Below are 121,896 nucleotides of genomic sequence, written 5' to 3'. Positions count from 1 at the left end.
CCGGATGCAGTGGCTCACACCTGTAATCCCAGCACTTTGGGAGGCCAAGGTGGGTGGATCACCTGAGGTCAAGAGTTTGAGATCAGGCTGGCCAACACGGTCTCTACTAAAAATACAAAAGTTAGCCAGGTGTGGTGGTGCATGCCTATAATCCCAGCTACTTGGGAGGCTGAGGCATGAGAATTGCTTGAGCCCAGGAGATGGAGGTTGCAGTGAGCCGAGATCACACTGCTGCACTCCAGCCTGGGCGACAGAGAGATTCCATCTCAAAAAAAAAAAAAAAAGAAAAAAAAATATATATAGCACTTACGGTGTGAGCCCTTACAAAGGTTGCTTGCCCTAGGCTTGTCCTTCTCTCTACCCCTGAGTCCCTATGTTTGGACTCCTCTCTGCACAGCAACAGGTTGGGGGATTCTCTTAAACCCACCAGCAACTGTTCAACCTGGCGCGTGGGCAGGAAACCTCGAGATTAAAATCTGATAACCTGGAAGGGATTGTCAGATCCAACCCCATCATTTCAGATGAGAAAGCCGAAGACCAGCGAGAGGAAGAAACTTCTCCTGTTAAAGCACACTGGATGAAGACGTGCTCCACTCCCAACCTCCAGAAAAAAATCACTGATAGAGTGGCCTCCACTGTTCACCAGTTTTGCCTTTGTATATGATATTTTCTTTTCTGAGAGGGTTGAGAATCCCCATGCAGTGCTCTTTCTGGCAAGGGCATCATACTTTGCAGATTTTACCTTTATTATCGTGGAAAACTTGACAGTCACGGGGAGCTGTTCCTCTTCTTTTGGACTTGGAAACAAAAGAACCTCACTGGGGAGGAGTTCTTGAGGAGAGGAGTGTAAGTGGGGGTGAAGGGAGCGAAACCCTGGGCTCCCAGGGGAAGAAGAGTGGGCCTTCAGTTGCCTTTAAGAGGCCTCTTGCCCCTCCCCTGCCTCATAAGGAATCTGAAACATTTAAACCCCAGAGGCTGACTCAATAAGAGTCATTTGCATAATATTTTAGGGTGATTTAGCCATGCGCAGCTACATGTGGCTGATTTAGCTATGCTGGGCTTGGTGGTAATAAGAATAGCCCTGGTTCTGACAGACACATCCTATATGTCTCTGTCCAATGACCCCAACCCTTGCTTGGGCACTTAAACTGCTTGTCAAACTTGGACCAATCACCTTACTGTGTGCCAGTGTCATGCTAAGCATCAGGAATTTGAAGATGAATCCAACCTGTGGCCCCTTGGAAAGTCAGGTCTGAGACTTGGAAGTAGGTGTCTGTTTGGTGGGGATCACCCAGAGATCAGCCCATAGGTGTCCCTAATTTGGACAAAGAACCCCCCCCAACTGGACCCATCTTGGTGTGCCTGCCTGCATGACCTATTTTTAAAGCTGCAAACAGCTAGCATTACCTGTTCTCAACATCTGGCATTACCTGCCTGCTTAGTCACCTTCCCTCAGGCTTCAAACAGCTGTAGGGCCCCACCTCCTATCCATCTAGGGTCCCTCCCTTCCATTTTTCTTCCTGAAAGGATCTGGAGACACCAGCTCTACAAGTCCTGGTGTCTTTAAAAGGATCAGCTTGAGGAATAAGGCTCATTTGAGAGCTGTGACATTCATCTGACTCTAGTGAAAGTACAACAGCCACTCCCTTTTTGGCCTCCAGCTGGGCACCATGAGGGCCTGCATCCCCCTGGTATTGGCCGTGCTGTGCAGCCTGGCCTGGGCTGGTAAGTCACTATCTGCCGGGCATGGGATTGCTGGCAGGGCGGGATCTTGCCTAAAGAAGCAGAGAATTGGGGAACTGGTAGAGGGCAGGGCTATGGGACAAGGGAGGGTAAGCTCTGTTCTAAACCCACAGAACTCTTTTGGGTTGTCCTTGTCTGAGGGTGCAGGTGTTGTTCCTGGAATGGATTGGACTATGTGGAGAGAGTTGTAGGGCTGATGGTCTGATTTCATGGAAGTCCCTTCTTGACACCTTGGAGGATCAGCCCCAAACGTCCCTTAGTCCAGCCTGACTTTTGATCTCCCCAAGATTTTGTTGTCTGGGGCCACTGTATGGTATAAAGCTAGGGCTGGGTTCCATGGGGTCTAGTGGCCTGGCTGCTCTTGGTCACTCCTTCCACTGCCCGGTGACAGGTGAGGTTGTCTAGGGTGTGATCTTACTTTGTGTAGTGCCTTAGGAGGTGGGCAGGCTTAGGAGGAAACTGGAAGGATCCTTAACCAGGAGGTGGGCCACGTCCTATCTGGGGCTGTACAGGGGTCAGAGGAATGGATCTCTGTTGCAGTGTTAGGGGAATTAAAGAATAGAGAAGGGACCTGGCCCACAGTTATAAGAGGTTCAGGGGATGGGACTGGCAGAGGAACAGGACCATGTTCTTGTTTAGTAACTGTGCAAAATGCTGGTGCTGATGTGTTAATTGGTAGCTAGTGGGCGGGTGGGAAGGACTGCCAAGGGAGGGGCTGAGCTGAGGAGTGTGGGGAGAATCCTCCTCTGCCCACAGGAGAAACAGTCTTTCCACTGGGTTACTCCTGTATGGGACTGTGGAAAGGATTAAATGAGATAATGTATGAGAAGCACCTGGTGCAAAGTGAGATCTCAGTGAATTGGAAATTTGCTATGATTATGACTATAAATATTCTTGGGACAAACTTCCACTTGGGGTCATTTCCAATGGGGTTGTGGAAAGGAAACCCCTAATGGGATTTTTAAATGGAAAACCCTTGGAAGAAAAAGTTGTGCCTCTCAACCGTGGATGAGATAGTGCACCTTACCAGGAACCAGCTCTGCCTGGGCCCTACTGGTGGAGAGGGAGTGGGAGAGCATGAGGGTGGGCCTGGGAGCCACTGGCCTCAGCCCTGTTGGTGGGGAGGAAGGTGGAACCTGGGGGGGCTTAATGTGGAGGGGTGGCCAGCAGGCTTGGCATATCCCAGCCTTAGGAAAGGAGAGCAACTCTGGACATTTGGTCCCTGGGAGGACATCCCTGAGGGCAGAGGTAGCAGTAACTTTAGAAGTGCAGGTGGAGCTCTTGCTGCTGGGTCAGAGGGCAGTATCTGCTTCGTCTGTGGGATGGATGGGAAGTGAGGTCAAGTGTGTGAGGCCTCCTATGGTGGCAGAGAAGAGGCTCTGCACTTGTTGATACTATCTCAACATCTCAGAACTGAGAGGCAAGAATATGAATCACACAGGGAATCATTGACAGCCTCAGGTCCTCCTTTATGAGCTGGATGTCTGTGGAGAACCTTGGTTGATTTTTTTGGTTGTGAATGGAGGCAGGAAGCTAGTCCAAGGGGTGAGGCTTCTTGGTTGACTAGGTCTCCATGGAAACAGCATCTGGGGCCTTCTGAGAGGTAGAATGTCCCAGTCATCAGAGGGGCTGAGCGCCAGTGTACAGGGACACTGTGTCCACCCAGGCTTGGGACCAAGCTTTCTTGATGGCCAGTATGGATAGGGAGTGGCTGTTCTGGCATATTGAAGTCTTAGAAAGTACAGAGAAATTGAGCATTTCATAGGGACTAGAGGAAGAATCTGAACCCAAGAGAGGAAAGACTCAAATGAAGAAAGGCAGAGAGTCAGAGAGGTGAGGCAGAGGAACAAGAGGCACAGGTTACTAGAGCAGTGATTCAGGTACCTGGCTTGGGGAGCAAGGCTTACTCAAGAGTATTGGTGTCAATGGCACAGTGTGGGGGTGCTGGAGTGAGTTAGGGTGACTAGTTACTCATCAGAGTGTCCCCAGAACGTCACGGCAAAGTGCCTGTGAGGAAAAGTTCCTCCCACCCCTGCCCTCCACCGTCAAATCCCAAGGTCACCTTGAAGCAGACCAAGTGCACAGAGAAATGTGAGAAAGTGCTGGCATGAGGCTCTTGCTGGAGACAAAGTTTTTGAGCAGAGATGAAAAAGCCCACTCAGCTTGGGCCGGCGGGGGTGCTCTCCTGCACGTCCAGCTGACTGCTCGCTTGCAACCCTTCTCAACTGGTGCCAGCTGCTGGAATGAAGTGAATTCTTTCCCTGGACTCTGCTGATTTGGCCCATTAAAAACATTGCCCTGATTTGCCTGAATTCTCTCCCTTTGGATTCTGGGTGTACTGCCAGGCTGACTGAGTAGGGAGCTGATGGGCTGAAAATTTCTCCTTAAGATCTTTGCATTCAGGCTCCAAGGGAGCATCATTTAACATTCAAGAGGAGTTCCTGTGGGCCTGAAGGAACAAGTGGCCTTGGGCCTGGTCTCTTTTAGGAACTGGAAACCTGCCTTCCTGGCCACCTTGGAGGCCTGACAATGCGAAGTTGTCTGAAGACCTGGGTTAACCTTGACCCGATGCCTCTCTGATATAAAAGAATACAGACCCGTAGTGATGAAGTCAGCCAGGAAACCCGCAACACAGATGTGCTGACAACCCAGCCCAAGGGATGGCCCTGTTGAAACCCTGGGAGAGTGTCAGCTAGATTAAGTGTGTCAATAGGGCCACCACACAGGAAAGACTTCTCCACCCAGTCTGAACACTTGTTACTTGGAAGATGGGCATGAAATATTGCCACCGTTTATTCACCTAACAAATACTTCTATAGTACTACTATGTGTCACTTGCTGTCCTAAGTGCTTTACACATATTAACTCATTTAATTCTTATAAATATTCTATGAGATAGGCTCCATTATCATCCCACTTTTACAGATAAGAAAACCAAGGCACAGAAGTTTAAATAACTTGCCCAAGATCACATAGCTAGAAAGCAGTGGAAGCAGAATTCCAACCTCAAGCAGTTTGGCGCCAGAGTCTAGGTTCTTAACCTCTCTGCTATGCCGTCCCTCATTAGACACAGTATCAACCCTAATCCCAGAATCCAACACTAGGGACTGGTAACTAAACCCAACCTCTAATATTTGAGCTCTAACCACTTCAGGCTTAAATTAAGATACTATACCTGTGTTGAATCATAACCAGAACCAAGCCCCCAAACAAAACAGGGATTATTCATCTTTTCTCATCCTGACACATTCCTCAACCCCGAATGTCATCTTAAGTCTATTCCTGTTCCTTACCCAAATATCAATACAAAATTGTTAATTTATCAACTAATTTAACTCAAGCCCAAATCCTAACTGTAGTTCTTAACCTAACTAACCCCAACCCTGGTCCAAATTAGGTTTCAGTTTCCTCACTGATACAAATTCTGATGCCGATGGTAACTCTGACTCTGATCTTGGCATTCTCTGTAACCCACAGTATGACCTCTGAAGCCAGCGTTCGTGAAATCCAAACCTCAGGAACCTCAAATCGAACAAAGACTCTTATCACCCTTAAAGCCCAGAGTGGATAGTGGGTTTCCACTGTTCCTTCAAAATGTCTTGTCTTACGTCCCTTGCGACCAAAACCTTGCTTCTGCAAACCATTTGGCTGCAGTGGGGGATGTGGTCTGTGGTTACACAATAGAATGCTAGGCCAGAGCCCAATTCTCACCCGTACCCACCTCATTCCCCACCCTGAGCATAAATTAATCTGAATGTACTCCAAAGATGGGAAATAACAGAAAGATGTGACACAGGGGGAAAGAGGGTACAGAGAAGACACATGAAGGGGAGAGAAGAGCAAAGAAGCAAAGAACATAACAGGGATGGGATAAGAGCCCGGGGAAGGTCAGAGGGCAGGGGACATCCCTGGGACAGCATCTACATGATAGGTGAAGGGGGCCTGTGGGCCACACCCAGTTCACAGACCTATTGCTTTGGTGTGCTTAAAGTTTTACATGGTTGGAAAATTTCACATCAAAATGAAGATTTATCTTGAAAAAAAAAATGGGAGCTCTGGCAACACTGAGCCCACATCCCAACATGGCAACAATCAGCTGGAGCTGAGCATCAGCTGTGAATTTCAGATGGAGCATTGCTCTCAAGCTTGTCACAGTCTCCATTTCTTCCTACTGCCTCAGACCCTGCTTCTTTACTTGTTTATGTTCTGGGCCTAACCCAAATGCCGATTTGGGTTTGTAATCCTGGTCTCTTTGATAAGCCTTGAAATATTTGGTGGGTGTTGGGCAGTGGGGAGGCTTATGTTGTGCACGGGAGGCTGTGGATGTACTTCTCCCTTGCAGAGAGTAATGCCCTTCCCTGCCAGGTACACTCCTGTCCTGATCTGTGAACCCTCCTGTAGGAGGCACCTTGGGGAGGAGAACAGGGTCTCCATAGAGCTGAGTTTGTGACCTTTACTGACTATAGGAAAAATGGAATCCTGTGCATCTCGATGTAATGAGAAATTTAACCGGGACGCTGCCTGCCAGTGTGACCGCCGGTGTCTCCGGCATGGGAACTGCTGCGAAGACTACGAACATCTGTGTACTGGTGAGCCTCCTTGTGAGACGAAGGCACGTCCAGCCTGTCTAAGGGGCCATTGGCCTGGGTGTCCAGCAGGCCAGAGCAGCGTTCAGAGCTGACAGGGGCTCTAAGGATCTGGACAGAAAGCACCGAGAGACAGAGGCAGGGTCAGGACTTTGGCCACCACTTTTCTCAGGTTTTCTAGGATGCCCCCAACTTAAAATACAGTAGATGTCATTTACCTAGAATTCTGTCTGAACTATCAGTATTAACAATATCTTGAAAGTTTAAGTACCAAATTCTAAAAAAGGGTAAAATGATAAAAATAATATTTTAGTATGTATGACATTACTAATTGTTATTCAACAATTTAAATCACAAAAATGTGAAAATGGTAGCAAACTCTCACAACTCGTGTACCGCCAGGAAGACTGCATGGTGTCATCACAGTGACGGACACGATTCATACCACTCTTCCTCTAGTGAAGGGACCACATGGCACAACATCTCCATACCGTCATTTCCAGCCCACCAATTAGAACAGGACATGCGCCACCTTTAACTGCATAGTTTTAAATGAATACTTGAAAAAAATAATGTATGAATCATCAAATTGTTTAGGTGCTTCCAATGTTGTCAACTCCCAGATTAATGATCTTCTGCTTTGTCACATCATTACCTAACGTGGCTTCAGTGAGCATGTTTTCACAGCTGGGAGTCAGAGTGCATGGATTGCCAGCACTTAGAACATAGCCTGACACATAGTAAGTGATCAGAAGATGTTTGCTGACTGAAGAATAACTTGACTGGTAGTTCTGATGGTAATAACTTTTCAGTAAACTCACTAGTAGATTCTGAATCACTTTGTCACAGTATTGTTTGTTGGGTGTATGGAGGGGTTGGGGGGGTATTATTCCACTGTGTGATGAGAGAGGAACTCAGAGTCCCCAGGAACATTTCTCCCTGCCACACCACCGCCAACCTCAAATCCACCCTTCTCTGCCCAGAGCTGAGCTACAGTCACTCAGCTTGCAGGTGAAGGGAGTGGGGCAGCAATAGGAATGTGCTTTTCTGAACATGCCCTTTCCCTAGACACAGTCTTTGTGGCCATTTCCAAGTGGGGCAAAGAAAGAAGGGAAGTTGGAATCTCAGGAAACAGCTCTTATTCCTTGAGGCCCTGAGAATTTACCCTGAACTCTGATGAGAAGTTTTCCTAGGTACAGGATGTTCCTAAGTGAGGGCCTTGTCATTAGGACAGCATCAAGGCTCTATCCATCTGTCAACTTTTGTTAAATCGGAGGTTTCATCACCAAAATCAGAGTTTTCAATCCAGATGTGTCACCTGGGGAAATTATTTTCCTTTTTTATAAGTTTCCTATAATGTGTCTTCCATTGGAAACATCTTCCATTTTCTGTTTTCATCCTCATTATTTGGTGCCCGTCCTTTGGACCCCAGCCCCTGGTCGGGATTTGCACCCAGTGCCCTTGCTTGTCCCCTGAGGCTGGGGGAGCAGAGAACTAGAAACCAAGCAGCAGGGGAATTCTCAGGTTATTGGTGATTTTATTTTTCTATTTACCTGCAGAGGACCACAAAGAGTCAGAGCCATTGCCACAGCCGGAGGAAGAGACAGAAGAGGCCCTCGCCAGCAGTGAGCCTACCTCCCCAAAGGGGGGCCCTCAAGATAAAGCAGGAGGGACATGAGGGTGACAAGGAGGGGTGGCCATGGCAATGGCACCAGGCAGAGGCCTCAGCCAGATGAGAGAGGCTTGTTGGACTCTGGGAACCTGGGCAGGAAGAAGCCTGGTGGGGCTCAGCCAGCCTGGGGGGGCTATGGGGGGAGGGTAGCTAGGAAAGAGAGCCTGAGGCCTGGAGAGGGAAGTGGAAGAGATTTTATTTTTAGAATGGGAAGATTAGAAAAACAGCATGCCAGAAAGTAAAGATCGGCATCAGAAAGGACTTCCTGACTGTGAAGGGTGTGCACGAATTAGGCTTGTTTGTTTTCCTTCCCTGGAGATCTTTGCTGGGCAGAGTCAAGAGAGCCAGGCTAGGGAGGGACGGCCTGCGGGGTGTTCAGAGCGACCTCTAGAGGTCAGCCCGGGACACACCTCCCCTCTCTTCTCAGACTTGTACTCGGCACCCACCTCCTGCCAGGGCCGCTGCTACGAAGCCTTCGACAAGCACCACCAATGTCACTGCAATGCCCGCTGCCAAGAGTTTGGGAACTGCTGCAAAGATTTTGAGAGCCTGTGTAGTGACCACGGTTAGTCTTCTGCTCCCTTAGCTAAGCTGCAGAGACAGAAGGACTCTAGAGCAGGTTCTCAATGTGTGGTCCCTGGACCAGCAGCAACAGCAATGTCTGAGAACTTGTTAGAAATGCAAACTCTGGGGCTTCACTCTTGGCCTACTTAATCAGAAACTCTGGAGGTGGGACTCACTTTCCTGGTCTACCAGGGCCTCCAGGTGATTCTGATGCATGCCCAAATGTGAGACTCCTCCTAGGGGGAAGGGGCCGGGGGACATTCTGTGGGCAATGCCTGTGCTGATTTTACAGGTCCTTTAGGCTCTGGGCTACCACTAGGGTGTCCAACTGTGGCTCCCCTCTGTCCATGCTGGCTTCTTGAAGGTGCCCAGGAGGGGATGCACACAGACAATTTCCTGCCCGACCCCGCTTCCCTCTGGCTCTGAGGCCACCCCTCTCCTAATTCCTCCCAGAGGGCTTCTCCCACAGCAGTGATGCCATAACCAAAGAGGAGATTCAGAGCATTTCTGAGAAGATCTACAGGGCAGACACCAACAAAGCCCAGAAGGAAGATATCATTCTCAATAGCCAAAACTGCATCTCCCCGTCAGAGACCAGAGACCAAAGGGATCGCTGCCCAAAGCCGTGAGTTCCCGTAGTTCCTCTTCCTACCCCCCAAATCTCGCCCCCATCCTTGCTTCTTTTGATGCCTTAGCTCTTTTATCCTCAAGTCAGGCAGGATCAAAGGGAGAGCAGAAAAAAAAATAGGTCTCTAGAGACAAAGCCATCTTGAGCGACTGTGGATATCCAGTTGGGAGGGTTTCTGTGATTAGCCAGGTTGAGGATAGAACAGCTCTTCCAAAACATGAGGTGGAAGAAAAGTGACCTGACTGTGGCTTTCAAGAGTACCCAAAGTGCCCCCTCGGCTCCTGAAGCCAGCCCTCGCCTGCCTGCCCCTGGCCTGTCTAGAAGTCTCTGGAGGGGTTGCTGCCCCGTGTTTGGGGCTCTCAGTGGGTTTCCCTCTGCCTCCCCCAGACTCTTCACTTATGTCAATGAGAAGCTGTTCTCCAAGCCCACCTATGCAGCCTTCATCAACCTCCTCAACAACTACCAGCGGGCGACAGGTCATGGGGAGCACTTCAGTGCCCAGGAGCTGGCTGAACAGGATGCCTTCCTCAGAGAGATCATGAAGACGGCAGTCATGAAGGAGCTCTACAGCTTCCTCCATCACCAGAGTGAGTGAGCACCCCCAGGCCCCAGGGTGCATGAGTCTGTCTGAAGGGAGCCAGGCGGGTGGGGGAGGGGAAGGTTAGGAGGGCAGGTGAGGAGGCGGTGGGGACTCTGTGGAGGTCAGTGTACATCTGGGAGGGATGAGGGATGAGGCCAGGGGGAAGCCAAGGAGAGGTTAGGAACCCAACCAGGAGCTGACACATCCTCTGGCTGGCTGGCTTGGAAATCACCCCACCTTTGACTTCATGTTAACTGCCTCATGCATGCCCACCCTTTGCTACAGTCTCAGGGTTCTCTGCTGGGCATGAGCCTCCCCTCACATCCCAACCCCACCCAGGGCATGTCTCAGTCACCTCTGCGATCCAGGAGTTAGCGCCATGTTTCAGACAGGTAGAGTCACTGACTCTACTCCCTCCTCCCGCACTAAAGTCCAGGAATCGGGTTGGCTGAGTCCACCTTTTGGCTGGGGAAACAGCATCAGAAAATCAACAAAGGTTCAGAGAGGGAAGTCCTATCGGGAAGAGTTGTGGTTGGAAAGCCTCCAGATAGAGACACATTAGAGTCAGACCAAAAAAGATTTTGGCCGCAGGACTTCTTGGCATGGGGTTGTGTTTGTTAGTGTTCTGCAGATTCCTTTCCCAAACTCCAGGCAGCTGGGCTTTGTCTGAGGGGTGGCTCTGTCTGGGTCTTCCCTCGTTGTCCCTGAGAGTGCCTTGGCTCAGAGCTGCTGCCTCCCTTAAGAGTTGGTGACACTGTTTTTAGGTAAAGTGACAGTGACACAGGAGTGACTCTATGAAGAAGTTGCAATCCTGTGCTGCCCCCTGGCGTTCTCTTTGTAGTAAATACACAAGATAATCTTGGAGGTCTAGACTGAGCAAGGGCTTTTCAAATGAGAGAAATGGAGGCCAGACAGGCTAGACTTATCTGAGGACACAAATGAGTTGGAAGCAGAGCTGGGGCTGGAACTCAGGGTTCCGATGCCAAGGCCAGGCTGTCCCGTTACTCACTCTCTCCTCGCCTCTCTCCTTGTCCAAATCCCACTTATCCTTAAAGTTCTATAATAGTTCATATCCCACCACATTTGTGAAGGCTGCACCTGCCCCAGCTCACTCCGGCTTTCGGCACCTCTGCAGAGTTTGGAGTGTGGTCCACAATAGCCTTGGGTCAGAGAGACTTGGTTTAAATCTTGGCTCTGCCACTTGCTAGTGACTTGACCCTGGGCAATTTATTTGATCTCTCTGGGGCTTCCCTTTGAAATGGGGTTTTTGAGGATGACTGCTTATAAAGCACCCAGTAGAAAGCCTGGCACTCAGTCCGCGCTCAGTAAGGGTAGCTATTCAGTGTGTGAAGCCATTCTCTGTTATTTTTTGTATATTTAGTCTTGTTTTCCAAATGTGTTTCAAGTCCTTGAAAGGAAGGAATATGTCTGGTATTTCTTTTGTATTCACTGTACAAAATTGTGGGCAGTGAACAGTCAATCTTTGATGGTTCCCTCATTGAAATCTCCAGCCCTGAACTTTCCCAAGGGCCTTTTCAACAACTCCACTTAGCTATCTAACTGATATTCACACAGAACTTAGTGTAGAAAGAATTTTTGGTTCCCATCTCTTCCTCCTTACCTGCTCCTCTCTGGGTCTTCCCCATTTCATAAATGGCAACATAACCCATCCGGTTGCTCAGGCCAAAAGCCTAGTAGTTAGATTTAATTGTTCTCTTTACCTCAAAGTTCCCTACTCCCATCTCCTCCATCAGTAAAGTAATGTCCATCACTCCACTTCAAAATATGTCCTGGGCCTACTGCTTCTCTCTCCTCCTCCGGAGTTAATACCACTATCTAAGCCCCATCAACTTCTTACGTGGACAAAGCATGAGCCTCAAAACTAGTCTCTCTGCTTCCACTCATACCACCCCATTGCCTTTTTAACATACACAGTCAGAGTGATCTTTGAAATGCTCCTATCATACAATTCTCCTGCTTAAAATCCTTCAGTGGCTCTGCACTACCAAGAAGCTATAGAGTTGTTAAAGAGATTGGTCTCTGGAGCTAGACTGCGTGGACTCAAGCACTGTCTCCACCTGTCATTAACTGTGATCTTGCATGAGTTTCATACTTTGTCTATCTCAGTTTCTTCATTTCTAAGTTGGGGATAATTAGTATCAACCTTATGTGAAGATTCAATGTGAGGATTCAGTGTTACATTGAAAGCACTTAAAATGGCACTAAATGGACAGAAAACAATTAGTAAATCTAAAATATTTTTTGTTTTATTTCTATTTGCCTGAGATCTGGCCTTCTTGCCATGGCTTGAAGGATCTGACCCCTGGCTGCTTCTCAAACCTCCTCTCCTACCACTCTCCTCTCCTGCTCCACCCTCACTGACTTCTTTTGGTTCTTTGAACAGCAAACTCAAGTCTGTCTAGAGCCTTTGCTCTTGCAGTTCCCTCTACATAGAATAATCTTCCCCCCAGTTCTTCTTCTTTGTGTAGCCAGTTCCTTATCCTTCAGCTCTCTGACAAGTACTACCTTCTCACAGAGGCCTTTCTGTTCTTCCTTTCTAGAAGACTCCCCCCTGCCTCCTGCTCCCAATGTGCCAGCCCTTTCCCGTCAGTACGGGCTACTCTGCTTCATAGCACCGATTTGAAATCATATTTCTTATTGTTTATTTGTTTATTATTTGACTCCTCCACTGGAATGTAATATAGATAGAGACTATGTCCTCGTTATTCTCAGCTGAATCCTCAGCCTTTAGATCTGGACCTGGCACAAAATAGGCATCCCATAGATAATCATTGAATAAACAGCTGAACACATTTGTTGATTGAACCCCCATGTTTCTTGACGTGTGGAACAAGTAGCTCTTTAGGTCTCTGTTTAGCGCTCCCAGGACCTGGCCCTGCCTCCCCTCTCCAAAACCCTCTGTGTTCCTCTCTGTAGATCGCTATGGCTCAGAACAAGAGTTCATCAATGACTTGAAGAACATGTGGTTTGGGCTCTATTCAAGAGGCAATGAAGAGGGGGACTCGAGTGGCTTTGAACATGTCTTCTCAGGTGGGAGCACTTTTCTTGGAAAGAAAGAGTTGGAGGGATGAAGAGGAATGGTTTTGCTCAGGAGCAGGGCAGCCCTGGTTATGGATTAATCAGCAGTCCAGCCAGCTAGCATGGAGGGACCCGTGCACTCTCCCCCAACCCAGATGGCCGGGGGAGGGGGGGTGTCTGAGGAGCCATTCTGAGAAACAGTCTTTTCTGGAGTACCTAAGGGGGAAAAAAGACCAGATGCTGGGGCTCCCCAGGGGGCACATCTAGGACAAGACACGTGTCTGGGAGCAAGTTTGCCTACCTCTGAACAGTCCTTTGCTTCCAGAGCCTGGCCAGCTGCTTCCCAAGAGGGCCATGGTCTGTTCCCTCCTGTTCTACCCCATAAAACTCCCACCAAGCCTGGCTTGCTGCTGGAGTAATGGCTGAGAGAGGTCATCGGGATCACCAGAAGGAAGGATTCTCCCAAGGGCTTAAGCCAGAAGGGGTGCCTTCCTGAGGTGAGAGATAGGACTGTGAGAGACTCTGGGGGCTCAGAGCAAGGGGCCAAGCAGCTAGAAGTCAGAGACTGGAGAAGGGGGAAGCCTTGGCATGGGGTGGAGAAAGGGGATTGGAGGAGAGGGTGGGGAAGGAGCCCAGATTATCCATCTTGGACTCTTTATTATAGGTGAGGTCAAAAAAGGCAAGGTCACTGGCTTCCATAACTGGATCCGCTTCTACCTGGAGGAGAAGGAGGGTCTGGTTGACTATTACAGTCACGTCTACGATGGGCCTGTGAGTACACGACCTGGAAAAGCCTTGTCAGCGCCCAGATGTCCTGCTCTCACTCTGCATTCCAGTCAGACTTGTCTCTCAGCCTGACTCTCATGGGGCAACCCCAGGCAATTGTGACTATGACGTCCTCACCTGCTGGACAGCCAGTTTAGCCAGCCAGGACACTGGAATTCCCTTCCAAACAGTGAAGGCTTAACTGCAAGGGACAGGAGGCAGGAGGCACCATATTTGGGTGGGAGCCTGGAGCCTGGGGAGGATTCTCAGAGGGAAGAACAAAGATATGCAATTACTCCCTGCCTCAGCTTCCTTAGAATGTGGCTGAAAATTTCAGCCTGGCTAGTCTGAGCTAAACTTCATACACTTTATAAGACAGAAACCTTTGCTGCCCGGTACCAGGAAATAATTTGGGGGTAGTAAACTATCCTTCTCTTCCATGTGTGAGGGCCATTGGGAATAGTGATGTCCTTGATACCCAGAGATGGATCCTATGGAGAGTGATTTTGGCCTTCCTGGTAGATGTGCACTAGCAGCTCCAGGCAGAGGGTCTGGGTGGGCTCAGACACCTTAGCAAGGCAGACTGGCTCCTCTATTTAAAGAATCCAGTCTCCCTGGAAGGTTCACACAGGCCCCTAATGGACCCTCAACAAATACTGTCTGACTGTTGCCATTGGGCACCTGTTCTACTCCACTCTGTGGCACTCACCAGACCCCCTTTCCTGCCCTTCCCTCCACAGTGGGATTCTTACCCGGACGTACTGGCAATGCAGTTCAACTGGGACGGCTACTATAAGGAAGTGGGCTCCGCTTTCATCGGCAGCAGCCCTGAGTTTGAGTTTGCACTCTACTCCCTGTGCTTCATCGCCAGGCCAGGCAAAGTGTAAGGACGGGGCCAGCGAGGCCTGGGGAGCAGGCTGGGGCTGCAGGCTGTCCTCAGCCAGCACAGAGTCAAGAGACCTGGACTCTGCCACAAAGAGGCTGAGAGGGTTTGGACAAATCTGTGCTTTGGGCCTCAGTTCTCTTGCTTGAACAATTAAGTTTCTGGATTGGTTTGGTGGCTGCCAAACTTCATCTTAGCAGCAAAACTATCTCCCCTCATCCCCTCAAAGTGAAATCTTACATAGGACCTTAATATATGAAATAGAAATGGAGTTGTCCTGGGGCTCTCAGCCTCTTTATTTGTGCCCTGAGGCTACTGAGGGGAACCTAGAGCCCCAGAAAGTACCACTAGGAACCACGGGGCCTCATGTTCTCTAACATTCGGACACATTAAGTTCTCCCACTTCTGAAACCCTAAGCAAACATTTAATTTCTGAGGATTTCACCTCTAGAATCTGGGATTTTGGAATACTGCTCTGGGAAAGATGAGGAACAGCATTCTTTAAGAAGACAAGAAATAAGGCAAAGATTTTGAAATGGCTCCTTGCACATGGGGAGCTGGAGGCAGCTGCTGAAGAAAGCAGTGCCAGCTCTGTCTTTCAGGCTGTTTAAGCAGAACGGAGCCCTTCTGCTTAGGTTGGGCTTGATCCTTCCAGTCCAGGGAGAGGCAGGGTGAAGTGGGGAGCCCCTCTGATTTCAGGATCTTTCCCCACAGGTGCCAGTTAAGCCTGGGAGGATATCCCTTAGCCGTCCGGACATATACCTGGGACAAGTCCACCTACGGGAATGGCAAGAAGTACATCGCCACAGCCTACATAGTGTCTTCCGCGTAATAGAACTTTGAGCCAGAAAGGGGTATGAGGGCTCTTGCAAGACTGAAGTGCTATCTTCTCTGGACTAGAGAGAAGAGGGAGGGGACTGGGAGTGATCACCAAATCTCAAAGCAATGAGAAGCATTCCTAAATCCCAAAGTGCCCACATGGGAAAGAGATAAAATGTACAAATTAGAAAAATTGGATAAACAGTCAAACCTTTATCCTCTAGAATTTTGGCAATGTAGACTAAGAAACAGAGTCCAGGCAGAGAAGGTAGGAGCCCTCCATAGCTCTCTGCCCTGATGTGTGGGGGAACTAGGAAGAAGTCCTTTGACCTCTTCAGGCCTCATGCTTCCCTTTAATGTAAAGGGAAGGGGTTTCCCCACTTCCCTCTTTTTGGGGTTGGTGAAAGGGCAAGCCCTGATATTTTTACTGTGATGGTATTTTCAATTGTTCTTAGGAAGAACAGCTGATAGAAATTCAAGATTACTATAATGGCTGTTATTATACACAGCTCTGTAAACTACAACTCAGCCCTGTGTTGCGATCCTCAAAGAAGTAAGGCCACAGTAATCAAGCAAGGGCCTTTGGTTTTTTCCAGCGTTAGATCCTCTCAGAACAGAGTCTGGGAGAACTCCAATGCTGAATGCAGAAGGGTAATAGGTTGGTGCAGTGAATGGGCTGAGGGTGGGGTGGCCTTCTCCAGGCCTGAGTGTTTTTGTGTCCAGCTCAGTATCTGCATCAAGAAGTTTCCCACTTGTGGATGTTTAGTGCAGCCACAGGCTTGTATTTTGATCCCCAATGTTTTTTTTGAAAGAGTTCTCCTCATAGGAGGAAGATTCAGCATCAGAAAAAGAAGGAACCCACAGCTTGGTGTCATTAACATAATTATTTTAAGTCTTATCCAGCAGGCATAATTTGAGTAACTCTAGGAGACCAGAGAGACTGTGGTTCCCTATTTTAACCTCAATTATGTATTTGTCCCCCAACCCCACTGAGAACTAAATGCTGTACCACAGAGCCGGGTGTGAACTACAGTTTAGAAGGTTCAAGTTTCCAATTAAAGTCATGGAAGAAAACTTGAAATGAGTGTCTTCTTTGTATATGGCCTCCCTCCACTGTCTGTCTCCCTGCCTTTTCCCTGGAGCAGGGCTGGGAATGATACTTTTGCTCTAGCGTTTTTTCAGAATGGCTTGAAGAATGCGGTATCTGGGTGAAGTCCCTGTTGACTCACTAAGTCTCTCTAGCCAAGAGGGGAAGAGAATTCTGTAATATGAAGAGTGGAAGGAGCATTGCATACAGATAATGAGGCGGGGGGGGGGGGGGGTAAATGGAGATTGGTGGTTCCCATCCCCAATAACCAGTTCCCTTGATCACATACACAGGAGTATAAGGACATTTCTGGATGTAGCTTCTGTGGTTGCAGAGGTTGACTACAGTGGGGGAAGAGGAGATACTAAAGAGATACAGAAAAAGACTTCTTATCTGTAAGCAGATTGCTCAAGCCACAATGCTAGAAAATAGTCAGATATGAAGGGATACCTCTGGCAAGTTTATAGACTGCAGATGGATGAAACAGGGCTGTGTCCTGCCCTTTCCCAGGGATGTTCACAGTCAACGGGCAAGACAGTGAGTCAGCAGAGCACAGGGGTAACAGGTACAGGCTCTGAAGTCATGTTGCCCAGGTACCTAGCCAGGCTCTGTTGCTTACTGGCCATATGAGCAAATTTCTTAATTATTCAGATTGTTTCCTCATCAGTCAAATGGGGATAATATTACCATTGTTGTGAGATAAGGAATGTGAAATAACATGCTAGTCTTTCTTATAGTAATAATTGTCTCACTTATGATACAGATTTAATTTTATACTGGGAGAGGCAATTTACTATCCCTGCTATCAGCCTTAACCTTCACCTACTGGTGCCCAGTACTTGTGCTCTTCATAGGCCTCTTCAGGTCTTCCAGGTAGTCCAGTAGGAGACAGAAAGACAGAAATGTAGGAGAGAGTACTGTATTCCAGGGTCTGGGCCTTAGCTTTGCAGGAGAGAAGGGTAAGAACTAACATTTGTTAAGCTGTTACCATGTCCCAAGCTGTGCTAACTAGTCGTTTTATATTCATTTTCTCAATCTGGTGGGTATTTTTATCTTCACCACTTTAATTTTACCTAGACAACTGAGGCTCAGATTAAGTCACATTCTTAGTCAGTAGCAGAATCAGGATTGCAAATTCAACCCTTTTCCTTATGTTGTAGTGAGCCTGGATTTCTAGTAGTATCTACTCACTTATTCATTCATTATTTTTTAAATAATATTTATTAAGACCCCTTACAGAGGCTGCTGGTTACCCCTCAGTGTCTGCTCTCCTCTTCTTCCTTATTCATTGAACTCTTAGTTTTTAGGTACACAAATGACTGTCAAGAGTACAGACTCTTGACCTCCCTTGCAACTGGAAGTAGGCGTGTGTCTATGTCCTCACCAATGGCATGCAAAAGGAAGTATTCTTAATGGGCAGGGGGTACCGTTATTCCCACTCTTGCCCTTTGCTGCTGATGGGATTTCAGACAAGATCGTGGGAGCTTGAGCAGCCAGCTTGAACCATGAATGAAAGCCATGTGCTGAAGATCACAGAGCAGCCAGGAAGGAGCCTGGGTCTCACACTGGAACTGTCGCACTAGTCCTAGATTGCTTATATTCAGTCTTATATGAAAGAGAAATAATCTTTCATGTTTAAGCCACTCTTATTTTGGGCTTTCTGACACATGCAACCAAACTTAACATAGTATCTCCATAACAGGAAGTTCCAAGGTTCATTTTCTTCCTAAAGTTACTTAGCTAATACTTCCTTTCTTAAGATTTACATTAACTGTCAGACTCTTTAACTATTTGAAAGATCCCAATAATTGTTTTGGATATTAAAATTAACAGCATTTACAATAATTAATTGCCGCATTTTAATGTTGCAATAATAAACACTCCTGTTTATTTCCACTGACCATTACAATTTCAACATATAAAATACATAAAGAGGTTTGTCTCTTTGAAAATAACTATTCAGGTATTAATGGTAAGTTCAATTGAGATGACTGGAGTAGATGAATAAAAGAGACATAAAAGAAAGGCATGATTTACACATTTTGTTGAAATCCATTTGAAGATAACTGCCAATAGAAGTGGGGAGGTCTGCATGGAATCTAGGAAAGAACTTAAGGTGGCCTAGGTCTGAGTTCACAGCAGAGAAGGCTGCCATTGCAGGCACAGGTTTTGTGGGACAGCAAGAGCCTCAGAATTAGGTGATGATGACCATCAAAACCATTTGATTAACTTTTCTCACTTTGACTCTATATTCATTAAGCTACCTCTGATTATTATGTGGTTTGACAGAGAAAAAGAGAGAGAGAAAAGAGGGGTCACCTAAGGGTCTATGAGGTTTTACCAGAGTAGCCAGCTAGCTCCCTTATCTCTCAACTCAATCAACTCTGCCAGAATTAACAAACCAAATGTGGTTGCTTTTGTTAAAAACACCAATCAATCAATATTTGTTTTTAAATACTTAACAAAAAAATTCTTAAAAAGTTCTCTATCTCCCTAATACAACCAAAGAATAATTTCATTAGTAAATATTTTGACGTACACTTAATGATTTGACTACCATGATTTTAAAATACAAAGATACCAATAATTAAACAATGGGAAGGATGTGCTAATGAGATGACCTTGTAAGAGAGGACCCCAGCCTAGTTCTTCATTGATTAGCGCCTGCGTTAGTGGCTTACAGCTTCAAATGCACAGCTGTATCCTATGCTTTAAAAAATTCTGATTGGCTTCACTCAAGACTAGTTACATCAGAATCTCTGGGATACGACCAGAAATCAGTATATATACTTATACACACACACACTCACATGTATATATATATACACTCCCTAAGTGATTCCAAAGTTCAGTCAAGACTGAGAACCACCGATCTGGATTTTGAGAATAATATTTGAGGTTACAGTCCTGTTTTAAATGAAAAGTTTCATTTGTTTGTGTTTGCTTTTGTGGACTTCTGCAGTTATTTTTGTTTTGCTTTCGTTTAAGAGTTGTCATTGCAAGGATGACTCCCTCACACGGGAAGCAGAAGCAAAAAGTGTTAAAAGTTTCGTTCTTTTTTCTTTGATAAGCCAGGGCATATCTAAAGACAGAGTGTAACATTGGCACATGTCAAAGACAGACTCAGAGATAGATTCACTCAGAAAAGGAGTTTACTTGCAAAAGATGCAAGGGAGTTAGACGGAAGGACTAGTTTGCCAAATACCAGTACTTCAAGAAAAACAAAAATACCCTAAAATTACCAGGATTACCAGTTGACAGTAGTCTGTTCATGGTGGAAAAACAGTAACTTTCTCACATGGTTATACTCACAAAGGTCAGACAAATCGTTAGACATTAGCAAGGTAAATATTAGAGTTTAAACTGTTTGAAGGGAGTCCAACGAAATAGTCAAGGTTTTATTGTTTTGGAGATCAGAAAATCAGGATGACCCTGCAGTTTTTGGGTTATCCCCTATTAAGTTTAGTCATATTGGAAGGAGGCAGAAGGCTCAGATATTGCTTTTACATACCCTCAAGCCACCAAGCTGGTTCCATCCTGAGAAGGAAATCACGAAGCTTACTTCCTGCGCGCGCTCAAGCCCAGGCTAAAAGGGGCGGGGCGAGGCCGCGGGGACTTGTGGGAAAGCGCAGGAGGCGGGGCTCTGCGTGAGTCACTGCGGGGCTGACTGGGCTGCAGTGCGGCGGGTTACGGCCTGGTCAGGTGAGCGGGCGTTGCGGTCCTCGCTGCCCGGAGCAGCGTAGGAAATCCTTGGGGTGGCAGGTGGGAGGAGAGGTAGCGGTTATGGGTAGCGGTGAGGCGGGGCGGGCTAGGGCTAGCGGTGGAGGCTCACGTTGAGGCGGCGCGTTGGTGTCCAGGGTAGCGGCGTCCCGGGGTGCGCGTTCCCGGAGCGGCTCGCCGTGGCAACACGGGCCTACGCGCTCTGCTTTGCGGACGGACCCTCTACCCTGCTGCCCGGGGTATTGGGAGATTTGCAGTGCTCGGGAAGGCAGAGCCGCCCTCCCGCAAAGACGGCGGTGGGACCCGCCCCCTTGCGGCGTGGGTGTGCGGCGTTCGCCCGGACAGCGCGTGTGAAAGTGATACCCCAAGCGCTGGAAGTTTCTGATTGCTGGCTCGCACCCCTGCCCCATCGCAGGGTCCCTGGGAGAGTTTTTGGGCCTGTTCGAGCAGCAGCGGTGATGGGTGAAATGGAAAAGCATCTAGCACCCGTCAGTATCTGACTGACTTGTTGCGCTTTTATTCATTTATTTGAGTCCCCAACAAAGCGTTGTACCAGTTTTGGTTTTGAATGAGATGTACATGTATGATCCAACATGGACACTGCCTGAAAGAAGCTTAAACCTAATTTAGTTGTTGAGGCTACGGGTCAGAAGACCTATCTGCATCTGCAGCTGTCCCTTCTTAGTGAGATATTTTTCACTGTCTTAAACAAATATTTTTCTAATTCCGTCTATCTCCCTCCCACCTTCTCTCCCCTCTCCCTCAAGCTTTGAATCTTCTTCCACCTTTTTGGAGACTTTGCCCCATCACTCATCCTTTTTCCTGTATCTTTTACTTTGTTCCTCTTCCCCCAGACTATGCTCAAGAACAAGTCTTACATTATCAAAGGCAAATGTACTCTAATTTCATTTGCTTAACTCATTTCATTCCCCCATCCTTTTTTTTTTTTTGTCCAAGGCTGGAGTGCTCTGAGGCCATCACCGCCCACTGTAGCCTCCATCTTCCGATCCTCCCACCTCAGCCTCCTGAGTATCTGGAACTATAGGCACCCGCCACCACACCTGACTGATTTTTGTATTTTTGGTAGAGACGGGGATCTCGAAGTGTTGCCCAGGCTGATCTCGAACTCTTGAGCACAAGCTATTCCCCCTGCCCCCCAACCTTTGCCTCCCAAAGTGCCGAGATTACAGGCATGAGCCACAGCTGTTGGCCTTCTGCCCTTTAAAAAAAAATCTCAATGAAACTCTGAATAGAGGTCAGGCGTGGTGTCTCACGCCTGTAATCCCAGCACTTTGGAAGGCCGAGGTGGGCGGATCACTTGAGGTCATGAGTTCCAGACCAGCCTGGCCAACATGGTAAAACCCCGTCTTTACTGAAAAAAAAAATACAAAAATTGGCCGGGCATGGTGGCCTACACCTGTAATCCCAGCTACTCGGGAGGCTGAGGCAGGAGAATCACTTGAACCTAGGAGGTGGAGGTTGCAGTGAGCTGAGTTCGTGCCACTGCACTCCAGCCTCAGCGACAGAGCGAGACTCTGTCTTAAAAAAACAAAAACAAAACAAACAAAAAAACCCCAGCAACTCTGAATAGTCTTTATATGACTAAACGTAATGCACTTTCTTTCCCTCTATGTATTCTCCATGCCATTTGGCACTGCTAACCTCTCTCACTTTCTTGAACTCATTTTTTGTCTTCTGTGACAGTACACTCTAGGTTTTCGTCCCAGCTGCCTAGGTGCTGCTGCCTACTTTTTTCTTCCTTGGCATCTCTTCCTCCGTTTAGTGTTCTCCAGGTTCACTCCATTCCCAGTTGTCACAATGGTTAAACATGGCCACATCCTTGATTCTAGCTTCTACCTTTATGCTAGTGACACTGGCATTTATCTCTAGTCCTATATAGCTACCTATGGAATATCTCCTCGCCCCATTAGCATATCCCAAACAAATTCAGCATATCCCAAACAAATAATCTGACTTTGTTTGCCCTCCAACTGACCCCTCTTTTCCTTTTAGCATTGTATTTCTTGACTCAAAATGGCATCAGTAATCTTACCAGGCTCCCAAGCCAGAAATCTAGGCCTCTGTTTGAGTCTTTCTGTGTTCTCCAACACCTCAGTCTAATCAGTCATCAAGTTCTTTTTATTTTACTACCTTGATATTTTCATATAACTTTCAGAATATAGGTTTTACCTCATGGCCTGCCATTTCAAGTCTGTCCCGTGTCCACCTCTTTAATCTTCTCTTTCTTCATTCTCCCTTGTAATTCCTCACTCTGCCTGCCCTCTCCTCCCTGTTAGTCACTTGGTGGGCCCCTTTTAAATCCAGCTAAGTTCCAACACCTCTGGGGACTCCTTCCTTGACTCTACCACCCTACCATCTGATCCATGCCTATTTTTTTGCAGTCAGTTCCGTAGCCTCTGTATGTACCTCTCACACAGGGTTCTCAACCAGGGGTTATTTTTACCTCTCAGGGAACATTTGGCAGTGTCTGGGATTCTTCGTTGTCACAGTCCATGAGGGGAAGGGATGATCCTGGCACCTAGTTGGTAGAGGACAGAAACGTTGCCAACCATCCTACAGTGCACAGGACAGCACTCTTACAACAACTTTTTTGGCCCAAAATGTCAGTGGTCCCAAGGTTGAGAAACCCTGCCTAACGTATTTTGTTACTGGTACTTTATATATTTTTTTCTTCTCTGCTACCCAAGGGACCTCTTGTTTTTGCATCCCTAAATCTTGATTCAGGGCCTTTCACATAGAAGAAGTTAAATGTTGGAAGAAAAAGAAATAAAGGAGGTAAGTGCTCAACTCCAGAGATGAGCAGCCTGTCTGCTACCACAGGCTGCTTGATAATTTCAGTGATTTTTCTCCCAATTACCTTTCTTTAATGTTGCCTTTCAAGGATGCTCAAACTTGTCTATTTTTCATTTGTTTATTCAGCAACTGATTTATTTTTAAAATATTATATTGAATTTTTTTTGTTCAGCATCAGTTGGCTCTCTTCTGTCCAGGTATCTTGGCCACTTATGAAGTGGTAAAAAATAATTAGCTTTCAGAAAAATAAACCAAATAGGCCTATTCTTATCAGAGGTTGGTTGTTCAAAACTCTGCAGGCCATAATGACTTCAGCAAATAAAGCAATCGAATTACAACTACAAGTGAAACAAAATGCGGAAGAATTACAAGACTTTATGAGGGATTTAGAAAACTGGGAAAAAGACATTAAACAAAAGGATATGGAACTAAGAAGACAGAATGGTGTTCCTGAAGAGGTAAATTAAGAATTCTTAATTAAGATCCACCAAAACTGTTTTTATAAAAATAAAGCATAACTTTTAAAAATGTTTTGTGAAAATACTGAAATTGAAGTGATTTGCTTCACTGTCAATTTGTTTTTTCTTTTTATTTGTTTTTTTCTTTGCAATGGAGTCTCGCTGTGTCACCAGACTGGAGTGCAGTGGCGCGATCTCGGCTCACTGCAACCTCCACCTCTCGGGTTCAGGCAATTCTCCTGCCTCAGCCTCCTGAGTAACTGGGACTACAGGTGCGCATCACCATGCCCAGCTACTTTTTGTATTTTTTTTTTTAGTAGAGACAGGGTTTCATCATGTTGGCCAGTATGGTCTTAATCTCTTGACCTCAAGTGATCCGCCCACCTCAGCCTCCGGAAATGCTGGGATTACAGGCGTGAGCCACTGTGCCCGGCTCACCGTCAATGTTTTTAGAAATTCTGCTTTTCAAAAAGTCTTTGAAGTCTTTTACTCACAACTTTGTGTTTTTTTTTTTCCCTCCTCAGAATTTACCTCCTATTCGAAATGGGAATTTTAGGAAAAAGAAGAAAGGCAAAGCTAAAGAGCCTTCCAAAAAAACCAAAGAGGAAAACACAAAAAACAGGATAAAATCTTATGATTATGAGGCATGGGCAAAACTTGATGTGGTAAGTTAATCTAGTTGTTTGCTTCTTACTATTTGAGTGAAAGTTTCTGGGAGTTAGCTGATAGTCATGGGTTAAGTGAAGAAGAATGTAGGGTTATGGCCTGTGTCTTTCTCTTATACATGATTTTATGTGGAATAAACATTTAATTACATAGCTCTTTAATGAGATAATTTTTTTTCCTGCAATCCTCCTTCAGCGAATTGTGGCTAAAACAGCCAGGATTTTATTCTTTTTTTTTTCTTTTTACAAAAATTACTATTTATTTATTTATTACTATTTATTTATCCAGCGTACTCTTCATCCAGTTTCCTCTGGTGGTTACATCTTTCTTAGCTGTAGTATACAGTATCAAAACTAGGAATTGACATTGGTATAGTGTGTGTATGGTTCTATATTATTTTATCCTACGTGTAGGTTTGGATAACCCAACCGCAATTAAGATGCAGATATATGGCATCACCACAAAGATTCCCTTTGTGCCATCCCTTTATAGTCATACTGCTCCCCTCTTCGCCACCTTCTCTAACCCCTAAACAGCCAGAATTCTAAGATACTCCCAGAAAAGAAAGACTGTGCAGATGTCTTTGTTGTAAACTGAAGGACCTGCAGTAATCTGTTAAAAGAGAATGCCTTTGTGTCTAGTCTTAGGACTGGGGCTGTGTAACAATAAACATTGGCCTATCTTGATCCCAGGAAGTTGGGCTTCTTTACCCTTCTAGACTGGGATAGCAGATGTGTGTCCTCCCATCTCCCACATGTGATACACAACATACTTGGAGAATCACCACCAGTGCTCTGCCTTACAACCCTTTACCAGTGTTTCAAGCAGCCACTTTCGTGTCAGCCTGTGAAAGAGAACCTGTTGGCCAGCACTATTCTGCACTCTGATCTACTTTAAGGGTTGATTTGGTTAGGGGTGTGTTAGGGGATGTGATAACCAACTGATGAATTTGGAATATATATTCCTCTTTAGTTTTTAAACAAGTGTTTATTATGTAATATTTGATTCATACCAAAGAATATGTAGAGATATATGTTCTAAAGCATAGTAATAAAATGAATACATGAGCCTACTATCTAACTTAAAGAGAATTTTTCCAATATCTTTGAAGCTACTCGTGTGCTCCTTTCTGATCCTATGTTGTTTTCTCCCTTCTGCTTCCAGAAGTAACCACTGTCTGATTTCTCTGCATTTTTCTGTTTAACATTTTTACTGAGGTATAATGTACATAAAGTCCAAAAATCTTAAGTGTACATCTTCCTGAATTTTTACTCAGGTGTACACCTGTGAAACCACTGTTCGGATCAAGATATAGAACATTCTGGGAGGCTGAGGCATGAGAATGGCTTGAACCCGGGAGGCAGAGGTTGCGGTGAGCCAAGAGCACACCACTGCACTCTAGCCTGGGCAACTCTGTCTCAAAAAAACAAAAACAAAAAGAACATTTCCAGCCTCGCAGAGGCCTTACTTTCAGTAGATGACCTCTCAAAATCAGCCACTGTTCTCACCTCTCATACTGTATACAGTTTTGGAATTTCATATAAATGTATTATACAGTATGCATTAAGTTTGGCTTCTTTCGCTATCATTGTTTGAGATCCATATTGTGAGTAGCAGCAGTTCTTTTTCATTGCTGACCAGAATTCCATTGTGTGGATGTCTTAATTTGTGTCCGTTCTTCTATTGATAATACTTTTGTATTGGTGGTGGTTTGGGGCTATGATGAATGAACCTGCTGTGAACATTCTTGTACTTGTCTTTTGATGGGTATAAGCACCCTAGAGGGGATTTGCTGGGGCATAGTTTATAAATACATTTAGCTTTAGAAAATACTGTCAAACAGTTTTCCAAATTATTTGTGTGGTATTTTTGTTAATAAAACTAAGGCTAATTAAGAGAGAGCTGGGGATTTTAGTTTGCCATCTGCTTCAGGATTGTCCCAATATAGGAAAAGTAAAATTTTGGGTCTTGAATTTATCACTGTTGGAAATACTTTCTGAAAATAGAATTTATTCTTAAGTGTCATGTAGACTGTCTTCATTTTTTTTTGTGTGTGACTTTTTGTTATAGCCTGTTCCTTTTCATCAGTTGGTGTCTTCTTATAATGTCCTTTCCTGAAAGGCATCATCTCAGATGATTTCTTATAGAGGTGTTTTCTACACAGGCATTTACTCATTCAGCAGATACTGATTGAGCTCCTGCTGTATGTGGACAATGCCATCAAGATTGTACTGCATAGCTTGCAATTGTCATTTTAGTGTCTCTATACAAGATATAGTTGTTTAATTCCCATTTCTTTCTAGTTCAGATCTGAGCAGCTGCTTTAGTGTTCTGCTGCTGTTAGTTTTCTATACATGTCAGCATAGCAGGGTTGGATAATCCTGGCTACAATGTTGGTAGGCTGGTAGTATTTCTAGAATCTTCATGCTAAAACACATAGCTAAATTTTAATCCATGTTTCAATGTTCATTTAATGAAACTATGCATAGTTTTTTTATTTTTATAAGCAATTTGTTTTTTTCTTATGTAAATAACTTTAAAATAGTGTTGAATGCAAAAAGGATTTTGTTTATATAATAATTAAAGTTTGTGTTTAAAAGTGCTTTAATGAATTCTAATGGTCGTCCTGGTGGCTCACGCCTGTAATCCCAACACTTTGGGAGGCTGAGGCGGCAGATTGCTTGGGCTTAGGATCCAGACCAGCCTGGCCAATGTGGCAAAAGCCCGTCTCTACAAAAAATAAAAAACTAGCTGCACATGGTGGTGCACGCCTGTAGTCCCAGTTACTTGGGAGAGCAAGGTGGGAGATGGCTTGAGCCTGGGAGTTGGAGGTTGCAGTAAACTGACATCACACTACTGCACTCCAGCCTAGGCAACAGAGCCAGATGCTGTCTCAAAAATAAAAATAAAAATAAAATCTTACTAAAAATCATTGTTTTATCATATAAAAAATAAGAGAAAAATTCTGGTGGCCGTCTATGAAATTATTTATTACCATGAAAGTAGTGTGAGTCAAAAGAGATTGAGAATCATGGGACTAGCACATTTTTTATTTTTCCTTTAGTAGAGGCAGCTATATTTTGGAATACCCTCAGAGACAGTATAACATATCGATTGAGAGCTCTTGGAGGAAGTAGACTTGGTCACTTACTAGCTGAGTGACCTCGAATGAGTTAACTAACTTCTGCATTTCAGTTCCCTCAAGTGGAAAACATGGGTAGTTATACCTTCCTCATAGGTTATTGTGAATATTAGGAGTTAATGTGCTCTTCTTTTGTTTGTTTTAAAATAACAGTTTTAAAATAGCAGTTTTTTGTTTTAAAATAAGGAAGAAAAAAATTTTTTTAAAACCTTTCTCTGCTAATGGGTGCTAATTATATTAGTTTAGGGCTATTTGCAAACTTCCTTTAAACCATAATACCTAACTGCTAATAGTTTGTGATTTAGGGATGATTTGTACAGTTTATTGACTTAGCTTTATGAGTTCGTAGTCAGATTCTTGGTTTGCATCTTGGTTTTCTAAACAAAGGCATCTTTTTCTCTGGATATAGTCTTAACAGTGAGAGATTTGGGTTGCTTTGTAAGCCTGTAGGTCCTTAGATTGTAATAATTTACATTCATTTGAGTGTATTTTTTTAGTATGTCTTTTTTTTTAGCCCCAATCATATAATTATGACCACTGTTTTCCTCCTTTTGGTTTTAGGACAGTATCCTTGATGAGCTTGACAAAGACGATAGTACCCATGAGTCTCTGTCTCAAGAATCAGAGTCGGAAGAAGATGGGATTCATGTAGATTCACAAAAGGCTCTTGTTTTAAAAGAAAAGGTACTAATTAGTTAGGGGTTTTTTTGTTTTTTTTTTTTTTTTTCAGGTAAGCAGGAGATGTTGAAAATCATGTGGACCCTAAAGTTTCTTGAGCACGGTTTTAATAGGTGTTTAAACTCTCTGTTGTTATTGGCTACATCCCTCTCTGGAGGCAGTGTAACATATTGGTTAGGAGTACATGCTCTGGAGCCAGATTACCTGGTTTCAAATCTCGATAAGTTCTTTAAACTTCTGAACTTCAGTTATCTCTTCTGTAAAATGATAATAATAATATTACCAACCTCAATGGGTTCTTAGGAGTAGTAAGTGAACTGTTTTATGTAAAATGCTTAGACTGTACCTGGAGTTGTCCAGTGTTTTTAGTAGTAGATTGAAGTAACTTGAAATTAGTGTGTGATTCTTGGCATAAATATTATATTCCACTCCCAGGTATCAAAGGCTATCTTTGGTTACTTTTTGGAATGTTCAGTATCTCCCTGAGGGATGCCTCATTATTATAAAACCAGCTGTATTACTTTCACAAAGGTGGAACTCTTTTCAGATTAAACTCTTTATGCTTTTTTTGGGTTACATTTCTGTAGGTTGACATTGTCAATAAGGAATATAATGCTAGGTATTTTACTCATTTTTCTGCCTGGGCTCTTGGGTTGTGCCCATACAATGACCATATACAGTTACCCTTGAACAGTGTGGGGTCAGTGCCTCATGCAGTAAAAAATCTGCATATAACTTGTGACTCCCCCAAAAACTTAACTACTAATAGCTTACTGTTGACCGGAAGCAGTATGGATAACACAAATAGTTGATTAGCACAAATTTTATGTGTTATATGTATTATATACTGTATTCTTACAAAAAAGTAAGCTAGAGAAAAGAAAATGTTATTAGAACATTTTAAGGAAGAGAATGTGTATTTATTTATGTAAATATATTTCAGTATGTAGAAGTGGATCATTTAAAAGTCTCCATCCTTGTCATCTTCACATTGAGTAGGCTGAGGATGGGGAAGAGGAGGAGTTGGTCTTGCTCTCTCAGGGGTGGCAGAGGCCGAAGAGGTAGAATAGTTGGAAGGGGAGGCAGGCACACTTGATGCAGACTTTTATTGAAAAAAATCCACATTTAAGTGGACCCATGCCCTTCAAACCTGGGTTGTTCAAGGGTCAACTGTAGTGAATTTCAGAATTTGTAAAAAGAATTTATATAATTTTCTCTTTTTTCAGGGCAATAAATACTTCAAACAAGGAAAATATGATGAAGCAATTGACTGCTACACAAAAGGCATGGATGCTGATCCATATAATCCCGTGTTGCCAACGAACAGAGCATCAGCGTATTTTAGACTGAAAAAGTAAGGACTTTTGTAACGTGTGTGAATGTGAATGTCTTATGTATATATGGAGACTTACTAAAAAAACTTCTGGATTAAGGTGTGGAGGACAGATTGTGAATGTATCGCGTTTTCAACTGTAAATTCTTATAGCTCACTCCTTTTTACTGAATTATTTTGCTTAAGCCATTTTAAACATCTGGTGCTAAAACCTTGTTCCCATGGCTCACTTTACTGAGGTATTCCTCTAAAAATTCAGTAATAGTGTTCTTATCTAATTCACAAAGCTAAAAATGTTAGTTGGATATTTTTAGAAATCAGTATCCCATTATTTTGAAAAGCTATTTATCCACTATTTAATCTAGAGAACATTTATTATGGAAAACTTAAGATATGTTTCAACATTTGTTTGTCATTAAGTCATACTGACTTTTAAAATAAATAATGTGGAAGAATATAAATGTGGTATTGTCTTGTCATATGCAGGTAACCAACCTATCAAAGGGGTTTTTTAAAAAGATAAACACCATCAAGGAAGACATTCTTACTGTTTTAATTATTTGGAAATACAAATTTTATTGGTATCTGAGTTTTTACTATTTAAATAGCATGTTTTTATGTCTTTGAAACTCATGATATTAATCTTCTAAAAAATTAGGGAAATACTTACATTTTATAATATTTGATATCTGCAATATATGTATCATATACATAAATTACAGAGAATAATTTAAAATAAGCCTATATAAACACCCCTCTCAACTTAAGAACCAGAACATTACCATTATTTTTGAAGTTACCTTGATGCTCCTTTCTGTATCCTGTCCCTTGCCTCCCTCCCAGTTAACCACTATCTTGAATTATATATTTGTCATTCTTTTGATTTAAAAACGGTTTGTTATATATGTATATGTTGGTAAATAATATATGGTATAATCTTGCTTATTTTTGAGCTTTAAAAGTATATCATACTGTGTGTAGTTTTCTGTGGCTCACCTATTTCTCTATTATATTTTTATGATTCATTCTTGTTTTGATGCATATAGTTCTAGAGCTCTGATTGTAACTGTTACAAAGGATAATTTCTTTTTAGAAATATACCATTATGTGTCTATTATTGTGTTGCTGGATTGTTGGTTCGTTCCTTTCTTCCTTTGTTTTTCTCTCTCTCCCTCCCACTCTTTCTTCCCTCCTTCTGTCCCTCTTTCTATTGCCCACCTTCTGTCCTTTCCTTCCTTATTTCAGCAATGCTGTGAACATTTTTGTATATATTTCTTGGTGTTGGGTCATAAAATGTGTAGGTGTTCAGCTTCACAGGATGATGACAAAGGTAGTTTGTTGTTACACAGTTGTTACAAAGGTAAATGGATGAGTTTACAGTCTCATTAGCAGTGTATAATAATGCCTATTTCTTACCCTTACCAACACTGATATAGTTGGGCTTCTTAATTGTTGTCAATCTAGTGGGTGTAAAATGGCGTTTCATGTGTCTTTGAAATGCCATTTTGCACTTCTCAACTATTAGTAAAGTTTTCATTTCTCAACTGTTGGTAAGGTTAAGCAGCTTATATATTTTCCACTTTTTTTTTTTTTTTTTTTCCTTGTGAAATGCCTATTTGGTGTTTGTCCATTTTTTTTTAGGGCTTTTTCTATTGATTTATTTTGAGAGTTCTTTATTCTGGATACTAATCTTTTGGTCTTTTTCATAATAACTCTCTTCCCTCAATTTGTAGCTTATCTTCTTTATGGAATTTTAATGAATATAAACATTCAATTTTAATATAGTTCAACTTATTGATTTTTTAAAAAGATTAGGACTTTATAAAATGATTTGTTGAAAAAAATAGTTTGCTGCTTGAGTTCATAATAGTCTCCTCTACTTTCTTCTAAACATTTTTAAGATTTAATTTTCACATTTAGGCGTTTTCACATATGCTGAATGTTTTTCCAGCTCTATTTTTGGAATAGCCCTGCTTTCTCCTGTGGATCTGCTATGCTACTATTGTCATATGTCATGTTTTCCTAGATCACTTTCTCATCTCTCTGTTCTTTACACTGGTCTATTGCCTGTCCTTATATCCATTCCACACTATCTTTAATTATTATAGCATTATAATTGTAAGTCTTAATATTTGGTATACTGAATATTCTGCTACCTTTTATTATTCAGGAATGTTTTGGGTATTCTTGGACTTTTACTCATCAATGTAACTTTTAGAATTATCTTCCCAAATTCCTTAAAATATCCTGTTGAGATTTTGATTAGAATTGCATTAGATTTATAAATCAGTCTGGAGAGAATCATATTGTGTGTTTTTGTACTTTATTATAGGTGAATGTGAAATATCTCCAATTATATTGTCATTAATGTCTTTGAAAACAGTCTTAAAATTTTTTGCATCTGTGTCTGGTAGGTCTTTGTTAGATGTTTTGTTTGTTTCTTGTTGGTCTGTCGTAGTCACCTTACTAAACTTTTAATATTTCTAGCAATGTCTCTAGATTGTTTTGAGTTTTCTTTTAGGACCATCATATCATCTGAGAATAATTTCAGGCTTTTTTCCTTGTTTCTAGTCTTTGTGTTTCTTTCTTGTGGAACTGCTTTGGTGAAGACCTCTATATAATACCAAGAAAAAGCAGTGATAATGGGCATTCTTGTTTCTTGTATTAAAGGGAATGCTACTAATGTTTCACCATTAGGAATTATAGGCATATGTTGTTTTATTGTGTGTCACTTTATTGCATCCACAGATACTGTTTTTTTTTTTTTTTTCTTATTTATTTTTTAAATTTATTTATTATTATTATACTTTAAGTTGTAGGGTACATGTGCACAATGTGCAGGTTTGTTACATATGTATACTTGTGCCATGTTGGTGTGCTGCACCCATCAACTCGTCATTTACATCAGGTATAACTCCCAATGCAATCCCTCCCCCCTCCCCCCTCCCCATGATAAGCCCCGGTGTGTGATGTTCCCCTCCCTAGTCCAAGTGATCTCATTGTTCAGTTCCCACCTATGAGTGAGAACATGCAGTGTTTGGTTTTCTGTTCTTGTGATAGTTTGCTAAGAATGATGGTTTCCAGCTGCATCCATGTCCCTACAAAGGACACAAACTCATCCTTTTTTATGGCTGCATAGTATTCCATGGTGTATATGTGCCACATTTTCTTAATCCAATCTGTCACTGATGGACATTTGGGTTGATTCCAAGTCTTTGCTATTGTGAATAGTGCTGCAATAAACATATGTGTGCATGTGTCTTTATAGCAACATAATTTATAATCCTTTGGGATACTGTTTTTACAAAATGAAAGTTTGTGGCAACCTTGTATCAGGGAAGTCAAGCAACTCTATTGGTGCCATTTGTCCAACAACATGTGTTTACTTTGTGTCTGTGTGTCACGTTTTGATAATTGTTGCAGTATTTCAGATTTCTTTTATTATTATTGTATCTGTTATGGTGATCTCTGATCAGGGATCTTTGACGTTTCTATTGTAATTGTTTTGGGGAGCCATCAAGCACACCCATATGTTGTTGTGCATCCTGTGCTTAATTGACCAGCCGCCCCCACAACCCAATCTCTCTCCTTCTCCTTGGGCCCCCCTATTCCCTGAGACACAACAGTATTGAAATTAGGCCAGTTAATAACCCTACAGTGAGGCCAGGCACGGTGGCTCACACCTGTAATCCCAGCACTTTGGGAGGCTGAGGTGGGCGGCATCACTTGAGGTCAGGAGTTGGAGACCAGCCTGGCCAACATGATGAAACCCTGTCTCTACTAAAAATATAAAAATTTAGCCAGGTGTGGTGGTGCATACCTATAATCCCAGCTACTTGAGAGGGTGAGGCACGAGAATTGCTTGAGCCCAGGAGGCGGAAGTTGCAGTGAGTTGAGATCATGCCACTGCACTCTAGCCTGGGCGAGAGAGTAAGACTCCGTCTCAAAACAAACAAACAAACAAACAAACAAACAAACAAAACCCTACAGTGGCATGTAAGTATTCAAGTGAAAGAAGACTCGCAGATCTCTCACTTTAAATTGGAAGAGCTGGAAATGATTAAACTTAGGAAGGCATGTCGAAAGCAAAGACTGACTGAAAGCTAGGCCTCTTGTGCCAGTTAGCCAAGATGTGAATGCAAAGGAAAAGTTCTTGAAGGAAATTAAAAGGGCTACTCCAATGAACACAAATAATTAAAAGCAAAAGAAGCTTATTGTTGATAGGGAGAAAGTTTTATTGGTCTGTATAGAAGATCAAATCAGCCGCAACATTCCCCTGATCCTAAGTCTAATCTAGTGCAAGGCCCTAGCGCTCTTCAATTTAGTGAAGGCTGAGAGAGGTGAGAAAGCTGCAGAAGAAAAGTTGAAAGCTAGCAGAAGTTGATTTATGAAGTTTAAGGAAAGAAGCTTAAACAAAAGTGGAAAGTGAAGCAGCAGGTGCTGATGGAGAACCTGCAGAAAGTTATCCAGAAGATCTAGCTAAGGTAATTGATGAAGGTGACTATGTTAAACAACACATTTTCAGTGTTGACTAAACAGCCTTCTGTTAGAAGACAGTGCCATTTGGGCTTTCACAGCTAGAGGGAATGCCTGGCTTCAAAGGACAGTCTGATTCTCTTGTTAGAGGCTAATGCAACTGGTGACTTTAAGTTGAAGACAGTGCTCATTTACCATTCCAAAAGTCCTAGGGCCCTTAGGAATTATGTTAAATCTAATCTGCCTGTGCTCTATAAATACAACAACAAAGTCTAGATGACAGCACATCTGTTTATGAACTGGTTTATTGAACATTTTAAGCCTGCTATTGAGACCTGCTTAGAAAAAAAGATTTATTTCAAAGTAGTGTATTGACAATGCACCTACTCACCCAAGATCTCTGATGAAGATGTACAAGGAGATGAATGTTGTTTTCATGCCTCCTAACACGATATCCGTTCTGCAGCCCATAGATCGAAGAGTCATTTCAACTTTCAAGTCTTGTTATTTAAGAAATACATTTCATAGGCTGTAGCTGTCATAGATTGTGATTCCTCTAGTGGATCTGGGCAAAGTAGATTGAAACCTGGAAAGGATCAGCTATTTTAGATGCCATTAAAAGTGTCCGTAATTCATGAGAGGAGGTCAAAATGTCAGTGTTAACAGGAGTTTGGAAGAAGTTGATTTCAACTCTTATGGATGACTTTGAGGGGTTCAAGATTTTAGTGGAGGAAGATGTGACTGAATTGCTACAATCTTGTGTTCAAACTTGAATGGATGATCAGTTGCTTCTTATGGATGAGCACAGAAAGTGGTTTCTTGAGAGAGAATCTATACTAGGTGAAGGTGCTGTGAATGTTTTTGAAAGGACAACAGAAGATTTAGAACATTATATAAACTTAGTTGATAAAGTGGCAGAGTTTGAGAGGATTGACTCCAATATTAAGTTCTATTATGTAAATGCTATCAAACAGCATCACATGCTACCTTCACCATCCTGATCAGTCAGTAGCCATCAACATCAAGGCAAGATCCTCCAACAGCACAAAGATAAATATTCACTGAAGACTCAGATAATTATTAGCATTTTTTAGCAATAAAGTATTTTTTAATCAAGGTATATACATTGTTATTTAGACATAAAGCTTTTGCACACTTACTAGATTGCAGTATAGTGTAAATAAAACTTTTGTATGCACTGGAAAACCAAAAAATTTGTGTGACTAGCTTTATTGTGACATTTGTTGTGGTGGTCTAGAATTAAACCCACAATATCTTTGAGGAATGGCAGTATTGCTTTTATTATGCTTAGTTAACTAAAAGGAGGTGGGAAAAATGCCTTCAGTGGGCAAGTAAATTCCCTTTTCAGGGATTTCAGAAACAAATTTTGAAGTTTTGGTTTAGTAAATTAGTTTTGTTTACTTTATTTGTTTTAATGTTTTTAAATTGCAGATTTGCTGTTGCTGAGTCTGATTGTAATTTAGCAATTGCCTTGAATAGAAGTTATACAAAGGCTTATTCCAGACGAGGTGCTGCTCGATTTGCTTTGCAAAAATTAGAAGAGGCCAAAAAAGGTATTTTCTAGTCATTATCTAAAAAATTCTTTAACAGTGTTATCTAACAGATGCTATGTAGAGAATACTGAGTAATCACAGTTACTACCTTTAGAGAGCTTTCTGTATTTGAACAAAGGTCATTTTTGGAACTGAAAAGATATCTTGATTTTTTAAGAAAGAATGTGTTATTTGCCACCAGTCAGAATTTGGTTCAAATTTTCATGTTACTAAGTATTAGCTATGTAACCAGTATCTTCTCTGACTTTCAGTTTCTCATCTGTAAAATAGGCATTAAAATGTCTTGTTGGCTTTTGTGAGGCAAGAGGTAGTGTGTTTAAAGCTCAACACATTTTTGTTCACTTATAAATTCTAAGCCTTCTATTATTCCGTAAAATAGGTTTGTGTATTGTAAATCACAAAATCTGAATAAAGCTGATATTTAATTGGATTTTGCTGCTGCTTAGGGTTTTTTTTTTTTTTTTTTTTTTTTGAGACAGTCTCGCTTTTTCGCCCAGGCTGGAGTGCAATGGCGTGATCTTGGCTCACTGCAACCTCTGCCTCCTGGGTTCAAGTGATTCTCCCTGCCTCAGCCTTCCAAGTAGCTGGGATTACAGGTGCCTACCACCACGCCCGGCTAATTTTTGTAGTTTTAGTAGAGACAGGGTTCCCCATGTTCACCATGTTGGCCAGGCTGGTCTTGACTCCTGACTTCAGGTGGTCTTCCCACCTCAGCCTCCCAAAGTGCTGGGATTACAGGAGTGAGCCACCGTGCCTGGCCTGCTTCTTGGTTTTATGATGTACAACTTATGATAGCAGGTATCCTTCCTGGGGCTGGTGGAAGATGGTTTGTCATAGGATTTTGTCTGCCCTAGGGGAGAAGAAGAAAGTTCAGTGGCTTGGCTGGACACAGTGGCCTACACCTGTAATCCTAGCAGTCTCGGAGGCCAAGATGGGAAGACTGCTTGAGGCCAGGAGTTTGAGACTAACCTGGCCAACGTGGAGAAAACCTGTCTGTACTAAAAATACAAAAATTAACTGAGCTTGGTGGTGTGTGCCTGTAGTCCCAGCTACTCAGGAGGTTGAGGTACAGAATCACTGGAACCTGGGAGCTGGAGGTTGCAGTGAGCCAAGATTGCGCCACTGCACTCAGCCTGGGCAACAGAGTGAGAATGTCTTAAAAAAAGAAAGTTCAGTGGCCTAATGACAGTATTTCTTTGTTTCTCTTTTATTTTGCTGTAGGACAGTTGCCTAATTGTCACAGGCAACAAAAGATTGTTTTATACAAGTTTTTAAATATTACTGATCTTTAGAAATTTTTTTATCTTCTCTTAGATTATGAAAGAGTATTAGAACTGGAACCAAATAACTTTGAAGCAACAAATGAACTCAGGAAAATCAATCAGGTAAACTATAGTTATTTAAATTTTAAGTGTATTATAACTTTTATTTGAAGAAGTAAAGCTTTTTGCACGTATTTTGTACTATAGATTTCTTAATACTGAGATTTTCTAATTTTAATTCTTTGTACCATAGAGTTTTACTAAATGAATTTGCAAGCCAGAGGGAGTGTAATGGTATTTAAAGACGCTTGATTGTTCTAAAAGTTGCCTGAGATCTTTAGAACTACTGCTGCTTTTCTCTTTCCCAGATGACAGAATTATTATTTTTTTTATCCCACTGATTTTCTTCCTTTTTGGCTTATGCACTGATTGAAACATTGAGAGAAAAATGACAGTGATTGGGGAAAGTGTGCTTTTAAATATTACCATTACTATTGCACGTAAGATCTGCTGGTAAATATGTTAACTTGATTGTAGTTGTGAACTCTATTATATATTTTTAAAATTTTGTGTTAGGTCAAATAATGACTGTGAGTATTGAATTTGAGAAGTTTGGTAATGTAGATGTAATGAACTGTTAGGTCTGAAAACAGCTCCTAAAACAGTGCCTGGCCAGTATAGAAATTCAATAAATATTTGTTGAATAAATGAGCAACTACTTTTAATGGATGCTACTTATTTATTTATTTAAAATAATTTCAACTACTATTTTAGATTCAAAAGGTACATATGAAGGCTTTTTACATGGGCATATTGTATGAAACTGAGGTTTGGGGTATGAATGATTCCGTCTCCTAGATAGTGAGCATAGTACCCAATAGGTAGTTTTTCATCCCGTCCCCTCCCCACCCCCAGTGTTTCTCTCCTTAACAGGTAGTCTGTAGTGTGCATTGTTTCCGTTCCATGTGTACCCAATGTTTACCTCCAACTTATAAGTCAGAACATGCAGTATGTGGTGTTTGATACTAATTTTAATTGAAATGAGAAGCACGTTAAATTTATTATATACTTATTTTACTTTTTACTTTAATAAGTAGAAAGATTTTGAATTGGAGTAGAAAATGTTATTTCGATTATTTAAAATGTGGCAGAAATTCTAATATATTTGAGCTATTTATGTTTTAAGGTCAAATGTATATGCATCTTGTATTACTTGTTTTATTTTAGCTGACTGCTATGTCTCCTAGGCTTTAGCATCCAAAGAAAACTCATATCCAGAGGAAGCTGACATAGTGGTTAAGTCAACAGAAGGAGAGCGAAAGCAAATTGAAGCACAACAGAATAAGCAGCAGGCCATTTCAGAGAAAGATCGGGTAATCCAAAGCTAATCCAACATAGAATGTATATATTTTGCTGAGTGTTGATTTATTTCTTGTATATCAGTTAAATTTTTTCTCTAATATTAAAGTTTTGCTTGAGTAGGAATTGGAAATTAAATACACTAAAGCCTCTGGGGCCTACTAATTCGAAGTTTGGGTAATTGATGACTTTATACATAAATTAAAAAAGTAACTATGGAAACACTTAAGTTTGGAAACTACTTTTGAATGTTTTATATATTTACATATACATAGTTATAAATTTAACATAGAAGTTAATTACAATCCATTCTTATAATGTACTTTTTTCATTAATTCACACTGGACTGTTTCTGATTGAAATTCCTCTATCGTGAGTTGAGGAGGTTTCATTTATTTATAGCCTTTCCTGGACCCACAGAAGATTCATAATAAATACTTATGAAATGATTATTGATTGTGATATTTGACTCTGATTATAAGTAAATGTTATAGTGAAATCAGGTATACAAATTCCAATACAGTTGAATTTATCTTATATTTGGGCATATTAAAGTTATTGAAGAGTGGGCTTTATGATTCTGGTACTGTGTTCTTTCACAAAATTTATTTGAGTTATGAAATTCTTTTTACAGCTTCTAATGTAACTTAAGGAAGTATATTATTTGGACCTTTGTTAAAATAGGTTTTTGAATTTAAGCTTTGCGTAATATGTAATTAATGGAATAATAGTGAATGCTGCAAAGTAATATAGTAGTATACATGTTTTTCCTTTTTAGTACTGAAAGAACAATAATGCCATTAAAAAAGAAACAACCCAAACCAACAGATTCTAAAACGTGTCTCAGGGGCCAGATTTTTAACAATATTCTTTCCTGAAATACTGTTGGTGAATATCCTTGCAGTGTTTCATAAGATTTGAATTCATTTAATTTTTTTGCATTTTTTAAATTCTCCATATTTCTCTACAAAATAACAGGGGAATGGATTTTTCAAAGAGGGGAAATATGAAAGAGCAATTGAATGCTATACTCGAGGGATAGCAGCAGATGGTGCTAATGCCCTTCTTCCAGCTAACAGAGCTATGGCCTATCTGAAGATTCAGAAGTAAGTATTAGTTAATTTTAGTGCTTTTCAGGATAAAAATTTACAATAAATTGGTAAATTTTTACCATAAGTTACCTAACATACCAATTATGGCATGTTAGGTTAGCTCACATGCCAATTTATGGTAAATTTAAGTAAATTAAAATTTAATTGATATATTTTTGAGCATTTAAATTAAAGTGAAATGAGAGGGGAAAAATAGTGTGTATGTGTATGTGTGTATGTGTATCTGTATGTTTATGTGTATGTGTGTATGTGTATGTGTGTGTTTATGTACATACACAGTTCCAGGCACAAGGTGTGTATTCAGTAGATGTTCTTGTCAATATTTTCCCACTTTTGGCTGGGCGCGGTGGCTCACGCCTGTAATCCCAGCACTTTGGGAGGCCGAGACGGGCAGATCACGAGGTCAGGAGATCGAGACCATCCTGGCTAACGTGGTGAAACCCCGTCTCTACTAAAAATACAAAAAAATTAGCTGGGCCTAGTGGCGGGCACCTGTAGTCCCAGCTACTCGGGAGGCTGAGGCAGGAGAATGTCATGAACTCGGGAGGCAGAGGTTGCAGTGAGCCGAGATCGCGCCACCGCACTCCAGCCTGGGTGACTAAGCAAGACTCTCAAAAAAAAAAAAAAAAAAAAAATATATATATATATATATATATATATATATAAAAAAAAAATATATATATATATATATTTTTTTTTTTTCCCACTTTTAAGTCTGGCATTACACAGTTTACCAGTTTTCCTCTAGTTGCTTTATATATAGTATTCTGAATCTTGATTCAAAAATTATTTTTAACTTCAGAGCCCTTTGGGCAAACTCTTTTCTGGAAGTGTTGTATATACATACATGTAAAACAAAAGGGAACTCTGGAAGTGTTGTATATACATACATGTAAAACAAAAGGGAACTCTGGAAGTGTTGTATATACATACATGTAAAACAAAAGGGAACTGGTGTCTTTGAAACTGCTGATCCTTTAGCTGTATGTTGAACGCTTCTCAGAATATTTTTAAATGCTTAGCTATGCAACTAGGATTACAAAGGAAACCAATTATATCAAAATATAGTTTTGAAAATATTAAAAATTGTGATATAGTAGTATATGTGCTTTTTAATTAACACACCTCAAAATGAGAAACTACATTTAAAATACAGGCAAGTGCTGTGTTTTATGCTCACTACTCTTCAGAATTACAGTAGAAATTTAACCTGCTGCTTATTTGCAGTCACATTGTACCGTATTTGAAACTACATTTAAAATACAGACAAGTTAATGTTAAAAAAATTTTAAAGACATGATTGTAAGGTTTCAGTAAGGACACTAAATTTTGGGATGATCCCCGACACATCTTCCACATATTAATCAACAAACAAGTGTGGACAGGGAATACCTGAAGCAATGCAGATGATTAGATTTCCAATGTGGTAACACATGCCTTAGCTCTTTGGCTTCTGAATAACTACTAGGGCAGAGTTGCCCAATGGTTGCCAGCCTTGTCACAAGAGTATCTATGAACCAGACACTGCAATCACATGCAAGTAAGCAACAGGTTACATTTTTACTGTAATTCTGAATAGTGGTGAGCATAAGTAATATTTTGAGATACCAGTAACAGTTGTAATGTGATACGGAAATATCTGATTTTTACTTTTTTTTTTTTTGAGACAGAGTCCCACTCTGTCACCCAGGCTGGAGTGCAGTGGTGTAATTTCGGCTCACTGCAACCTCCACTTCCTGGGTTCAAGTAATTCTCCTGCCTCAACCTCCTGAGTAGCTGAGACTACAGGCGTGCGCCATGATGCCTGGCTAATTTTTGTATTTTTAGTAGAGACGGGGTTTTACCGTGTTGGCCAGGCTGGTCTTGAACTCCTGACCTCAGGTGATCCGCATGCCTCGGCCTCCCAGAGTGCTGGGATTATAGGCATGAGCCACCACGCCTGGCCAAAATGTCTGATTTTTATTGGTGACAAAGTGATAGGTACTGTTGTTTGCATTTGTATTTGAAAGAAAGCTAAATTTTATTTAAAGTTTAGTGAAAATAGTGATACAGTTTTTTTCCTAAACAAGTTTTCACATCCCCCAGAGAATCTCAGGTTAGGAGCTCCTGTCATAGAAATAAATTTTGATTATATATTTAACCTCATTTAAAGCAATAGATATCATTAGAGATAGATTCTTTTGTTGACTAGTCAGAGTAAAGATTATTGCTTCTCTTGCTAGCTTATGAAAATTTTGATTTTTGCTATGGAAGAATTGTGCATTGGTTTAAAAATTGTAAAGCCTGAGTCCGTTGGTTTGATTAATGCTAAGAGTAATACCTTCTTATAGGTGAGAGATTACATATGCATTTATAAGATATCTATTGTATTAGTTTTATTGCTTTAGTTGATAATCATATTAGTGGAATATATTATACCAAGTTAGCAGAGTATACTTTAAATTAAAAGAACTTTATGACTGTTATTTGTATCTTTTTCTAGTTTATCTTTTAGATTCACAGTTAATATCAGAATTTTTTTCTGTGCGTGGAGATTGTTATGTATTATGGACTATGTGAGGAACATAAAAAAGCAACATTTCAATCTTGGACTACTCCTAGTTTAGGTAACCGTCCTATAGCTTGAGGTTCTACAAACGGTGTCAAATTAGAGCTAATGAGAACCAGCAGTATAGTCAGTCTTACCTACTAGTGTGTAGGGTAGCAGTAGGGAGTAAGAAGGAATTCACCTAGTTAGGCCAGCGAGGATTCCTAGAGAATGTGGTTTCTGGAGGTGATAGTCTACATTAGTAGATTGCATCAGGAGATGAGCAAGACATCCTTGAGTTACAGTAATGGAGTATCTGTGAGCTGGCAAATTGTGGAACGTAGGTTAGTAGATGGTTAGGTTCAGAAAGGCTGAAGAAGTAAGATAATCAGAAATAAAGACAGAAGTTTGGGCCTACATTGTAGTCCTTGAAGAGGACTGACCAAGAACAAATCTGGGTCCTATTCTTAGAGTGAGTAAAGCATAGATTTAGAGATAGGATAAGAAGAAAACAACCCAGTAGTATTAGATATTAGATTTGGGAAACAGAGTTGAGAGTTGGTCACAAAAATAAGGTGGAATCTTGGTTGCTGGAACTGGAACCAGATTAAGACTTGATTTAGTAGAGGGTTCACTTAATGGTGATTAGGGATGGCATTGACACTAGAGCTAGAGTAGACTTAGGACAAGTGGACCTAACGGAAAATCAGAAGGAGTCACGGCTAAGGAGCTAGGCAGAGATGATAGTTGTTTGCACTCACCATTTTTATTCTATTTTTGATTAGTTTGTCTTTTTCTCCAACCACCTAAAAGATGTTTGTTGATTGGATTTTTCTAAATTCAGTTTACAAATGGAGTGCACGGGAGACATTTAACAATTTTAAAGGACTTACATGAGTCTATTTTCAAAGAAAAATCATCTACCTCTGTGGCAACTTCAGACTTTAAGAAAAATTGGTGGGTTTTCTTCAGCTGTACAATAGAACATGAAATTAAATATGCAATTAAAATGGTTTCCTAAACATTTATCTTCTAAATTTTCTTTGAATTTGGGTGTTGGAAATTTTTTGATTTACTTATTCAGCAAACATTTATTGTGCTAAAATGTATCAGGTGTTCTGTTAGGCGCTGTGGAAGGTATTAAGTATACTAATGTATAGTTGTTTTTAAGAAACCCGAAGTTTGCAGGGAGCGACAGAAAAGGAGACCAATATTTGTGAAAATATGCTAAGATAATGCTATGAAGGACACATGCTATGGGAATTCAGGGTGGGAAGAATGCTGGCATAGACTGAGTCCAGGCAGGGGAATTCGTGGAAAGCAACTTGAATTGTTCAAACCAAACTGAGATCTAAACGAGTAATATGAGTTAGTGAGGTGAAAAAACAAGAAACAGGTCAAGTGTTCTAGTGCAGGTTCAAAGACATGGGGGTAGGCAGGTTGATGGTACCTCAACCTGGAAAGGGTGAGTAGTTCATATTATGGCTGTTACCGCAGGGGACAGTGGCAGAGAGAAGGCCAGATACTCAGGCAGGCCCCTGACTTTACGCTTCAAAGCAGTTTGACTTTATCCTGAAAAGTGTGGGGGCCATGTGGGAATCTTGAATGTTATAATCAGGCAAGTAGACAATACATTGATAAGGGCATGAACGCAGATACGTTCTTTATCTCTTGCTGGAAAGTAGTTAAATAAATCAGAGATGTTTAAGTTCATTCAAAATTCTGATTTTGTTCATATGAGATCTTGTTTTGAGGGGAAGATGACATCCATTTAGGCCTTGGGGAGAATGCAGTTACAGGAGTTTTTTTTTTTTTTTAAATATGAAACTTTTCAAACTTATACAAAAGTAGTATAATAAACCCCATGTGTCCATCATCTAATTCTATCAGGCCATACTTTTTTGGATCATATTTGTTTCAGCATTTTCCCCCTGAATTATTGTAAAGCAAATCATGACGTTTTATCGCTAAAGAAAGGATATTTTATGCATAACAACAACCATTAGCACTCCTAAGAAATTAACAATAATTCATTAATGCCATGTTAATATATGGGAATATCTCAGGTATTTTTGTTGTTGGGTGTTTTTTGGGGGGGCGTTTTTTGAGCTCTTCTTAAGCACTTTGTTATTGTAGAGCAGTAATGAGTAAATCTGTAAGTCTGAATTGATTGCTGGTTGCATGGCTGAGTAGTATTTATGCAAAGTATTAGATGATATACTATCACATACATAGCAAATTCTCATTTTTTGGTTTTTCTATGAGTATGGGAAGTTTGCTGTGGGTAAATGTTAATAAAGTTTTATTAGAAAAGTAATGCCAGTTAAAATTCTAATGTAGTACCTGTGCATATTGAGACTTGGAGAAGAGGTAGGCTGCCAGCAGTGGTATTCTTTTGTCTGCCCTAGTCATACTTTTGCATTATTATTCCATTGCTCCAGCAGACTCTCCTAACATTCCCTCAATCTTGTACCTTCTCCCTCCTCACCGATGATTCTAAGATTTGGTGAGAATAAAAAATTTATAAAGTAGTTCTCCACTTCAAACACAGATTTAGGAGTTAGTGATTTAAATTATATACAAGCTTTTAAAATTAGAAACTTAGCTTATATGACATTTTTCCATAAGCTGCCTTTTTTCCAGTCAGTAATTTTATCATGTTCAATAGATACGAAGAAGCTGAAAAAGACTGCACACAAGCCATTTTATTAGATGGCTCATATTCTAAAGCTTTTGCCAGAAGAGGAACTGCAAGAACATTTTTGGGAAAGCTAAATGAGGCAAAACAAGGTAAGACTTTATAACAGCTGGCACTCAGTCATCCTGATGAGTGCCCAAGTTTTAGAAGCAGAGATTCATGTAACTTACCCGTGGTTCAAAGATATTGAACTTAGGGAGTTATGTTTTCTTTCCACAGTTTAGATCATGAATAGATTTGGAGGAATGCAGCTTCTGCAGTGTACCAGATTATCTTTTGTTTAGTAGCATACATTCTGGCTAATTGCCAGCCAGCATTAATCAAAAATTTTAATTATAGGTGAAAATGGAAAAAGCGATAAAAAGACAAGAATGAAAAGGAAGGGAATCAGTGTTGTTGAGCAAAAGGGACTCACTGCGTGATGTGCTTGAAGCCAATACTGTGACACCAGGTTTTTGAGAAAAGGCTTTATTTATATTGAAGGTTGACTCCCAAAGAAACAGGAATCAAAACTCAAATCTGTCTCCTTGTCCTGGTGTTAAAGCAGTAATTTTGTTAGAAAAGGTTTAGGAAGGTAGATACTGGAATTATCAGGTAATTAGTGGAAGGAAAGGGAAAAGCTCTTGGGCGTATGTAACTGTCTCTTCATGCTAACTAATGGATTGCAGATGCAAATTTGGGGTAGTTAGTAGAACTTGGTGGAAATTCAGGCTATGACATCAGCAAGCTTGTTTTTGTGCAACCTCCACTTGGCCATCTTGGTTCCAACCAATTTCAGGAGTTGTTGTTTTTTCTTTTTTAAAATCCCAGCGAGCAGAGGAAGTTTCATTGTTTCAGCAAATTGTATTTTTTCCTATCTGCCATCCTGCAAACTCAAGAATTTCTGTTAGTGATTGAATTTTTTTTTTTTTTTTAAAACTCTTTGAGCAGTGGTTTTATCAGCAGGTAGGGAATGGAGGATAATGGAGATCTGATGCCATTTTAATTCTTGATACAAGTTTTTTTTTTTTTTTCTTTTTTCTTTTTTTTATGATCTTGTCTTTTAGGGTATTCATTGAGTTAGTCTTTTCGAAGAACCAACTTGGTTCTCCTATGTGTGTTTTCTATTTAATTTCCTTCTGCTCTTTATTTTATTCCTTCAACTTTCTTTTGGTTTAATTTGCTGTTTTTCTAGCTTCTTGAGATCAGTACTTAGATAAGTGATTTTCAGTCTCTATTGTTTTCTGGTATGTGCATTTAAAATCTAGCAGTTTCTCTGTAAGCCTGTTAGCTACAGCAGTGTTTTTTTATTGTGGTAAAAAAAATGTAACATTAAATTTATTATTTTAACCATTTTTCAATATATAGCTCAGTGGCATTAAGTACATTTACATTGTGCAGCCATCACCACTGTCCATCTCCAGAACTTTGTCATCATCCCATTCTAAAACTCTATACACTTTAAACAATAACTCTCCATTCTCGTCTCCCCCTAGCCCTGGTAACCTCCATTCTACTTTCTGTCTCTGAATTTGACTGTTCTAGATAGCCTATGTAAGTGGAATCATGCAGTATTTGTCCTTTTGCCTCTGGCTTATTTGACTTAGCATAATGTCCATGTTGGAGCATGTATCAGAATTTCATTCCTTTTTAAGGCTGAGTAATACTTTGTTGTATGTAATTCTCTTAATCTATTAATATTTTACATTTAATGAGTTACTCTGTCATTTGTTTACTTGGTGAACTTTGCTAAGTTAGATGACCTCTAGGGGCTTCAGTTTTATCACCTTTAAAGTGGGATTGTAGTGAGGGTTACGTGAAAATTCATATAAAACAACTACGACAGTGTTCAGTAAAGGTTCTTACTATAGCTCACCTGTTTCCTAGTAATCCGAGTAAAACTTCTTGAGCTAAAAATGTGATTACCAACTGAATGTATCATGAATATACATGCAAATATGAAAACTCCACATTTTAACTATGTTGTAATATTTTTAAAAAACTCACTTTAGATTTTGAAACTGTTTTACTTCTGGAACCTGGAAATAAGCAAGCAGTAACTGAACTCTCCAAAATTAAAAAGGTAATGTATTCTTTTCACTCAAACATGGTCATATTTTCTGAAACATAAATATATTTATTTGTTGTATAATGAATATTTTGATAGTTATGATTATAAATTTATTTTCAAGGAATTAATTGAGAAAGGACACTGGGATGATGTCTTTCTTGATTCCACACAAAGACAAAATGTGGTAAAACCCATTGATAATCCACCACATCCTGGATCAACTGTAAGTAAAGCACTTTCATTTTTTCCTTGCCATTTAAATATGTTGTATTAAGAGAATTAGAAACCAACTATTGTATTAAGAAACTTTTTTTTATTGTTGTTATACTTTAAGTTCTAGGGTACATGTACACAATGTGCAGGTTTGATACATAGGTATACATGTGCCATGTTGGTTTGCTGCACCCATCAACTCATCATTTACATTAGGTATTTCTCCTAATGCTATCCCTCCCACAAAACCCACCCCCACAACAGGCCCTGGTGTGTGATATTCCCCGCTCTGTGTCCAAGTGATCTCATTGTTCAGTTCCCACCTATGAGTGAGAACATGTGGTGTTTGGTTTTCTGTCCTTGTGATAGTTTGTCTGGCAAAGGACATGAACTCATCTTTTTTTATGGCTGCATAGTATTCCGTATTCCGTAATGTACATGTGCCACATTTTCTTAATCCAGTCTATCATTGCTGGACATTTGGGTTGGTTCCAAGTCTTTGCCATTGTGAATAGTGCCTCAGTAAACATACGTGTGCATGTGTCTTTATAGTAGCATGATTTATAATCCTTTGGGTATATACCCAGTAATGGAATGGCTGGGTCAAATGGTAATTCTGGTTCTAGATCCTTGAGGAATCACCACACTGTCTTCCACAATGGATGAACCAATTTATACTCCCACCAACAGTATAAAAGCCATTCCTATTTCTCTACATCCTCTCCAACATCGTTGTTTCCTGACTTTTTAATGATTGCCATTCTAACTGGTGTGAGATGGTATCTCATTGTGGTTTTGATTTGCATTTCTCTGATGACCAGTGATGATGAGCATTTTTTCATTTGTCTGTTGACTGCATAGATGTCTTCTTTTGAGAAGTGTCTGTTCATATCCTTTGCTCATTTTTCCATGGGGTTGTTTTTTTCTTGTAAATTTGTTTGAGTTCTTTGTAGATTCTGGATATGAGCCCTTTGTCAGATGAGTAGATTGCAAAAATTTTCTCCCATTCTGTAGGTTGCCTGTTCACTCTGATGGTAGTTTCTTTTGCTGTGCGGAAGCCCTTTAGTTTAATGAGATCCCATTTGTCAATTTTGGCTTTTGCTGCCGTTGCTTTTGGTGTTTTAGACATGAAGTCTTTGCCCATGCCTATGTCATGAATGGTACTACCTAGGTTTTCTTCTAGGATTTTTATGGTATTAGGTCTAACATTTAAGTCTCTAATCCATCTTGAATTAATTTTCGTATAAGGAGTAAGGAAAGGATCCAGTTTCAGCTTTCTACTTACGGCTAGCCAATTTTCCCAGCACCATTTATTAAATAGGGAATCCTTTCCCCATTTCTTGTTTCTCTCAGGTTTGTCAAAGATCAGATGGCTGTAGATGTGTGGTATTATTTCTGAGGACTCTGTTCTGTTCCATTGGTCTATATCTCTGTTTTGGTACCAGTACCATGCTGTTTTGCTTACTGTAGCCTTGTAGTATAGTTCCTTCTTTAGCTCAGAGAAGTTTGTTATTACTGACCTTCTGAAGCCTACTTCTGTCAGCTCATCAAAGTCATTCTCTGTCCAGCTGGCGAGCAGCTGCGATCCTTTGGAGAAGAGGTGCTGTGATTTTTAGAATTTTCAGGTTTTCTGCTCTGATTTCTCCCCATCTTTGTGGTTTAATCTACCTTTGCTCTTTGATGTTAGTGACCTCAGTTGGAAATGCAGAAATCACCTGTCTTCTGCATTGATCACGCTGGGAGCTGCAGACTGGAGCTGTTTCTATTTGGCCATCTTGGAACGTCCCCTAACTCTTAAAGGAAATGTGGAAATGTCTTCCTGGGGACTTTTTTTTTTTTTTTTAAGAATCTTTAAGAAATACTTCCTAGGATTACTGACATATGAGGGAAATTTAGCAGTGTTTAGCGTTTTGGGGTAACTTTTTTAGTGACTATTTTAATTTAACACTGTAAATTTTAATATTTCTACCTATTTCTCTTATATTAAAGGAATTTCAAGCAGTTTTGCATTTTATAGAATTTAAATGTCTTTGTATTTTTATTACTATTCTTTTCTGAAGTTGGGATAAACACCCTTGCATCAAGTAAATTATGAAATGTACAGTAAAGTACACAAGACAAAGTGTGATTTAGAGAATAATTACAAAGTGAATACCCATGAAACCACCAAGTCAGAAAACTAAAAGATATCACCCTCAGAAAACCTGTCTATGTACCCCGACTGATCAAGATCCTCTTCCTGCCCTCTTAAACTGTTATGCATAGACGATACTCTGCATAACAGTTTTCTTCATTAGAAATAAGAATTTCATAAGGAAGTCAGAGGAGGTATTTTTATCCTCTTTTTGTAAAGGCAGAAAAGGAGAGAAAGTTTGTTTTGTTACGTTTGTACTAGTTAGTAGTTAGTAGCAAATAGATTTCTTAGTTTAATACTTTTCCAATGCATTTAATATGACTGTATTTTTTTTTTTTTTTTTTTTTTTTTGAGACGGCGTTTTACTCTTGTCCCCCAGGCTGGAGTGCAGTGGCAAGATAGCTCACTGCAACCTCTGACTCCTGGGTTCAAGCAATTCTCCTGCCTCAGCCTCCCTTGCAGCTGGGATTACAGGCACCTGCCACCATGCCTGGCTAATTTTTGTAATTTTAGTAGAGACAGGGTTTCACCATGTTGTCCAGACTGGTCTTGAACTCCTGACCTCAAGTGATCTGCCCAAGTGATTGGCCTCCCAAAGTGCTAGGATTGTAGGCATGAGCCACCGTGCCTGGCCTATTACAGCTGTATTTTTGGTAATACTGGTTGTGTGTGTTGTGCATGTCAGGGATAAATCTAGTTGTTTTCACACATTATGGTCATTTTCACATGTTTATTTACTGTTCTTTTCAGTAAAAGTGATTAAATATTAAATATAGTTTAAACTTTTACATCTTTGTAAGACTTCCTTATAAAAATTAATTCACAAGTTTACAGAAGGCCTTTGTTAGACGTCACTGTCCATAATTATAAAAACATTGCCACGTGATATGTGTAATGTCCTGCGACTAACATACAATAAGTAGCTTTTACAAATTTGTTGGGTTCACCTTCTTGTTAAAAATGAATTTATGTTAATAGTTGTGAAAATACAATGTGAATTTAAATCTCTTATGGCAATATGACAAAACAAAACACCTCTAGGAAATGAGAAATCTTGGGGTAAACCGTTGTGTAAATGATCCAAAATCAACAAAGTTAGTATCCCAGTGGGGAGGGAAAAAATTGCTGTTTATTTTTATAATGGATCTTCATGATAAAAAAAAATGTGGGCATTATTTTTAAAAAGTAGAGGATAGCAGTTTAGTATAATGCCTTTGAGACTGGATTTGAGCCCCACTTGATAAAACTTCGCAATCTTGAGCAAGTTAGTTAATCCCTGTGTTATCCTTACTTTTTCTCCTTAAATTGAGAATAACTCCCAGATTATATCAAAGGAAATAATGTGCGTAAATGTTGAGGCAATTTCAGGTGAAACGAATTTTAATTTCCTTTTTAGTCACATATTTGTGACACCACCTGGTCACTGGGGAAAGTGGTCAGGAAAGAAAGGAAGACTACAGAAAGTAGAGAGAGAGTAAGTCTCAGTATTATTGAAATGAAGGCTAGGCCAGGGTAGTCTGTTCTTGAAGGGCTGGCAGCTTGGAAGTATTTTTAGCAAACCTCTGGACAGAGTATAGGAGAGCAGAGACGTAGGTGAACTTGGGCCTGGGATTTCCCCTGAGAATGGTATCAAGTGAAAGTTTTCCTGATCCTTTAGTCTCTGCTAAAATATCTTATTTTGCTTTATTTCCTTTTTTTTTTTTTTTCATTTTTCTGTTTCCTGATGTCAAAACTTCACCTATTTGGTCCCTTTTTCTCTTTATTCCTTTGTTCTTTTCTCTCTCTCTTTTTTTTTTTTTAAATGATCACAATATACAACTAAATAAAATGTTAATGCTTCTGAGTCATGATTTAAAAAAGGAATGAATTGAACCTTTCATATTTTCTTAAATTCTTTCTTTCTGTAGTGGTTTCTTTCATGGTTTACTCCTGTTACTAGCATACTGTTCTTCCCCACAGTCCTTCCAGCTGTCATCAGTGACCCTCAGCAGCTCTCAGTACCCTGGGTCTACACTTAGCAGAGACCAGTGATTAGGAAATTCATAAATTCAAATCATTATTTACATATCTGTTGTCAAGGAAAAGGTTTAATAGACATATCCATTCTTGATCAGTATCTTGATGAAAACTGTTGCTGATACAGTTCTTAGCAAAGCATAGGCCGTAATTTAATATTATTCTTTAAAATAGAACTGCTTGAAGGATTCTGTTACAAATTTTCTTACAGCTTTTTCATTTTTGTACCTTCATTTAGTAACACTCATTTATTACCATTGGGTCATATCTCAGCTGCGTTAATGGAATTTCTGGTTTTAACATTGAGTTTGATATCTATTGCAGAAGCAGAAGTTCTTATATTTATAACTTTGCAATTTATAATTCAACTGTGTTGTTGGAATGTATACTTAGAGTATATCGAGGAAAGTTTTTTTCTCTTTTCTAAAGATAAAACAAATTTCAAACTATATAAAAGTATATAGCGCCAACTGTTAATCAATATTTGCAAATTTTAGAAGAAGCTTTTCTTAACTTGTTTCATTTTTCAATACCCTTGGTGGAACAATAGCTCCTCAGTGTATTTCTGTGTGTCTGGTATGATGATATAGTGAAGAATATTGTTATATTTTATTAGATATAAATATATTATGAAATATCAACATAAGTTGAAAATGACACGTGTGGTCATCGAGATAAACAGTGAAAGCCATTTACTTTATTAAATTGGAAAAAAGGGTTTACTTTTACCAACTTTGTGAATATTACTTGACACATTTTTAATCCTGGGCTAGTTTTATCCGGCTACTGTATATATAATCCTATTAATCTAGTAAACATGTTTGTTTAGGTTTTAATGATAGTCTATCCCATACATAATGTTGGTTATTGTCTGCCCTTATTCCACTTGCCTTCAGTTAGTCCACAATCCCTACTACTGTTGGTTTGATAATTTCTTTGCTGTATTGCCCCTAGAATAGAGTCCAAACTCCTTCTATGGCATCCAAGTCCCTTCATAAGCTGTCTTCAAGCAGCCTTTCAGGCTTCGTCTCCACCGTGCCTTGCCTTGCACCAGCCCCACTGGACCTCTCACTTTTCCACTGACCGTGCTGCACCCTTCAACTTTGCCATTCCTGTGTACTTTTTCTGTGAAGGCTTCCCTTATGCCAGTGTTTATCTTCCCTCCTGTGTTCTCTTAGCATTTTGTGCTTTCATCTCTTAAACATACCCATGGCCTTATATATTTACATATACATGTCTCCCTCCCTCATTTAGACCTACCTGGGATAAGTGCTTTGTATAGCTTTTTATTTTTGTATTCTCAGACTCCTACGCCTGCCTAGCCACCAAACTGAATTTACTAATCACTGGGATATTAGCTGTAAGAACATTGTAGCCTTTTAACTTGTGACTCTAAAATAGGAAACCTTTAATATTTTGATTTAAGGAATTGATTTTAATTGTTTTAGAAACCACTCAAGAAGGTTATTATTGAAGAAACTGGTAATTTGATACAGACTATTGATGTGCCAGATAGCACTACTGCTGCTGCTCCAGAGAATAATCCTATTAATCTAGCAAATGTAATAGCAGCCACCGGCACCACAAGTAAGAAGAATTCAAGCCAAGATGACCTTTTTCCCACAAGTGATACTCCAAGAGCAAAAGTATTGAAAATAGAAGAAATCAGTGATACTTCATCCCTGCAGTGAGTAGAAATACTGTTATTTGATGATCATCTAGAATGGGATAATTCCACTGGAGAATTGGTATTATTGAGACTTCTGATTTGTACTCATCATGCTGATTTTTTGAACTGCCTAACTTAAGGTTCTGGCTTTTTCTTTTTTATTTGTACTTATTGTAAGGGTGATTTTGCTTAAGGAATGATTACTATCTTTTTTTTTTTTTTTATTTTTTATTTTAACCACAGTATGAAATTTAGAGATGGTAAGAAGGTATCTTGAAAATTGATTTTGTTTAAAATTTTTCATTTCTAGGATTTCAGTTTAGTTCAGCAAAATTTTAATTTTTTTAAAGGAAGCTTCATAAAAATGTAAAATTTATGTATTGCCATTATTTCATCCATTAGTATTTAAGACTGTTGTGGACTTTAACTTTTATTTGGCATTTAAAAAATAGTTTATGTGTTTTTTCTTAATAATGAGAATATAGAAGATACAGACTAATTAGGTTCATTTTGAGGTATTGGAAACCTTACTCATAGTTCTACATTGCTGCTCAGCAAACCTGCTAAAAGTTGATTTTTTCTTGTAAACTTTGAACTTCAATAGTACTTTTATTTAAAGTGATAGTATAGATCATGGGACAATACTAAATAGGCAGTTTTTTTTTTTTTTTTTGGAAGATGCGTTTCTTCCTTTTTGGAGTATCTTGAAAATGATCATTTAGATCTTTGAAAGGCTAAATCATTAGTGTATGTGACACGGTAACTGAAATATATAGAAATGGTGTACTCAAAAGGTGGATGGACTAGCTGCCCAGCAGAGTAGAATAGTCATTTCATAGCCAGCATGTGAAAATTTGCAAGAGCTTAATCTATTTTGCCAAAAAATGTTTATATATTATTAGCTGAAATAATTTTGAATGCTTGTATAATACAAAGAGATTATATAATATCAAAAATTTAAAAATTTTTATTGATGTCTCCTTGATTGAGCTGATTATTTATGGTTCTTTTCTGTTTGATGCCTCTGAAATATTTCAGACCTCAAGCCAATTTGAAACAGGATGTATGTCAGTCTTACAGCGAGAAATTGACTAGAGAGATAGGACAAAAACCTGCTCAGTTTGCCACAACTGTTCTTCCTCCAATTCCTGCAAACTCGTTCCAGCTCGAATCTGATTTCAGACAATTGAAAAGTTCTCCAGATATGTTGTTTCAGTATTTAAAGGTAAGAGAGAGGAAGCTAGTACTTCTGTTGTAAGTAAAAGGTCAGAGAACTTCTTTTGTCACTTTATAATAATGGTGCCATATTTGCTTTTTGTAAGATATTATTGTAGAAATTATTGTAGAATACATCACCCTGGTCAGACCATTTAAAAATATTTACAACCAGGGAACCTGGGTGTTCTCCTTTGGCAATAGATTCTGTGTCAAATTCTATTGTCTCAAATAACTTAATCTAATTTCATATATATTAGCTTAAGCTTAATTCTTCATAAAAATCCTGAAATGCATTGAGTGTCTTCTGTGTGCCAAGCAGTACTTGCAATATGTAGGCAATCATTCTTATAATATTTGCTCTAAGAAAAAGAATCAAATCCTATGAAATTTAGCAAATAATGGATTAGCATGGTCTTTTTCAAGTGTAATGAGAGTAACATTTCCTTATAATTATGCAATATAAAATTACTTCCAAATACATTTTCTCATGTAATTCTACTTTTTAAAATCTCTAGTGTTTTTTGAGAGCCTCTAAAGTTTTCTGTCTCTCTTAGGATGGTGTGTATCTCTTCCGCTCATAAGACTTTTCTGTGACTGGAACAGAGTGATTATCATGCAGTTCCTGTAACTTTCATTCTTCTATCATGATTGCATTTTAATGTGACTCCATTATTATTCATAAGTGCTAATGCATAGTAGTTATTCTTTTCTTTTCGTTTGGGATGGAATTTTGCTCTTGTTGCCCAGGCTGGAGTGCAATGGCGCAATCTCAGCTTACCACAATCTCCGCCTCCCAGGTTCAAGCGATTCTCCTGCCTCAGCCTCCTGAGTAGCTGGGATTACAGGGATGCGCCACCATGCCCGGCTAATGTTTTGTATTTTTGGTAGAGATGGGGTTTCGTCATGTTGGTCAGGCTGGTCTTGAACTCCCAACCTCAGGTGATCCTCCCGCCTTGGCCTCCCAAAGTAGTTTTCTTTACTATTTTTACCCAAGCAATTGTTGTGTAATTTGTGATCTGTAAGTGTTGCCATCAATTAATTGTCTTTTTATTTTTATTTTTCAAGCAAATTGAACCATCTTTGTATCCTAAGCTGTTTCAGAAAAATCTGGATCCAGATGTATTCAACCAGATCATTAAAATTCTGCATGACTTTTACATTGAGTAAGTCAAGTTTTTTTTAGTTATACAGTAAGTCCTCACTTAATGTCATTGATAGGTTTTTGGAAACTGCAACTTTAATTAAAATGATTAAGACATAGGAACATAAGTCTTGTTTATATCAGTTGGCCTATGGTAAAGTTGGTTTGTTTATACAGTATGCCATTTCACATAAAGTCGCAGTTTTCACGAACCTATTGATGATGTTAAGTGAGGATTTACTGTACTCTCATAATGCTATGCTATTTCCAATGATTTGGGGAGTTCATTCTTTTTGAATGTATATAGCAAATTAGCAGCATATAGCAAAGTTAGCTTTTTGTAGGTTTCGTTGTTACAGAAGTTGCAAGGAAATGACAAGTACAGACAATAAAAAGGGAAAAGTTTAAAAGGGAGGAAAAAGGACTCTTAATTTTTTTGTAGAGAAAAGTAGGGTGTGGAAGTGACCAGTGTTTTAACAGAATGATAGTTTCCGTGCTAAGCTCTTATTTAAGAATATTGTAATTTCTTCAGTTGACTTGATAAATCTCTTCATTTGGACATTTAAAACATAGGTAGTATCCAGGGGAAAAATGATGTCATTTATGTATAATTAGATGCCTTGTGTTAGTAAACAGAATTATTAATAAATGAGCTACTTTTAACTGATCATTTGTTTTTATATTTGGATTATTTCAGGAAAGAAAAACCATCACTCATCTTTGAAATCTTACAAAGACTTTCTGAACTAAAAAGGTTTGATATGGCAGTGATGTTTATGTCAGAAACAGAGAAGAAGAGTAAGTTCTATGAAAGTTTTCCCATGTTTGTTTATTTTTGTACTTTCCTTTATTCATTCAACAAATAATAGCTGACATTTATTGACTATTTACTGTGTATAAGGTTACATTTAATTATATTTAAATTATATTAAATTATATTTCAGTTAATTAAATTGGATAACAACAGTTAAAATTGTGTTGTTAGTCCTGACAATATTATGAAGTGTAGGTACTATTTTCACTCTCCTTTTACGGAGAAGGAAACAGGTCTAGAGAGGCTAAGAAACTTGCTAAGGTCGCATAGCTAGGAAGCCAGACCCAGGATTCGAACCCAGGCAGTCCAACTCCATAGTCTGAGTTCTTCTACTTGAGAACTCAGTAAATGGTATAATGGTTGAGTTCCTACTGTTACTGAGTATGTAAAGGATCAAAGCCACAGGACCATGTAACCAGGTGAGGTATAGTAAAGGCCTGATCTATTCTGAGAGAGGTAATTTCCCTGAGTTTGATTTTAGCTGAATTCTCAAAGAAGTGCAAGAGTCAGAGGAAAGGCTGGGCAAGAGAGTTTTAAACTGAAATAATGATATGTGCGGCGGTTCTGAGGCAGGAAAGAGCAAATTGAGTCCAGAGAATTTAAAGTGGTATGGCTGGATTGTAGAATAGGGAATAATAAGTGGCAGGTGATGAACCTGAATAATTTTATTTCTCTTTTATTTCCACATCACAATCTTTGGCATAAAGAGTCCGTTTTGAGAAATCCTAATTAAAGTAAAATTGCACTATGCAGAAACTTCAGTTACTCAGAGTTTTGGACTATACTCGTTTCAGGAAAAAAGAGAAAAATCATTCACATACAAGTGTGTCTGTTTTTTTATTTTTAAAAATTAGCAAAACTCAGTGTACCATTTTCAAATACCTCCTGTGCTAAACATACATGGGCTTCTTTTATTTCTTCTTTATCTTTTTAGCAGTGATGTTGAATGATTTTTAAATCTATAAGAAAGATACTTTTGAAATTATACTTAGGGAAGTGGACATGTAATTTAGGTATGTATTTTTTTAGGCCAGGCATGGTGGCTCATACCTGTAATCCCAGCACTTTGGGAGGTTAAGGTGGGAGGATCGCTTGAGACCAGCCTGGCCAACATGGCAAAACCCTGTCTTTACAAAAAATACAGAAATTAGTTGGTTGCGGTGGCATGCATCTGTAGTCCCAGCTACTCGGGGGAGAATCGTTTCTGCGCAGAAGGTTGAGGCTGCAGTGAGCCATGAGTGTGCCACTGCATTCCAGCCTAGGCAACAGAGTGAGACTCTGCCTCAAATAAATAGTTAAATAAAAATTTTATATATATATATATATATATATATATATATTTAATAGTGAGGGTTTAAACCAAAAGTTTTGGTTTTAGCTTTAGTTAACCAGAAATGTTCCTTGAAATCCCTGAAAATGTTACTGTTTCTTATTACTGTTTTGACCTCATCTTTTACCAGTCTTTTTTCAACTACTCTGCCCTGTTATAGTGGTTTTATGTAGCTTTTAATATACCAAACTGCCGACTGGGCACGGTGGCTCACGCCTGTAATCCCAGCACTTTGGGAGGCCGAGGCAGGCAGATCACCTGAAGTCAGGAGCTCAAGACCAGCCTGGCCAACATGGTGCAACCCCATTTCTACTAAAAATACAAAAAAAAAAAAAGAGAAAATTAGCTGGGTGTGGTGGTGGACACCTGTAATCCCAGCTACTTGGGAGGCTGAGGCAGGAGAATTGCTTGAACCTGGGAGGCATAGGTTGCAGTGAGCTGAGATCGCACCATTGCACTCTAGCCTGGGCAACAAGAGTGAAACTCCGTCTCAAAAGAAAAAAAAAAAAAAATTACCAAACTGCCAAACTTATTTTGGCCTCGAGGACTTTGTGTTTGGCTCTTCTCTCAACCTAGGATATCTTCCTGCATATCTTCACTTGTGTGCTTCTTCATTTGGTTTTCATCTATCACCGCTTCAAAGACATCTTTCTTTACCAACCCCCAATCAACCTCTCTCTTCTTACTCTGCTTTATTTCTCTTCATAATATATTACTAACTGACAGTGGTTTATGTGTATGTTTATTATATCTCCCTCTCTAATAGAATGAAAGCTCCATGACAGCAGGAACTTTGTCTACCTCATTCTCTGGGCCTCAGTGCTAGTACATAATAACCCCTCAGTGTTAGTGTGTTGAATGAATGAATTTATTGTAACTCTAATGTGATAAGTTCAAGGTGTCCGAGAATGCAAGTGGGCTCTTCAGAGTGGCTGACAAATAGTACTGTCTTGATGGGGTTTCCACTGTCTGCTAAGTTAAACATGGAAAGCACTTAGAATGGTTCTGGCATGCAACTGAGTATTCAGTAAATACTTAGCTGTTGTTATCTTTTATTATTGCCATTATCATTAATAACTGTTAGCCAGTTCTCCAGTTTTAGTGTTGAGAAGCATGAACTATAACAGTGTTTTCCTAATGTTGAGTGTCGACAGATTAGTGGTAGTAAATACAATTTTTTTGCAATTCATAATCTTATTCTTAACATTTAGTAGTTTTAATTTGTAATATAAAAATATTTAAATGTCCTATCAAGTGTGATTTCATCGATGTCATTGCTATTTTTCATTTGCAGTAGTGATGTAAAGTTTTCTTTTAAAATAAAATGATTTAGGTTTGAAAAACAGTTTAATTGAAATAAAAATATTAAGTAAATAAAAGTTCACTTGTTACACAGGGTGAACATTTTAAAGGTAGTACAGAATGAATTAAGTTTAATCTGCAAGATTAATATTGAGAATGCAGGGGAAATTTTATACTACTAAAGCAAAATATTCTGGAAAGAACCATTGTTGGATTGCTATATAATTTTGTATTCTCAGATTGGCTTTTTAAACATCTGAATTAGAATTTATAAACCTATTTATTGCTTTAAAATGTAAAATGTTTTTGATAAATCAGATTGCTCCTTTTAATTTACATTTTGCTTGGTTTTTAAAAAATGAGATTAAAATGGAGATTTTTTTTTTCTTTTTCAGTTGCACATGCATTATTTAATCACATAGACAAGTCAGGATTGAAGGATAATTCTGTCGAAGAACTCAAGAAAAGATATGGTGGTTGATTTCCATTTTTGCTGAAATGATTGTTTTTGACTTTCATATGTAAATTTTTTCTACTGACAGTGTTTTGCTTTTTAAGAAAATGAAATTATATAGCAGGAAAGGACTATCTTTGAACCTAATTAACTATAAAGTGAATTGTGATTTAACTGGTGAGAATTGTATTCAAGTGAACTTTGTGTTTTTTTGAAAATAAAAATATAAACAATGAGGTATGTTTGTAAGGATCAGCATTTTATTGTATGAGTCATTTTAAATGTTAAATTGAGACACATTCTTCAGTGACCCATAAATGTAACATCATTTTTATATTTTCATGAGTTTTTGTAAATACATGCCAAAGCTGCTTCATAAGCATATGAATAATTACCTTTGTATAGAGGAAGTTAAATAGTGAGATCCTTTCTTTATAAAACTTTTTAATGTTATTGTGCCAATTCACTAACATAAAGTTATTTAGTTGCAGGGTATACATTTTTAGTATTTATGTTGAAAGAAAGAAGACTTTTAACTAGACTTTCAAACTAGGTTAATTGAAGTATCACAGTATTCTTACATGTTAATGCCATAGGGTTTTTTCCCTTATGATATCCATGTTACATACCAGCTAAGGACAGATAATCTAATGAAGGTGTAAAAATGTAAAAATTAGTAATGTTTAAAGTACTAATTAGTATATAGCCCATATGTACGTGTTGGATGTGAGTGTAGCGTTTGTAAGCTTTTGAAAGTAGGGCTAGAACTCTATTCATCGCTGTACTCTGCATGGTACCTAGTACAAATCTTTGCACATAGTTAGGTGCTCAACTGATACTTATAAAATTTAATTGAATTTGACACAAGAATCATATTAAGTAAATGTTTAAAGTAGCAGCCTAGCAAATTTTTGGCATGGTGTAAACTGGTAAAACCAGTGTAATTTTAGAGACTATCAAGTTGTTAAAAAATATTAGGACACCATCCTATAATTGTTATCAGCATCAATAAGACAGTTCAGTTTACAATTTTATACAATATTATTAATTTTTATTGCCATTATACATATTACCATTCTTATGAATTGTTTGAGAAGTAATCATAATTTATTTACAAAGATAATTTCTCCAGGTTGTGGTATAAATTATTGAGATATGTTTGTAATTTGGATAATTTGAATGCTTTACAATACACTTAAGATAGCGTTTATTTTTTGTTCGTTGTCAAATGTATTATGATATATAAACAGGCAATGGATTTTAGCTTTTTATCTGCTATGATCTGAATGTTTATATCCCCCACAAATTCGTATGTTGAAATCCTAACCCTGAAGGCGATGGTCTTCAGAGGTGGGGCCTTTGGGAAGTGATTAGGTCAGGAGGGCAGGCCCTTGTAAAAGAGGCCCCCGAGAGCTTGTTCACCAATTCTACCATGTAAGGACACATAAGAAGGCACCATCTACAAATAAGAAGGTGGGCTTTCACCAGACACCAGAGACCAGAATCTGCTGGCATCTTAATCTTGGATTCCCCAGCCTCCAGAACTGTAAGAAATAAATTTCTGTTTATATTAATATAAGCTACCCAGTTTGACATTTTATTATAGCAACCTGAATGGACTAAGGTATGATCCTTTGAAGAAACTTACAAGGTAGTCAGGGCAGGTAATGTTATTGTCATTCTTAACGTAAGAAAAGGAGGCTCAGAGGGTTAGTGTTCTCTGCATGATTATAGAGCTAAAAATTGGCCAAGACAGTTCAGAACGTGCTGTCTTCTCTTAATGTAGAGCTATTTGAGCTACTCCCGGCTGCAGTTTTTTTTGTTTTTGTTTTTTTTTTTGGAGATAGGGTCTCGCTCAGTCACCCAGGCTGGAGGGCAGTGGCCTGATCTCAGCTCAGTGCAAGCTCCGCCTCCCGGGTTCACACCATTCTCCTGCCTCAGCCTCCGCGCCCGCTGCTACGCCCAGCTAATTTTTTTGTATGTTTAGTAGAGACGAGGTTTCACCGTGTTAGCCAGGATGATCTTGATCTCCTGACCTCGTGATCCGCCCGCCTTGGCCTCCCAAAGTTCTGAGATTACAGGCATGAGCCACCACGCCCGGCCTCCCAGCTGCAGTTTTTATGTTGTGTTACCTGTGTAGAGACTGTTAACTGAAGAAATACAGATCACAAGATTTACTGTAGAATTTGAATTTTAAAAAATTTCTAATGTTAGCCTGATTTCTCCCCAGAGACATTTTCATGTAGTGATTTAAGACCAGAGGCTCTGAATTCAGACTTCTTGAGTTTGAATTCTGGCTCTATCTGGCTTTAGGGCCTTCAACAAGTTACTTTTCTATTCTTTGTTTTTGAAATCTGTAGAATGGGTATAAGTGAGGATTGAACAAATGCATACATTTTGTGTTTGGAGCAGGGCTGGGTATATAGTAAGCTACCACTGTTACTATTATTATTACAATTACCATCATTTCCTAAAAGTGATCAGAATAAAGAACAGTTTTTAGGGGCTATCATATTATTGCCTTATTGCAAAATAGCATAGTGGTTAATAGAGTCATTTTTGGGTCAAATAACCTGAGTATACAGCCTATTGCACTCAACTAGCTTGTGAATTTGGACATATTGCTTAGCCTCTCTCAGCTTCCGTTTCCTCTCATATGAAATAGGATATTAATAAATGCCTACCTCAAGATTTTTAGAAAGGCTAATACTTGTAAGTATTAGCACATTAGTGCCTGTCACATAGTGCTCAGTCATTTTTATTAATAATAGTAATATTATTGCCTTAAAGGTACAAAAGCAGTACTTTCCCAAGTGGTTTCTTTCTGGAAATGTAGTTATTTACTGTTAATTGTATTTTTTGACTTGATAGCAACATTTACATCATAATTATTCTTGTATTGTTGGCGGAAGCACCATGCCCATCATTTAGTGGCTGCCTCCCACTCTTGTTTTAGTTACACTCAATTTAATAATTGATGGGGTATACCCAAGTCTTCACCATTTTAACAATTTGTGCTAATGCATTTGAAAAAAATTTTACTTCCAACATATAAATCCATTATCTCTGTTAACAGGAGGTGTTTCTGAACATAGTACCAAGGCTCATTTTACCTTTTTACAATTCTTTCTTAATGTTTGACGTTTATCAGAGTTATGTTTAAAGAAACATTAAAAATTTAATGTTAATGAAACTTCTGTTTGATTCAATCATTTAATTAATTTAACAAATATTTGTTGAATCTACATATAATGCCAGGCACTGCTAGACACTGGAAATACAAAAATGAATACAGTAAACATGGATTCTTTCCTCACAAAGCTTACAATGAAGTGGAAGGTGGGATGGGATGGGGGGGATACAAATAAAGAGGTACAGTGTAATAAATGCTAAACAGGTAATACCAAGGGATGATGGGAAATACCAGGAACAACAGATGCAAAAGGCAAGACAAGTTTGAGAAAACTTGTTTTATTTCCAGCATAGAGTGGGAACTGGATAGTGGTTAGAAATGAGGCTGGTGAAGAAAGAAGGATTGAGATTCTAGAGGACATTTAAACTTCATCCTGAGGGTACTGCGGAACTAGTGATAGTTTATATGGAAAGGTGATTCTCAAATTTGTATTTTACAAAATTTACTTTGGCTACTATGGGAAGAGCAATTGCCTGGGGACATTAGAGACAGGGGAACTTGTCAGAGGACTTTTGGGGTACCTAAGGCAAGAGAGTATGGTGTCCTGAACAAGAGTACTAGCTGTGAGGATGGAGAGAAGTGACCAGAATGGAGAAGTATTTGGGAAGTAGAATGGGCAAGATTTGGCAGCAGATTCAGGGCCCCCACATTCAGGGCTTAACTCCAAGGAGCACCCTTTACATTGTGGTCTGCGTGAACGGCATCCCTGGCACATAATGTGAATGCTTCCTAACTTGTACAATTTGGTGATCCTGTGTGGACTGGGAAGCAAGTTGAGAAGCAGAAGGAAGCATTAATGGTCGTGCCTAGATTTTTTTCCCCTCGGACAGTGCTTTCATTCACTGAAATATAGACCACAGCAGGTGGTGACACCATATGTGGCAGTGGAAAGTTTGGTTGAGTGGCTGAGAGAAAGGTTCAATTTGGGATTTGTTCATTTGTGATCCCTTTGGTCATTGAAATAGATTAGGGATGGTGATTTGGGTTTGGACATTAAAAAGCATGTAGGTGGAGTCTCAGGATTAGATGAGATTACTTGGAAGTATAGAATCAGGAGACAAGGATGACTGGGTAAGTGGAACAGAACTAACGCCCACATTTAACAGATTGGAAAAGGAGCACATAAAGCAGACTGGGGAGAGTGGGCACAGAGAGGGTGACGTTGGCAAAAAGCATGTGATGGAATTAAGTTTTTTGTTATTGATAATTTAAAAGCTTTGTCTTCATAACTAATTATTTGTTCTGCCATGTAAGTTTTTAGGATTGTTGCCAAGTTTGAGAAAATCTCTACCATGTGTCTTTTGTATTTGAGCCATATGATTAAGGGTTTATATGAGTATATATTTCTGGCAAGGCAGATCTCCCATTTTGACCAGGCATCCATGTAGCATCCTGTTACAATACATGTCTGAAGACTGAGAAGTATCTCCACAGATTAGCTTCAGGATCTATACATTACAAATTTTGTCTGCCACTGCACATGTACTTCTGGTGCTGGTTACTGTCTAATGCATTTATATCATGGTTCAACTTCTGGCCTAAACCTGGGAAAGTTGATGGTATGGACAGTAGGAGTATCCCTAAAATCTTCCTATGCTGAGATGGTGAGCAGTAGTTCAACCTGGTACAGAAATGACTGCAGACAATGTAAATATATTCCGTAACACTCAGCTACTTCATAGTCTAGATCTCAAAACACTTGGTGCAGGGAAGTTAGAGTGGAAAGGGACAGCAGTCTAGACTGCTTGTGGTTAAAATATCTTAGTTTTGAAATTTAGTTTGAAAATGTAGTTTGCAAAAACATAGTCATGTAAACACTTCCCTGGAGCCCCTCTCAGGGTGGAACTGGCCTGTGCAAGTGAGAGTTCCTGGGGCTTAAGCTTTGTTAACTTCAGGGTAAATCAGCTGTTTTCTCAGTCCATAACCCTGAGGCCTGTGAGTGTTTAGCAAGCATCTCTTTTGCAACACCAGAGGTTTTGGATGTACAGTCTATACATCTCAACTGTCAAATTTGTGGAAAACTGAAGGCTTACGCCTTTTTAGGGCTTGATCTGTCTGGTATTGATTTTTCATTTTAGGTATGAGTTATAAGAGCTAACCCTGAAGAGGTTATTTGTTTTCTCTTGCATGTATATCTCCTTTTTTTAGAGTGTGGGCGTTGAGCCCATGCCCTTCTCTCTTTTCTATTATCTTGTATCTTGTTGTCCTCTATTTTCTGAGGTTCCTCCCCTGACTACAAGCAAGTCTGGATTTCCCTGCTTAGAGGAATGGTCCTTTGACCATGTCTGTGTCCTGTCTCTCTCCTGGCTATCCCCAGTAGTTCTGTGATGGTAAAATTAGTCATTTTCCCCTTAGTTCTTACTGTCCTTGACCCCCTGTAGCATTTGACCTGGTTGGCTATCTTGGCCTTGGTGACATTTCACCCTTTGGTTGCTTGCCTTCTCCTCATAGCTCTGTTTCTGTCTCCTTTTTCTTTGCAACTTCAGTGTCTAGTCCTTGGCCCTCTCCTCTCCCGTGAGAGCCTGACTACTCAGAACCTCTACTAACAACTCCCAAATTTGTTTCTTAATTGCTCTCCTTTTTCCCAAGTGCTAGTCTTTTTCCCTGGTTCTGTACTGTTATTCCTTGGTGTGCTATTACTGACCAGAACCCAGCATTGTAAATAGCAGCTCATTGCCCTTGCAATCCAGCAGCCCCATTCTAGCCGTCTCTCCTGACTGCCCTTCTTTTAATGTGGCCTTTGTTGGTTCAGACACAAATTTCAACCTTAGCATTATTTTTGACCCCTACTTCTTTTTGCCTACATCCAATCACTAACTCATGAAGTCCAGTGAGCTTTCCCCTTGCAGTGTCTGCCATGTGTCACCTCATGGCCTGAAGATGGCAATAACCTTTAAAGTGTCTCTCTGGCTGTACTCCTGTATAATCCACCGTATGCCTCTGCCAGCTAAATCTTCCTTTAGCATTGCTCTCATCATGTCACCTGTGCACACAGCCTGCAGGACACCTCACTGCTTATGAGACTTCTTGTGATGGCCGTCTTCTGAGTTAAATATTGGGACAATGTGTTTGACCAAGGGCTTTCTGATTTGTGGATTTAACTCTTAATTCAGCAACACATATTATGTGCCAGCTGCTATGCTAAGCCACAGCCTTTACCTGAAGTATCTCAGTCTGTTGGGGGAATTGGACAAGAAATATGAACTATAAAAAGGGTGACAAATACAATGATAGAAGTCTAAGAGGCAGGACTCAAAGCTCACCTGGTAGGATTGAGAAAGGCATCTCTGCAGAGGAGCCATCTAGTCTCAGACATGAAGGATTACAAAGAATCCAGGCGGATGTGGGGAAAGCATGGTTTAGGTAGAACAGCTTGGAACAGAGGAGTATGAAAACAGGAAACATTTAGGGATTTGCAGGCAGTGGAGGTACTTGGGGCTTGGCTGTGGGGAGATGGTGAAGAAGTAGGAGCCAGATTATGAAAGGCCTTTGCTGTAACAAAAAGGTCAATTTTCTGAAAGTGATCCAGAATCACTCAAGGGCTTCATTTTAAAGGTAAGGAAACAAAGGCTTATATAGGTTATATAATTTGCCCATAGACATCTGATTAACAGGTGGTGGAGCAGAGATACTGTACCAAGTAGTCTGATTCCAGAAGCCACATGCCCAACCACCATTCTATATGTTATTCTCTTGGATGTATAGAGAAGACAGGATGGATTTTTATTTTTATTTTTTTGAGACAGAGCTTTCCTGTCACCCAGCCTGGAGTGCAATGATGTGATCTTGGCTCACTGTAGCCTCAGCCTATTAGGTTCAAGCAATTCTCTAGCCTCAGCCTCCCAAGTAGGATTACAGGGATGTGCCACCATGTCCAGCTAAGTTTTATATTTTTAGTAGAGATGGGGTTTCACAATGTTGGCCAGGCTGGTCTCGAACTCCTGACCTCAAGTGATCCACCCCATCTCGGCCTCCCAAAGTGCTGGGATTACAGGCACGCCCAGCCGACAAGATGGATTTTAAAAATATATGTAGGAGGGAGAATCCACAGGACTTGTGGGCGTTCATTCATGCAAACATTTCTTAAGTGTCTATAATGTACTTGGTAGGGGATTAAGCATGAGAAAACAGACATAACTTCTGCCCTTCAGTAACACCCAGGGTAGCTGGGGAGTCAAATAAATCTGCAGTTACAGCACAGTGTCATGAGTGCCCTAATAAAGGTTTGGAAAGAGCACAGAGGGCAGCCCTGAATCAGACTTGGTGGGACAGGGAAGGAAGAGGCAGCATTTGATATGAGACTTGAGAAGGATGGTCCAGGTGCACAGTGGGAAGGAGGATATCCAGGTGGCGGGATCAGCATAGGTGAAGGCCATGTATTAATAGCATAGTCATGAGCACCTTGACTTGACCTTGGGGTTGTAGGCAATTCTGTACACTATGGAAGGTGACATGGGGGATAGAGTTTGAGTTGACTGGTAACATTTCCCTTCGTTTTTTATTTGTTAATTTTTCATGTGTGCACATAACTGGATTTTAAGTTCCTGGAGGGTCGTGACATCATCTTAGATGTCATTAATGCTAACATTGGCCTTGTCTATGGCAGATGCTCAGCTAATATTTATTGAGTGATCAGTCTAGATTATTACGGCATTAGGCTAGAATTAGTGAGTTTCACCTCTTACTGTGGTTATTTAATGCAGGACTGTCAAATCTAATTCATGAGAGAATTACACTCTTCATGACTTTTTCATTGTAATCACTTAAAGAGAAGAAAAATCAAGGCACACATGATACAGGCTGTCCCAATCAGTTTGATTCTACTTTGTCAAATAATAATTTGGGGCAACAAAAAGACTTGATTAAAAATAGTTTTTAACATGATTGTTTTGTTGAGCTTATATAAGTTTAAAATTTATTTCCCATCAAACATGAGGATGGGTAGCCTCACTTCAATTTAGTCTTAATGGCAGCCTGTCTAGCCATAAGGCTTTTAAGATTTGTGACGTCTTTGAATTTTATACAGCAGTAATTTTAACCTAGTAGCAGCAAGGAGACAAAATTCCTTACATTCTGTCTCTGGAAATAACCACTCCTAAAGTAGGAACACCTCAGGGATCTGGGAGCCTCCATTAGCTGATGCTTACAATTAGAGTTTGAATTAAGTAAAAAAAGGCCTCTGGGTAATTTTATGTAATAAATGCTGTTCACCTACTATATAATTTTTTGCTGTGGTCTTAATTTCTGTGTCTCCCCAAATTCATATGTTGAAAACTAATCCCTAGTGTGATGGTATTAGGAAGTGGGACCGTTGGGAGGTGATTAAGTCGTGAGGTCAGAGCTCTCATGAATGGGATTAGTGACCTTATTTAATAAAGAAACCCCAAAGAGCTGCCTTGTCCCTTCTCCCATGGGAGGTTATAGCAAGAAGATTATCCCTAACCAGCCATCAAATCTGCCATGATCTTTGACTTCCCATTATCTAGAATGATGAGAAATAAATTTTTGTTTATAAGCTACCCAGTTTATGGTGATTTGTTACTGTAGCCCAATTAGACTAAAACAAATTTAGAATATCCATTTATATTTTATAATAGACAAAATACCAAACAACAATAACAGACCCAAGGTTTATGTGTGTATGAAGCCTTGCTCTGGTGTCCTGCTGAATGCAGCTCTGGAGGAGGCTGTAGTTAACAGCAGGGGGTCTCCAGAGGGCTTGGTCTTGGGTTCATCTGGAATCTGCAATTCTGGAGGCCTATCCCAGGATCCAGGTATATGGGCAGTTTATCTAAGCAGAAGACCCTCCTTCAGTGTATTTGACTTCTGTGATCACAAGCAGCCAGTCCAATGGGAGGTGGGAGACATTTCCCTTGTGGCTTATGGAATCAGTACTGTGCTTTTGTAGTGACTGGTGCTGTGCTAAGAACTGCAAAGAAGTAAGACTGAGTGATGACTCAATCAGGGGTTTGATGATTCTGGAGGTGGCAATCTGGGGAATAGACAGGGAAGGTGGCATGGAAGAGGTGGGGTCTGAGGAGGCCTAGAAGCATGGGTCACATCTGGTATAGGTGGAGGAGGGTTCATGGCTTCTCTTAACAGGATCCATCTTAACTTCTGAGAGATACAGATGGATAGCAGAATGGTAGGATGGGAATTGCTGTGCCACCTTTCTTGAATGGCACATCAAAACCCAGACCTGTTCACTCAGGAGATATCTTGGGATGGAGAACAGTGGTAGAATTGTTACTTAGTTTGTCTCTTAAAAGATTCTTAAATTTTATGTGACACTTCAGCATTTAAACTTCCTGCTTTCAAAATACCAACCTGAGAGCTCAGAAGAAAAGAAGATACAGAGTGCAGGCACTCAGGCAGTTGACATGGGTAAAACTCAATATTTGGGCCTCACTAGAATCTTTCTTTTGGTTTATTATATCTTCAGGGAATAGTGTAAATGAGGAAGATATGCGTGAGTCCTGGGGTCTATTTTAACCTACCAATTATAGCTTGCTTTATTGACATTTCAGATCACCCAAGCCAGTGAACACATTCGTGATGATCCTGAAGCTGATCGTGGGGGAAAATGTTTTCTAAAACTAGGGGCATCCTTTGGGTGGATGAAACAGATGAAATCAGGATGAAACAAGCAGATTAATAAGGGTTGAGCATAGGCCATAAGAAATAGTAAAAAACATAGAAAACTGTCATCAGTGATAAAATATTCTCAGGTACTAATAAGTTACTGAAATACATCAAACATTCTTCTGATCCTTGGCTGGTTCTCTTTGAGTAATGAGTCACTGCAGTTTCTGCCACCTTGGGAGGGAGACCAGTGTGCACAGGGCAGAGCACTGAGGAGGCACTTGGTAAATGTTCACTGAGTAAAAAGTGAACAAAGCTGGAGATAGTTGTTGCTGTGCATTGTCCATGAACACCAGGCAAAAGTTGTAAATTAATTTGATTGTAATATATTATTATTTTTGAGACAGAGTCTGGCTCTGTCGCCCAGGCTGGAGTGCAGTGGCGCGATCTTGGCTCACTGCAAGCTCTGCCTCCTGGGTTCACGCCATTCTCCTGCCTCAGCCTCCCAAGTAGCTGGGACGACAGGCGCCCACCACCACACCTGGCTAATTTTTTGTATTTTTAGTAGAGACGGGGTTTCACTGTGTTAGGCCGGATGGTCTTGATTTCCTGACCTTGTGATCTGCCCGTCTCGGCCTCCCAGAGTGCTGGGATTACAGGTGTGAGCCATCATGCCTGGCTGATTGTAAATTAATTTGATATTTTAAAAGGTAAACTAAAAAAAAAAAAAACCATTCTGTAGCCAGAGTAGTGGAAATACATGAAAATAGATGACTCAGTCATTCCATCGATCCTGTACTAGAACAGAATTTGTAATACCATTTAGAATACTTCTGGAACTCTGTCCCAATAAGAGCAATAAGCTTTTATCATAACAAGGTGCTCTGAACTGTGTAGTTTTCTTGACTTTTTTTTTTTTTTTTTTCTGAGACGGAGTCTCACTTTATTGCCAGGCCTGGAGTGCAGTGGCACAATCTCAGCTCACTGCAACCTCCGCCTCCTGGGTTCAAGCAGTTCTGCCTCAGCCTCCTGAATAGCTGGGATTACAGGTGCATACCACCACGCCCGACTAATTTTTGTATTTTTAGTAGAGACAGGGTTTTACCATGTTGACCAGGCTGGTCTCAAACTTCTGACCTCAGGTGATCTGCCTGCCTCAACCTCCCAAAGTGCTGGGATTTCAGGCGTGAGCTACCACGCCTGACCCTTCATGACATTTTCAGTTTATCTTATTTGACTCTTGCAACTGCGTTCAGTGGGATAGTTAGAGCAGTTTACTGAGTTAACCCCGTAGCACTGCAAACCATCGAATGTGGATTCAGTGGTGCTACAGACTGAATGTTGTGTCCTACCCAAAATCTGTATGTTGAAATCCTAATCCCCGCTGTGATGGTATGTGGAGATGGGGCCTTTGGGAGGTAATTGGGCCATCAAGGTGGAGTCCTCATGCTGGGATTACTACCCATATTAAAAAGGAGCTGGAAAGAGCTTCTTCCCCTACCCGACCCCCCTTCTCTCTGGCTCTTTTTCTGTCTGTCTCTGTCCTCTGCCATAGGACGATACAATGAGATGACAGCCATCTGCAAACCAGGAAGAGGGCCCTCACCAAACACCGGGTCTGCTGGCTTCTTGATCATGGACTTCTCAGTGTCCAGAACTGTGAGAAATAAATGTTTCTTGTTTAAGCCACCTAGTGTATGGTATTCTTAAAATAGGCTCCTGAACTAAGAGACATGAAAACTAGAATTGGTCTGCCTATCAGTGAGATTATAAATGTGCAATGTATTTTAAAGAGTTGATCTCCAAAGTACAGTACTTAGCACATAATATGAAGTTAATAAATGTTTGCTAGATAAATGAACGAATGCAAGCAGTATAGAATGAGAATGAAGTATTCAGATAAGCCTTAAGTTTGGCTAAAAGCACTTGTCTGGACATTTAAAGACCTTTTCATAATCAATGAGGATTATTTTAATTCCCTTTTATAGGATTGTGTTCAGTGTGTTCTTCCCTCAAAATGTTTTTTGAATATCAAGTGAATAAAAAGGAATAGGGTTATAATGTTCTGTTTCTCATGTGGAACTCCCTTGTTCGTGGCAGTTCAAATAGACTAATATTAGCTAATATTTATATGTGTCCTACTGTGTGGCAGGCAGTGTACCAAGGGTTTTGCATATATTATCGCAATCCTAGAAACATGCAGAATAGATTTTCCTGTGAAGCTGGGGGTCAAGCAGAAGCTAGTCTGACTTAGATGCTCATATTCTTCCTCATACACTGCAGTGGTTACTGAGCCACTGTCAGGATAACACAAGAGCACAGTGGCTGGAGAAGGCAGGCTGGCAGCTGGCATTTCCTCGGTATTACTGCCACCCACTGGATGTTCAGAAAATAGCAGTATGCGCGTGGCAGAAAGCATTCTGATAGGAATAAAAATGAAAGTGAATTTTAATTTCTTAAGAATTCGGCCAGCGCAGTGGCTCACGCCTGTAAACCTAGCACTTTGTGAGTCCAAGGCGGGCAGATTGCCTGAGCTCAGGAGTTCGAGACCAGCCTAGGCAACATGGCAAAACCCCATCTCTACTAAAATTACAAAAAATCAGCTGGGCATAGTGGTGCATGCCTGTAGTCCAGCAACTCCGGAGGCTGAGGCATGACAATCACTTGAACGTGGGAGGCAGATGTTGCAGTGAGCTGAGTTTGTGCCACCGCACTCCACCTTGAGCAATTGAGTGACACCCTGTCTCAAAACAAAGATTTTGGCTGTTTGGTATCTGTAAAAGTCTTCTAGTGCATAATGAAGCAAAATCAGCAAAATGTGCATCAGCAAAAATGAAGATGTAATATTTGATCATGTTGTTCAGCATTGAAACCTGGGAGGAGGATATGGTGAAAGGGGAGGATATGGTGAAAGGAGGGAGTACGGTGGACAGTTTGTTACGGCAAGTTCATTCATTTAGCCAACATACAGGTCCTGGAGGCCTCCTCTGTTCCAGTCACTGTGGTGGTTGGCTTGAGTCGTTGGCAGACAGGAAGGGATGTCAGTGCTTATTTGGGCCCTGTTATGAGACGTTGGATTTACTCTGTCCTGTAGCCTGGCAGTCCTGGGCCACGGTCATGTAGGGAAGCTGTGGAATCATGGTGGAGTGTCCAGACAGGGAGCATACCTCAAAGTCAGTTCCTAAGCATGGCTAGGTCAGAACTCCATCTTCCTACATCAAGGAGAGTCCCCTTCCTAATGTGTCACAAGGTCTTTCTAGGGACTTAGGGTGGAGTGTGTGGGCAGCATTTTTCCTCCCCTTAGTACTTTAGTGCATGAGACCTAGATGTAAGCTAAATATTGGCTAAATTTTGAAGAGGAGGAGGTGTCACAAAAATGCAGTTAGAAAGGAATGTGCAGAAAGGACTGTTCTTCCTTGAGAGAGGGGTGTGTGCGTGTGCATGGACGTGGTGGGCAATGCTGTTTCTGTGTAATATTCAGGTCTACTTTACTGGCCTACAGAGATACCTGCTTCTCTTCTACTTCCCCTTCCTCTCAGTTTCTAACATCAGTGAGTCATTTTGATGTTTACTGTATGAGGCCTCTTTAAGTGGTAAAAACAGTGATTTTGTTTAGTCTCACTTGGATAATTGAATATGCATTTCTGTAACATCAGCGCAAAACTATATTTATTAAGTCAACACAGACCCTGAATTATGATGAAGTAGCACACTTGCAATGGCAAAAAGCCAAGTTGACACCAAGAAGTGTCATAGTTTTGTGGTCATTGATTTGATTTCTTAAAGATTATACCATGTTCAGTTCTCTCTTTTCTGCGCTTTGTACCAAGCCTTTTTGTGAGTGCTAAACATCTTTGAATTATCTGTGATTAGGTACTGCTCACTGGGCAGGTATTAGTTTATGAGGAGGGTGAAAAGACCAAAAGAAAGGACTCACTCACAATTCTGTCCAACAATAAATAGAGTTGACTGAGGTGGCAGTCTGTTTTTTCCAGCTGAAGTTGCTACCTGGCTGGGCGTGGTGGCTCATGTCTGTAATCCTAGCACTTTGGGAGGCTGAGGCAGGTGGATCACTTGAGGTCACAAGTTCAAGACCAGCCTGGCCAACATAGTGAAACCCCATCTCAACTAAATGTACAAAAATTAGCTGTGCGTGGTGACACGCCCCTGTAGTTTCAGCTATTCGGGAGGCTGAGGAAGGAGAATCTCTTGAACCTGGGGGGTGGAGGTTGCAGTGAGCTGAGATTATACCACTGCAGCCTGGCCAACATAGTGAAACCCCATCTCAATGAAATATACAAAAATTAGCTGGGTGTGGTGAAACGCACCTGTATTTTCAGCTACTTGGGAGGCTGAGGAAGGAGAATCTCTTGAACCTGGAAGGTGGAGGTTGCAGTGAGGTGAGATCACACCACTGCACTCTAACCTGGGTGGCAGAGCAAGACTCTGTCTTAAAATAAAATAAAATAAAATAAAAAATAAAATAACATAAAATAAATCAAATCTAAGTAAAATAAAATAAATATAAAGTTGCTATCAACCTTATTTTAACCCTAACATCCTACAGTTGAAGACCCGGGGCAGTATTATCCATAGAGTCTGGCAGTAGTGGAAGCTCTGCATGGTTACAGACTGGATCATGTCCTCACTCCTGGCCCTGGACTAGCCAGCAACCTCAAAGTGCCAGAGGGCTCCTGCCAAATACATTTCCCCCCTGCCTTGCCAGAATGCCTGCAAATCCTGTCCTAGACTTCTTAGAGACACAAACATTTTAAACTCAGCCCAGGTATTACTGTAATTTGAAAATAGTAACATATGAGCTAATTCATCTATTAACAAAGATGATTTTATTTTATCAGTCCCATGCTTTGGAGAGGAGGATCCTGAAGGAACTTGAAAGCAGGCCTTGGGAGGCAAAAGCCAAGGTAGGATTTAGGTTAAGTCAGAAGTGAAAAAGGATGATTTAACTGGGGAAATGAAGAATAAAGAAGGTAGGCATAGTCTTTTTACCTCCCATAGGCTCAGAGTTTTGCCTTAGTTGGGGCTGGAGAGGCTGAGATCCCAGGCTCATAAATTTGACATAGGGGTTTTCCTGAGTAGACTCAGTACTAGGTAATTATAACTTATGGCTCTTGTTATTATTACTTCAGTGATAATTAGATTGAACTTAATGGAGGGTGGGGTTCAGTAGGATGTTGCAAGGCGGCTACCATCTGCCTTTAAACCCCACTGCAAACCAAGCAGCAAAGCCATCTGAGGCCCCCAATTTGCTGGAAAGGCAGAAGCAAAAATAGAGAACCAGATTCAAATGAACTTCTATAAATGAACTTCTATAACTATCATCAGGATATCCTCAAGGGCTCTAGCTTTAGAGGGTCATCTGTCCCATTGATGCTGGAAAACATAACCTGAGCTTCTTTCTTGTGTCACTAGAAGGTATCAGTCTTTGTTGGGTCCCAGCAACACCTACCTAGGGAGTGTTTACACACACACAAATCCAGCCATACTGTTCCCAGTCAGCTCTCCTGTGGGCAGCTGCCCAGGCTTCCCTGCTGCGGTTGTAGCCTTGTCTCTAGGCTTCCTCTCCACCCCCGGCCTGTTTAACCCCAGGCATGGGCGCAGGCCCTTCCATTAGCCTTCCAAACACAGCTGATGCTAGAAGGCACAGTTTAACAGTACTTTACCATATACTTGAAGACACCATTGGGGCCTTATGCGACACAAAATGAACTTTAAAACCAGGCACCCCTGCTCCTGGAGTCCACTGGCTGTGCTTCTTTGCAGAAGTGCCCCTCCTTAAATTCAGAATTCTCCACCAGTTGGCCTAAGCCAGATGAAGTGAAAACCAGTTCTCATCCTCTTAACAGTCTCTGCAGAGCTTCACTACACACTCAGTGAAGACCGACTCAGCATCTGAGTCTGAAGCCTGTGCATGTGGATTACTCCCTGCTTTCACGACTTCCCTGACCTGAAAGAGTGAGTAGGCATTTACCTTAGATCTGCTTGACCAAAACAAACTTTTTCCTAGAACTATAGGAGAATCTTCCCAAAGGAAAAAGAAAATCCAGGAAACACACAAGAATGAAAAAAATGCTTCTGATTCCCCAAATGTTGGCTTTAATTTTGTTTTCTCATGTCTGTTGCAATGGGTACCTGGAATTTGATTTTGTCCTTTTTTACTCACTTACCACCTTTTCCATCCAAGAATGCCTGATTTGGATAATCAGAGTAAGTCAGTCAAAATGTTCAAATTGGGTATAAGGTCTCTCAGGTAAATATCAGCCCTTACAATCTGAAATGTTGTCAAGTCAAGCTACACTGCATGTTTGCCATCTCACTTTTCATTACACTTGATTTGTCCTTGCATTTGACCAAGAAGCAGAACAAAGTTTTCACCAACCAACCACATGACAGCATTAACCACCAGAGGATTTTGAACCCAAGCCTGGTGGAAATTCAGAAGCAGGGAAAATCATGTAAGGCAATGAGGCTTCTTAGAGAAACTTCAAAGATCTTGTTAATAGATCAACTTAACTAACTGTAAATGACCTGAATTCAAGACTAAGATTTCCATAAATATAGTGATCAATGTTGATTTTAATTACATGACCTTTAACACTTGTTAGAAGGAAAGCAAAGAATCTCATTTTCATGTATAATTACTTTTCATAGATCTGATACACTTTTTACTTAGCTTGGGGCAATGGGTCATTTTTTAAAGGACTACATTACTAGCTTTGATCTAATTTTCCTGGGCTGCGTTTAAAATGTTTGTGTTTCTAAGAAGTCTAGGACAGGGTTTTCAGGCATGAGATGGCTCTGTGCTTTCCATTTTGGTACTTGGATGTGAAATTTTATACCTCTTATTCCCAATAAGCTGTCATATATAATAGGGTGGTGCATTGTGAATTTCATGATGTATTCATTGGTCCACTACATTAAAACATAAAAACTGAATCTGAATTATAGCAGTGGGGTCCTATTATAAATTCATAAAAATTAAATTATTTTTATCAATCAAATAATGAATATTTAATACAATACTGGGCATTGGGGGTAAAATAGAAATTTTAAAAGCCATCGTTGCTTAAAACCTGTAAGTGGTGTCATAAGGCTAATAAAAATGAAACAAGACAAATATGTGTTAAATGAAATAAGAATTAGGATAAAGGAGAGATTACTGTGGTCTAACATCAGCAAGAAGACTTCTTAGTGGGAGGTGATACTTAAAAAGTTTGGGGGGACTCCTAGGAAAAGATAGTGGATTAAGCACATTTTTTCTTCTCCTTATCTTTCCTCATATTCATGTGAAATAATAGTAAAGAATTACACATGAATAAATCATAAACAGCAAAAAGAAGGGGAACTGCATTAGGAAACAAAAAGTATTAATGCATTTAGAAAGATGAAGGTGGAGTTACAGAAAGGATTTGCATGAGGGAGCATGAGGAAAGTATTATGGGCTTAATTATGTTCTCCTTAAAATTCATATGCTGAAGTCCCACCCCCCAGTACCTCAGAATGTGACTACATGTGGAGATAGGATCTTTAAAGAGGTAATTAAGTTAAAGTGAGGTCATTAGGGTAGGCCCTAATGCGATTTGCTGTCCCTATATGAAGGCGATTAGGACACAGGCACATATGGAGGGAAGACACAGGGAGAAGACAGCCATCTGCAAGCCAAGGAGAGAGGCCTTTAGAAGAAACCAATGCTACTGGCACCTTGATCTTGGACTTCTAACCTCCAGAATTGTGAGAAAATAAATTTTTATTATTTAAGCCATCCAGTCTGTGGTACTTTGTTATGGCAGCCCTAGCAACTGAGTACAGACGGTACTTACATTCTGGAACTCTTGAGAGCCTCTGGACTAGGGAACACTAGGTACAGTAAAGGGTGTATAGTCTGTTGAGTAAATATCAGCTGATATTTTGGGAAATTCTCAGTCATTATTGCTTCAAATATTTCTTCTGTTCCTTTCTCTCTTTCTTCTTCTGGTATTTCCATTATGTGCATGTTACATCTTTTGTAATTGTCCCACAGTTCTTGAATATCCTGTCTTTTTCATTCTTTTTTCTTTTTGCATTTCAGTTTGGATATTTTGTGTTCTGCATTTAGACCTATGATCCATTTCGAGTTAGTTTTTATAAAAAAATTGCACTAGCTAATGCATTGGTTAGACCTTCCAGCATTATGCAGAATAAAGAATGGTGAGAATGAACATTCTGGCCTTGTACCTGATCTTAGGGAGAAAGCATTCATTCTTTTATCTTATGAAGTATAACTCTAGCTGTAGGTTTTTGTAAATATCCTTTATCAAGTTGAGGGAACTTTCTTCTATTTGTTTTTTCTCTTTATTTAAAAAAAATAAATTTAGGAACAACTCTACCTTTTCTCTCCAGGAAAGTCCCCTCAATTTCTGTTACTCAGAGAGTTTTTATCAAGAATCTCTGTTTAATTTTTTCATATGCTTTTTCTGTATCAATTGATATGACCATATTTCTTTTTATTAGCACAATATGGTAGGTTATGTTGATTGAATTTTAAATATTGAATTAGTCCTGCATCCCTGGAATAAATTCCACTGGGACATGGTGTATAATTCATTTTGTATAATGTTGAATTCTATTTGCTAATATTTTGTGTCTGTGTTCATGAAGGATATTGTCTGGTTTTCTTTCTTTTTTAAATATTCTTTGTCTGTTTTTGGTATCAGGGTAGTACAATATTCAAAAATGAATTAAGAAACCTCTCCTCCTCTGTCTTCTGGAAGAAATTACATAGAATAGATGCTAATTCTTATTTAAAAAATAGGTCAAATTATCCAGTGAAACAATCTGGGCCTACAGATTTATTTTTTGGGAGTTTTAAAATTATAAGTTAAATTTCCTTAATATTGTATTCTACTCAGATTATCTATTTCATAATAGAAAATGTATGGTAATTTGTATCTTTTGAGGCATTGATGTATTTCTTCTGAGTTGTCAAGTTTGTGTGTGTAGAGTTTTTTGCAGTACTCCCTTATCATCCTTTGATGTCGGTAGAGTCTGTATGATAGTCTCTGTGGATATTGGTAATTTGTATCTTTTCTTTTTACTCTGTATAATTTCAGTTCTTTTAAATTTGTTGAGGTTTGTTTTATTTCCCAATTTATGGTCTGTCTTGGTATATGATTTGTGGATTCTTGAAAAATCTATTGATTCTGTTGTTGTAGGGTGGAATAGTTTATAAATGCTAACCTGTTGGTTGATGGTTTTGAGTTTTCCTGTATCGTTGCTGATTTTATGTTTAGTTGTTCTATCAGTTGTTGAGAGAGTATGGGAGCCTCCAGTTATAATTGTGGATTTCTCTATTTGTCTTTTCAGTTGTATCAGTTTTTGTTTCACATATTTCGCAGTTCTATTTTTGGGTGCATACACATTTAGAATTACTATGTCTTTTTAGTTGATTTATCCTATTGTCATTATGTAATGTCCCTCCTTGTTTTTGGTAATTTTCTTTGCTCTGAAGTCTACTTTATCTGATATTAATATAGCCATCCTTGCTTTCCTTTGATTAATGTTTGCATGATATGTGTTTTTCCATTCTTTTACTTTCAGTCCTTTTATGTAATTATATTTGAAGCAAGTTGGTTATAGACAGCATATAGTTGAGTCATGTTTTGTAACCCAACATGCCATCTCTTTCTTTTAATTTGTTTTTAGACCATTTACATTAAACATAATTGTTATGTTAGAATGTATGTCTACCATTTTATTTTTTGTTTTCTGTTGTTTTCGTATTTTTTTGCCTTTCTGTGTGTTACTGTAATATATTTTAGAATTCCACTTTGATTTATCATATAGTTTTGAAAAAGTATATGTCTTAATTATTTGGGTGCTGTAGATATTACATTATATATACATGTCTTATTGCAGTCTACTGATGTTATCATTTACCAGTTCAAGTATAGAAACCTTGCCTTCCTTTTTGTTCTGTCATCCTCCTCTACTTACAGTTGTCTTAAATATTTCCTGTACATACATTTACAACCACATAGCACAATGCTATGATTTTTGCTTCAACCTTCAAACATAATTTAGAAAACTCAAGAAGAAAAGAAAAACCTGCTGTATTTGTTCATAGTTTTTGCTTACTGTGTTCTTCCTAATGTTTCAAGTACCTCTTTTTATTATTTTCTTTCTGTTTAGAGAACTTCCTTTACACATTCTTTTGGGTAGTTTTGCTGGTGAAAAATTATCTTAGTTTTCCTTCAAATGGTAATTTCTTAATATTTATATATTAATAATTCCTAAAAGATATTTTTACTGGACATAGAATTCTTGGTTGGCAGTTGTTTTGTTTTGGTTTGATTTTTTGTGATGGAGTCTTGCTGTATTACCCAAGCTGGAGTGCAGTGATATGACTTTGGCTCACTGCAACCTCTGCCTCCTGGGTTCAAGGGATTCCCCTGCCTCAGCCTCCCGAGTAGTTGGGATTACAGGCATGCACCACCACGCCTGGCTAATTTTTTTCTTGTATTTTAGTAGAGACAGGGTGTCACCATGTTAGCCAGGCTGGTCTTGAACTCTTGCCCTCAAGTGATTCACCCACCTCAGCCTCCCAGAGTGCTGGGATTACAGGCATGAGCCCTACATGGTTTCTGATGAAAAATCTGTGTTTTTTTCTTTTGTTTTTTTTCTGTAGGTAAGTTGTCATTTTTCTCTGGCTGCTTTCAATATTTTAAAATTTGTATGTAGTTTTCAGAAGCTGGCATGGACTTCTTTCAGTTGATTATGTTTGGAGTTTGCCCAGCTTGTTGAATTAGTAGGTCTTTGTCTCCTGGCAAATTTGGGAAATTTTCAGCCATTACTTCTTTGAGTGCTTTTTCAGTCTTATTGCCTTTGTCCTCTCCTTCTGAAACTTTCATTACATGAATGTTATTTTTTAAATAGTCCCACAGGTCATTGAGACACTGTTAATTTTATTTCGGTCTATTTTCTCTGTGTTTTTCAGATTCACTAATTTTTATTGTTTTGTCTCTCAATTCACGATTTCTTTCCTGTGTTTCCTCTTCTTACTATTGAGCCCATCCACTGAGACTCTTATTTCAGTTATTTTATTTTTGAATTTTAAAATTTTCATTTAGTTCTTTATATCTTCTATTTTCTATATTTTACTTGTTTCAAGCAGGCTTGTAATTGCTTGTTGAAGGATTTTTATTTTGGCTGCTTTATTTTTGAAAGAATAATATTTTATTTTATTTCAATTAAAAAACATTTTTTTATTATACTTTAAGTTCTAGGGTACATGTTCACAATGTACAGGTTTGTTACATATGTTTACAAGTGCCATGTTGGTGTGCTGCACCCATTAATTCGTCATTTACATTAGGTATATCTCCTAATGCTATCCCTCCCCCATCCTCCAACCCCACAACAGGCCCTGGTGTGTGATGTTCCCCTTCCTGTGTCCAAGTGTTCTCATTGTTCAATTCCCACCTATGAGTGAGAACATGTGGTGTTTGGTTTTCTGTTCTTGCGATAGTTTGCTGAGAATGATGGTTTCCAGCTGCATCCATGTCCCTACAAAGGACCTGAACTCATCCTTTTTTATGGCTGCATAGTATTCCATGGTGTATATGTGCCACATTTTCTTAATCCAGTCTGTCACTGATGGACATTTGAGTTGATTCCAAGTCTTTGCTATTGTGAATAGTGCCGCAGTAAACATACATGTGCATGTGTCTTTATAGCAGCATGATTTATAATCCTTTGGGTATATCCCCAGTAATGGGGTGGCTGTGTCAAATGGTATTTCTAGTTCTAGATCCTTGAGGAATGGCCACACTGTTTTCCACAATGGTTGAACTAGTTTACCGTCCCACCAGCAGTGTAAAAGTGTTCCTATTTCTCCACATCCTCTCCAGCACCCGTTGTTTCCTGATTTTTTAATGATCGCCATTCTAACTGGTGTAAGATGGTATCTATTGTGGTTTTGATTTGCATTTCTCTGATGGCGAGTGATGATGAGCATTTTTTCATGTGTCTGTTGGCTGTATAAATGTCTTCTTTTGAGAAGTGTCTGTTCATATCCTTTGCCCACTTTTTGATGGGGTTGTTTTTTTCTTGTAAATTTGTTTGAGTTCTTTGTAGGTTCTGGATATTAGCCCTTTGTCAGATGAGTAGATTGCAAAAATTTTCTCCCATTCTGTAGGTTGCCTGTTCACTCTGATGGTAGTTTCTTTTGCTGTGCAGAAGCTCTTTAGTTTAATGAGATCCCATTTGTCAATTTTGGCTTTTGTTGCCATTGCTTTTGGTGTTTTAGACATGAAGTCCTTGCCCATGCCTATGTCCTGAATGGTATTGCCTAGGTTTTCTTCTAGGGTTTTTATGGTTTTTTGGTCTAACATTTAAGTCTCTAATCTGTCTTGAATTAATTTTCGTTTAAGGTGTAAAGAAGGGATCCAGTTTCAGCTTTCTACATATGGCTAGCCAGTTTTCCCAGCACCATTTATTAAATAGGGAATCCTTTCCCCATTTCTTGTTTTTGTCAGTTTTGTCAAAGATCAGATGTTTGTAGGTGTGTAGTGTTATTTCTGAGGCTTCTGTTCTGTTCCATTGGTCTATATCTCTGTTGTGGTACCAGTACCATGCTGTTTTGGTTACGGTAGCCTTGTTGTATAGTTTGAAGTCAGGTAGTGTGATACCTCCAGCTTTGTTCTTTTTGCTTAGTATTGTCTTGGCAATGCGGGCTCTTTTTTGATTCCATATGAACTTTAAAGTAGTTTTTTCCAATTCTGTGAAGAAAGTCATTGGTAGCTTGATGGGGATGGCATTGAATCTATAAATTACCTTGGGCAGTGTGGCCATTTTCACGATATTGATTCTTCCTATCCATGAGCATGGAATGTTCTTCCATTTGTTTGTGTCCTCTTTTATTTCACTGAGCAGTGGTTTGTAGTTCTCCTTAAAGAGGTCCTTTACATCTCTTGTAAGTTGGATTCCTAGGTGTTTTATTCTCTTTGTAGCAATTGTGAATGGGAGTTCACTCATGATTTGGGTCTCTGTTAGTCTGTTATTGGTGTATAAGAATGCTTGTGATTTTTGCATATTGATTTTCTATCCTGAGACTTTGCTGAAGTTTCTTATCAGCTTGAGGATATTTTGGGCTGAGACAATGGGGTTTTCTAAATATACAATCATGTCATCTGCAAACAGGGACAATTCGACTTCTTCTTTTCCTAACTGAATACCCTTGCTTTCTTTCTCTTGCCTGATTGCCCTAGCCAGAACTTCCAACACTATGTTGAATAGGAGTGGTGAGAGAGGGCATCCCTGTCTTGTGCCGGTTTTCAAAGGGAATGCTTCCAGTTTTTGCCCATTCAGTATGATATTGGCTGTGGGTTTGTCATAAATAGCTCTTATTATTTTGAGATACATTCAATACCGAATTTATTGAGAGTTTTTAGCATGAAGGGCTGTTGAATTTTGTCAAAGGCCTTTTCTACATCTAATGAGATAGTCATGTGGTTTTTGTCTTTGGTTCTGTTTATATGCTGGATTACGTTTATTGATTTGCGTATATTGAACCAGCCTTGCATCTCAGGGATGAAGCCCACTTGATCATGGTGGATAAGCTTTTTGATGTGCTGCTGGATCTGGTTTGCCAGTATTTTATTGAGGATTTTTGCATCAATGTTCATCAGGGATATTGGTCTAAATTTCTCTTTTTTTGTGTGTGTCTCTGCCAGACTTTGGTATCAGGATGATGTTGGCCTCATAAAATGAGTTAGGGAGGATTCCCTCTTTTTCTATTGATTGGAATAGTTTCAGAAGGAATGGTACCAGCTCCTCTTGTACCTCTGTTAGAATTTGGCTGTGAATCCATCTGGCCCTGGACTTTTTTTGGTTGGTAGGCTATTAATTATTGCCTCAATTTCAGAGCCTGCTATTGGTCTATTCAGGGATTCAACTTCTTCCTGGTTTAGTCCTGGGAGTGTGTATGTGTCCAGGAATTTATCCATGTCTTCTAGGTTTTCTAGTTTATTTGCGTAGAGGTGTTTATAGCATTCTCTGATGGTAGTTTGTATTTCTGTGGGGTCGGTGGTGATATCCCCTTTATCATTTTTTTATTGCGTCTATTTGATTCTTCTCTGTTTTCTTCTTTATTAGTCTGGCTAGCAGTCTATCAATTTTGTTAATCTTTTCAAAAAACCAGCTCCTGGATTCATTTATTTTTTTGAAGGGTTTTTTTTTTTTTTTTGTATCTCTATCTCCTTCAGTTCTGCTCTGATCTTAGTGATTTCTTGCCTTCTGCTCGCTTTTGAATGTGTTTGCTCTTGCTTCTCTAGTTCTTTTAATTGTGATGTTAGGGTGTCAATTTTAGATCTTTCCTGCTTTCTCTTGTGGGCATTTAGTGCTATAAATTTCCCTCTACACACTGCTTTAAATGTGTCCCAGATATTCTGTTCTGTTGTATCTTTGTTTTCATTGGTTTCAAAGAACATCCTTATTTCTGCCTTCATTTTGTTATGTACCCAGTAGTCATTCAGGAGCAGGTTGTTCAGTTTCCATGTAGTTGAGCGATTTTGAGTGAGTTTCTTAATCCTGAGTTCTATTTTGATTGCACTGTCGTCTGAGAGACAGTTTGTTATAATTTCTGTTTTTTAAATTTGCTGAGGAGTGCTTTACTTCCAAATATGTGGTCAATTTTGGAATAAGTGCATTGTGGTGCTAAGAAGAAGAATGTATATTATGTTGATTTGGCATGGAGAGTTCTATAGATGTCTATTACGTCTGCTTGGTGCAGAGCTAAGTTCAATTCCTGGATATCCTTGTCAACTTTCTGTCACATTGATATGTCTAATGTTGGCAGTGGGGTGTTAAAGTCTCCCATTATTATTGTATGGGAGTCTAAGTCTCTTTGTAAGTCTCTAAGGACTTGCTTTTTGAATCGGGGTTCTTCTGTATTGGGTGCATATATATTTAGGATAGCTCTTCTTGTTGAATTGATCTCTTTACCATTATGTAATGGCCTTCTTTGTCTCTTTGGATCTTTGTTGGTTTAAAGTCTGTTTTATCAGAGACTAGGATTACAACCCTTGCCTTTTTTTGTTTTCCATTTGTTGGCAGATCTTCCTCCATCCCTTTATTTTGAGCCTATATGTGTCTCTGCATGTGAGATGGGTCTCCTGAATGCAGCACATTGATGGGTCTTGACTCTTTATCCAATTTGCCAGTCTGTGTCTTTTAATTGGAGCATTTAGCCCATTTACATTTAAGGTTAATATTGTTATGTGTGAATTTTATCCTGTCATTATGATATTAGCTGGTTATTTTGCTTGGTAGTTGATGCAGTTTCTTCCTAGCATCGATGGTCTTTACATTTTGGCATGTGTTTGCAGTGGCTGGTACTGGTTGTTCCTTTCCATGTTTAGTGCTTCCTTCAGGAGCTCTTGTAGGGTAGGCCTGGTGGTGACAGAATCTCTCAGCATTTGCTTGTCTGTAAAGGATTTTATTTCTCCTTCACTTATGAAACTTAGTTTGGCTGGATATGAAATTCTGGGTTGAAAATTCTTTTCTTTAATAATGTTGAACATTGGCCCCTGCTCTCTTCTGGCTTGTAGAGTTCTGCCAAGAGATCGCTGTTAGTCTGATGGGCTTCCCTTTGTGAGTAACCCAACCTTTCTCTCTGTCTGCCCTTAACATATTTTCCTTCATTTCAACTTTGGTGAATCTGACAATTATGAAGTTGCTCTTCTCAAGCAGTGTCTTTGTGGCATTCTCTGTATTTCCTGAATTTGAATGTTGGCCTGCCTTGCTAGGTTGGGGAAGTTCTCCTGGATAATATCCTGCACAGTGTTTTCCAACTTGGTTCCATTCTCTCCGTCACTTTCAGGTACACCAATCAGATGTAGATTTGGTATTTTCACATAGTCACATATTTCTTGGAGGCTTTGTTCATTTCTTTTACTCTTTTTTTCTTTAAACTTCTTTTCTTGCTTCATTTCATTCATTTGATCTTTAGTCACTGATACCCTGTCTTCCAGTTGATCGAATCAGTTACTGAAGCTTGTGCATTTGTCACGTAGTTCTCATGCCATGATTTTCAGCTCTATCAGGTCATTTAAGGACTTCTCTACAGTGGTTATTCTAGTTAGCCATTCGTCTAATATTATTTCAAGGATTTTAGCTTCTTTGCGATGCGTTCGAACTTCCTCCTTTAGCTCAGAGAAGTTTGATCATCTGAAGCCTTCTTCTCTCAACTCATCAAAGTCATTCGCTGTCCAGCTTTGTTCCGTTGCTGGTGAGGAGCTGTGTTCCTTTGGAGGGGGAGAGGCACTCTGATTTTTAGAATTTTCAGCTTTCCTCTTCTGTTTTTTCCCCATCTTTGTGGTTTTATCTACCTTTGGTCTTTGATGATGGTGACATACAGACGGGGTTTTGGTGTGGACGTCCTTTCTGTTTGTTAGTTTTCCTTCTAACAGTCAGGACCCTCAGTGCAGGCCTGTTGGAGTTTGCTCGAGGTCCACTGCAGACCCTGTTTGCCTGGGTATCAGCAGCGGAGGCTGCAGAAGAGTGAATATTGCTGAAGAGCAAATTTGCTGCCTGATCGTTCCTCTGGAAACTTCGTCTCAGAGAGGTACCCGGCCATGTGAGGTGTCAGTCTACCCCTAGTGGGGGGTGCCTCCCAGTTAGGCTACTTGTGGGTCAGGGACCCACTTGAGGAGGCAGTCTGTTCATTCTCAGATCTCAAACATTAATTTGCATATAAGGTGTAAGGAATGGGTCCAGTTTCAGTTTTCTGCATATGGCTAGCCAGTTTCCCTGGCACCATTTATTAAATAGAGAATCCTTTCTCCTTTGCTTTTTTTGGTCAGATTTGCCAAAGATCAGATAGTTCTAGATGTGTGGCATTATTTCTGAGGGCTCTGTCCTGTTCTCTTGGTCTCTATATCTGTTTTGGTACCAGTACCATGCCATTTTGGTTATAGTAGCCTTGTAGTATAGTTCAAAGTCAGGTAGCATGATGCCTCCAGCTTTGTTCTTTTTGCTTAGGATTGTCTTGGCTATATGGGCTCTTTTTTGGTTCCATATGAAATTTAAAGTAGTTTTTGCTAGTTCTGTTAAGAAAGTCACTGGTAGTTTGATGGGAATAGCATTGAATCTATAAATTACTTTGGGCAGTATGGCCATTTTCATGATATTGATTCTTTCTGTCCATGAGCATGGATTTTTTTTCCATTTGTTTTTGTCCTCTTTTATTTCCTTGAGCAGTGGTTTGTGGTTCTCCTTGAAGAGGTCCTTCACTTCCCTTGTAAGTTGTATTCCTACATATTTTATTATCTTTGTAGCAGTTGTGAATGGGAGTTTGCTCATTATTTGGGTCTCTGCTTGTCTTTTATTGGTGTATAGGAATGCTTATTATTTTTGCACATTGATTTTGTATCCTGAGACTTTGCTAAAGTCGTTTATCAGCTTAAAGAGTTTTTGGGCTGAGATGATGGGGTTTTCTAAATACACAACGATGCTGTCTGCAAACAGAAACAATTTGACTTCCTGTCTTCCTATTTGAATACCCTTTATTTCTTTCTCTTGCCTGACTGCTCTGGCCAGAACTTTCAATACTGTGTTGAATAGGAGTGTTGAGAGAGGGCATCGTTGTCTTGTGCCGATTTTCAAAGGGAATGCTTCCAGCTTTTGCCCATTCAGTATGATATTGGCTAAGGGTTTGTCATAAACAGCTTTTATTATTTTGAGATATGTTCCATCAATACCTAGTTTATTGGGTGTTTTTAGCATCAAGGGGTATTGAATTTTATTGAAGGCCTTTTCTGCATCTGTTGAAATAATCATGTGGTTTTTGTAATTGGTTCTGTTTATGTGACTGATTATGTTTATTGATATGCATATGTTGAACCAGCCTTGCATCCCAGGGATGAAGCTGACTTGATCATGGTAGATAAGGTTTTTGATGTGCTGCTGGATTGTTTGCCAGTATTTTATTGAGGATTTTCGCATCGATGTTTATCAGGGATATTGGCCTGAAATTTTCTTTTTTGTTGTGTCTCTGCCAGGTTTTGGAATCAGGATGATACTGGCCTCATAAAATGAGTTAGGGAGGATTCCCTCTTTTTCTATTGTTTGGATTAGTTTCAGAAGGATTGGTACCAGTTCCTCTTTGTACCTCTGGTAGAATTTGGCTGTGAATCCATCTAGTCCTGGAGATTTTTTCGTTGGTAGGCTATTAATTACTGCCTCAATTTCAGAACTTGTTATTGGTCTATTCAGGGATTCAACCTCTTCCTGGTTTAGTCTTGGGAGGGTGTATGTGTCCAGGAATTTATCTATTTCTTGTAGATTTTCTAGTTTATTTGTGTAGAGGTGTTTATAGTATTCTCTGATGGTAGTTTGTATTTCTGTGGGATCAGTGGTGATATCCTCTTTACCATTTTTTTACTGTGTCTATTTGCTGCTTCTCTCTTTTCTTCTTTATTAGTCTGGCTAGCAGTCTATCTATTTTGTTAATTTTTTTTTTTAAAGAAAACGGCTCCTGGATTCATTGATTTCTTTTTTGAAGTTTTTTTTTGTGTGTGTCTCCTTCAGTTTTGCTCTGATCTTAGTTATTTCTTCTGTTCTGCTAGATTTTGAATTGTTTGCTCTTGCTTCTCTAGTTCTTTTAATTTTGGTGTTAGAGTGTCAATTTTAGATCTTTTCTGATTTATCATGTGGGCATTTAGTGCTATAAATTTCCCTCTAAACACTGCTTTAGCTGTGTCCCAGAGATTCTGGTATGTTGTCTCTTTGTTCTCATTGGTTTCAAAGAACTTTGTTATTTCTGCCTTAATTTCATTATTTACCTGGTAGTCATTCAGGATCAGGTTGCTCAGTTTCCGTGTAGCTGTGCAATTTTGAGTGAGTTGGTTTCTTAATCCTGAGTTCTAATTTGATTGCACTGTAGTCTGAGACACTGTTTGTTATGATTTCTGTTCTTTTGCATTTCCTGAGGAGTGTTTTACTTCCAATTTTGTGGTCGCTTTTAGAGTAAGTGCTATGTGGTGCTGAGAAGAATGTATATTCTGTTGATTTGGGGTGGAGAGTTCTGTAGATATCTATTAGGCCCGCTTGGTCCAGAGCTAAGTTCAAATCCTGAATATCCTTGTTAATTTTCTGTCTCATTGATCTAATATCAACAATGGGGTATTAAAGTCTCCCACTATTATTGAGTGGGAATCTAAGTCTCTTTTTAGGTCTCTAAGAACTTGTTTTACAAATCTGTGTGCTCCTGTATTGGGTGCATATATATTTAGGATAGTTAGCTCTTCTTGTTGCATTGATCCCTTTACCATTATATAATGTCCTTCTTTGTCTTTTTTGTATCTTTGTTTAAAGTCTGTTTTTATCAGGGATTAGGATTACAACTCCTGCTTTTTTTGCTTTCCATTTGCTTCGTAAATATTCCTCCATCCCTTTGTTTTGAGCCTATGTGTGTCTTTTTGCATGTGACATGGCTTTCCTGAATACAGCAGAACAATGGTTCTTGACTCTATGCAGTTTGCCAGTCTGTGTCTTTTAATTGGGGAATTTAGCCCTTTTACATTTAAGTTTAATATTGTTATGTGTAAATTTGATCCTGTCATTATGATGCTAGCTGGTTATGTTGCACATTAGTTGAGGCAGTTTCTTCATAGTTTCATTGGTCTTTATATTTTGGTGTGTTTTTGCAGTGGCTGGTACCGGTTTTTCCTTTCCATATTTAGTGCTTCCTTCAGGAGCTCTTGCAAGGCAGGCCCACTGGTGACAAAATCCCTCAGCATTTGCTTGTCTGTAAAGACTTTTATTTCTCCTTCACTTATGAAACTTAGTTTGGCTGGATATGAAATTCTGGGTTGAAAATTCTTTTCTTTAAGAATGTTGAAAATTGGCCCTCATGCTCTTCTGGCTTGTAGGGTTTCTGCTGACAGATCTGTTGTTAGTCTGATGGGCTTCCCTTTGTAGGTAAGCTGACCTTTCTCTCTGGCTGCCCTTAACATTTTTCCCTTCATTTCAACCTTGGTGAATCTGAGAATTATGTGTCTTGGAGTTGCTCTTCTCAAGGTGTTCTCTGTATTTCCTGAATTTGAATGTTGGCCTGTCTTGCTAGGTTGGGGAAGTTCTCCTGGATAATATCCTGAAGTGTGTTTTCCAACTTGGTTTCATTCTCCCCATCACTTTCAGGTACCCCATCAATTGTAGATTTGATCTTTTCACATAGTCCCATATTTTTTGGAGGCTTCGTTCGTTCATTTTCATTCTTTTTTGTCTAATCTTGTCTTCATGCCTTATTTTGGTAAGTTGATCTTCAGTCTCTGGTATCCTTTTTTCTGCTTGATCAATTTGGCTATTGATACTTGTGTATGCTTCCTGAAGTTCTCATGCTGTGTTTTTCAGCTCCATCAGGTTATTTATATTCTTCTCTAAACTGGTTATTCTAGGTGGCAGTTCCTGTAACCTTTTGTCAAGGTTCTTAGCTTCCTTACATTGGGTTAGAATATGCTCCTTTAGCTCAGAGAAGTTTGTTATTACCCACCATCTGAAGCCTACTTCTGTCAATTCGTCAAACTTGTTCTCTGTCCAATTTTGTGCCCTTGCTGGAGAGGAGTTGTGATCATTTGGAGAAGAGGCATTCTAATTTTCGGGATTTTCAGCATTTTTGCAATGGTTTTTCCTCATCTTCGTGGATTTATCTTCCTTCAGTCTTTGAGGCTGATGACCTTTGGATGGGATTCCCGTGTGCGGGTCCTTTTTGTTGATGTTGATGTTATTGCTTTCTGTTTGTTAGTTTTTCTTCTAACAGCCAGGCCTCTCTTCTGCAGGTCTGCTGCCGTTTGCTGGAGGTCCACTCCAGACCCTGTTTGCCTGGGTATCACCCATGGAGGCTACAGAAGAGCAAAGATTGCTGCCTGCTTCTTCTTCTGGAAGCTTCATCCCAGAGGGGCACCTGATGCCAGCCAGAGCTTTCCTGTATGAGGTTTCTGTCAAACCCTTTTGGGAGGTCTCTCCCAGTCAGGAGGCATGGGGGCCAGGGACCCACTTGAGGAGGCAGTCTGTCCCTTAGCAGAGCTCGAGCACTGTGCTGGGAGAACCCTCCTTGTCAGGATCTGCTGGTCTCTTCAGAGCCGGCAGGCAGGAATGTTTAAGTTTGCTGAAACTGTGTGCACAGCCACCCCTTCCCCCAGGTGCTCTGTCACAGGAAGATGGGAGTTTTATGTATAAACCCCTGACTGGTACTGCTGCCTTTCTTTCAGAGTTGCCCTGCCTAGTGAAGAGGAATCTAGAGAGGCAGTCTGGCCACAGCCACTTTGTCAGGCTGTGTTGAGTTCCACCCAGTCTGAACCTCCACTCCAGGCTTTCTTAGCACTGTTGGGGGAAAACCATCTACTCAAGCCTCAGTAATGGCAGATGCATGCCCCCTCACCCCCCAGCCCACCAAGCTCTATCATACCAGGTCGACTTCAGACTGCTGTGCTGGCAGTTAGAATTTCAAGCCAGTGGTTCTTAGCTTGCTGGGCTCTGTGGGGTTGGGACCCCACTGAGCAAGACCACTTGGCTCCCTGGCTTCAGCCCCCTTTCCAGGTGAGTGAACGTTTCTGTCTTGCTGGGGTTCCAGCCATCTTTGGGGTACCAAAAAAAAAAAAAAAAAAAAAACCTCCTGCAGCTAGCTCGGTGTCTGCCCAAACAGCTGCCCAGTTTTGTACTTGAAACCCAGGGTCCAGGTGATACAGGCACACGAGGGAGTCTTCTGGTCTGTGAATGGCAAAAACTGTGGGAAAAGTGTAGTATCCAGGCCAAGTAGCACAGTCCCTCACGGCTTCCCTTGGCTGGGAAAGGGAGGCCCCCTGCTCCTTGCACTTCCTGGGTAAGGTGATGCCCCACCTTTCTTCTGCTTGCCTTCCGTGGGCTGCACCCATTGCCTAACCAGTTCCAATCAGATGAACAGGGTACTTTAGTTGGAAATGCAGAAATCACCCTCCTGCGTTGGTCGTGCTGGAAGCTGCAGACTGGAGCTATTCCTATTTGGCCATCTTGCCAGATCCCCTCACAACATTTATTAAAGTTAGCAGGAACGTGAATCTGGTTGAAGAACTATATGAATAGAGTTTCTTTTCTGAGTTAATGAATCTTTTTTTATCTCCAAGAGTCAATAAATGTTTGGTCTGCCTAAGATTTGCACTTGCCAAGCTTTAGGTGTTTTTTCCTCAGTTAGCCTCTTCATTTGAATGAACTATGATAGCACCATATGTAAGTGGGGATAATGGCATGGTAAACTCATTCATAGCCTCAGTTTGCTTGTATTTGGTAAAGACTTCTTTACTGTTTGCCAATATGACTACATGGCATAAAATCCCTTAACTAGGAATTATTTGCTGTGGATTAAACTTTAAATACTGCTTGGAAAGGAAACATAAAATTGATATTATTAATAATACCTTCATGATAAATATTTTTTTGTGAGTATCTTCTCTCTGTGCTATTTAATATGTCCTTAGAGAGTGAAGGGAGTGTGGCCTTTGGATTTGGCGAGAAGGATGGGAAGGAGTGCTGAATAGATGCCAGAGTAAGTTAGGTGCTCTGGTGCTTTATGCATTTTATCTTCTCAGCACTATTCTCTTAATTTTACAGATTGGCTTACTGAGATACGTAGAAGTTGAGTAGCTTGACTGAGGTCGCACTGCTAATTGTAGTAAAACTATAATTCAAAAGCCAGATCTGCTTCCAACTTGGAGTGCCAGTGGAGGTGGGAGCATGGTAGGGAAAAAATGGAAAAGATGTAAGACAACTAAAGTTCATTGAGTTCCCAGTCACACTTTTTTTCAGAGACAGGGTCTTGCTGTGTCACCTAGGGTGGAGTGCAGTGGTGCCATTGTAGCTCACTGCATCCTTGAAATTCTGGGTTCAAGCCATCTTCCTGCTTCAGCCTCCAGAGTAGCTGGGACAACAGATGTGCACCACAATGCTTGGCTAATTAAAAAAATTTTTTTCTTTTTTCTTTTTTTTTGTAGAGCTGGAGTCTTGCTATGTTGCCTAGGTTCACAGTCACACTTTGGCCCTAAGACCTGCCTCTCTGGTCCAGGTGTTGTCTCTTTGACCTTATCAATGTGCTATCTCTCTGTAGCACTTGGAGGGGTAGAAGCATTATCTAAACAGGAAAATAGGCTGATAAAATTCTGGGTAAAATAAGGATGTTTCAGGCAACTATTTAAAATGGCCTGCATGCTTGCTTCCTGTGGTGAATCTGTGGTTTGGAGATCATTAGAAACTCATTTTTATCACATGACATATCATAAGCACTATGAAGGAGGGTAAAACATGAGCCAGACAAACTGTTAGGTATAGACTGGCTTAAGCATGTCATCCCTTGTTCCTCAGAAGGCTGGTGTGATTCTTTGCCAAGTTTCCTTCCTGTTCATGCTTGAATCCCTTGGAAGGAGCAAGCATGACTCTTCAGAATTTGTCATCCAGAAATGAGGGCTACAGTCCCCAGGGATATTGCTTCCTATGTGTTATATACATTTTATCCTTTGGAGTTTGAAAAGGATCATGCACCCGGCCAAGCAAGGAAGCTATTGTGCAGATTGTGAGTAGGGACACACAAACACACACAAAGCAATGGCATGACCATCTTCTTCTTCTTCTTTTTTTTTTTTTTTTTTTTTTTTTTATCATACTTTATGTTCTAGGTACATGTGCACAACGTGCAGGTTTGTTATGTATACATGTGCCATGTTGGTGTGCTGCACCCATTAACTCATCATTTACGTTAAGTATATCTCCGAATGCTATCCCTCCCCCCTCTGCCAACCCCACAACAGGCCCTGGTGTGTGATGTTTCCCTTCCTGTGTCCAAGTGTTCTCATTGTTCAATTCCCACCTATGAGTGAGAACATGTGGTGTTTGGTTTTCTGTTCTTGCGATAGTTTGCTGACAATGATGGTTTCCAGCTGCATCCATGTCCCTACAAAGGATATGAACTCATCCTTTTTTATGGCTGGATAGTATTCCATGGTGTATATGTGTCACATTTTCTTAATCCAGTCTGTCACTGATGGACATTTGGGTTGGTTCCAAGTCTTTGCTATTGTGAAGAGTGCCACAATAAACATACATGTGCATGTGTCTTTATAGCAGCATGATTTATAATCCTTTGGATATACACCCAGTAATGAGGTGGCTGTGTCAAAAGCTATTTCTAGTCCTAGATCCTTGAGGAATCGCCACACTGGGCATGACCATCTTCTACTCCTTATACGTAACATAATAAACTTTGACTTGCCGTTCTCAGTTCTGCAGTATCTCTAGGGGGTCTAGCCACCCACTCAGTGTGCGGCAGAGGAGAAGGAAGGACTCTGCATCTTGGGCTTTAGATCAGGTTCTTAGTCCTCTACAGGGCACATCATTCTGTAACTTCTTCCTTCGAGCTGAAAGCTGGGTATTGTTCACTCTTTCATTTCTTCACACAGCAAACATTTTATTCAGTGACAATTAACATATATCTTGAACACATCACTAAGTGCTATAGATTCAGAGGTAAAGGAGACAACATTGACTTACAATTACCCTGAAAATAAAACCTCATCTCCAGCATCAGGTGGAATATCCTCCTTGTTCGTTTTGCTCCAGCCACATGGCCTCCTTTCTATTTCTTAAACATGGCTCAGTCCCTTGCTTGGGATTCTCTTTCCCCAGATCTTCACATCACTGTTTCTTTCTTATCTTGTAGGTTTCAGCTCAAATGTTATCTCCTAAGGAAGATCTTCCCCAGTCACTCAGGTTAAAGTTATACCCGCTCTCTCAGCCACACACCTAGACGTAGTCATTCTCTAGCCAGCATGTCTGCTTATTTTATTGCAATCTTAGTATTTATCACTACATTATTTATCTTTTTCATTTATTGGGTTACTTGTTTCTTGTCTGTTTTCCCATCTGCAGAATGTTAGCTTCTTACAAATAGCAACGTTGTCTGTTTACTGTACTCCCAACACTTAGAATAGCTTACAGTAGTCTATAGTAGTTGCTGAAAATATTTGTTGGATGGATGAATGAATGACACTTTTCCTGCCTTTGTATTTACAGTCTACAGAAGTGGTATAGCATCAGAGCTTAGACTCAAGAGTCAGATGGCCAGGGGTTTGAGTCAAGCAATGGGGCTAATGACCCAAAGTCCCTAAACTTCAGATTCATAATCTTTAAAAAGGGGTAATTATAGCACCCACTTCACAGGGTTGATGTGAAGATTAAATGAGATAGTTTATCTAAATTAGTTGGCATTGGGTTTGCAACATAGTCAATGACAATATATGTTGTGTTTTATTATTACTGGGAGTGAATTTAATGAGAATACAATAAAATGTAATAAATGGCATCATAGAATCAGAAGAATCATACCCAAGTTTCCCTTGCCCTGAGTTGCTCTTGTCCACTTACCTATAGCCTGATAATCAGACTCTTCATTACAGTGAAGACAGCAGCCCTAGAGCAGTGAGCACCTGTGGTTAGGGATGCGATGGTGACTTTAATAATCTGATGTGGTGGAGAATAATTTTCTCTCTATTTTGAGTCCAGGTCATGTATTTGAAGTAACATCCTAGCCCTTCCATCTGCTGTCAGTTCTGATTTCATGCTTTTTTCTGCACATTCTGTCTAAATTAAATCTCTACTGGGAAGCCCTCTGGTGTTTAGATCCTATTTTCAGAATAGTAGTTAAGACTTAGATCTCCAGTAAAGGAGTTCCCAGGGCTCCTGCTGTGGTCTTGGACCCCCGGGCTCTGTCTGGTCTGCATATTCAGCCAGACATGCATGGCTCTGAGGGTTACTGGTGTTTTTTGCCTGTCACTGGGAAATTGTTCAACAAGACACCAATGGTGGCTTAATGCTGAGTACTGGTCCACCTGTAATGATGGGACTGCCCAACAAGCTCTGAAGCCAGAGTCCCAAAGTCAGCATTGAGTTTCTGCCGTTCATGCTTGTCTAGCTCTTTTTTGGATGAGTAGGTAGATGCCCAACAGAGAATGACATGCAAATTAGAGTTGTAAGAGGGAAGAAGTGAACCTGGAAGCTCAGTCATGGACTGTGTTGAAGATATTGGGAAAGACCAGCTGTCAACAGCCCTGGACCCTGTTGCTATTTTTAGTAACACTTGTTGGTAGGGTTGGGGGTGGAGAACTGAGGGTGCTTTTGTAGAGATCTTTCTTGCAGGGCTGGAGGGACCTGACAGGTGAGGAAGTGTGGTGGGACCAAGGGATTGTGACTTGGTTTTCCCTTGGAGCACTCATATTAGGATGTCCACTGCCACCCCTGAGCCTGGCTCCTAGCATGCAGGGATTAGGCTGTGAAAAATATAGGCCCACGAATGGATGTAAACCCTTTCCTTTGGTTCCCCTCAGTCCAGCTTAGACAAGCTGGCAGTTTCAAGAGGACTTCAAATTCTAGGGGCAAATGTAAAATATAAATAAAGATATTAGAGGCAGAAAAGTTCAGCGTAAACAATCCAGGTCTCTAATGTCACCCTGGGTAGCTCTCTCACCAGATTCCCAGGCCTATGCCATTCTGCTGTGTCCTCCTGAGTCCCCCAATCCAGTTCCTACACTGCCTCCATGTGGAGGACAATTTCTGTCTTCCCTGATGCTGGAATCTGGTTTCCTAGATGTCAGCACTGATTTCCCTGACACTTAAGGTTCTTCAAGGTCAGGGCCAAGGAAAAATGCTAATTCTGCCTCTCACCTAGGGCCTTCCCCTCAGTTCTAGATTCTGGTCTGAATATGAGTTTTTCTTCAGCCACCCAAGAAGATGGTGCATTTCAGGTGAGACCCTTTCTCTACTTTGAAAAAGCAGCTTTTCTCTTAACATGTCCAAGGATAAAACAATAGATAAGAAGGCCCATAAGAACTACCCACTCACATTTTTTAGAGGAATTCACTGATAGATGATGCTCCAGTGGAGCAAGTGTGAAGCGTGAAAGCTTGGAAAGTTTGGAAATCCTACCGTCTTCTTCACTGTCTTTCTCAGAGTATCTCTTTTTTGGCTTCATACATCATATTCACACATGTTATGCATTTATTGATTGTCACTAATTATGCCCGTGAGCTTTTATAAGCTTCTTAGCAAATGAGTATCTTAATCTGCTTGGGCTACTATACAAAAATACCATAAACTGGGTGGCTTATAAACAATAGAAACTTATTTCTGACAGTTCTGGACCCTGGAAGTCCAGGGTCAAGATGCCGGCAGATTCAGCGTCTGGTTCATAGACAGCCATCTTCTCTGTGAGTCCTCACATGGTGGCGGGGCAAAGGTGCTTACTGGGCACTCATTTCATTCATGTGCCCAAGAGTGCTCCACCCTCATGACCTAATCTCCTCCAAATACCGTCACATTACAGATTAGGATGTAACATATGAATTTTGGCAGGACACAAACATTCAGTCTGTAGCAGTGGGCTTTCCACATTGTATAGCATGTGAGGAGTATCATCTTTCGTTACAACAGGCAGAAACTTGTGGCAGTGGGTGTGGGTGAGGGCGGAAGGTATTTCTTCAACTGAAAGTTGAAGGGCTGTGCTGGACTGGATGATTTCTACTTTTTCACTCTTAAAGTCTTCTTTCACATCTCAGTGGGCCTCTTATTTTTCTATCAGACAATTGCATTTAATAAAGCATTTGCTTTCTCACTTTTTTTTTTTCCATTCAGGACCTGGCCAGGCATTCATTATTATGACACAACCAGTGTTACTGCATGGAGGTGGTACAATTCCAGTCCTAAGCAAAGAAATCTGGACATATTAATTAACCTATGCTCTGCTAGCACATGTGATGTTTTCATGTTTAAAATAGCAAGGTATCCTTCTTAGAGATATAAAGGGATACTGAGTAAGGTGGTTGGCAGGGGAATTAGTTGATGTGAGTGGAAATGGATTGGTATGGGCTGCTGTAGTTGAGGGATGGTGGGGATATGAAGTCAACATTTATGGCAACAGTTTGGGAATTTTGGAGAGGAAGAGGGGATGAAGGAAGGCACTGGAGGCAGGGTAATATTGTGGGGTAATAAACAGTATGGTATTACTCCATACTTAGCATTCCATGCTAAGGAGCTTTGGAAGATGGAGGTAAAAACAGAATGGGCAGACTGGACATCTTCATGTGCTAAGCCATGGAGACTAAAACTATATTTTGGAGACAAGGGAGACCCGTTGGAGGAATTTGAGCTAGGAAGTAATCTGATGAGCCTGGTTTCAGGAAACTGGTCTGGCTGCATAGGATGATTATACCAATTTTAGTTGCAGAGATGCAGCAGTGTATTAAATGGAAAAACCATAACATGTAATTTGTTGACACAAGTGTAACTCTTATATTGTGTTGTGTCAGGAGAATATGTTAAGATACTAATGAATTTTTTTCTCACCCTGAATTTCCTTCTGTCTCTTGTGCATTCAAGCAACTAGTTGGTCTTGTGTTTCTTACCCAGGGAAGAGAGAAGAGTGTGGTAGAGATGTATACATATGGAAATCTTTCTAGATTTTATCTTGGAAAGTCCAAACCCAAAGGAATGAGGAAAAAATTCTGAAGAATGGATAAAAGTTTCTGCCAGAAACTGAAGGGAAATATGATTTCTCAAAGACTAGGGAAAAAAAAAAAAAAAGAAAAATATCCATCTTGTCCCCAGATTGGGCAGAGGGTAAGAGGTGATGAGAACAGAGAGAACCTCTACCCCATTTCCTAGGCAGAGGCTCTCAGAGGCAGCCAGTTTTCCAGAGACCCTGCAAAAGAGGATGCAAGCTTTAGCAGTTTGCCAAAAGCCTATGAGTTCAGCCTGTCACGGGAGTATCAGGGCTGCGAGGCTTCACGCATCTTGTGTGGGCCGATGACACAGTGACCAGAAGGGACCCTGCTCCTGTGGAGCCTGACACTGAGTAAGATCCCAGAATCATAGCCCATATTAGGGAGAGAGCCTAGAAGCAGTACTTCTACTATTCCAGCAAGGAGGAGGATTTAAAATAGAAACCAAGTTCAGTTATACCAAATTAAGTTCTAATTTTTGACATCATCACGTACGGACTGAGATTCATACCAGCTACAAGGTTAATTTACATGTAGGAAAAGTACTAGTTTATATGAGTATTTGAGTATCTGATCAGAGGCGGTTATCTATAATAGTCCATTTACAAATCTGAGTGGGGGTTTAGGCCCCTTATTCTGGTGTGGTGGAAAGAGCCCTGGGTTTAGGAGCAAAACCTATCTTGTAGTTCCAAACTTGCCTCACGCCATTAATGTGATTTTAGGCTAAGGTTGTCATATATAAATACAGGACACCAAGATGAATTTGAATATTAGATAAATAATACTATTTGGGACATAACTTACACTAAAAATTATTTTGTTGCTTATCTGAAATGGAATAAACTGAAATTGATAAGTACCAAATAAGTTTTTAGTATGTTTCCCAAATATTATTTGTTATCTGAAAATCGAATTTAACTGAAAGTCCCATATTTGCACCCGTAGACATGGCAGCCATACTTTGGGCAAGTTATTCAGACTCTTGGAGCTTCAATTTCTTTCTGGACATAATGATAGCTACTGCAGAGTGCTGTGCTTCTGATCAAATAAGATCACAATGGTTAAAATGATTTAGAATCTATAGTCCTTTGAACTCCTAGAATAGTGCTATGAAAGTTAAGTCTGTGCGGAGTAAGACAAACTCAGATTTTAAATTTTCTGCTTAATAGATGTGTGTTCTTGAGTATCCATAAAAATGGATAATTTATCTACCTCACAGCACACTTATGATATGACTCAGTTATTACTGCATGATGTAATATTATTAAAGTGAATCAAGGAGACTTGGAAATGAATCATTGAACCAAGGATGATGTAATGAGTACTACCTCTGTGCTGAGTGGCAGTATCTTTTCCTTCCAGTTACTTATCAGAAGGGGATGAGAACTTCCAAATTTATCTGGGGAAGAAATTTACAAATTTTTCTGAATATGTTGAGACACAGATAACACCTTTGTGAGCATTTTTGAAAAAAGCCTAAAATAATTGCCCAAATCTTGGTCCATTCTGCAAACTCAGAAGAAATCAACAGCTCATGTTTTATCCTAGGCAAAAACATCCATTGTAAACAAACTGTGGGTCCACTGCAGCATTAGATGTATTGATAGCCCAAGGCTAAAACTCTTAACTGTTTATTAAATGAAACATATCCAATCCAGGTCACAGTATTAGCAAATGGTGAGCTAGTCTTGCCAGATTTCGCTAGATCCCTGAGCTCAGAGGTAGAAAAAAAAGAATTAATAAAGCAGAGCTGGGCAGGGGAGTTTCAGGGGAGGCTCTGGCACCTTTAAAATAGGAAAATACTAAGATGTAACCAGACAGAAAAGTAGGAATAGAAGCTAGATATTAGTGGCAGTAGTAGCTATTTTAAACAATTTGTGAGTTTGTTTCAAAAATATGAATATTATTTGTTTCACTGCATCTCATGTATTACCACGGTTGACTTTGCAGGGACCTCAGAGACTTAATGGAGAAGTGAACTGATAAGCAAGGGAGTCAGCTATCAGACCCTCCAGCCATTAGATAAACAGAAAACCCAGCCTTCCTCCCCATCTTCCTTCCTCATGGTTCCAGAACCTACCTTAACTTGTGTTACAGATTTCTTTATGTTGCTCTGTCTCTTTTCTTTTCTCTTTCAATCTTTCTGGTAGTTTCTTTACCAAGTCTTTCTATTCTAAAGCTTTCAAAATCCAGTTTCCATGTTGCTGTCTTATAAGTCACTTTTAATATTTGGTAGGCTTAATTGCTGAAGTAATTATGCCTTTCCCTGAACCAATGTGTCAGAATGTGGAGTAAAGTGGAGAAGTAAATATCTGTTTATAGTACTAGAAGAGTGATACACAGATTTACATCAATCAAGCTACATAGTCTGTACTGACATATAAGATGTCCCTTGGGAGTGACTGATTTATTTTTGCTTTCTTTTTCAGTTGAAGAAGTTATCATTTCTTTCCCTTTCATATTTCTCCAGATGCAATTAAGGCAGATCAGTAAATTTAAAATGCACAAGTCAAACATTTCTCTAAAAAGCAGTTGCTTTGAAATAATATATTCCATAGAACCAAGATAATTTTCTTAACCTATCATGAACATTTGCTAATGTAGAAGCCTTATTATATAAACCCTTATGTATATGTAATAGTGTTATGGACTGAATGTTTGTGTCCTTCCAAATTAATATTTTGAAATCCTAACCTCCAATGTCATGGTAGTAGAAGGTGGGGCCTTTGAGAGGTAAGTAGGTCATTAGGATGGAGCCCTCGTCAATAGGATTAGTACTCCTACACAAAAAGACTGGCGAGCTTGCACGCTCCCTCTGATCTTTGACACCTGAGGGCACAATGAGAAGATGGCTATCTGCAAGCCCTTAAGAGTGCTCTTATCAGACACTGAATTTGTTGGCACATTGAACTTGGCTGAATTATGGTCATGTCCTCGAACTTTATGGAAGGCAGAACTTAACCAGTGGTAAACTAGGATATTTGGCAAAAGAAATCTCTAAGCAGAAATCTCAAGCAGGATGCTGTGTGGCTTCCCTCAATTGCTTATAGTAAAGTGCAAGAAAATAGGAAAGATTAAAAATGGAATTTAAAACTGAAACAGAAGCAGAATGCAAATATTTGGAAAATTCTCAGCCTGGTCATGTAACGACTAAATGTGTGTTTAGGAGAGAAAGCCAAGAGTGTGGCCAAGTGACTGTTTGATAGAGATTAGTATGGATAGAAGGAGGCCAAGTGCTATTTATCAAGACAAAGGGAAAATGACCCAAAAGATGGTTCAGAGATATTTGAGCTGCCCCTCCAATCACAGGCTCAGGGTACCAGGGCCAGAATGGGGATGGGCCCAGGTCACTCATGGGACTTCAGGGCTCACTGCCTAGGGCTGCCTAAGGTCTCTGTTCCCCACATTCCAGTGCAGTAGTGCTCCTTAGTTGCCCCAGTTGTGGCTCAGGGGGGCCCAAGTATGGCTTGGGTCACAACTCCTGAGGGCTTAAGTGGTGAGCCTTGGTGGTGTCCACGTGATGCTAATTCTGCAGGTACTTAGAGTGCAAGAGTTTAGGAGGCATGGCTTCCTCCACTTAAATTTCATTTTGCACAGCCTTAGACCTTGAACAGAGACCTGCAGCAAGGAGAGAGCCACTGGAGAGAGTCTCACTAGGGCAATTCTTAATGGAGCTGTGGGAATGGGGCCATGCCCAAGGTTCTAGAACTGTAGAGCCACCAGTATGCAACATCAGCCTGGGAAAGCTGCAGGCATGTGACTTTAATGTGTGAGAGCTGAAGCATGTACTTTGCCCTGTGAAGCTATAGGGACATGGCTGTTTGGGGGGTTGGAGCCCAACCCCACCCCAGGATGTTTGGAAGGTGAGACATGGAGAACAAAAAGACTGTTCTCAACTTTTAGGATTTAATGTTTGCCCTGTGGAGTTTTAGACTTACTTTGAACCTGTTTCTCCTTTCTTCTGTCTTATTTTCCCCCCTTGGAACAGAAATGTCTGTTTTACAACCATTCCACCATTGTATTTTGGAAGCTCATAACTTGTTTGATTTCTTAGGATCACAGATAGAGGGAATTTGCTTCAGGATAAATTGTGCCTTGAGTTTCAACCACATCTGATTTAGTTGAGACTTTGGACTTGAACTTTTGAGTTGATATTGGAATGAATTAGGATTTTTGGAGCCTTTGGGATGAAATGAATGTGTTTCATATGTGAGAAGTACATGTATTTGGGGGGCCAGAGGTGGAATGCTATGGTGTTGGGAACAGGCTCCCGAAAATCTGGCCATAAACTGGCCCTAAAACTGGCCATAAACAAAATTTCTACGGCACTGTGACATGTTCTTGATGGCCTTAACGCCCACACTGGAAGGTTGTGGGTTTACTGGAATGACAGCAAGGAACACCTGGCCCACCTAGGGCGGAAAACCGCTTAAAGGCATTTTTAAACCACAAACAATAGCATGATCGATCTGTGCCTTAAGGTCATGTTCCTGCTGTAGATAACTAGCCAGACCTAGCCCTTTATTTTGGCCCATTCCTTTGTTTCCCATAAGGTATACTTTTAGTTAATCTGATATCTACAGAAACAATGTTCATTAGTTGTTGGGATCCGTGCCGGGGGTGGTGGAGAATGAAAGAACACACAAAAGACAAAGACACAGAGAACATGGTGGCCGCGCCCAGAGCCTCCACCTCACTTTATTTATACTCCATAAACCCCACATCAGCAGAAAGAATGCAATGCAAAACAAACTTTCTTTTCCCAGATGTAACCTTCTACTCAGTTCTTTGTTTCTATGCTCTTCTTTATCTGCCCGCCTTCTTGGCGCCTACGAGAGTTCATTAAAAGTTCAATTGGAGATACTGTCCTTGAGCCCTATCTATTCTCAGCATACTGTTTTCAAAGGCCCCTGCAATTAGTGGCTTGCTGTTAATAAATACATGGGCTCTGTTTGGGGCTCTCAGCTCTGAAGGCTGTGAGACCCCTGATTTCCCACTATACACCTGTATATTTCTGTGTGTGTGTCTTTAATTCCTCTAGTGCTGGTGGGCTAGGGTCTCCCTGACCGAGCTGGTCTCGGCACTGTGGTCTGAATATACTCCCCAAAATATATGTCTTGGAAATTTAATCAAGTACGTTTGTGGTTTGACATGAACTCCAAAGTCCAAGTTTCATCTGAGACTCAAGAAAGTTATTTACAGTTGTGAGCCTGTAAAATAAAAAAAGTTATTTACTTCCAAGACACAATGGTGGTACAGGCACTGGGTAAACATTCCCATTCCAAAAGGGAGAAATTGGCCAAAAGAAAAGGGTAATAGGACCCATTCAAGTCTGAAGCACAGGAGAGCAGACATTAAGTCTTAATGATAAAAAAAAATATTTGATTCATGTCTCATATCCTGGCACACTGGTGTAAGGGTGGGCCCCCAAGGCCATGGCTTTGCTGGGTACAGGCCATGTAGCTGCTCTCATGGGTTGGAATTGAATGCCAGTGCCTTTTTCAGGCTGAGGTTGCAAGCTTCCAGTGGCTCTATAATTCTGGGGTCTAGAGGGCACAAACCCTACTCTCACAGCTCCAATAGGCTGCTGCCTTAGTAGAATCTCTATGTGATGGCTCCACCCTGGGGCAGAATTTGCCTTGGGCATTCAGTCTTTCCAATACCTCCTCTGAAATTTAGATGAAAGCTTCCATGCCTCTACCACTCTTGTATTTTGGGTGCCTACACTCAACACTACATGGAAGCTGCCAAGTCTTATAGTGTGTGTCTCCTAAAGAAGATGCTTGAGCAATACCTGAGGCCATTTGAGCCTGGGCTGTACTAGCCAAAGTGGCTGGAATGTGGGGAATGGCATCCTGAGGCAGTGCAGGGCAGCAGCACCCTGGGCCTGTCCACATAAACCATTCTGTCCTCCTAGGCCTCTAGGCCCATGATGGAAGGAGCTGCCTCAAATATTTCTGAAATGCCTTTGGGGCTTTTTCCCCATTGTCTTGACTATTAGCACCTGGCTCCTTTTTAGTCATGCCAATCTCTTTAGCAAGTGGTTGCTCTGCAGCACCCTTGGATTCCTCTTCTGAAAATGTTCTTTCCTTATCCAACACATGACCAGGCTGTGAATTGTACAAATTTTTACTCTTTGCTTCTCTTTTAAGTATAAATTTCACTTTTAGGAGGTTCCTTTGCTGCCATATCTGATTGTAAGCTGTTAAAAGGAGCCCACCATGCCTTGAATGCTTAGAAATTTCTTCTGCCAGATAGGTCATCATGCTTAAGTTTAGCCTTCCACAAATTCCTAGATCATGGACACAATGCAAGCAAGTTATTTGCTAAGATGTAACATGAGTGACCTTTGCTTCAGTTCCCAATGAGACCTTGTCATCAGGGGCTTTTCTCTCTATATTTCTATCAGCATTTTGGTCACAACCACTTAACCAATCTCTAAGAATTTCCAAACTTTACATCATCTTCCTGTCTTCTTCTGAGCCCTCTAAACTCTTCCAACCTCTGCCCATTACCCAGTTCTAAAGCTTCTTCCACATTTTCAAGTATCTTTATAGCATCACTTTACTCCTTGGTACCAATTTTATGTCTTAGTCCATTTGTGTTGCTATAAAGGAATACCAGAAGCTGCGTAATTTATAAGAAAAGAGATTTATTTGGCTCACAGTTCTGCAGGTTGTACAAGAAGCATGGTACCCAGCATCTGCCTCTAGTGAGGGCCTCAAGCAGATTACACTCAGAGCAGAAGGGAAAGAGGAGTCAGCATGTACAGAGACCACATGGAAAGAAAGGAAGCAAAAGATAGAGGGGGAAGTTACAATGTTCTTTTTAACAACCAGCTCTTGCAGTAACTAATAGAGTGAGAACTAACTTATTAGGGAGCAAGATGGCCAAATAGGAACAGCTCCAGTCTCCAACTCCCAGCACGAGCAACACAGAAGACAGGTGATTTCTGCATTTTCAACTGAGGTACTGGGTTCATCTCACTAGGGAGTGCGGGACAGTCAGTGCTGGTCAGCTGCTGCAGCCCGAGCAGCAAGAGCTGAAGCAGGGCGAGCCATCGCCTCACCTGGGAAGCGCAAGGGGGAAGGGAATCCCTTTTCTTAGCCAGGGGAACTGAGACACACAACACCTGGAAAATCGGGTAACTCCCACCCCAATACTGTGCTCTACCAAGGATATTAGCAAACGGGCACACCAAGAGATTATATCCCACACCTGGTTGGGAGGGTCCCACGCCCATGGAGCCTCCCTCATTGCTAGCACAGCAGTCTGTGATCTTGCGGCAAGGCAGCAGCGAGGCTGGGGGAGGGGCGCCCGCCATTGCTGAGGCTTAACTAGATAAAGCGGCTGGGAAGCTTGAACTGGGTGGAGCTCACAGCAGCTCAAGGAGTCCTGCCTGTCTCTGTAGACTCCACCTCTGGGGACAGGGCACAGCTAAACAACAACAACAACAACAACAACAAAAAGCAGCTGAAACCTCTGCAGATGCAAGCGACTCTGTCTGACAGCTTTGAAGAGAGCAGTGGATCTCCCAACACGGAGGTTGAGATCTGAGAATGGACAGACTGCCTGCTCAAGTGGGTCCCTGACCCCTGAGTAGCCTAACTGGGAGACATCCCCCACTAGGGGCAGACTGACACCCCACACCTCACACGGTGGAGTACACCCCTGAGAGGAAGCTTCCAAAGCAAGAATCAGACAGGTACACTCGCTGTTCAGCAATATTCTATCTTCTGCAGCCTCTGCTGCTGATACCCAGGCAAACAGGGTCTGGAGTGGACCTCAAGCAATCTCCAACAGACCTACTGCTGAGGGTCCTGACTGTTAGAAGGAAAACTAACAAACAGGAAGGACACCCACACCAAAACCCCATCAGTACATCACCATCATCAAAGACCAGAGGCAGATAAAACCACAAAGATGGGGGAAAAGCAGGGCAGAAAAGCTGGAAATTCAAAAAATAAGAGCGCATCGACCCCTGCACAGGAACGCAGCTCATTGCCAGCAACGGATCAAAGCTGGACGGAGAATGACTTTGACGAGATGAGAGAAGAAGGCTGCAGTCCATCAAACTTCTCAGAGCTAAAGGAGGAATTACATACCCAGTGCAAAGAAACTAAAAATCTTGAAAAAAGAGTGGAAGAATTGATAACTAGAATAATTAATGCAGAGAAGGCCATAAACGAATTGACAGAGATGAAAACCATGACATGAGAAATACGTGACAAATGCACAAGCTTCAGTAACCGACTCGATCAACTGGAAGAAAGAGTATCAGTGATTGAGGATCAAACGAATGAAATGAAGCGAGAAGAGAAACCTAAAGAAAAAAGAAGGAAAAGAAATGAACAAAGCCTGCAAGAAGTATGGGATTATATAAAAAGACCAAATCTACGTCTGATTGGGGTGCCTGAAAGTGAGGGGTAAAATGGAACCAAGTTGGAAAACACTCTTCAGGATATCATCCAGGAGAACTTCCCCAACCTAGTAGGGCAGGCCAACATTCAAATTCAGGAAATACAGAGAATGCCACAAAGATACTCCTCGAGAAGAGCAACTCCAAGACACATAATTGCCAGATTCACCAAAGTTGAAATGAAGGAAAAAATCATAAGGGCAGCCAGAGAGAAAGGTCAGGTTACCCACAAAGGGAAGCCCATCAGACTAACAGCAGATCTCTCGGCAGAAACTCTCCAAGCCAGAAGAGAGTGGGGGCCAATATTCAACATTCGTAAACTTTTGACAAAATTCAACAGCCCTTCATGCTAAAAACGCTCAATAAATTCGGTATTGATGGAACGTACCTCAAAATAATAAGAGCTATTTATGACAAACTCACAGCCAATATCACACTGAATGGGCAAAAACTGGAAAAATTACCTTTGAAAACTGGCACAAGACAGGGATGCCCTCTCTCACCACTCCTATTCAACATAGTGTTGGAAGTTCTGGCTAGGGCAATCAGGCAAGAGAAAGAAATCAAGGGGATTCAGTTAGGAAAAGAAGAAGTTGAATTGTCCCTGTTTGCAGATGACATGATTGTATATTTAGAAAACCCCATTGTCTCAGCCCCAAATCTCCTTAAGCTGATAAGCAACTTCAGCAAAGTCTCAGGATACAAAATTAATGTGCAAAAATCACAAGCATTCTTATACACCAGTAACAGACAAACAGAGCACCAAATCATGAATGAACTTCCATTCACAATTGCTTCAAAGAGAATAAAATACCTAGGAATCCAACTTACAAGGGATGTAAAGGACCTCTTCAAGGAGAACTACAAACCACTGCTCAGTGAAATAAAAGAGGACACAAACAAATGGAAGAACATACCATGCTCATGGATAGGAAGAATCAATATCATGAAAATGGCCATACTGCCCAAGGTTATTTATAGGTTCAATGCCATCCCCATCAAGCTACCAATGAGTTTCTTTACAGAATTGGAAACAACTGCTTCAAAGTTCATATGGAACCAAAAAAGACCCTGCATTGCCAAGACAATCCTAAGTCAAAAGAACAAAGCTGGAGGCATCACGCTACCTGACTTCAAACTATACTACAAGGCTACAGTAAGCAAAACAGCATGGTACTGGTACCAAAACAGAGATATAGACCAATGGAACAGAACAGAGTCCTCAGAAATAATACCACACATCTACAGCCATCTGATCTTTGACAAACCTGAGAGAAACAAGAAATGGGGAAAGGATTCCCTATTTAATAAATGGTGCTGGGAAAATTGGCTAGCCGTAAGTAGAAAGCTGAAACTGGATCCTTTCCTTACTCCTTATACGAAAATTAATTCAAGATGGATTAGAGACTTAAATGTTAGACCTAATACCATAAAAATCCTAGAAGAAAACCTAGGTAGTACCATTCATGACATAGGCATGGGCAAAGACTTCATGTCTAAAACATCAAAAGCAACGGCAGCAAAAGCCAAAATTGACAAATGGGATCTCATTAAACTAAAGGGCTTCCGCACAGCAAAAGAAACTACCATCAGAGTGAACAGGCAACCTACAGAATGGGAGAAAATTTTTGCAATCTACTCATCTGACAAAGGGCTAATATCCAGAACCTACAGGGAACTCCAACAAATTTACAAGAAAAAAACAACCCCATCAAAAAGTGGGCAAAGGATATGAACAGACATTTCTCAAAGGAAGACATTCATACAGCCAACAGACACATGAAAAAATGCTCATCATCGCTGGCCATCAGAGAAATGCAAATCAAAACCACAATGAAATACCATCTCACACCAGTTAGAATGGCAATCATTAAAAAGTCAGGAAACAACAGGTGCTGGAGAGGATGTGGAGAAATAGGAACACTTTTACACTGTTGGTGGGATTGTAAACTAGTTCAACCATTATGGAAAACAGTATGGCGATTCCTCAAGGATCTAGAACTAGATGTACCATATGACCCAGCCATCCCATTACTGGATATATACCCGAAGGATTACAAATCATGCTGCTATAAAGACACATGCACACGTATGTTTATCGTAGCACTATTCACAATAGCAAAGACTTGGAATCAACCCAAATGTCCATCAGTGGCAGACTGGATTAAGAAAATGTGACACATATACACCATGGAATACTATGCAGCCATAAAAAAGGATGAGTTTGTGTCCTTTATAGGGATGGATGCAGCTGGAAACCATCATTCTTAGCAAACTATCACAAGAACAGAAAACCAAACACCGCATGTTCTCACTCATAGGTGGGAACTGAACAATGAGATCACTTGGACTTGGGAAGGAGAACATCACACTCCAGGGCCTATCATGGGGAGGGGGGAGGGGGAAGGGATTGCAGTGAGAGTTATACCAGATGTAAATGACGAGTTGATGGGTGCTGATGAGTTGATGGGTGCAGCACACCAACATGGCACAAGTATACATATGTAACAAACCTGCACATTATGCACATGTACCCTAGAATTTAAAGTATAATAAAAAAATAAAAAAGATAAAAAAAAGAAAAGAATTTTCAACCCAGAATTTCATATCCAGCCAAACTAAGTTTCATAAGTAAAGGAGAAATAAAATCCTTTACAGATAAGCAAATGCTTAGAGATTTTGTCACCACCAGGCCTGCCTTACAAGAGACCCTGAAGGAAGCACTAAACATGGAAAGGAACAACCGGTACCAGCCATTGCAAAAACATGCCAAAATGTAAAGACCATCAAGGCTAGGAAGGAACTGCATTAACTAACGAGCAAAATAACCAGTTAATATCATAATGACAGGATCAAGTTCACACATAACAATCTTAACCTTAAATGTAAATGGACTAAATGCTCCAATTAAAAGACACAGACTGGCAAACTGGATAAAGAGTGAAGACCCATCAGTGTGCTGTATTCAGGAGACCCATCTCACATGCAGAGACATACATAGACTCAAAATAAAGGGATGGAGGAAGATCTACCAAGCAAATGGAGAACAAAAAAAAGCAGGGGTTGCAATCCTAGTCTCTGATAAAACAGACTTTAAACCAGCAAAGATCAAAAGAGACAAAGAAGGCCATTACATAATGGTAAAGGGATCCATTCAACAGGAAGAGCTAACTATCCTAAATATCTATGCACCCAATACAGGAGCACCCAGATTCATAAAGCAAGTCCTTAGAGACTTACAAAGAGACTTAAGACTCCCATACAATAATAATGGGAGACTTCAACACCCCACTGTCAACATTAGACAGATCAACGAGACAGAAAGTTAACAAGGATATCCAGGAATTGAACTCATCTCTGCAGCAAGCAGACCTAATAGACATCTACAGAACTCTGCACCCCACATCAACAGAATATACATTCTACTCAGCACCACATCACACTTATTCCAAAATTGACTACGTAATTGGAAGTAAAGCACTCCTCAGCAAATGTACAAGAACAGAAATTACAACAAACTGTCTCTCAGACCACAGTGCAATCAAACTAGAACTTAGGACTAAGAAAGTCAATCAAAACTGCTCAACTACATGGAAACTGAATAACCTGCTCCTGAATGACTACTGGGTACATAACGAAATGAAGGCAGAAATAAAGATGTTCTTTGAAACCAATGAAAACAAAGATACAACATACCAGAATCTCTGGGACACATTTAAAGGAGTGTGTAGAGGGAAATTTATAGCACTAAATGCCCACAAGAGAAAGCTGGAAAGATCTAAAATTGACACTCTAACATCACAATTAAAAGAACTAGAGAAGCAAGAGCAAACACATTCAAAAGCTAGCAGAAGGCAAGAAATAACTAAGATCAGAGCAGAACTGAAGGAGATACAGACACAAAAAACCCACCAAAAAATCAATGAATCCCGGAGTTGGTTTTTTGAAAAGATCAACAAAGTTGATAGACCACTAGCAAGACTAATAAAGAAGAAAAGAGAGAAGAATCAAATAGATGCAATAAAAAATGATAAAGGGGATATCACCACCGACCCCACAGAAATACAAACTACCATCAGAGAATACTATAAACACCTCTATGCAAATAAACTAGAAAACCTAGAAGAAATGGATAATTTTCTGGACACTTACACTCTCCCAAGACTAAACCAGGAAGAAGCTGAATTCCTGAAGAGACCAATAGCAGGCTCTGAAATTGAGGCAATAATTAATAGCCAACCAACGAAAAAAAGTCCAGGACCCGATAGATTCAGAGGTGAATTCTACCAGAGGTACAAGGAGGAGCTGGTACCATTCCTTCTGAAACTATTCCAATCAATAGAAAAAGAGGGAATCCTCCCTAATTCATTTTATGAGGCCAACATCATCCTGATACCAAAGCCTGGCAGAGATACAACAAAAAAGGAGAATTTTAGACCAATATCCCTGATGAACATCGATGCAAAAATCCTCGATAAAATACTGGCAAACCGGATCCAGCAACATGTCAAAAAGCTTATCCACCATGATCAAGTGGGCTTCATCCCTGGGATGCAAGGCTGGTTCAACATACCCAAATCAATAAACGTAATCTAACATATAAACAGAACCAAAGACAAAAACCACATGATTATCTCAATAGATGCAGAAAAGACCTTTGACAAAATTCAACAGCCCTTCATGCTAAAAATGCTCAATAAATTCGGTATTGATGGAACGTATCTCAAAATAATAAGAACTATTTCTAACAAACCCACAGCCAATATAATACTGAATGGGCAAAAACCGGAAGCATTCCCTTTGAAAACCGGCACAAGACAGGGATGCCCTCTCTCACCACTCCTATTCAACATAGTGTTGGAAGTTCTGGCTAGGGCAATCAGGCAAGAGAAAGAAATCAAGGGGATTCAGTTAGGAAAAGAAGAAGTCAAATTGTCCCTGTTTGCAGATGACATGATTGTATATTTAGAAAACCCCATTGTCTCAGCCCCAAATCTCCTTAAGCAACTTCAGCAAAGTCTCAGGATACAAAATTAATGTGCAAAAATCACAAGCATTCTTATACACCAGTAACAGACAAACAGAGCGCCAAATCATGAATGGACTTCCATTCACAATTGCTTCAAAGAGAATAAAATACCTAGGAATCCAACTTACAAGGGATGTAAAGGACCTCTTCAAGGAGAACTACAAACCACTGCTCAGTGAAATAAAAGAGGACACAAACAAATGGAAGAACATATCATACTCATGGATAGGAAGAATCAGTATCGTGAAAGTGGCCATAGTGCCCAAGGTTATTTATAGATTCAATGCCATCCCCATCAAGCTACCAATGAGTTTCTTCACAGAATTGGAAACAACTGCTTCAAAGTTCATATGGAACCAAAAAAGACCCTGCATTGCCAAGACAATCCTAAGTCAAAAGAACAAAGCTGGAGGCATCACGCTACCTGACTTCAAACTATACTACAAGGCTACAGTAAGCAAAACAGCATGGTACTGGTACCAAAACAGAGATATAGACCAATGGAACAGAACAGAGTCCTCAGAAATAATACCACACATCTACAGCCATCTGATCTTTGACAAACCTGAGAGAAACAAGAAATGGGGAAAGGATTCCCTATTTAATAAATGGTGCTGGGAAAATTGGCTAGCCATAAGTAGAAAGCTGAAACTGGATCCTTTCCTTACTCCTTATATGAAAATTAATTCAAGATGGATTAGAGACTTAAATGTTAGACCTAATACAATAAAAATCCTAGAAGAAAACCTAGGTAATACCATTCAGGACATAGGCATGGGTAAGGACTTCATGTCTGAAACACCAAAAGCAATGGCAACAAAAGCCAAAATTGACAAAATGCAATCTAATTAAACTAAAGAGCTTCTGCACAGCAAAAGAAACTACCATCAGAGTGAACAGGCAGCCTACAGAATGGGAGAAAATCTTTGCAATCTTCTCATCTGACAAAGGGCTAATATCCAGAACCTACAAACAACTCCAACAAATTTACAAGAAAAATACAACCCCATCAAAAAGTGGGCAAAGGATATGAACAGACATTTCTCAAAGGAAGACATTCATACAGCCAACGGATACATGAAAAAATGCTCATCATCACTGGCCATCAGAGAAATGCAAATCAAAACCACAATGAGATACCATCTCACACCAGTTAGAATGGCAATCATTGAAAAGTCAGGAAACAACAGGTGCTGGAGAGGATGTGGAGAAATAGGAATACTTTTACACTGTTGGTGGGATTGTAAACTAGTTCAACCATTATGGAAAACAGTATGGCAATTCCTCAAGGATCTAGAACTAGATATACCATATGACCCAGCCATCCCATTACTGGGTATATACCTAAAGGATTATAAATTATGCTGCTATAAAGATACATGCACACGTATGTTTATTGCGGCATTATTCACAATAGCAAAGACTTGGAATCAACCCAAATGTCCATCAGTGGCAGACTGGATTAAGAAAATGTGGCACATATAAACCATGGAATACTATGCAGCCATAAAAAAGGATGAGTTTGTGTCTTTTGTAGGGACATGGATGCAGCTGGAAACCATCATTCTCAGCAAACTATCACAAGAACAGATAATCAAATGCCGCATGTTCTCACTCATAGGTGGGAAGTGAACAATGAGATCACTTGGACTTGGGAAGGGGAACATCATACGTTGGGGCCTATCATGGGGAGGGGGGAGGAGGGAGGGATTGCATTGGGAGTTATACCTGAGGTAAATGGTGAGTTGATGGATGCTGACGAGTTGATGGGTGCAGCACACCAACATGGCACAAGTATACATATGTAACAAACCTGCACGTTATGCACATGTACCCTAGAACTTAAAGTATAATAATAATAGTAATAAAAAGAACTAACTTATTACCATGAGGATGGCAGGAAGCCATCCGTGAGGGATCTCTCCCCCGACCCAAATACCTCCCAGTCTGCCCTCCCTCCAACACTGGGGATCAAATTTCAGCATGAGATTTAGAAGGACAAACATCCAAACTATAGCTTGTCGCTATAAAAAGGGCTTATGGGAGTTGGGTTCTCTCTCTTCTGCTCTACTGCCATATGAGGACATGGTGTTCCTACCCTCTGGAGGATGCAGTGTTCAAATTGCCATCTTAGAAACAGAGAGACTGAGCCCTAACCTGTCAGCACCTCGATCTTGGGCTTTCCAGGTTTTAGAACTATGAGAAATAAATTTATGTTCTTCATCATTACCCAGTCTCAGGTATTCTGTTATAGAGCACCAAACAGACGAAGACAATACTTGTGATTCTGAACACTGGCTTAGAAGTAAAAAGTCCATTTCCATTTTACATTTCAGAATCCATTTAGATTCATTCTTTGTTTCAGAAATGTAATTAACTTCCACCTAGGTTTTTTAGGATCTCAATTAAATGTAGATCTCACCAGGATAAATTCACGTAAGTCAGAATTAGTAATGATTAGTTTAGGTTGAAAGAAGAGGGGAAATTAGGCACCGTTTATTTCATTCTTAACAGGAAAAGGTGCTATTAAAACAAAAACAAAGCAAATAAAACATTCCGGGGAAGGGTGGAATCAATCACAGGCATAGATTGCTCCTTCAAAAGTGATTCTCATCAGTGAGCTCTTTGTTTAGTGATTGAGAGCCAGACAGCCTGGTAATAAGATGTACAGGGCAGAGGTTCTCAGGAGGATGGGTGAAGTGTTATAGTAGAGAAGAAGGAGTCCAAATGCTGCTCACGGTAAAACATCATCTCAGAAATTCCCTATAGTGAAAATGGCAAAGGGATTTTATGGGAGAAAGCTTGTTAGGGAGAAAACCAAGGTTTGGCTTTGTCTGTTTTTTTCTTTTTTTTATTCCTGGAGTTATGCCAATTGCCAGACATACTAAGTGCACATAGTTATGTGCCAGATCCTGCATTAGGCCCTGGTAAAGTAGAGAAGTGACTCACAGTCCTTGCCTCAAGAGCACGGAGTATAGAAAAGGAGACTGACACATGGACTATGACAGTACTCTGCACTGTGGTAACGGTATGCTGTATAATGTAGGGTAGGCTAACTACTGTAACAAACAACTCCCAAAGCCCCATGGCTTAGCATAGTAGATGTTTGTTTCCCTCCTCTATTACAGAGTAGAGTAGGTGCTTGGCAGACCGTGCTCACGTAGCTCCTACAATCTCCATAGTCTCAAAGTTCTCTCCTGTATCCTCTGCAACCAGTCAGCAAATGGAAGAAAGAGGAAACTGGAGTGTGGCACAGGAAGATTTAGGGGGATAGGTTTGGAAGAGGTGCCCATAAGCCATTCATTAGAGCTTAGTCCTCTTGGCCTCATGTTATGGCTAGGTAGCCACTTTCTGGCAACAACTTTGCACTGTGGAAGGGGACCATCAGTCTTTGATCAAGAGCCAACTGTTTCTGAGACTTATGCATGGGGTAGGGGTGTAATGGGAGCTCAGAAGAGGTAAACCCATTTGTGTGTGTGTGTGTGTGTGTGTGTGTGTGTGTGTGTGTGTGTGGTGGGGAGGGAAGGGAAAGTATAGCAAAAGCTTTCCAGAGGAATTGATATTGAAACTAAGTTTTGGAAGAAAAATGGGGTTTAAGTCATAAAAGGCAGTGGGAAAGGACATGTTAAATGGAAGGAACAGTGTGTGCATAGGCACTGAGGTATTCATTAATTCGTTCATCCATTTAAAAAATCTTTATAGATGTGCCTTTCAGGTATCAGGAGTCATTCCAGGTGTTGGCAATACCACTATACATAAATCAGACAAGTTTCCCACTCTCATTACCCAATATTCTAACAATGGGAGACAGACCATAAGGAATCAGCAAATAAATACACAACTTAAAAAATCAAATTGCATGTTATGTGTTGGGGAACTGCATGTCTTTAAGTAGGGTTGGGGCAAAGATTGCATGTTAGAGGTGGGGGTGGAAGAAGTGAAAAATGATGAGACTGGAGAACGTAGAAAAGGTCAGCCACGAGAAGGCCTTTCATGCATTAAGGGGCATCAGGAAGAGGATATGGACCTAAATTTACATTACAGAAAGGTCCCTGGGTTATGACTGCAGAGAGACTTCTGGAGTGGCTGCAGGGAGGCCAATTATTAGACTCTTGGAATAATTTAGATATGAAATGATGAGGTCTTAGTGAGGAGAGGGTGGAAATGAGAGTTACAAAGGAGGTGCCATGTGCAGGACTAAGCAGTTGCATCACAGGAATGAAGGGAAGGGAAGGCTCTGAGGATGACCCCTCCTTCCTCCTTCCAGGTTTCAGGCAGAAAATGAGCAGCATGTATTTCTTTGAGTTCAGTGCAGCCATTCTAATTTGTGTACACTTTTATGTTAAAAAAAATATTGTTTACAAGATGTCACAAAAAGGCTAATAAACTAAAATTATACTCTGTCTTTTACTAGGAAGCAGTAGGAATAAATTATGTTATTTTAATGTAATATGTGGTTTATACATTTTGGTTATTTGGCTTGTTTCCACTTGTTGTTCCAGATACCACCCCTTATGAATGGCATCTCTGTGAGCGGGGCATCCGTAGAGCCTGTTGGGGTGGGCACCCACCAAACAGCATCATTGGATGAAGAATGTCTGCCCAACTTGGCAAGTTGGGAGAAAAACTAATTTGAATGTATAGATTATGGACTGAATGTTTGTGTCCCCCCCAAATTTATATGTTGAAACCCTATACCCAGTTATGATGGTATTAGTAGGTGGGGCCTTTGGGAGGTAATTAGGATTAGATGAGCTCATGAGGCAGGGAGCCCTCATAAATTGAATTAGTGCCCTTATAAGAAGTAACAGGAGAGGCTGGGCATGGTGGCTCATGCTTATAATCCCAGCACTTTGGGAGGCCAAGGTGGGTGGATCACCTGAGGTCAGAAGTTCAAGACCAGCCTGCCCAACATGGCAAAACCCTGTCTCTACTAAAAAAACCCCAAAAATTAGCTGGGCACGGTGGTGGGCGCCTGTAATCCCAGCTACTCTGGAGACTGAGGTGGGAGAATTGCTTGAACCTGGGAGGCAGAGCTTACAGTTAGCCAAGATTGCACCATTGCACTTCAGCCTGTCTCAAAAAAAAAAAAAAAAAAAAAAAAAAAGAAGTAACAGGAGAGTTTGCTTCCCCTTTCTGCTTTCTGCTGACAGGAGAAGTCAGCAATCTGCAACTGTGAGAGGATCCTCACCGGAAGTGACCATGCAGGCACCCTGACCTCAGACTTCCAACTTCCAGAACTGTGGAACTATGGGAAATATATTTCCATTGGTTATAAGTCACCTAGTTTATAGTATTTTGTTATAGCAGCCGGAACTAAGAAAATTAGTACCAAAAAGTGTGTGTGCTGTTGTAACAAATAACTAAAAATGTGAAACTGCATAGTGGGTAGAGGCTGGAAGAATTCTGAGGTGCGTATTTGAAATATGGATGTTAAGGGTCATTCTAGTGAGAGCTCAGAAAGAAAAGAGGACAGCTGGAGAGAAAACCTCAATCTTCTTAGAGAATACCTAAGTAATCCTGAACAGAACATTGGTAGAAATGTGGATGGTAAAGGCCATTCTGATGAGGACTATGTTATTGGAAACTGGAGGAAAGGCCATCCTTGTCATAAAGTAGGAAAGAACATGGTGGACTTGTGTTCGTATTCTAGTATTTTGTGAAAGATAGAACTTATGAGAGATTTTACTGGATATTTAGCTGAGGAGATTTCTAAGCAAAATGTTAAAGATGTGGCTAGGCTTTTCCTGACCACTTGTAGTAAAATGAGACATGAGAGAAATGACTTAAAGACAGAATTTCTGGGTAAAAAGAAAGCAGAACTTAAAGATTTGGGAAATTCTCAGCCTGTTCATATTGCAAAAAATGAGAACACCAGTGGTGTAGCCAAATCCCCTTTGATAAGTATGATTAATATGGGTGGGAACCATGGACCTAATCAGCCACTCCAACAGAATAATTGTCAGTTTGAACTGATGAGGATGGAGAAGGGAAAGAGTGAAGGAAGGCTGTCAAACTTATATTTAACAGTATGGGTCATAGAGCTATTCAACTGTGAAGGTGCACTGTTCTTCAAGACAAGGGAAGAAGGACCATGAAGGCAATTCAGAGGTCATCAGGGTTGCTTCCTTGGTTTTCAAAGGGGAGGACCATTGCTTTGCTTTCAACAGGCCAGATAGCTCCAACCCAAAGCCATGGGGACAGGGCCACCCAAAACTCTAATCACCTAATGGATTCTTCTTGCCCACTGCACAGATAGAGCCAATTCATTGAGACAGTGGTATTGCAGTAAAGAAAGAGTTTAATTAAAGCAAGACTAGCCACATGGAAGGCAGGAGTTTATTATTCAAATTAGTGTCTTCAAGAATTCAGAGGCTAGTGTTTTATGGAGAAGGTTGTAGGCAGGGTGTTAGAGAATGGGTGCTGCTGATTGGTTGGGGATGAACTCATATATGGGTGAGACTCAAGATATGATTCATTTGAGACAGAATTCCTCCCCAGCTCCAAACTTGTTAAACCAAACAAGTGTTGTGCTTCTAAAATACAGTGATGGGAGAGGCATAGGATAGACACTCCCCTTCCAAAAGAGAGAAATGAGGAAGAAGAAAAGAAGAAAAATAGGAAGGAAAAAAATGGGTCCCAAGCAAGTATAAAACTTAGCAAGGCAAACTCCATGAGAGCTTAAGGCTTGAGAATAATCCTCTTTGACTCCATACTCTGCCCTTCAGGCCCACTGGGGCACACTAGGGCAGAGGTGCTACCCTATAGCTCTACCTGGCAGGGGTGTTCCCCCCACACCTCTGGGCACCCCATGCCCCCATGGCTTTGAAACCTCCTTTGCAAAGATTATGACAGCAAGAGAAGTCTAGCGTGGTGATATGGTTTGGCTCTCTGTCCCCACCCAAATCTCAACTTGTAGCTCCCATAATTCCCGTATGTTGTGAGGGGGACCTGGTGGGAGATGATTAAATCATGGGGGTGGGTCTTTCCCATGCTGTTCTCATGATAATGAATGGGTCTCATGAGATCTGATGGTTTTAAAACATGGGAATTTCTCTGCACAAGCCATCTCTTATTGCCTGCTGCCATCCACGTAAGATGTGACGTGGTCCTCCTTGCCTTCTGCCAGGATTGTGAGGCTTCCCAGCCACGTGGAACTGTGAGTCCAATTAAACGTCTCTCTTTGGTAAATTGCCCAGTCTTGGGTATATCTTCATCAGCAGCTTGAAAACAGACTAATACGGTAAATTGGTACCAGTAGAGTGGGGCACTACTGAAAAAATACCCCAAAATGTTGAAGTGACTTTGGAACTGGGTAACAGGCAGAGGTTGGAACAGTTCGGAGGGCTGGGAAATATGGAAGACAGGGAAATATGGAATGGTTTGGAACCTCCTAGAGACTTGTTGAATGGCTTTGACCAAAATGCTTATAATGACATCAACAGTGAAATCCAGGCTGAGGTGGTCTCACATGGAGGTGAAGAACTTGTTGGGAATTGGAGCAAAGGTGACTCTTGTTATCTTTTAGCAAAGAGACTGGCAGCATTTTGCCTTTGCCATAGAGATCTATGGAACTTTGAACTTGAGAGAGATGATTTAGGATATCTGGTGGAAGAAATTTCCAAGCAGCAAAGCATTCAAGAGGCGACTTGGGTGCTGTTAAAGACTCAGTTTTATAAGGGAAGCAGAGCATAAAAGTTTGGAAAATTTGCAGCTTGATAATGTGATAGAAAAGAAAAACCCATTTTATGAGGAGAAATTCAAGTTGGCTGCAGAAATGTTCATAAGTAACCAGGAGCTGAATGTTAATCCCCAAGACAATGGGGAAAATGTCTCCAGGGCATGTCAGAGGTCTTCATGGCATCCCCTCCCATCACAGGCCCCGAGGCTTAGGAGAAAATGGTTTCATGGGCCGGGCCTGGGGTCCTTCTAATGTGTGCAGCCGAGGGACTTGGTGCTCTGCATCCCAGCCATTCCAGCCTGGGCTGAAAGGGGCCAACGTAGAGCTTGGGCAGTGGCTCCAGAGGGTGCAAGTCCCAAGCCTTTGCAGCTTCCACATGGTGTTTATCCTGCGAGTGCACAGAAGTCAATAATTGGGGTTTGGGAACCTCCACCTAGATTTCAGAAGACGTATGGAAATGCCTGGATGCCAGGCAGAAGGTTGCTGCAGGGGTGGGGCACTCATGGATAACCTCTGCTAGGGCACTGCAGAAGGGAAATGTGGGGTTGGAGCTCCCACATGGAGTCCCTGCTGGGGCACTGCCTAGTGGAGCTGTGAGAAGAGGGTAACCATCCTTCAGACTCCAGAATAGTAGATCCACTGACAGCTTGCACAGTTTGCCTGGAAAAGCCTCAGAATTCAATGCCAGCCCATGAAAGCAGCCAGAAGGGAGGCTGTACCCTGCAAAGCCATAGGTGTGGAGCCACCCAAGACCATGGGAACTCACCTCTTGCATCTGTGTGACCTGGATGTGAGACATGGAGTCAAAGGAGGTATTTTGGAACTTTAAGATTTGACTGCCCTGCTGTATTTTGGACTTGCATGGGGCCTGTAGCCCCTTTGTTTTGGCCAATTTTTCCAATTTGGAATGGCTGTATTTACTCAATGCCTGTACTCCCATTGTGTCTAGGAGGTAACTAACTTACTTTTGATTTTATAGGCTCATAGGTGGAAGAGGCTTGCTGTGTCTTGGATGAGACTTTGGACTGTGGGCTTTTGAGTTAATGCTGAAATGAGTTAAGACTTTGGGGAGCTGTTGGGAAGGCATGATTGGTTTTGAAATGTGAAGATATGAGATTTGGGAGGGGCTGGGGCAGAATGATATGGTTTGGCTCTGTGTCCCCACCAAAATCTCATCTTGTAGCTCCCATAATTCCCACATGCTGTGGGAGGGGCCTGGTGGGAGATGATTGAATCATGGGGGCAGGTGTTTCCTGTGCTGTTCTTGTGATAGTGAATGGGTCTCACGAAATCTGATGGTTTTAAAAAATGGGAGTTTCTCTGCACAAGCCCTCTCTTATTGCCTGCTGCCATCCATGTAAGATGTGACATGCTCCTCCTTGCCTTCCCCATGATTGTGAGGCTTCCCCAGCCACATGGAATTGTAAGTCCAGTTAAACCTCTTTCTTTTGTAAGTTGCCCAGTCTTGGGTATGTCTTTACCAGCAGCTTGAAAATGAACTTGAAAATGAATACATGGCCACTGTATTTTAGAAGCACACAACTTGTTTGGTTTCACAGGTTCATAGCTGGAGAGAAATTTCCTCTCAGATGAATCATACCTTCAGTCTTACCATATCTGATTAAACATATTTTGATAAAACCATAAAAATACATGAAATCATATGATTTTGTAGTCACATATTGCATTTGCAGGTTTTCAGAACAGCTTTTTAGTGATCAGTTGTGCACCATGTGGGCTGGTCTGTAGTGATCCAGAAGGAGAAGAGATATCACTGAGAGGCTATGGCTTGGGAGTGCTCTTTAAAATAGAAACCTCCCTCTCTTTAGAGCTTGGCACATGCTCACTAAACACCTATAATGTGCCACTGTGTTTGTTTGCTGGAAAGCGGTAGACTGTAATATTCAGCAGAAAGGGCTTTGGCATCAGACTTGCATTTGAAGCAGTAGTGTGCTGGAGCCAGCCTGTACAGGCTCTCGAGCTGCTTGTCAAATATACAGGAATTTTGCAAGCCAATTGTAAAACCATTGGTAACTAGAAATCAGCCATAGTGGGAGTATTTACACTATGGAAATTGACAGTTACTACAAATCAGGCATTTTTTTCCCCCTCCCTCCACACAGTAAGCCGGTTTACCAGCACACACCACTGGAAGTCCACTTCCACTACTTACTAGCTAGTAGGTACTAGTGTACCTGCACCTCCAGCACCCTGCTGTCAGGTTCCAGCTTTGTATGATATGAAGTGTTAGCTATATGATGTGACTTTAGGGGAAGAAGCATGACATTTCCCAACTTCATTTCCTCATCTGTAAAATAGTAATTCAATTCAATGCTATTTACCTCATAACTTTATTTAGAGAATAAAATGAAATAATGGATGCAAAATACTTTACATAATGATTATTTCATATTAGGAGCTCAAACCACAGTTTCTATTGTTGTTGGATGCTGTTTGATAGTAGTATCACATATACTAGGCACACAGACTGATTTGCTCGAAAATAGCTCTTATTATCTCCATTGTAAAGGGGAGGAACCTGGAGTTCAAAGAAATCAAGTTACTTGCCCAGGACCATACATCTGGTAACTGGTGGCACAAAAGCTGCCAGTCTCCCGGAGCTCATGTACTTTCTGCTGTCCTTGTTGCATCTGTACTTGGTGGTGGTAGCCAAAAGTTAAGTTGTTTGACCAGCACAGGCTCTGCATCGCAGCTCTAGTTACCTTGGAGTCTTGGCACTGTCTTCTGGAGTGGGTGGGAGAATCCAGCTTCTCTGGTAGAGGCTCTGAAATACAACTATCTCAGAAACCCAGGGTTGTTCCTGACCAGACCTGTGGGAAGCTAAAAGCAGAGGCTCCCAGATTTCTGGAGCGGAGTGAGGTGGTGGGAGTCACAGGACTGCAAGCGGGGCAGTGGCAGAGGCATGACTGAGGTATGTGCTATGAGCACAGCGGTGCTGGCAGTGTACAAGGGTATTGGTGACCCTGTGCCAGGTGTGTGTGTGGAAGGAGGTGTGGGGGGTGTGTACCGGTGCCTCCAGCACCCTGCTGTCAGATTCCGGCTTCGTATGACACAAGGTGTTGGCAAGAAGATCCTAGACTCCCTGACGTTGTGTTTCTTCCCTTCTCCAAGAGCAGTGCCGCCTGCTGGAGGAAAGAATGGCTGTTGCATATCTAATGTTGCTGACCTGTAGGACAGTAGGAGGAAGCCACATTGGAGTCCTCTGTTGGCTCACCAGTCTCTAAGCCAGGCTGGGGCCAGAACCACACTGCTTCTCTCTTTTTTTCTTTACCCGTCATTGCATTTCACTATCTTTTATCCCTCAAATGAGATGACCCAACATTCTTTATGACAAAGCTGGAAATCTAGCTAATGTCTTTGATTTTGAACTAAAATTAAAAAAAAAGCAATGGATGGCTTAGAACTGATTTGCTATTCTAATAGAAGTGTTCTGATATATTTGGGGGAATAGGAAAGGGAGAAGAGAATATTGATATAATAAGTGCAATTATTATATCATTACACAGAACAGCTTTCCCGAAGACCAGAGCTGTAATCTCTGTATGTTTTTAAACTAACTTATAAATGATATAACTATACTTAGCTAACTCTCTGATTATCGCTTTGTTCACAGTTGTGGCTTCTGGCATATTTGGCGTACCATCTTACAGTAACTCTTTGTCATAGAAGCATGGCTGTTTTCGAAGAAAGATTTAAAATATTTCTCAGAATAACATAAACCATCCACTAAGAAGGAGACTGTTAGGAGAGTTTGGTTTCCTAAGGTGCATCATTAGTAAGCAAGTGTTTTGTGTTGAAGACTCTCCCCGCTTAGGGAGAAAAATGGAACCACAGTAGTCAAGGCAGAACATTACGCTTATAACCTTCTGGAGTC

The 121,896-nt window shown here is 40.5% G+C and overlaps 2 protein-coding genes across 2 annotated transcripts; both read left to right on the top strand.

Annotated features, from left to right (window-relative positions):
* The first annotated feature begins 901 nt into the window (after positions 1-901).
* On the top strand, positions 902-16,360 carry ENDOU (endonuclease, poly(U) specific). Its single transcript, XM_008003008.3, has 10 exons — positions 902-1,725; positions 6,210-6,332; positions 7,889-7,954; positions 8,429-8,566; positions 9,019-9,190; positions 9,581-9,780; positions 12,711-12,824; positions 13,477-13,583; positions 14,318-14,460; positions 15,175-16,360. Exons 1-10 carry the CDS (start codon positions 1,671-1,673, stop codon positions 15,290-15,292), a joined length of 1,236 nt encoding a protein of 411 aa, XP_008001199.2. The 5' UTR covers positions 902-1,670; the 3' UTR covers positions 15,293-16,360.
* Positions 16,361-19,965: 3,605 nt separating this feature from the next.
* On the top strand, positions 19,966-58,762 carry RPAP3 (RNA polymerase II associated protein 3). The gene is made up of 17 exons (XM_008002990.3): positions 19,966-20,068; positions 23,200-23,358; positions 23,883-24,023; positions 27,728-27,850; positions 29,071-29,198; positions 35,106-35,227; positions 36,542-36,612; positions 37,737-37,862; positions 38,827-38,954; positions 44,156-44,277; positions 46,177-46,247; positions 46,357-46,458; positions 52,047-52,285; positions 53,306-53,492; positions 54,551-54,648; positions 55,324-55,424; positions 58,468-58,762. Exons 2-17 carry the CDS (start codon positions 23,206-23,208, stop codon positions 58,551-58,553), a joined length of 1,998 nt encoding a protein of 665 aa, XP_008001181.1. The 5' UTR covers positions 19,966-20,068; positions 23,200-23,205; the 3' UTR covers positions 58,554-58,762.
* Positions 58,763-121,896: the final 63,134 nt, after the last annotated feature.

This window comes from Chlorocebus sabaeus, chromosome 11, assembly GCF_047675955.1.
Source record: "Chlorocebus sabaeus isolate Y175 chromosome 11, mChlSab1.0.hap1, whole genome shotgun sequence".
NCBI lineage: Eukaryota > Metazoa > Chordata > Mammalia > Primates > Cercopithecidae > Chlorocebus > Chlorocebus sabaeus.
The sequence above is the reverse complement of the archived record's forward strand: the minus strand, read 5'-3'. Positions and strand labels throughout refer to the sequence as shown.

Excerpts from the sequence above, each read along its gene's own strand:
- ENDOU (XM_008003008.3), top strand. The coding sequence starts at position 1,671 with ATGAGGGCCTGCATCCCCCTGGTATTGGCCGTGCTGTGCAGCCTGGCC. Across the intron at positions 1,726-6,209 it reads GTGCAGCCTGGCCTGGGCTG|GAAAAATGGAATCCTGTGCA; the intron begins GTAAGTCACTAT and ends TACTGACTATAG. Across the intron at positions 9,781-12,710 it reads CAGCTTCCTCCATCACCAGA|ATCGCTATGGCTCAGAACAA; the intron begins GTGAGTGAGCAC and ends TCCTCTCTGTAG.
- RPAP3 (XM_008002990.3), top strand. The coding sequence starts at position 23,206 with ATGACTTCAGCAAATAAAGCAATCGAATTACAACTACAAGTGAAACAA. Across the intron at positions 54,649-55,323 it reads CTGCATGACTTTTACATTGA|GAAAGAAAAACCATCACTCA; the intron begins GTAAGTCAAGTT and ends GGATTATTTCAG. Across the intron at positions 55,425-58,467 it reads GTCAGAAACAGAGAAGAAGA|TTGCACATGCATTATTTAAT; the intron begins GTAAGTTCTATG and ends TTTCTTTTTCAG.